Here is a 121896-nt window from a genome sequence, read left to right as displayed (position 1 = left end):
ACAGTATCACACAAAAAAAGATTCAATAAATCTGTTATCCAACGTTGGCATTACAGTCTAAAATTTTATTATGTTAATTAGGGACATTTATTTTATCATTAGGTTTGGATCCTCAATTACCGACTGCAACCGTTTCTCTCTCTGAAAGTGGTTGCGGGCAGCAGAGAGAACTGGCAGAGTCAGTGTAAGGCTGGGTCAGATTTAGGTCAGGGAAGATGCATATCGACATTCCTCCACACACCACCTCTCACACGGTTACATGCAGTAAGTCAACAAAAGTGTAGGCCGAGGCCTGAGGGAAACTGTCAGCCACCTGCAGAGCTGCGGGGTTAAACTGGAGGGGTTTTCGGTAAACTCACACTCTTTAATCCCTTCCACAAATTCACTTTGAACACTTCCGGCTAGTTTGCACAGCAAGCCCCGTGAAGCGAGCAGTAAAACCCACCTGTTACCTGCTGCTCGTTGTCTCCTCATTCTCCTGTTTGAGCTTCAGCCTGTCAGCCATTGTTACCGAGCAAACCTCACCTAGGTTTGTAGGCGGTGTGCTGTTGGGTTTTCGCCCTCAAAATGTCAAATATTACATTTCTATCTTGCCTGTATTTCTGCCTGTCGTCGCCACGCCGTTGACACGAGAAACTAATTCGTTATTGCGCACGCGCCGCTGACTCTCCTCATTAAATCCTAAATTGATTCCACCTGAGACATTTTCAGGAAATGATTAAGTGTCAAATAAAAGAACACTATACTGGACTAACGAAAATAGTCCCGAGAGAAAAGTGAAGAAGAAGGAGCACCCTGGAGGAGCTGCCTCTATCTTTACTAAGTGGAATTTATCATTTTGAGAACAAAACCTTTCATCAGGAAATAACTAAAGTTATTAGATGTGGGTTTAGAGCAAACCCACAAACTCACCATATCAATGCTATTTGAAAGAGGAATATGCATATCACCAAAAAACTGTTTATTTCCTTTTATATGTACTGCTGTCATTTTGAGGGTCTTAGTTGGCTCTGAACACATGTCCTGTTCATTTCTTTTTCTCTTGATCCCCAGGTAAGGCTGTGTCTCTGCCCACCATGTCTCTTTTTGGACGTAGAGTGGGGATGCTGATGTTGAAGCCTGTTGGATCTCTCGGGCCTCCTCTCCTCTGCTCCTAGTCTGCGATTCCAACAAGCATACTTTGCAGAACCTCTTGCATTTTTTCTCTGACCCCTTTGTGCTCTGACCCCCTTTGTCTCGGAGTGCTTCATATCATCACCCGATTTCTGAGTGCTGCGGTTGTGCTCCAGTCTTTTCACCTTTTTTCCGTGGAAAGAAGGAGCTCTGGAGGACAGCTCCTGATCTGACTCCCGGACATCCCGTTGTTCAGAGTGTTCATATGTGGACAGACTGTGGGCTTCAAATGAAGATGTGCGAGGCACAGTGATCTTAGAGGCCACAGTCTTTCCAGGAAACAACACATTCTTTCCCTCCTTACATGCAACTGGTCCATAAACTTCAGATTAAATACACAAATGACATGCACAGTGAGGGTCAGCAAAGTGTACCAGTTATACCAGGATATATTTATAAAAAATCTTTCACATCTCAGCAGTGAAGGCCTTTAGTTACCTTTCTCTCTCTGTTTTGGTTCCCTCTGTTTTTTGGGGGGAGACATTGTATCATCCAGTTTGGGCTGTGAATCCTCAGCTTGATCCCAGATACAGTAGATCTGTGTCTTAGAACATTCAGATGGACAGTATGATTTAAATGATAACACATACAATATATGTTATCTTTTAAATGTACACACACACACACACACTGTGTATTTTTCAGATTGTCCCTTAAAATATAATATTTGGAAATGCAATTGTATATTAATATTAATATTAATAATAAAAATAATGACTATCCCATTTCTATCTGTCTTGTTCTGTCTTTTGGTCATGCACCTGACATTAGAGAAACTCTCACTTTGTTGTCCACCTGACATTTTGAAAATATACAAAAAACATAATTATAAATTCTCTGAAAGCTTCTGCCAGAGTGAAACACTTCCAGATTTGTAAAACTCTTCATTTTCCAAACTGAATCATTCCAGTTTGTAGCTGTTTTCAACCTGACTGTACATTTTCTAGTTTTCAAAAACACATTATATAAAACATTTTAAGCTGCTTTGTCTTAAAAACTGAAGTTTCCTGGCTGCTTTAATATATGTGAAGTAACTGCACACAACGTGTTTAATTAGTTGTCTCACGAGTTGTGAACTGGAGTCAGTTCTTTATCTGCTGCTGTTTGGAGCCACTCTTGAATCAGTCTTTATTAAGACAACATGCAGAGCTGCTCCCAGTGTCTTAGAGAAATGAAAATATGTGTGTGAGAGAGGAAAATCAATACTAACAAGTCATCATGGTTAGAACTTTATGTGAGGAAACAACCATGACTTATGTTGACATGCATTAAAGACACATCGCGAGTTTGAACCATGTTTTTTTCTTTACAAACTACAAAAACAAAGAACCTCTGGGGGAGTTAACTCTCAAACAATGCATGCTGGGAAGTCTGCTAATAAGCTGAGTTGAATGAACTCAGCAGTACTTTTATACAGCTCCTCATTTTCAGATGATCTGTTTATTTTTACGCAGCATTAACTTTCTCTGCTTCTGGCCTCTCCTGTTTGGGGTCGCTACAGCAGATCATGATCCATGGCAGGATTTTATGCCAGATTTGAGACACAACCCTCCCATTTATCTGGACTTGGGAGCAGCACTAAGACTGCACTGGCCTGTGCATCTCAAGTGGCTGGGTTCAAAGAGACTGGGGATCAAACCATGAACCCAGAGATCAGCAGACCTGCTCCTCCACCTGAGCCATGCCCCCCAATCCGTAATTAACTTAAAATACATAAATAACAAATATATTTACAGTATGTTAACAACAACAGATTAGTTGATTCCTCTAAGCTCCTGTGGGACCTTCCACAGTTAGTCTACACATTGACAGAAACAATAAGATGGAAAAACAGTGGAGTAAATACAACATGATGCTACATGAAAATGATGATCTTCAAACTTAATCATTAACTATTGCTACATTTTTCAAATGTGGACAGTGAGACACATTGGAGACAAAAACTATTAAGCAAAACTTCTTTACAGAATTTTACAGCACAATTCATAGAAATTCAGAGGGATGTTTTGTCATGATGTTTCATAAAAGCTTATAGTTAAGTCAAAAGACTAAATGTTTATGGATGCGTGGCAGCACCATGAAGAAGAAGAAAAGGACAGCTCTGCAGCTGAGTTTCATTCTAAAATCTTGCAGAACAATAGACGTGACTGATGTTTCCTGACCTGTCTGTTAAAAGTTATCTAAAAATTCAAATACCAAGATATGGATACATTCTGATGAAACACTGGAAACAGTTCTGACAGATGCAGAATATTAAAATAAAATCCCTCATAGTGGGAAATGATCTACAACATATTGTACAGATACAGTACATATAAGTCATCACAGTTTGTTTTTATCAGTGTTTGTGTTTGCAGCAAACAGCTCACGTCTGTGTTTGTTTCAAACAAAAGCCTCAAAATGGGAGGCAACTAATTATACAGAGTCTTTAAATGTATTTTCCTTTCTATATCACATTATGAAAGTCCTTTATTTACACAGTTACTCAGGTATCATAGATACATACTCATGTTTACAAAAATATCTCTTGTAAAGTTTGTCTATCATATAAATGCATTAGATTTTGTTTTTAGATTTTCTACATATGCTAAGATTCTTTTCTAATCTCTCTTTCACCACAGATCAGGCTCCACCCAGACAATCTTCTTCTGCTCCTCCCAAATGATGGTGTGCAAGCTGGTCAGCAGAGAAGTCTGGTCACACCAGGAGTCTGGAGCCACGCTGTGATACAGACATGGCAGCTTGTCCAGCAGCGGCTCCTCGCTCCTCGAACATGCCAGCAGCTGCTCCTCTGTTCGGCCGTGGCGCTGCAGCTTTGACCTGGAAGTGATGTAGGAATGAAGGAAATAAATTAAATTAAATTAAAGATCAATTTTGAATCTGATTTGCTGTTTTCTGTTCAATTGAATTTGACATAACAAAATTATTCAGTTCTCTAAAGCATCAACGCTGAGCTTCAAGTGTGGACGTCAGTCCCTCCCAGTGTAAGAGAACAGGTTTCACTCTAGACATAGTTTGAATTGTCAACAGTCGCACAGGGAGAAATCGTCATAGAAGAGGCAGCAATACCAGTTTTTCTGGTGACAGTGGCATCAAGAGACCAGAACACACTGCAGGTACAGGAGGATATCACTTTTGTTTGTTTTTTTTTTCTTCAGTGGAAAACTGTGTCTTTCTTTTTTTATGATATTGCTTAATCCAAGGTGGTCACAAGAAATCAAGTCTGTTTTTTTATATTGTCATCCAACTGATTTTTTGATAATATAACTATTTAATCACAAACTGACCACATGTAAACAGTGCATACAATGGTGGATTACTCCATTGAAGAGGGACCTTTAGTGTAAATCATTTTAAAGAATGAATGAGGAACATGTCTGCTCTAAATGTTTAGTTAATGTTTGTGTGTATGATCTGTACTTTCCCTTTTTACAGAGGTTGACGCCTACCTGTGTGTTAGTATCTGTTTTGGGACTTCTAACTGGAAAGCTAATGTCAATGACAACACTTATCAGTTGAAACTACGACAGATATCAGTCAGCTAATCGTTTCCACAGTGCACATTCCTACGTGTGAGTGCTTTTTGGTGTTTATCTGAATGTGACATCAGATTCTAGCAGTGACGAAGAAGAAAGAAGGGTTTACTTCAGTTTCCTTGCGCTCCGTGCAGACTGGCCGATGAAGATGATGATAGGGAAGATCTCGGCCCGGTGCAGCCGACGCACACAGTCCAGGCCCAGTGGCAGCACGCAGTGGATCCCCTGTAGGATGAGGAGGAAGATGGAATATGGGTTAAATGAGCATAATGTAAGAGCAGTGCTATGAAGTGAAATATATTTTAATGCATCATGTTAGAAGACATTTAAAATGACCAATCTGTGTTTCACCTTTTAATTTACACAATTTTATAGATAGTTCTGAAATGGCAGCACAAGAAAACTTTCAATCAAAGGAAACAGAAATAATGAACAAAAATTAGGCTGTTACAGTTATAGTTACAGTATAATCACTGCTTTAAGTAAGGATGGAGTAAGGAAGAAGCTCTGGTACTAGAATTGCAGCTTTAAACAGAGACCTACTGTAGACGCAGCTACTCTGTTATGATTATTTTATGACTCACAGACAGTAAAAAATGATCTGCAATCTGCTGCCATGGTAACGGCTCTGCAAAGCTGTACTTAGGCTCGGCTTTGAGCTAAACGCTAAACATCATAATGAATATGTATCAAGTGAAACTTGTAACATGCAAGTAATGTTTCTCATGTTTGCCAATTGTAGTTTAGCTTGTTAACATGCTGAGGCTGATGGGAAATACATTAGTTTTTCAGGTATTTGGTCAAAATAAAGTATTACGTCTTTAACCTGATGATGGCGCTAGAGATAAAATCACTGGAACACCAAAGTTACATACAGTGTTTGTACAAAATGAACCTCTCTCCATCTCCACGAACATCTCTAACAAGTTCTATTGTAATCCAAAACACATTTTACTCAAAACTATGGCACAAAAGTTGGGTGGGTTCACTGTAGTCTCTACAATTCATCCTCTGGGGTCCATGAATGTCTGTACAAAATTTGTACTTCCAGTAGTTGCCAAGATATTACAATCTGCTGAAAAGTGTCCAAATGTAAACTCTGTTTTTGTGTTAATGTTCTGACCTTCTTCATGACTTTCTCAACACTCTGCAGGGTGTAGCAGGAGTTTCTTCCCTGCTCACACTCCTCCAGGATCTCAGACCTCTGTAGCCGGGCTGCGTGCTCACAGGGGCTCAGCACCTCTGCAGAGCAGGAGGATGAAAACAGCAGTGGAGATAGAGACAGACAGAAATGACAGGAAGAGATTACATATGTATTAGGTGATAAACAAACTCATGAAAGAGGAACCGCATATGTGTTTCTTGTTTCCTTTAAAGCTCAATGCGAAGATAATGTATATTTACTTTAAGTTGTTGCATTCTTTTTCATATGTAATTGTGGTTTTATCTGACACATGCATAATTTGAATTTCTTCTGCATATCTTGTGTTTTGTTTCTTGTAAATATCCTTGTTATTGTCCTTTGTTGTAATGATCAAATTTTCCCACAACAGATGATTAAACTTTCATTTTACCTTATCATTGCAGGGAACACCGGCAAAGCATTTACTGTCTTTATAGCTTTTTATTACTATTTATTCACAGTGTATTTCCTTCCTTCCTTACAGCCACAGACAAACCCATAAAATATTTAACACCGTACAGTATGAGACTGGCTGTTTACTAAGCCAGCAAAACATACTTCCGTTACAGCATGAAATCTGAGGAGGAAATCCAAGTTTATGAATAGCACATGATCTGTCAAAGACTTAAATGTTCCCCTTCTGTATCTAATAATTTGTTTACAATGGCACTGGCTCCAGCTGAAACAGAAATGAAACATCATTTCACAGGGTTTCATTTCAGTTTACAACAACACAGTATTTATTACCAGGTTCACAGAGCTGAAAGCCCTGCCACCCTGCCAGCTTCTTGTCCAGAATGCGTCCCAGGACAGTGGGCATCAACAGGACAGGTCTGCAGACAGGTGGGTAGTGGGGGGTGACCAGGGTGTAGGGCATGAGGGTGACACAAGTTTTGGGTGCAGATGCATCACCTACAGAGGAAAGGATATACACTGTAAGCAAAGTGTAAATTGCTCAAGTGTGTGTCAAAGAAATGTACGGATATTGTACTATTGTGATGCTTTTGCGCTGCGACAGGATTTCATACCTGACTCTGTGCTCTTGGTTTTTTCATCCTCCACGCTGATCCACAGTGGGTTCCTGCCCTGTCGCCCGGTGCTCACAATCCTCACCGCCTTCTGTTTATTCTGGGCCACCACACGCCCAGCAAGAGGAGGGAAGAGGATAATCCGAGGATAGAGTTAGAGCAATGAAATTTTGGACAGGATCGCTTGTTTTTTTCGATTTTTCTTACCTTGTGAGACTTCTTTGTTTCGAAGCTCATGTCCTCAATTGCTCGAATCAGAAGTCGCTGTGCCCTGTAGCATCAGAAAATCAGTTTCAGACACTTTCCTAAGACGATTAACATGAACCTGAACTGTTCGTCATCCTCACAGGCCTACAGTATATTCATCATCAGAGTACCAACCTGTAGTAGTTAGGTAAGATTCCACTCTGGAGGTCCAGTAGCTTAGACTGGTGCACTTGGCTGGCGTGCCACGAGTCCTCAGTGCCAGTGGGTCGCGTGTTGGTCACATGCAGGATGTCGTTGCAGGACACAGCCAGCGTCCCGTTGGGGCCAGCAGGCAGAGACATATTGACGCGTACGTAGAAGGAATCTCCTGATGATACATCACTGTCCTGTAGCTGCTGCAGCAGCACGTCATAATCTGAACAACAGGCAGAGGACACTTAAATAACCATGGTAACGTTACGGAGCAGACTTGTAGCTTGTGCTGTGCTGGGTACATATAATGTAATCTGTTCAGAACAGACAAACATTACCATCCTCTTTTGAGAGTCAGGAAAAATAAGGCACGAGAAAAACCCAAAAAGAAATGTAATGTGCACCACCAATTTATGTTTTATGAGCTCCCAAGTGCTTACGTTATTTCCATTGTTTGAAGTTTTAAAATACTGTATCTTGGGGGGATTACTCCTTTAACGCCCAGCTGTGAGTCATCAAATCACCAAATCAATGCATCACATTTGTCTATGTAAAGAACCTGCATGACATCATCCTCCATCGATATTTGTTTATGTTTGCTTATCTTGATTTGTTTTGCCTTCTTCATGTGCTTTGCATTGATCTATTCAATTTACATAGTCACTTCTTAGGTCAATATGTTATTGGATCTGAGGCAATCTGAACATTGATCACATGTTAAGTCTGCACATAGTGGTGATCAATCACCTGGAGACCCTTTGGTGGTTAATCTCAAAGGGCAGCAAACTAACAACACAGTTTGTTACTGGTAGTATATGATAACTGTGATTTATTTTAAGCCAGTTAAACAAATTACAAAACCTGGATGGACTCCTGCCTCCTCACAGGGCCTGTGTCTATCAACAAACCAATTACAATAGTAATGTTTTGAAAAAAAATATACCACTGCTGCTGCAAAAACACGTGTACCTAAATCAGTTAGTAAGTACTAAGTTAGTAACTGAAACCTGCCAAGTAATTTCTTAGGCCATTTTGTTTTTTTTAGCACATTCCTCCTGGCACACTGGGTCCTTGGCGTGCACCCAGGAAACTCTGATGTCTGGTAGATCAGGCCATGAATGCAAGTGACCATCGCAGAAACTGGAATGTATAACTGGACTAGCCGGTCCCCTAGTTTTTGACAGTGTTAGCAAGCTTGTATGAAAGTTAGCAGTTTTGAAATCACAGATGTATTGCTTGAAACACAAACCTCGTTGGAGGTTGGTGCAGTGAATGCTCCCTCAAACAGAGGTTTTCAACAGTGCTCATTTGTTAGTACTGAGATCATTTACTGTGATGCAGTGCTAACTCCTCACCCTGATCCTGATGTTCTGGCATGATTTATGGATATGGTCAGTCGCATATTCTAGGCAATCATTGTGAACTGTATGTTCATGTTTAGCTTATCTCTTATTCCTCCCTCTCTGTTTTTGACTGCAACGTCTTTCTGATAATTGTTTTTCTATCTAAAGTGCCTTTGAGCATTGGATTACTATCATTATCATTGTTATCTTTATTATAGTTATTATTTTTTATTATTATTGTTACCGACATACACAGTGTGATACAAGCATTTATTGGACTGTAGAGGGGTTAAAGCACTAGATTGTTTTTCTGTTTTCTGGTGGAGCAGTGCAATAGCTCAGTTCTCTGCAGTCCATATGAAAAGGATGAAAGAATCATTTCACAGTTTGCAACAGGGTAAAAAGAAGATGGGATTAAAGTTAATATTAAATCTAATTAATTACTTCAGATGTGCAGTGACTGAAGTTGTGTGCTTTTTACACCTGGTTGTGTCTTTATGTGCCACTCCTGGATACATAAAAACTGTTTTATGAAGCTATTAAACTACAGTTTGCCTCAGTCTAACTCAGTCTTGTGTACTTTAAAGAATGTTGTAGCTCACTTGAGCCCTTTTCATGATGCAAAACAAAGACACACTGATAAATACAGAGGATTGATCAACACCATACCCTGCTGTAATTGCAACATGCCATGTGTGCATGGGGCATGACCTCGTGTGGCAGCTGGCGTAATCTCTTTAATCTCAAGAGAAAAAATCTGCTTCCTGGTGGCTGCGTGTCAGCTGAAGCCATAATTGTTATTTTCAGCTAATGCAAAGATACAGTCAACGTGATTGTTATAAAACATAATCCAGCACTGTGACATGCTACGTGCATGTTTAAATATATGTGTGTAAAAGCTCCTTTTCTTTAGAATGGCAAAGTATTGACCATGAAAATTCAGTGTTTTTGTTGCTGGTTTCCATTATTATCTAATTTCATTATGCTGCAATTACAGCATGAGCTCAAACTGTCACTGAAGTGGAGCTAGGTATTTGGGCAACAGGAATTTGCTTACTGAGAATAAAGTGGAATTTGTTTTAAAGGTGAAGAAAGTCATTATCATGCTAAATGTGGTCTAATAATAATAATATAATATTTTCACTAAAACAGTATAAAAATGATTTATGATAAGACAAATTATCTTGGTTACAAAGAACAAAAACTGTTTTATGTACATGCTGTGGGACATACCATCTTGCCTGGGGCGAAGGGAGAGGTGGCAGAAGCCTGTAACCTGGCCGAGAGCCCACATAGCTTCCTCTAAAGTGGAATCCTCCAGCACCATCCTCAGAGCCTTCTGGTTCTGCTCATACTTCACCTGCAGAGAAACAGCATGATGAGAAACACCATCATAACAGGCAGATGAATTTGAATTTTTTTTTTTTTTTCTACACACATTTGCTCCTACCTCCACTATCTGTGCCCCTGGGCTAATGCCAACAGTATGGGCAGGGCTCCCTTCTGTCACCTGGTACACAAACACTCCTGTCTTATTTCCCCCCACCACTGCCAGCTGGCTGAGCAGTGCCTCCCCCTGGAAGGAGATGCTGAGAACACGGCCACTGATGCGAAAAGCTTTTGGACGGGAACGCATCAGGAAAGGAGGGGCTGAGGTTCTTGACAGACTGGTGAGAGATGGGAGAAGATGAGGAAAGGATATACAACCTTTCACAAAAAACTGAATTATTGTAGGGACCATTTCAAGCTACTACACAGAAAATAATACAGCTATACCCAGCCCAGCACCGCCTGTAACTGGTAGGACGATGATACATTTGTTATTAGTTATTGCTCAGTACTTAAGCTCATTGGTTATGAACAATGCCTATGGGTTTATGGTGCAGAAGCTCAAATTTAATTTGAGGAAGCTTATTTCATGTTAGATGAACAGTGAATGAATTGTAGCCACCCTAGCGGTGGTGGGACTTAAGGGATGGCAATCGTTTGGTTTGTTGGTCAATTTATCACTTTTGTGTAGAGTGAAATATCTCAACAAATATTGGATAGATAACCATATCATTTGGTTCAGATATTTATGTACTAGTACATTAAAGTTAGCACATAGGTTAAAGGTGGGTATGTTGGGAATTAATAGATGCATATGTTGTATCACAACATACCCACCTTTAGATCATTAATCTCAAATACCTTTATTACCCTCTTCTTAAATATATATCACCTTAAGGATATGCACAGTTATCTGTTCTATTCGAAAATGCTGAGTAATATGAAACTCTGTATTTGTCCAGTGGACCGCCTCACCAGTCAGAGGTGGAGCCATCAGAAGAGCATAGCCTGGGCGTCTGCGTGTCTTCACTCCCAACTAAACAAAAGAGAGGCTGTTTAATGATTTGGCAAGGTTGTTTCCCCGGAAATAATGTGCCAGGGTTAATGTGTCACTTTACAGCCCTGGCAAAGGTCCAATATTGAACAATGGGTGATGAAAGTCCTGCCAAACAACAGCAAACCACTGCTCCCTCCACGTAGAAACACAAACGCTGACTTAAATAAAGAGAAGTTCATATGTTTTCTATACATACCATTGGGGAGGAACACAAAGTCATCCAATAAAGAGTCAGTCTCTGCTGTTTCCAAACTACAAGAGAAAAAAGAAAACAGCTACATGAAAACTAGTATCAGATTTCTCTCTACCTGAGGTACAGTAAGTCCTTTACACTGACTTTAACAAAGAATTATATGCTATAAGTGTGAGATAAATTATGCCATGCTACCACCTAGGGACTGGTTTGGGGGGCTAGGAATAATCATGTCACAAACTGTGACACAAAAGTTCCTTGAGCAGTAAAACAAGGACTGAGGAATGTGAGGCTGTGCAAAAACCTTTCAAGTCTATTCATAGTGTGCCAACTGTGTGCCCCCATACGACGGGGGTTAGTTTAGCTCCTCAACACGCTGTGCTCGCATCGCAGACTTCTTGTTCAAGCTCACTTGTGTCTATCATGGAATCACGTGACATATAGTTAAGACCCTCTTATTCCTGTAAATCAATAATCCACTTGAAACTGGATGTCACCTCATGTTACAACAACAGAAAGGAATGCAGAGCTAAATAACAACTTGAAACCATCCTTCCTGGTGGATGTCAGGAAATTGCTGCCAATAGCCTTGACAAATGGAACAAATAATGCTGTCATTTAGAACCATGAATACACGCACTGTATATGAACATGGAAATACACACACACACACACCTGCTGTCTGCATGTAGAGCTTCCACCCGTCTGCGGAGGGAATCAGGGCTGGGTGGCTCTGCGTTACGTGATCGGACACTACTTGCCGCAGCATCTTCACTCTACACGTATACATGCATACACCAACAAAAAATCATTTCCATAAAGAAAAACAATCTTTTAATATATAACAAGTTAAATAAAAATACTAACTGATAAAAACAGATATAGAATCTAAGGATGGGTATCATTTGAATTGTTTTGATGCTGGTGCCAATATACCTGTGCTTCACCACCAGTGCCAAAATAACATTGTCAGTTTATGGAAAATAAAAATTGTTTTTCAGTCTATGCCAAACTTCAAAATGTGCTGGTGTGACGTGCTTCATATTCACCATACACATAAAAATTTCTGATCAAAGAAAAAATACACAAAACTCTGAACAGTATTTGATGCCAACTTGTGGTACTCGACAATGTTCCATTGTTGTTCCATGAGCACATTTTCATGGGTATTCTAAAACTAGTGAAGGTCTCAATAAAGTCACTGTAGATGATCTTGCACATACACACACCTCTGAATAACAGGAACCTGGTGACATGGGATTAACTGCATCCATGCGGCAAAGTCTGCGTCTGTTCGAGAACGGGGATTCTTCGCAGTTGGACCTCGGGCTCTCCCAGCCGGCCTCTGTCTCCTTTGACACAAACACAGGGCACATTAATATTTCTGTATACTGTATGTAGTGTTGTGTGCATGTATGTGTGTGAGCTGATATGTGTTTGTGTGAGAAATTACATCAGAGCTCTGCTGTTGCACTCTGGTGTTGTGTTTGGCTTGCAGGCTGAAGACCCTCTCCTGAAGCTCCACCAGCTGGCACCTCAGGGTGTCCTTCTCAGCCAGGATGCGGGCGATCATGGCCTGGGCCTCGTCGCGGGACAGGTACGCCTAGAAGAATGAGAACATTCACATTCACTTAAAACAATATGTATTTTACACAGAATCGATTACACACTGACAGCCCTTGTTTATTAATCATGCAGATAGACACTGTTAGGACAGATTTATGCCTCATGCGGATACCACAACGTCATGACAACCACAAGGGCTACACTTATCATGTGACACCTGAAATCTGACACTTGGATGTGACAGTGTGTCAGTGAGGGATTGTTTGAATGAAGAAGTATTTAATGTAGGAGTTAGCCTCTCTGCCACCAAGGTGTGTGCTATGCAGGATGTTATCAAAGTAGAATCTCTGTCTGGCAACTTTCCGTCTTGTGAAACATTCTTGTTGACACAACAACTCAGGAACAATACCTGATAGAGACTTAGAATGGAAATGATGTTTGAGTAATACGTCTCTCATTGTTTATAATGCATGATAGAAAACCTCACGCGTGATTATTTTGATGAATGTGGTAGAACTGGGTGACTCCAGTGTTGGTTAAGGGATTCTCTAGTCTTGAATCTTCTGCCAGGCTTTTTTTTTTATGAAAGAGAGAGGGAGACAAAAGGTATGCAAACACCACAGCCCACTAATGCAGATCCAGTGCGTCACCCATCATACAGTGAGCTTGAACCACTAATTATACCCAGGAGTTGCCAAGTAGTATGACAATCTTGTGTTGCTGATTACTAGAGCGCTCCAATGGAGCAGCTGGCAGCTAAGTGACTTGCTTGTGGCGACCTGACAGTTGTTAGGGATTGCTCATTTTCTTTGTCTTGAAGGAAAAGCCTCAGTGATGTTTAGAAGAGAAACTGCAAGACAAGCATACTTCTCCACACACAACAGGGAGTTACAGACAGTAAGAGCCAGGAGAGCGGTTATATATTTGATACTCTGCTCAGCAGCACTGCTAACACCTGACTGCTTGACATTTCACCAGGAAAAACAAACATGATGTGATGGAAGACCAGCTCCGAGCTAGCCATAAAAATAGAATCCAACAAAAAAAAATACTGCTTGGAAAACTGTATTAATGTTTACCAAAGAGAGGAAAGTTTGAATGGTGGGACTGTTATTGGTTACAGTACCTGGTCTCTCTCTGCCTGCAGCTCCCTCATCTGATTGTGGATCATGGTACTCTTCTGCTGGTGCATGTTACAGTCCAGGGTTAGCTGCTGCACCTGAAGGCTCAGGCACTCCTTCTGCTCCATGAGCTGAACACAAACATACACATTACACCAGTGTGGTCAATGCTTTGTTAAGCCACACACAGAAAAACTGTGTTCTCTGAAACAAATTTAGATGTTTGCATGTCATGGTGTTGTGTAGCAGTGGAACAGTATGTCAGTATGGAACTTTCCATCGTGACACTTCCTGATTCATGATGAAAGACAGAGAAACACACACACCCCTTGTTTTTCTCTGAGCAGCTGTTCATTCTCCTCTCTGTAACACCTGAGCTGCTCCGCAAGCTCCACCTGGCTGTCTATGGCCTCAGCCAGGTCCTGGGCCAGGATGTCGTGACGAGCCTGACAAAGACACGCCAGAAAACAAAATGAGACACAGACAAATACACAAGGAGCTACTGATTCTTCCACTGTCTAAAGATTATGAGTGAAAACTGTCACTTTTCTATATAAATCAGCTAATAACAGAGTGATTAAGTGATTGCTCTCACTGGGTCCAATTTTTCTGCTTTCACCAGCTGGCAGCGCAGTCTCTTGACTTCCTCTTGCAGTTGTGGTGTCTCAGCAAGAGAAGCACACTTGAGTGATCGCTGCTTCTGGAACTCATTCTCCATTTGGGCTTTTTGCAGCTCAGTTTGCACCTGGTACACCTGCCACCATAGAAGACAATTATTTATTCATTAATAAATTAATCTTTTTTTCTGTAAAATGTCAAAAAAAAATTGTTTCAAATTCCCATCACTGTTCACCAGAGCCCAAGGTGATTGCCTCAAATACTTTGTATTGTCTGCACAACAGTCCCACAATCCCTAAAGGTTATACATTTTCAATTATATAACAGAGAAAAACAGCAAATAACTCACAGCTGAAAGTATTGAAAGCTAGGCATTTTTGCACATTAAATGTTCTCTAAGCACAGACCCAGTCTTCTTTTTAATACTTTTGATCGTCATATAACCCCTGTCAGTTTTAATCAGTGTGGATCCTCTCCTGACGAATGTTTTACTGTTTTATTAATAAGATAAATGGTATAAGATCAAAGATAGAGGTTTCCACTTCTATTACTGATGCCATTTGTCCCAGTTGTACCTCTGTCTCATTTTACACAAATCTCCCAGGACAAACTTATAGACATTATGTCTCATCTCAAACGTTTGTCCAGTCCTGTGGATATTGTGTCCCTTAAATTCATTCACAGTGTATTAGATGCTTACTGGTTGCTCACCATAATTAATCTGTCACTATCATCTAGTTGTGTACCTGACTATTTGAAGCTGCTTTCATACAACCACTCTTAAAAAAACCTGGTATAGATCCATTCAATTCCATTGGAGACCATGTTTCAGTAAAGACTGAAAACCACACTAGCTTGTCCTCCATAAAAGACTGTTTATCTAACATTAAAAAGTGGATGTCTACAAACTTTCTTCAGTTAAATTCAGATAAAAGATCCTTATCCTTATCATTGGCGCTGACAATATGCATTCACATTTAAAAACCCCACTTGGTCCCTTTTCTAACAACACTAAGTCTTCCAGCTGAAACCTAGGTGTCTTCTTTGCTTCCAATCTTGATTTTGAGATTCATGTTGGCCAGACAGTCCAATCCTGCCTCTAACGTTTAAGGAACATTCCTAAAATCTGTTAATGTCTGAGCTTCAAGGACACAGAAACCATCCCCAACATTAGCTTTCCCTAGTTTTTGCAGAATCAAAGCTGTTATGGTATTGAAGCTCTGCTGTTAGGGCACCACACCACCACCACCACCACCACTTTGGAACAACCAGCCTGATGAACCCAGACTTGCAAAATCAGTATCTTCTTGTAAATCACTTCAGAAGACACAATTTTTTGAACAAAGTCTTTTAAATAAATATTAAATATTTTAACATTTCTTATTTGTGTTTTCAGTTTTGCTTATGCATTTTCTTTACTTTAATCCCTCAGTTTTGAAGAATTTGCATGTGTTTGTTGTTTGTTTTATCCTTGTGAAGCACTTTCTAATCTCTAGTTTTTATAAGTGTTATATAAATAAAGTCATTATTATGACTATGAATCACTTGGTTTGTTAATTAAAGGCCCTGAACCTAGTTTCCTAATCAGCTTTTTACTTGCAGTGGTCATACATGAACACAGCTTTTTCTGCCAAAGTTGGGGCAGTTTTGATTATTTCACATAACAGATTTTTGTATTTCTGTTTTTCGTTGTGTGCTTCTCACAGGTTTGAAGTGGGTTTGCCTTCTTTGCAATAACATGATGTCAGTTGTGAAATGCAGGTTACAGAAAGCGGAAGCTCCATCAATTTTAAACATCAAAGTGTGTTTCCATGCCTCGGGGAGTGGTTCTGCATGTGTGACATTGTATGAAGTCTTTTGTGGCTTGAGCCGTGAGAATCAGATAAATATCCTCGAGTGATTTCACTTGAATATCAGCTGGGGCTGCAGACTACAAGTTTAAAGATGAAATCCGTAGGCCGCTTTCATGCCTGCCAAAGGTTAAAGGCTCCATGCTACATTAGCTTACTTCATTAGCATCTCTGCTCAAACTGTTGGCAGTTGAGCTGCATTGTGGGTAATGTACATGGCAGGTTCTGACAAGGAAGAAGAACGGATGAAAGAAGACATGTCTGATATCTTGACCAACCATGTTACTGGAGTGCAATGCTAAATCACAGGAGAACTCCAGAATGGCCAAAATTGTTGCAGCGGAGGCTTTTATTACCTACAGTATAATGCTTAAGCTTCAGAATGCTTGATACTGCATTTTCAACATAATTCCCTTGAGCGTCTAAGGTTAGACCTAACCTACCTGGTCTTTTAAACTCTACACCCCCAGTTTGTAACACAGGATTTCTGCAAAAACTCTGTCTCAAAGATTACTCAAGTGATATAACTTGAGCTGTTTTCTCAACCCAGCCACAAAAGGCATTATACAACTGTTTTCACAGCCTGTGTTCACAGTGCCTCCCTAGGTGTAGCATAATCTTCTAAATTTACATCGAGGTACAACGATCAGATTTCAGTTCTTTAACACTGACCTTTTGAGGACTCCGCTGAGATCACAGCTTTATGTTTCAGGGAACAGAAACTCAGTCTATGTGTTTCGGACTTTCCTAAGGTAAGAAACAGACTTTACTGAGAAGCACTGACCTGCAGGTTGAGGTCATGGAGGCGCTTGCTCACAGCTGATTTCTCCTCGATGGCTGCTGTGTAGCGCATATACAAGTCACATTTCTCATCCTTCAGCTTGGTGACTTCACGTTGCAAAGAACACAAATGTCTCCGCAGGCGTTCATTATCAGCCTGAATGCATCTTGACTTCTCCTCCTGCTCCATTATCTGCCCTATCTCTGACTCTAGGGAGGCACAGCGTGCAGTCATTCTACCAGCCTCACGACGTGCCTCCTGGAGCTCCTTCTGCATCCCCGTTACTGCTCTCACCAGATACTCTGTCAGCTCCGAGTACTTTATCAGACCTGTAAGGAGAGTATCGCAAATCATTCATACAACAAATCAAACAAAGAGGGAAATATTCCTTTAAATTGGAAGAAGATTTCAATCAGCTGACCGCTGAATCTTGAAGGCTCAGTGCTGGGTTTGCGTCCAGTGACTTGGGTGTACAGGGTGGGGTAGTGGATCATCAAACTGTCCAGCAAAGCCACAGCACCATTTCTCCCCTGAGTCCTCAGCAGATCCAGCATGTAGCCTGTGGACAGTAGCGGAAAGAATAATTCCATTTCTAATTCCAACCCCAACCTTTGAATCAACAGACTTAAAGCTAAGTTGTAAAGGTCATGAAATTATTGATCAGCTTTACTTCAGAAATAAAAGCACTGTGTTATAATTTTTCTCCTGAGAGAAATCAAGCCAACACTACTCCTCTGAAATAACCACATCAAAAAAAGAAAAGATTTGTTAGTAAAGCTGACACTCTACAACTCTGCTAGGTGGCCTAACACGCTTATAAATATTTGTACTTAGTACCGCAGGTGTTGCTGGGATTTCCTCTGTCTTCTTGACAATGCTCTTAACAGTCAGTGTAAACAAATAAGACAGTAAAAGTGGGAAAAACAGAATAGACTTGTCTTCTACAAGCTCAGGTAGACTGCAGTGTTTAACTTTCTGTAAAATCCAAGAGGAAACAAATCAAATCATAAATCTCACTGGTTCTCATGCAGCGGTTGGTGAGTTTGTGGCAGGAGAGGATCTCGTCCTCGTCCATCTCCGTCAGCACCCTGGCCTGCCTCAGGTACGGGATCAAGATGCATGGCCGCACTCCTAAGGAGATCCGGTGGCGGTTGTCGTTAATCAGTTCCCACAGCTCCTCCTCGCCCATCTCCTTCAAGTCTGGACCCTCACAGGGAGCACACTCCTCTGCCATCCTGAGTGTGTGGGGTATGTCTGAAAGGGTGATAGCTGTTTGCTGTTGTCAGCTGGATAGCTGATAGAACGAAACAAACACCCTAAGCTGCAAAGCCGCTTGTCACAGACTCATTCCTGGAAACAGACAGAACAGCAAACATTACCGGATGAAGCAGAAAAACCTTATAAAAGGAGCCAGCCAACGTCCACGCCCTGTGGGTGTTTTTGTCAAAGCAATGTGTGTGTGTGTTTATCTGTGGGCGTGTATGAAAACCTGTAAGACAGGACCTCTGTGATGCAGCAGAGGACTGACTCTCTGAGTGCTGGCATAAACACACGCTGGTGTAAACAGACCTGATCAGACACATACACACACATTCAAAACCATTAGTCAAGTGAGCCACACATCTCTTCCATTCACACTCTTGGTGGTTTTGCCACGTTTGTTTGCTTTAAACAGCTAATTCAATATCTAATCACATCATAAATCTCCGCCTTGCTTTAATAATGAATGAAGCCAGATTTGTTTGTTGAAAAGAGTCAAGCTGCGGCCTATGGTGTAAATGAACAAAGCCTGTCTCAACACAGAAACATTAGACAGCACGCGAGTTCGCCTTGATAATTTCTAATCACAGGAAAGCAAACACACATACCACACCAGTGACAGGAGCAAACACTGAATGATGAAGTTCAAAGTCCTCTGTTTAAGAAGGAAATAAGGTGGAGTGGGGGGGGGGGGGGGGTTAGCTGGCAAGGGCTGTCAGTGCAAGGTCAAAGGGTTTCTTATACTGTTACCTAACTTATCACCATCATGTGTGAACTTACTATTTATTGTACTGTAAAGGGTTTATGCAAACAAATGGAAGCTATCAAGACTAACTACTGTAAATGATATACTGGCATAAAGACTTTGGAGGCTGCAGGAAATCCAGTGAAGTCACTAGTTACAGGAAATATGGAAATTGAAACAGTTTGAAATAATACATTTTAACTGTACAAATGTGTATTTGTATACAGCTTGTATAATAAAGGACACATAACCTTTCTCAGTTTCTCTCTTCCAGTGGGCAACATTAACGTCTGAGCTCACGGCCGCGTGACAAATAACAAATCGCAAACTTCTTTAAACGCACATCAGCATGACTCAGCACTGCAGTTCTGGTTCTAACTAATTTACATCAACCACAAAGAGGATTAACAAAACATCCACAAAACTCTGAAGAGCTGCTGTCTGAAGCATATGATGCAGTGTTCTGTAACTTGACCAGCTTTTGTCAACAGCCGAGAGCTTTCTTATCTCCTGCATATCATTTCACACAGTGAGCACAACTAAACACTACAAGGGATTTCCCCACGGGACATGTATGGGAATATAGAAGGAAAACAGAATGGTAATTAAAATGAACTAGTGGAGCAACAGAACTTCTGTCCTGACAAAAATACATGTTACATTCCCACGTATTCAGCTGCAGAACAAGTAGGATCACAAACGGTCACACTCAAAGGTCATCTACAACAAAGGGGGAATAGGCTACAGATACTAAACTGTTTACTGAAAATCAAAGTTGATTATGACCTCAGAGTGTGACTGACAGGACTTTTTTGTGATGAGCAGAGACATCCCTTGTATAAAAGACAATTTAACACTTAACAATGAAAGGTCTGAAAGTAGCAACAGGCTACTTAAGTTATAGCAACAGGCATACACAGTGTTGGAGAGAAGAGTGTTGTCCAAAGTTAGGACAATATTGGACTCTCCTTCACACCCTCTCCACCATGTGCTGATCCATCACAGAAGCTCGTTCAGCAACAGACTCATTGTTCCACGCTGCACAACAGAGCGACACAGGAAATCATTCCTGCCTGTTGCAATCAAACTATATAACTCTGGACTGTAAGAATCACGGACTCATGTATACTGTGTATACGTTATCTTTTAAACTATCAACCACAAACCTCATGCACATATTGAGATGCCCTATCTTTCTATTTGTATATTAGTTGTATATATTGTTCTGTTTGACATTTGACATTGGAGTTACTGCAGTATTTTTACTTGATTTTCATTGTACTATACTGTTATTTTGTTTTTCATTTATTTTATTTTTGTTTTCATTTACTTATTTATTCTAGAAATTTTGTCTATCACCACACACTGTGCAATTTTCCTCTTCTTTTAAACTGGGAGTTAAAGTAACAGAAAGAATTTCCCTACGGGGATTAATAAAGTTATTCTGATTCTGATTCTGATTCTGATAAGGTGGAGTATGTAAGCAGAAATTAAAAAATACTGTAAAAAAAAAGTAGTGTAATAGTAACACAAGTGGAGAAGAAATATATATTTAGTGAACTGGCTCAGTAAAGTCTGATATATACGCCAGTATCTAGTTGAAATTTGCTAACCCTTGCTAACATTAGCTACATAAGCTTCTGGACAGGTCACACTAAGAGCAGACATGCACTGCTCAAGTGTCACTGTTCTGCAGGTGCTTGAGAAATTACCCTCTATTGATGGTATTAATCTAATCATAACAACTGAACTCTGCTTGTGGTTAGACCTGGTCTGAAGCCAAGAAGCAGTTTATAAGAATGGGAGATGGTCTGACATAATTATTTCACTAAGTAGGTCACAAATGTCCTGAAAAGATGACACAGGGGAGTCTAAAGATGGGACAGCACAGGCAAACAAAAAATAAACAGCAGGCTATATACATTCACAAATGTATACCCTATAGTTAGGACTTTCCACTCTAGACTGTCACTAGCTCTGGTGACAGTCTACGGAGTGCCTCTGGGTGCTGTGGAAAGTCCTAACGTACACAGTTCAAGGCGGTGCTCATGGGGAGCACACAATCTGATGATCTGGTTCCACAGCATTGTATTTGCAAGTGTCCACCCTCACAGAAGAGTCATCTTTGCAAGTGTTGAAATCGCGTGACGTCAGATGTATTGCTGTCAAGAAAGGAGTGCAGCTGCTTTGGATAGCTCTGTACAGACTGGAACTGAATTTCAATGCCTGAAGTTACAGAGTGAAACACACTGCTGTAGCACTGATCTATGGAGAACAAGCTTAACTGCCATTATCAGCGAGGACAAGTGTGATCAGTTTATTTCAATAACAGATTATGAAGATACATCTCTGCCCATGGTAAATGGACAGGTGCTACTACATTACCACACAGATGAATAACACTATAGTAATTAAAACATATTACAGATTTCAGCTTTAATGGCTTCCCAATCATTAAACACAATTATGCTGCCCTGTCCAGCCAGCTGAATCTGTAGAGTGTGTGATGCAGAGGGTCTAAAGGGACAGCAAACAGCAAAACTTTGCCAAAGCTCCATGAATGCAGGGGGCAGAGCGCATACCAAAGCTGAGTCCTTACCACAGCGGCTGGGGTTTGAATTCTGCCCAGGCTCTTTTTCTCCCCTGTGTTACCTGTCATTTGTTACTGTCTCTATTGAATAAAGCACTGAAATGCTGGAAAAAAACAAAACAAAAACATTATAACTAACATTAAAACATACTGAAACTTTGTGGAGCCTACCACTTCATTACACAATCATGTCATCAGAGGGGATGGGGAGGAAGTAACACACAATACTATGGCTAAACAGGTTTAGAAATTAACAGCAAGTGTATAAGGCAAATGCACAAGTTTCACGGCCGTGGCATGCATACCAAAATGACGCAGAAACCACTAATGAGACAGTTCCTTTATCTAGTGTTTTAACAGTAAAGCATACATGTTGTTGATTCTAGGCAAATCACATTTTTTCGATAGGTGTCACTTCAGTGAAGTGTCAGGTAAGATGACTCCCAGGTGGTGTGGATAGTTCATAGCTAAATGCTAAATAGTGGCGATTTATACTATCACACAGGTTATAGACAGCAGTGAATATGTTCAGGTGAAGTGGAACTGAGCTTTTACAATACAAGTGAGCAACTGTAGTAGTTTTGTGACATGTTTATGGAACATACATTTGAGAATGACCTAAATAAAAGGAAAAAAGCACTTTATATGACTTATGCTATATAACAGTGTATCAGAAAAAGGTGCTTTTTTCACTTTGCAGTCACGCTGATTGGGGAATGGGGTTTAAAATCACAAAATGAGACAGGGAATAAGGAAATTAAACTTCTAGGACGTGTGCTTTTTTCAGTAACTGAACAAATGAAAGGTGCATTAGCTCTACATATACCGAATGGTTTAGATAATCCACTAGGGCGTGTTTGTGTTTTTGTCCCTGATGCAGTTGTCACTATCAACCCCTAAAGGATGTTATTATCCATTCATCGTGTAAATGGTACAGTACAACTGAACCACAAATCAGTTCGTTTCCAAACAGGCAGGTGGGCTGAAAAATCCACTATGAAGGGTTCAGTTGTTTCTGTTCCGATTTCATGAGTGTTTATTTTATGACATCATTTCACAATCAGTTTTTCATTCAAAGTATAACAGAGTGGAACACCAAAATAAATTACCTCTCATTCTTCATCGTCGTCATTTATTTGATTTGATTTCTAACTTATCTTAACCACATTTTTACTCACTTGCTATTCTCTGCATTTCTTCTCCTGGACTCACTGTTATGTCTATATTCTCCCCTCACCCTCAGGACGCCTCCTGATCTAGGGCGTGAGTGCGTGCTGCCAGTGCCAGCGAGAGCCTGCGGAATGCCTCCTGGTGCTGGGGGAACTCCTCACACACACGGTGCAAGATGGTGCTGGTAGCGTGCACACGCTCCATCTGGCTTTGCAGAGCTGTTCCTATTGACTCGCTGGTGGACAAGGCTTGGTAGCTGCCCTCACACACCCCCTGCAGCTTCTTGGTCCGGCTCTGCAGAGCCACCAAGTGGGCTAGGTTCTAGAGGGAGGGAACAATAAAGAATGAGTGTGGATATGTTTTATGCTGTCACTTTCAGAAAATTGACAACTCATCGCAGAAGGTGGAAAACAATGAGTAGCTATATCTGCTATTATTAGTTAGCGGGAGCGGTTTCCGTGAGTGGAAACCGTGTTGCTCAAGACAGTAAATGTGCAGTAGTGTCTACATAACACAAAAAAAATGCTTTAATGAATATTCTCACCACACCCTCAACAGATCATCAGCGTCATTCAGCATTTACCGGCAGAAGACTGAAGGTGCATATTTCAGTTCTGGGTGGAAATTTGATTGACACCTACCAGTGATTATTTATTACAAAGGTAGCTTAAACAATGACAGTGTTCTGTATTAGATTTCAAGACACTGGAGAGTCAGTCACACACACTACACAGGCACAAACCAGTAATACACACAAATGCAAATTGATCAAACAACATTTTAAAGCAGAGTTAAAGTATATTCACACGGTAGCATGTTTAAGTGTTGCAACACAGCACAGTATGTGTTCCTTACCCTGTCTTTGGTATCCTGGAGATTGACAAAGTCAGGGTCAAGGATGCAGCTGGTGCCGCACAGTTCTATCAGCTGCTGCTTCTGCTGTGCAAGCTTGTCATTGAGGCTCACTTGGCTCTCCTGCAGCTCCCTGATCACCTGCTCACACTCTGTCACATGCTGAACACATGCATACTGCATATAAGATACCTGTGCTTTAGGTACATACGTGGATATGGAAAATGTCTCCTACCTTATGTGTGTCCTGGATCCTCCGCTGCAGGCCCTGTATGAAGCGGGTCAGCTCGCCCTTTGTAGTTTGCTTGTGGGAGCTGTGGACCATGGCCTCCCTACGGAGAACGATGGTCTCCCTCCTTGCCACCGTTGCTTCACTCTCCCTCAGCAGCCGCTCCTGCTGCTTCATCAGTTGGCTGAGTCGCACCTGCACAGGTACACGTATATACTGATCAGTAATGATGCCTTATTGATCTCAACTTCTGAAAGTAAGTTTTGCCTTAAAGACCTGCTTGTACCATGTGGTGAGGAAGCTTATAAACTCCAGAATATGAATGGTCCCTGGTGTTTGGCACCTAATGGGGAGGGCCAGTTATCTGCACTGCTGGTGGAATATCAGGATTTATTGTACTTCTTAATCCTGTTTAATTTGATTACAGCAGAATACTTTAATTAAAAAATATTTAAACTACGTTTTTATTCACAAACTGTGCTTAAATTATTGAGGGTCGTAAAAATTTGTGCTAGATCTCACAAAGATCACATAGTTTATAAATTACAGGAAAGGTGACAGATTACCAGCAACTAGTGGTCAGAGTGGTGTAAAGTTACATTTCTGTATCCACAGAGTGCTGCCTCAGTGTACATACATGTATGCACATATAAAGGCAAACAGCTGGATGACAACTCTTACCTCCATGCGGTGTATCTCAGCCTTTATCATCTGGATCTCTCCCTGGCCCACCTCAGAGTCCACGGCTGAACGAGTCTCTTTTATAAGCTGGGTCTTCTTCTCCCACAGCATGATCTGCCGCCTGCAGGACACACACAAACACATGCACTCAGCAAAGGATGTGTGCAAAAATAAGGCCTACAATGATTTATAAGAGCAGGTTTTTTTTGTTGCTACATATCTTAAAATTGAATTATATCCTTCTAGTTTATTGGCATAGAGACACAGAAAATTCAACTCATACAGAACAAGCAAAACAAAAATTATGTGACTGACTCAGCTTCCACCAGACTGTTGAGGAGTCTCTCTTTCTCCTCCTGGGTCTTCTCGTGTTTCATCTGCATCCCAACTGACTCCCGCTCTGCCTCCTAAACACATTGTATCACGTTTAATAATAATTCACTATTAAAACTGCAAATATATCAAAATTAAAGATGAATTTAACAACCATGCCCTGCCTTAAATCTGTGAAGGAAATCTGTCTCTAACAGTGCATTCTCCTGTTCCAGTGCCTGGCTGATCTGCCCATTCTTGCTCAGCAGAGAGTTTAGTTTCAGCAGGTCTCCTCTCAGCATCTTCACATCCTTCTCCAGCTCTGTCTGATCTCGGTGCTCTGCTTCAATCTGTCCTGGTGAGGTTGGAGATGGTGTCAAAGATGGAAGTGTACAGGTTGTGTATAGTACATGTGGATCGTTTTACTGTAAACTGCTATAAACTGTTTTTTATTAGACATTCATAAATAGTTCTATTCTCAGAGATGCCGTTTACTAGCTCAAGATCATTGGTAACCTATTTATAACTGCACCTGTTTGTGCATGTGTGTGCTTCTTTATAACAACTTTACTTACTCTCCAAACGTATTTTCTTCTGCTGCATGCCTGTGTACTCTGCCTGCAGTTTGAACATGTTCTTGCTGTTGGCTTCTATCTCCTGGGTCAGTCCCACTAGAGTCCCCTGCTGTTTTATCCAGAGCTGCTGGTCACTCTTGATATTTGCGGACAGCTCCTCAATCTGAGCGATCAATGCCTCTACCTTGATTTGCAGAGGACTTAGGTCTTCGCGCTGGGAATGGAGGCACACAAATCACAGATGCAAGATGTAATTTTTAACACGATGATGATAAAGATTGTTTCTAATGCACTTATGCAGCTATTATATCACAGTTTCAAAGAGCCTTTCATTCATTTATCCACATAAACAACAGACAAACAGGGATCATTTCTTTCCCCAGAATTTCTCACCCCAGTACTGGCTGCAATTTGGCAGATCTGTTTATTGTAGTTGGCGATGGTGGACTGCCTCTGCCCGATGAGGATAACCAAGGAGGAAATCTTAGCTTGGTTGGATGTGAGTAACTTGTTGCACTTTGCGATCTCGTCATCTAGAGCCTCCTGAGTGAGGGCGAGGCTGTCCAGATGTTGGCTGACCTCGCTGCATTCCAGTCCCACCGCCATCACCGCGTTCTCCAGCTGCCACAACTGAGAGATCTGAAGGGGAGAAAGAGGCAATGAGTGAGGCAAAACTTTAATATTTTTATCTGTTTTTATCCTTAGCATCTCAACATTTACAGAAAACCACAGGAGGCACATCTAACACAAAATACTAAAAAATAAAAACACTAAAATACTAATTACACAATTAAAGCTATAGAAGTTAATTTGTTTGCATTAAATAATTAAGGAACATTCAACTGATTTTTACACATGAAGTTGAGTTTACCAGTCACAAGGACAACTACTCCTCAGCCTGTCAGACAGTTTTATAATGTCTGTCTTCTATAACTCTGAATGGAGCTTTCCAGAGTTTGAAAAACTAACCCTGGTAATGTTGTCGTTGTTATCTTGGCTTGGGATTGAGACTACAAATTTTAAACAGAAACCTGGAGTAACAAACTCACAAATGTGTGGGGTTTGAAAAAAGTGTGTATGCAGGAGGCAGAGGAGGTCTAATAAAATATGCTATTGAGTTGTGTCATCTAAAATGTAGGATCCAGCTTTTTTTTGAGTTGGACCCATTTTAGGAAACAAAAGTCAAGACATCTCAGCCTCTACTGCTTCAATTTGAATGTTCTTTTTTTGTCTGTCTCTTCTCTACTTCATGGAAGTTTATATGCCATTTAAATAAAATATCCCAGTTTGAAACTGATGAAAAAATGTACCACATATTAAATAATATAATAATGGTAATGACAACACAAGTACATGAGTATTAGTATATGGAAGGCCTCTTTGCTGTCAGAGTGTTGTGGATGTTTTTTCTACTTTTCTAAATCTCATTTTCACCTTGTCTTTTTTGAGTGTGGCTATCTTGCTGGTGAGGCGTTGGGAGTACTTGGCAGCCTTGTTGTGGGTGAGCCTCTGCTGCATTTGTGTCATGATCTTGTCCTCCAACTCCAGACGCACAGCACTCTCTTTCTCCAGCTGCCTCCTCTGATCATTCACTTCAGCCTGGTGGGTGCTGGCTTCCTAAGAAAGATAAAGGAATGGAGTAAAGAAAGAAAGCATGAATCAATGTGTGAAGTAGTAAATGAGGGAAAGAGAAGGTAGGGACATACATGCGGCAAACACTCTCTGGACAAACATAGACGCCTTTGCCCTCTATCTACCTTTGTGAGCCTGGCGAGGGTGCGCTCTGTCTCCCTCAGAGTGCGGAGGCAGGTGCTGTAATGGGCCTGCAGAGCCTCTTGCTGGGCCTGCTTCTGACTGATCAGCTTTTTGGAGGTAGCTCCATCCAGCTGGGACCAGTTCAGCTGTAAAGTCAGTGTCTCATTTTGCTCCTGCTCTTCAGTGGTGGATTTCTTGTAGCCTTCAATCTCTCTGTCCAGTAAGATCACCTGGTGCTCAACCTCACTGGGGGGAACACGTACAGTAAGAGTGCGTGAATGCATGCTTTCATTGTGATATTGCCTTTCCATTTAAATCTCAGGTTATTAATATTATTGTGTGCCCTACAAATATAGTGCTATATGTCGAAAGAAGCGGAAACCTGCATTTCATTATAGTAACTGTAATTTTTGTTTTCAATTCCCTTTTTCATTTCCCTTTTTGCTTTGGCCTGAAGGCATCAAGGTAACAATCGATCACTGTAGAGGAACATTGATGCTGCTTATGAAACATGTCTTTAGCGGAGACATTGTTAATGTCACGTAGGTTTGAAATGCATTAGCTCATTTAAAATGGACTAGCAGCTGATTAATATTCATCCCTCCCTTGCCCTAATTCTCACCGCAAGGCCTCCTGCATGGCGTTGAAGGCCTCATCTCGGCTCTTCATGCCCACCAGGCTGCTGTTCCACTGCTGTAGCAGCTGTTTACGCGCCACCACCAGAGACTCCATTTCCATCTCAGCCTGCACACGGACACAAACATGACTGGTGCTGGATACTTCAGCAGCACAACACTCATATCCACATAGAATATGAGAATATGCATTGTATATTAGAAGACTTTGTTCAACAAATAAAAAGTATGTAGTTCTGAAGGGAAGCAGTGAATGGGTATGACATGCCCTGCCAACACAGTAATGCTCTAATAATCACACACTGTGTGTTACCAGTCACAGCAAGATATACCCTCTATGCCAACAACCAATTTTCAATAATTGACTGTATTGATAAGCAATTTGATTAATAATTTATTAATAATTATCTTCTGAATGCTTAAATAGTGTAATAGTGTTTTCACTGTTAACACTGTTTCAACTTCATTAGGTGATAATTTGTCAATGTTTACAGCTAGTAAAGCTGCTCCCAAATTAATACAGCTTTATTCTTTACAAATTCCTATCCAGCCATTGCAAAGGACCGTACTTTTAAGAATTGCTCTAATCTATAGTATTTACTTGATAATTAAAGGCACTTTAAGCTTATATACGGTATATACTATACTCTTTAGTTACCTCAGAGAGGGCCTCTTTGGCTGTCTGTGTCTCCTCGGTTTGAGCACTGGCCTGGGCCTCATACATGGCTATCTGCTGCATCAGCCTCTCCATGTCCTTTGTTAGACGCTCCACATACAAATCCTGATGACAGGAGTATTCAGTCAATAAAAATAAGTAAATTAATAATAATGCAATATACAGTCAAAATTTTGTTTCTTCATCCAGTCCACCTGCTTCAATTTCTGCTCTTCGGCCTGGTCCTTCTCAGCTCCTGCTTTGCGTCGAGCATTCTTCATGACTTTGACATTAGAATGCAGTTCTTCACTGATTCCTTGTGTGAAGACAAGGTGCTGCATCAGATTGTCAGTCTCTGCCTGCAGCTGGGACACTATGGAGAAGATACACAGTAGTCAACATTAACACAATGCCTCAAATTCATAGTTTGGAAACATGAACTAAGATGAATTCTGTCTTACTATTTCTGAAACAGCACTGTCCAATTCACAAACTACAGGCTGCTTCTGATCTTCTGTACAAACATTTAAACTTAAAATGTAAACCTAATTTAATGTAACACCTAGATCAGCATCAAGGAAAGTCCACCAAGTCAGTCTCACCATTGGTTTTGGCTTTGCTGTACTGGCTAGTAGTACTGGAATAGTGGCTCTTCATTGCCTCCAGCTGATCCTGTGCCTGCCGCTGTTTGGCTTCAGCCTGTGCCTTGGTCTGATGACGGTCGTCCAACCTGCTATGGAGTCTGGCTACCTGCTCCTGAATATTGAACATCTCAACACTTATCTCCTGAATGTAGCTGGCATCTGCCTTTTCCATTACCAGCTGTCGCAGCGGGAGAGAGAGCAGAGACATGAATCAGAGAACAAATTGTCACTGTTTTATTCTGGTTTTCATTTGTCTTGCACACATTCTTTGTCAAAGATATTTTGAGCCAGTTATTGATGTTTGGTAATTTAATAAACTTTTCACTGTTATCATTTTACGCAGCCTTCAAATGTGCATACTGCAAAAAGTAAACATTCAAAATAGAAAGAAAGTGCAAAAGGAATTTCTATATAGGTCAACAGCACCATCTTCTGGACATATTTAGACCCTATAGATGTCAAGTCAGGTAAATAATTCCTATGTGTAGGTGTACATCCGTGTATGTGCATACTAATAGAGCAAAGATAGGAAAAAATAGAAAAAAAAGAAAGCAGAGAAAATATTTGTTGTTGGCAGAAAGTTAGACAACCTTTTCCTTCAGCTCCAGGTTGATCCTCTCCAGCTGCTTGCTCAGCTGGCTGTTCAGAGCAGCTTGTTGCCTTCTGACCAGGGGCTGCCAACAGATCAAACATACCATCAATAACATGATAGTGGGAATGCAAGATATCTTGTATACTGTTTATACTTTTTCTCAGTGCAGCAACAACATAGCTTTTGGAGGGCTCTGCTGACACTTGTGCACATTTATTGGAAAGTACAAGCTAATGTTTAAGTGTTACCAATGCACCTAATACACTGATATACTAGATACACTGATGAGAAATTGATAACCATTATTCTCTTTGAGGAGCAATAACAGAAAATCTGCTCCTTTAACAAATACTGTTGACATAAATATTGAAGAAGAGGCTACAGACATGTTCAGGATCAAGAACAATGAATTCCTCCTCCTCTTCCTCATCCTGATCCTCCATGTCTTCTGAAGTGTTAAGGTTTGAGAAATGAAGTGTCACTGGCTCGTAAGACACATCATCTTGTACTGAAACACAGAAAATTAAAGTCATTCTTTAACCAATCAATGAATTACGATGTGAAAAATTATACATACTGCTGTGAGACACTGAACTTGTGAATATTTTTGTCTGTTTTTGACTGTGTCTTCTAAATGGATATTTTTGTGCTTTTTTCTCTATACTCTGATCTACAATTTTGTTTCCACATCATTCTCTTTTGTAAATCCACAACAAGTTTAGTGTGACTCACCTGAATTTGAAGCCACAGGGAACTCTTCATCCACACCACTAAGGTCAGCCTGAGGCTGAGGGGCCGAGTCATCAGGCTCTGGTCCCGTGTGATCCTGTGAGCCACATTGGGATACAGAGAGAAAGCATATATAAAGCCCTTTGATACTGATTATTGATTTACATTTCTACATTTTAGGCTTTTATAGTAGCTGGCAGTTGTTGTCCCATAGGAGTAACTGTATACAACAGCATAATAGGCTTGAGTGACTTGAGTGAAGATAACAAGCACCTGGACAAAAGAAGAAACAATTATCCTTATATCTTCATAAGGAGCTGGAAAAGGTGTGAAGACAGGAGAAATTAAACACTAGCGAAAAAAAAGATAAAAAAAAAAAAAGATTCCTCACATAGCACACCTCAGGTAGGACAGTCTCTCCCCAGTCCTCCTCTGCTTTATCAAGTCCTTCCTTCTTCTTGGTGCCTTTCTCATCTTGGCTGGACCTTCCCTCCTCCCAGCCTGCCTCAACTCCTTCTCCTTCAGCGCTCTGCATTGGACCTGTGATGACAAACAAGTGGTCTAAAGATAGTTACGTTAGCGTATTTGCATATAAATTCACAATTTTTGTGTTAGTGTAACTAGGTTTCCGCATTTTGCTGCTACATAAAACACATCACACCCATCAACGCCAGCATTAACAGCAACATTTACCAACGCTAGCTTAACGGTAACTGGTTAGCAATGGACCAAGGTTTGTAGCCTAAGCGTAGAAAGCAGTCAACGGAGCTAAGGCAGAAAGTTTAAGGAAAACATTTACCCACAGTAACAATAACAGACAGCTAACCTTTGCTATTTGACAAATAAACACAGCGACTTTCTAAAAAACTTAATGGTAACAACTTCCTTTAATTCTGACAATAGTTTAAGCTATATGTTACTTACCACCGTACAACTGTCACTGATAAACCACTGCATGCATGTTGCTAGGCAACCGTAAACTTCCGTTGAGGAGGTGGCGCAGTACTCATTATGCCCGCGTGGTGATGATAAAATCATTACCACCAGTCACTGACATGTAAATAGGTCTAAATATATTAGTGTGATAAGATTGTGGACAAATGGCTTCCGCTTACAGGCCCCGCTGGAAAAAAAGAAGTTTTATTTCAATCTACAGCAAATAAATACATAGCAAGGTTTGTGTCAGTTCAGTATACAAAATCTGAAGCAACAGAAAACAGAAAGGCTTTCATTGACAGATTTATTTCGCTCTATAAATAAGGCAGATACATATAATAACTGAATTTGGCCTTAAAATTACATTTAAATTTTAAAAAGTCATTAATAATTCACAGATACAAATCAGAACACAATCTTCATATATCCTCAAAAATCTCATTTCATTCTGTTTATTCCAAAGTAAACAAAAAACAAAACCATAGCCCACCTCATGTAGTCATTCAAAACAAATACCAAAGAAAAAGGTGACCAAAGCATAAAGAAAAAGACAATCATACAGAAAAAAAAGTCCATTCCATGTTACAGTGCTGAAAGCAAAAAAGTGAAAACTAGGTAAGAATTCCTGTAAACAATGTTAATGCAGGAATTGAAGCACATCTGTAAATATTACCTCACAATGCTATATCAATACAGGATGTGTACCTTTGAGCAGAGAGAGATCTGGCACTACAGGCCTGATTGAAGGACTTTGGTTAAGATTAGAAATATGGTTAAAAAGATATTCTCAGAAAGGGAACCTGTAAATAAGACTATACATTCTTGGCAATAGATCGTCTACTTCATAGTGCGTACCTTAGCTTCACCCAAGTGTTGTTTACTATGTTGTGTGTCTTTCTACATACCGTATGGCGGGTAGAGTCTTTTTAAAGCACTGTCACATTCTGAAAATTGGTCATTTAAAGTCACTTCAAACGTCATTATCAACATTAACACCGTCAACATATAACTGATGAATAGATGAATGCATCACCTCGTACTCCATAAACATAACGACTGAATGACACATCTGGAAAAAGATATGAAAGATGAGATAGTGTTTATCATGAGAATACAAAAAAGAAAATTTTCACTTGTATTTGTGCAATAAATTGCATACCCCGGTCAAAATGTGACTGGGTAAAAATTATTTTCATACAATAACAAAAGAAACCAAAACCATACAACCATACATTCAATAGATGGGTTAGGTACTTCATACTTCTCATCAGACATACACTTTAATATAATATACGGAATCATACTAAAGCCTGTGTAGCGTTTCTATCATTGCACTTATTGTGGTCGTGTGTTTGTCATCAGTACAGAATTTACATAGCGAATGACATTTTTTCTACAGAATGTATGTTTGCTCAGGAGCATTATTTCCATGTAGACATGGATAACGGCATCATTGGCATAGAAAGATGGGTTTGGCAAATGAATGGGGTGTTCTGGGTGTGTTCACAACAAAAATGAATACTGTTAGTTAACACCTGATCGAAACCGCTCACATAAAGCCACTTAAAGGTTTAATGTTTTATGGTAAGTATGGTAGAATATGAAATCAAGTATCTGAGCTTTCCCAATACACTTTTACCTGCTTTCACTTTATTCTTGACAATGGACATGACAACTCTCCTTCACATACGAATCGTTCACAAAGAAACACCTCTAATTTCAATCATGCCATCATACTGTAAATCTCCACTTACTGTATTTCTGTAATAAAAGGGGCTACCGTGCTTTATATCACTCTCGAGCCTTAGCAGACGCTTGTCATCTGCAGGCTGTAAGGTATCTGGTGAATGCTTCCACATCAATGTTCCTCTGACATTACAAAGTTACAATCCCCATATATGCAGCTTATTAATGTAACCCACCCCCAATTCTGAGCCAAACATGACTCTCTTCACATATCAGTCCCTATTCAATAGGTCCTTATTATTATTTAGATCCTTCAAAGACAAATCACATTTTCCCCTGGCACCTTAAATACTACTCAACAGAGCAACAAGCAACAGTTTGTCTTTAGTGTTTCCTTGGTCGACTCTACTTTGCTCCTTTAAAATTCTCTATGGCAAGTAAGAAACCTCTTCACAATGGGAATGTGTTTGTATTAGAGTAGTGTCTGACCCACGGACTTTGGCTCCAGTTCCCATTTTGAGACTTCAGAAGCTCTAGGAAATACTGTAAACAATCCTCATGGCTGGCTGGAGCTGTCCCTCTCAGGATGGGAAGGCTCTGGTTCCACAGCAGGGCCAACTAATGGTCCACCGGCGGTGCGCGGGTCCATGGCAGAATGCATGATGGTAAGCCACACATCGTCCATGTTTGGCATCACAAAGATTTTCTAATGGAGGAGAAAAAGAGTGAAGGAGGGAGAGTGTATGCTCCACCAGTTTGTATTATTTTTGAAAACTGCAAAGTCTTGCCATGTAAAACAGAAGTAGTAAGCACTAATAATATATCTTGCAACTGTCAATCTGAGGTCAGACAAGTTTCATTAACATGGTTCAGATGTATGCAGTTCTAAGTAACTCTGTAACAGTGAGTTTGGAGGTGAATGTGATTAACCTATTGATATCCCTCAATGTGTCTAAATTTCATAAATATAAAAAGTGAAATGTAGTGTCATCGTCCATACCTGGAATTCCTGGTCCAGTTTTTTCTCTATCCAATCTGTAACATGTGCCAGAGTGACCTCTCTTTCTCCCAGTTTGGGTCGTGCCTTCAGTTCCAGGTGAGGCGGTGTCCTGAAGCCATACCTGCAGCGGGAAATAATCAACACAATCAACACAATTAACAGCTGACAAATGAACAAAATGGGGGCAGCGCAGTGTACAGTTATGCTCCAGCAGAGGGCAGTGATGCACTGAACAAAGATTCATCAAGTGCTTAATTCACATTTCTCAATAAAACATGTAGTTTCAAGATAGAATGAGTTGTAATAGTTCTGAGTAGAGATCTCCTTGGTGTGTATGTTTCACATGAATTATCCATCAGACAGAATTAAACATACGTCTTTTAACTAAGTAACTGCAGACATGAGAGAGGAAATTGCCTAATTAAGAGTCATCTGAAGACCTTTGTTATCAACAGACTGACCTGTGTTTTCCAGTCTGTGGGAAAGTTTTATCTCTCAGAGAGATGTGAGTGTCTGTCACTCTGACAACCACAGACACTCATTATGCTCAGCATGCCACACATTACGCAGAGGAAAAAAACACCACTTTCTTCTCATACCATATCCTGTCAGTGGGTGGAGGGGGTACGTTCACAGCCAGCGTTCCTTGGAGTTCCTGCACCTCCACTGTGAGCAGGAGGGGTGTGTTGGACACTTCCTCCATCTTCTTTTTGATGAACTCTGTCTCTGTGGCCTTCTGGAAGTATTTGGACTTGGTAATCTTATCCACAAAGCGCATGATCTTGCTCGGCTTGTGGCCTCCAACCAAACTGTATTCAGCAAAAAGAGAGTTAAGGTTAAAGTCATATTATAAGTATTAATACAAGAAATAATAATGAATATGATAATATCACCTAATAAACAGAAATAATTTTTTTTCTTTGCATTCTCTTAAATGATTATTACAATTTATTTCACATGAAAATTTAAACCTAGAAACATTTTTTTAAATATTCCATCACCTTGTGATTATGGATTAAATGAGCAGCGACACGAAGAATGTATGTAAACTCGTTCTCACCCCTCTGCTCCAGCAGAGTCATTGGAGAGCTCTGAGGAGTCTTCCTCATCTGATGAGCCTGCGCTGGACGACTCTTCATCACTATCAGCCAGGCAGTAAGTCCGTGGCCTGTAACTGGAAACACATGGACAAATAGTGATGGATTAGGGCAAGGACACACACACGCACACACATCTACACCCATGCACAAAAGCATGCACATGGTCCTGCTGTGTTTCATTGAGCTTAGCAGCTGAATTCTATGACAGTGTACCAACAGAGCAGTACACAAGTGAGGTGTGGACACAGTCAGTAGCAGATGTAAGTGTTTATAACCATGAGTGATCACATGCACAGATGATAAGCCTTTGTTTTCAATAAGAATTCAGTTAGACTGAAAAAAGACGTGCGCAGTATGTTTGTTATGAAACTGAATCTGAACTTGTTTCCTTATAAAGACTGGCAAAAATGGGCTCACTTCTCATTTTCTGGCAACAGGTCTAGCCCCAAGAGGTTTTCACTGTACATGCACACTATATTTAAGGGATGCACCGATTCCATAACCCAGACAAGAGACCAAAATCACTGAAAAAAGCACTAAACACACAAAGAAATTAATAGTTAATTAAACTAAGCATTGGGTGGTATTATGAAATGAGACAATGCCAAAACTGTACAAATACAAAACTAGAAAATGAGAGTTGAACAGAAGAGACGATTGTTAAAAACCAAGCAGCAACTCACCAGGAGCAGAAATACACCCGATTAACAGCCACATAAAGGTAGAATCCAGAGGGCAGAGAGGGGATAACAGTGAAAAGAAAGCAGAAGATATAAAAGACAGAAAAGATATCAAACACTGAGTGAGACAGGTGCCAGACAGATTGTGGCAGATAGCTGAGAGAGACAACTGTTTTTTTTAATATCAAGTAGAGGGGAAAAGACGACTCAATCAAGCAAGAAGTATCTTGGGGCTTTTCTAAAATCTGCACGTGGTATGATGGGGCTTGACTGTCTTACCCATCTTTGCCAAATTCCCCTAAGCGGAGGCTTTCTCCCTCCTTGCCCAGGCGAATGAGGTTCATCTTCGTCTCCAGAGTCATCAGGAAGGAGCCGCTGTAGGAAATCTCCAGGTCAAACCACAGACCTGAGGGATACAAAGCGGTTGGTACAAATGTTGATCTGAGATGAAAATTAAAGAAGTGAAACTGTTCCGTGAGTGATTTGGGGATATGAGATAAAAATACAGCTCTATAGATCCCCCACCAGGGACTGTACATTCATACTGTAGTGGTGTTTAAGTCCAAAAATACAGGCTGACAAACCTCTATTATCTCATCTTAAATATCATTAGCACTTTAGAGAGCTCGTCAGGCCACAGTCATCCTACTGCCTCCTCTCTTTGTCTGTCTCTCACTTCTTTGCCTCCGCACTTCTCACACACTTTCCCTCACTCTCTTGCCCTTTCTGTGGCACCCTGCTTTCCCCCAAGCATCACAGAAACGGGGACCCCGACAGATTTTATTTTCTTGATCCTTTCGGTTAGACGAGAAAGACACAGTGCAACACCCGATGAAGGGAGGGAAAAGAAAGAAGGAGAGATCACAAGGCCTTTTGAACAGAGGCGAAACAGTTGGAGAGCACGCAATCTTCCCCCTCTAGCCCCCGTCTGATATCAGCAGGGGGAACTGGATGCATAAACAGAGCTCTGCCTCTGTTCTTTTTTACCTCTGCTCTGCTAAACCTGCTGTAATCTGGATTATACAAACTCCTCAAAGCCTCCATCGAAAGCCTGGCTTGCATGGGGCAAAATATCTGTGGTCTGTTTGTTCTTTTTTTTCCCTCTCTTTACAACACAGATCATATGTTCCTGTGTACAGAGAGCAAAAACTAACCATAATCCTGGGTGTGGTTTCTCTGTACACCACTGGGAGGCAGCAAAGAGCAACAGAAGATGCAGGAAAGATGAATGGAGTGAGGAGTGAGTGAGTCATGTAATGACAGCCATTAAGAGATTCTAAACCATAACACATCGTACTTGGGTGCAACTAAGACAAATGTGCACATATGAAATGCTAAAATAAAGTATAAATAAAGTACATAGAGTACATGGTGCAGCATTTGGTGCATCCTTATATTTAGATTTAGATGGCTGTCCTGACTATAACCCAGGGATCAGTGGAAAAAAGTAAAAATAAATAAAGTTTTTGAGATTGAGAAACGTAGTGTGGGAAGGCAAACACCACAGAGGCAAACGGTTCTGAGACTGGGTGCCCTCTCCTCACTGCTCTGTTGCCTGAACACCAGATGGTTGTGCTAAATGACGCGATAATGCAATGAGTCTGGTGTAGCAGAGAAGAAAGCGTTGAGAAAGTGAGAGTGAGAAAAAGCTGGGCAGAAACAAAAGCAGAAACAAGTACTTACAGCAAAAGAAAGAACACAGGGTCAGAAAGTCAGAGAGGGTTTGAGGAAGCACCAAGTAAAAATAGACAGGCAATCAGAAAGAGAGGGGCAGAGTGAACATGCTGGGTCTGCTGAGCCCAGTGGGCCTTGCTACACCCGCCTGTCCTGAGAGGTGTATGGTGGATAATAGAACTGTGTCTGGCTGGGTCAGGGATTTATGCAGGGCTCTGTGCTTTGTTAGTTTGGGGAGAGGAGAGAAGGGCCTCAGCAAGCTGCTGGATCAGAACAGTGCTTCTTTAATTGGGGTGAAGCCTCATGGCAAAGAGTCAGGAGTGTGAGTCGCACATACTGTAAAGAACTGTCTTCACATATGCACGGTGAGGGCTTGCAAAACAAAAACAGATGATGTACGAACATAAATACACGCGGAGACAGTTGTTTGTGGACATATGCACACATACTCAGTTGGATGTTCATTGATCCATTGCACTCAGCACGCTTGTTCCAGGAAGCAGCAGGGTGAGAAATGGTAAAGGCAGAACTTGAGATGCCTGGAGGATGCAGCCACTGTAACACCAGTGGAAATTTCAAAAGGGAAGATTAAACTGACCGTTTCTACCACTTTAAAGTAAAAGTCTACTGATCATGGAAACACACAGCAGAAAAGAGAAATGAAACATTCCCTTTCTGTGCAGAAGCATTAGCTGTAGAAAACAGAAACATCAATCAGTATGATCAGTAAATGCCTACAGTTATCTTCAGCCAAGTGTAAGTCTTTTTTTTTTGCAGCATGCACCTCCTTCCTGTTTCCTACTGCCTCTCATTTCCTAGAAACGTGTCTAAAAATGAGGCACTTTGCTGTTTTAGATTGACAGTGGATCGACTCACTTGCAATCTGTTATTAAGAACTCATAACATTTGGCAGCATCTCACAGTTTCAAAATTATAGAGCAATTAAAGCTGACCTTTCAACAAAACGTTGTCCCACACTGATTGTATTTGGAGTGGCTGCTGAGGTGTGTTTTGCCATGAACTGATTCGAGAAATGCCGTTGCCATCTCAGTTGGAGATGCAATCAATTCCTGCTCTCATTATAGGGTTACATGAGTGCTGCAGTGATAAAAATGAGGCAGTGACTCATAGAACAGGAGGAAGAAAGAAAGATACTGCGACAAAAGAGTGAGCAAAGACACAACGAGGAAGACGATATGAAAGAGAATGCAAGGGGAAGAGAAAACTAGGAAGAGAGCAGGAGACTGTACTTGTGAAACAGATGAAGAGACAGATCTGTCACAGAATCTAACGGAGAATGAGAAAAGCAACAGGGTACAAAGGGATAGAAACTCAATGCTGATGCATGTCTGAGAGATCATAGAAGGATTCCTCTAAAAATGATGTACAAAGCCCCCTCTGAACAAAACTGGAGCAGAGTTAGCTGAAAACTTGGGTGTCAGGGTAAATCTACAGAGCCACATAAAGCTAAGACCTCACATAGCTAAGCCTTGATTTGTCTGATCCGCAGATAACAATAAGACCCGCTAAAGTGCTTAGGGCCTGACTGCACTGTGCTCAGCTAAGAGTTCACTAACCAATCAAATTTCAGCACATTTTTGTAAACAAGTCTTTTGATCATGAAGTGTTTTCCAGGATCTACAGTACATAACATCTTTGGAATGGGTGATTTCTTCATATTAATCAAGCACACATGCCTTTTTGCAATACTTGCAGACGTCCAGTCAACAACAATACCGTGCTGAACTCTGAGCACTGTTATTATTGGTCACTCAGGCAGCAGCTGTAGATGGAGGGGAAAGGTTTGTACTTTATTTAACCAGCTGAGAACCTACAAGAAACAAACACGTCGCTTTAACCTCGAGGGCACCACTGCCTGACAAGCTATGTGGGTGTAAGTGCATGTTACGCCACAGTATGATGCACAATAAACCTCATTTTGCCTGTGTTTACTGAATGGAACTGTTATTGTTGTTACTGGCTATATCCAACTATTACCCAGTTACATTTTCAGTCATTCCAAAACGTCAGAGCCCCCCCCCCCCCCCCCCCAGACTCAGCCTCAGTATTATGATCTTCTTAGTCACAGCGAGAAGACTAGAGAAAGGATGGGAGCAGTGGGCAGTCATGAGTCCACGCGTGTGTACATTTTGCAGTTGATTGCAAAAGTGTTCAATGCAAATGACATTTTATATTATTTGTTTACACTATGAATTACATTATTTGAATTTCTGACAGTTTGACTGACAGTTTGGTTTGTACACCTTCACCACAGGAACGTCATTGATGCTCAGTTTGCTAATAACCATTTCCGCTATTACACAAGTTCAAATGAATTCTACATTTTTTTTCACTCACATTCACACCTCTAAGAATGGAATTAAATTTGTGCAGAGCAATACTGATTGTGTAAGGTGATATTATTCTGAGAGGCTTAGTCTTGTTTACACTGTACGCAAGGTTACACTATATAAAACTCCTGTATGCTGTGATTAGCCACTTTTTCCTGTTTGTGTAGACATAACCACACTTTATGTACATGCAAAGACACAACATATGCAACTCTTCATCTTCACGAGAAAATCCAAGTAACAGAGTGATGGAGATTGATTTAACAATACAGAACCAGTAAAAGCTGGTAACAGTAATGTCACTGGCACAGTAAACTTATTTAATACATTTTAAACTTTAGGACATTTTTAAAAAATGTATCTTAAGTGATTGGTTCATATTTTTATAGTTGGAATAGTCAACTTTTGTGTGTCGGTGTTTATTTGTAGTTCTGTTTCTTTCAATGAACCAGCTTATTCGAGAGCTGCAAAGTTTCATCAATAACCAGCTGGTGAATCATCACAAAAGCTCAGAAATAGCCTGTGTAATTTTATTTTATTTTGCATGTATGTTTTTCTAGCTAGTTCTTTTTTTAGTATGTGTGTATTTGATGGCAATGAATGCATAAATGCACTTTAGCTAAAGCCAAGGTGCAAGTTTATGACCTCCCCTAACCAATGCTATACTTAATATGAGGAAGCTCCATGGCAAAATCCTGATAGATAATTGGCTAGCTTTGTTTATTTTTGTTATCTCTAATGAGGACATGGCTAACTGACTGGTGTAGGGGTGCTGTACTGTCAAGAGACAATGGAACTCTGTGGCTAAGCAAACACCGCAAAATAAATAGAGACTTCCCAGAAAACAGCATCTGGAGCTCAGTAGATCAAACAGTTGGTATCATTGGCCAGACGTATCAGTACGTTTTTGTGCCACTATGTGTGTGTTTGTATGCTCTATGTATAAATGTGTCACTGTCTGAAATGGATTTTTCTCTTACCTCTGTAGTCAATGGAAGGTTTAGATGCCCCAAGGATTCTGGGAGTGGCTGAGCCCATGTCCAGTTCTTTCAGGGTCAACTCATTCATGAAATAAGGCAACTGGGAAAAGAAGACAAGCACAGAACTGAGTGAGCCTGGACACATGTTGTTTTCAACAGGAAGGTGAGCATGACTCAATTTTTAACCAATTCTAAAGGCAAAGGTTACTAAGGGTCTTGCTCCACTCACCCGTATCTTGCTGAGCTTCATCTGAATCTTCTTGGAGACCAGTTCAGCCCAGTACGGCTCGCTCAGAAAGTCCCAGAAGACCCGACCAAGAGCCGCATTCACCCAGGCAACAGCCTCCTCCTCCTCCTTCCCCCTGGGCTGTACCAGAGGTGAAGTGGTGCTCTGAAGCTAAAGACACAGCAGGTAAGGTAACAGCACATTAGAAGGCAAGAATCTATCTGAATCTATCTGCACAGGATTCTGAGACATTTAACCCCACAACATTACAACCTATTCTATACCCCCCTCCCCCCAACTGAATCTTTATAAGAATGAGCTACAATCACAATTGTTTTGTTACACTCCTTGTAACACAGTGAGGTTATATCTGCCAGTTTGTCATCAGAAAGAGGAAAAAAAAAGAAAAGGTGCTAATAGTGTAAATGAAAGGTGAGTGATGATGTGCTACCTTCTTGTCAGCTCCAGGGCTGCTAAGAGGACTCTGGAGAACAGGGCTGGCAGCTGTAGAGCTGACTGTCGCCTGCTCTGGCAGTAAAGAAGCCATATAGACACTGTACTCCAATAGTGGCTTGGTTTTGGCACTGCTTGCTGCTGTTGATGAGACTGAGGAGTCCTTCGACCTGAGCTGAGATACCAGCGCATCGTCCAGGCTGCTGCGGCTGCTGCTGCGACTGTGAGAGCTCTGAGCTGTGGGCCACAGCAAACATCAGAAAGAGGCGAGGAATTAGATGCTGCACTCACAGTTTTAACTGTTTCTAAAATACCCAAACTTTGATTTGGATGTACCACTTTTCTAGCTGGGCATTTTTCTATCCTTAGAAAAAAACGTATTTTGACAGTTTCAGCCTTGGGGAAAAAAAGAGGCCTGCCCTCTACAACTGCAGAAGAGGAATAGACCTCCTTCTTGTGGATACAAACATCAGTTTTGCTCACCGCTCTTACTCCCTGCAACACTGGAAGTTTTCTTCAAGTCTGCCTTGAGCTTGGAAGCTGAAAGAAACCGCTGAAACCACTCCTCCTTCTCCCTCCCAGTCCTTCCAAACAGATAAAGGGTCAGGTCTCTGCTGGATGAAGACAAAAACCCTCGCTCCTGTGCTCCTCCACTCCCCTCTCCTCTGTCCCTTATGCTGGTGCCCTCACTGGCTTCACACCTGTCGCCCTCAGCCTTTGACATAAAGTCATCCTGTTTGGCAAGCTCGATGCAGATGGGGTATTTTTTGTTCCATACACGCTTCCTGGCCAGGCTCTGAGGCATTAGATATACCTAAGGGAAGAATTAGGAAAAAAGTCTGGTAAAGTCTGGTTTCTATACATTTTTACCATTTCATTACTTTTTCATGACAATTCCAAGAAGAGGCCAACAATTTTCTATGGTGTCCTTCTTGCCATTAAATATGCTAAAATGTCACACTGTGGTAAAAAGAATATGCTAATGAAATACTGAAGTGTATATAATGTCAGGGGCCAAAAAAGTAATCTAACAACATACTTTGCTGTTGGTAAGGTCATAGATCTTCTGACTGATGTAGGTGACATCAGGTTTTGGTTCGTTGTGCGTGGCACGGCGGGCGATGTTGTGGTTGGGCTTAGACAGACGGATGATGGAACCCTCCAACCGGACATACACAGAGTGAGTCAGTGTGGCATGGTATGTCTCTGGGTCGTAGTTCGATATCTCATTCATCCAGCCCTGGAAGGAAGACATAGCCATTTTACTTATATAATGTAGGTTACATTCAGGGAGTGATGTCTAAAACAATCATAGTAAGTTTCCCATAAGAGAGAAATACTTCTGGACAACTACAAACAAAGAGATGACAACAATCTAACACTGTGAAAATGAGGGCACTGTGAATATCCACTCACATGTAACATGTTTCTACAGTGACGGAAAAGGTTACGTGTCTCTTTCTACGAACTTCACACTGATAAGAGAGTGTCTTGTATCCACTGTCTTTTCAAGTTGAGTCATAAACAGTTTGTTGTCATTTGCTTTCTGTGGTGAGCTTTCAAGTGCATGTGGCTATTTTGAGGATCCACATCTACCTTATCTGCTGCTCTGACACTTCAATGTGAAAACTATGAAGGAAATGCGCCTAATAGATATAGATATTTTTGTATAGGGCCCTTATAGTCTGTTTTGGACATGAACTAATATCCATGATAGGTTGAGCTCTAACACAGACTTAGCAAACACAATAACAACATATATCACAAAGTATAATTTCTGCATACCAACATGCAGGGATGGTTTTTTCTTCAAATTTCCTTCATCTTTTGCTTTTATTTTTATCTAAACAAAGCCCCTTCGACAAGTTTACAAATCATACTACATTTAAATGTGTATCGTGGACTAATTGATCTGTTTTAAAATTGTGCTGAATTACACCTGCTGGTCTTTGCTATTAGCCCAAAGTGGCATCAGGTGGAAGGTGGCTATTGGCTGTTGAAGAAATGAGCCAAGAAAAGAGGAAAGATTCACTAACCTTATAGATTTCTGGTTCCTTAATGTCCAACTTGGTCAGATTCCACAGCTTCCCATGGTGTCTGGAACGTCTAAAATCACCAGAAGGTTTTGGTCCTGTCAGCCACACAACACCAATGGCTAAAAGGAATCCAAGCCCAATCCCAAGCAGCATTCCTCCAATGTAGTTGGGCAGAGGTAACACAAAATACCCATAGACCAGTACAGTGAGGATGATGAGAGTATAGTGTGGAACACTTGGTACCAGCTCAGTACTTTCAGATTCCTCTTCACTGCATGATTCAGTACTACCACTTAGTGGCACTTTAGTTTGACTGCCAGTTGCTGTGTTGTCACTTCTATCACCACCATCACCTTCCATATCCGTACAAATTTCAAAGTCCTCGCTGTACAGGATGCAAAAGTCCTCATCCTCCTGTTTGGCAAGAGCAGACATAGAGCACTTGTCCAATGACATTGAAAGTAAAGATGATTTGTTGGGGCTCTTAGTATCAACAGAGGAGGGAACAGTTGATTCAGAGGGACCAGAGGCCCCATAGTTTGGGCTGTCAGCCTCCCAGTCACCTCCTTCTTCCTCCTTGATGCAGTAATTGTTGTTGCTCTCCAGGTGACCATTGATAGAAGTAATGTTAGAGAGCTCTGAGGCACTGACAGAGAGGGCCTTTGGCCGGTAAATGTTACTGCTAACTGAGACACTCTTTTCGTCTATGATCTTACTCAGCAGCTGGAGCGGCTCGGAGATGACTTCAGAGAGACGACGCTTAGTGTCTTCAATTCGTGCCTCGACATCCGACACTTTGAAGAAGCTGCGGTTATCTGGTGAGGTTAATGGAGAGGAGGGGGCAGTTTTAGAATCACCAGCTGACGACAGGTTAGCGGACTGCATCCGGGACTGTGTGAATTGCTTGAAGAGTTGCAGGTTAAGGCGGGATTCTGGAAGACGGTAGGGTGTGGAGGAAGAGGATGAGTCCTGGGATGTATCTGAAGATAGGGATTTGACAAGAGTCTTCATGAGATGCCTATGCCTGACTGATGAAGCAGGAATAGACGAGACCCCGTCACGAGATTCAACATCAGAGGAAAGAGACTTCACCAAACTTAGAAAAGGTTTGTCACTGGAGGGAAAGCTCAAAGATTTAGTAGGAGAGGAGGTGGAGGTTGAGCCTTTCTGCTCGGCAATCTGCAATGGAGTCTGTGTGGGAGAACTGCTAGTGTGATGTCTAGAAACGGGAGAACGTCTGGATGATTCAGGAATGACAGCAACCTCGGCAGCAGAGTCCAGTGGTACCCCTTCAAACATCTCCTCGCTTGCTTCTAAGGCTGTCACAATATTTGAGTCATCCTGAACGTCTGAGGTAGTGGAGACAGTTGTAGTGTACAGCTCTTCTTCCTCCTCCTCTTCCTCCTTCCCAAAAGCTGAGAAGTGGATGGTGATGTTCTCCTTTGACAGCGATCGCTGCACATGGAGCTTGGGGGCCACGGCAGGTGGCTGTTTGTTTGTGGAGTGAGCGCTGTCTGCATGGCTAGGATGCCGGCTGGTCATTGCAGTACTCCCACTGAGTCGCAGTCTGCAAAGAAAGTGGAGCGATGACACTAAATTAGTGCGGAAACAGTATGGCAGTTAATAGATTAGTCAGTCAACAGAAAAATATCAAAAACGATTTTGATAACTGAAAAATAATTCCATTCATTTTTCAAACAAATATACCAAACATTCTCAGTTCCAGAATCTCAAACGTAAGGATCTGCTGCTGTTCTTTGTCACATGTAATAATAAATTGAATTAGGTTCTGGACTATTGGTTGGACAAAACAAGACATCTGAAGATGTCACCATGGGCTATAGGAAATATAGCGGGGATTTTTGAGTACTGACATTTTATAGACAAAGCTATTAATCCAGTATGTCTGGGACCAGCTTTGACTGTACTCTCCTATAACTCTGAAGATATGTTCTTAGTTAAGGAAGTCATTGGTTAAATCACTTTGTTAGGTGATAAGCCATCCATTGAATTATTTCTTATATCTTGAAAAAAAATCTTTTACTCTGCAGTTTAAATTAGTGAGAGCAGTTGTTTAATTTGGGGTAGCTGTGGATCTGTCCTCTGCAATCTATAACAGAGGAAATTTACAAAGAACAACTGCTGCACATAGTATTTTGTGGCTGACTATTCACCTACCTATATATAGGTAGACTCACAGTCTCTCAAAATCACCATCTCCACCACCACCACCATGAAGTGCAAGAACAAGTCAAAAGGGCACACACAAACACAGGTGGTAGCGTTCCCTGGTGGGAGATTATCCTCATCACTGCACTAGCAAATCTCACTGGTTGGTCTGAGCACCTGCACCGAGGGGGACTGTGATCAGGGAGACAGTGTGAACCTTCCCAGTGAAGCTCGTTGCTAGGCGTTTTTAAAGAAGTGACTGGCAACACTGTGTATCTTAGAAGAAGCTAATTGCTGTCTGCACCATCTCCAGAGGGAGCAGAGTACACAGAACTTGGTATTCCCAGCTGGGGGAAAGAAAGGATGAAAAATCCAAAATTACAAATAAGAGGAGATGATACATCAAATTCTCAAAAGACAGCCTCTGATGTCAATACATTACAGAGCCACTAACCATCTATCCTGTGTATTTGCATGTGTGACTGCGTGGGTGCTCGCAAATGCAGCGTTCGGCAGTAATCAGGCATCTAAAATCATTACAGACACTGACAAACACACCTAGTGATTAGAACCCCCAATCCCACACACCACCTGCTGACACTCCAAATACCTAGCACACACTACGCCCAAATATTCGGCAAAACCAAAGAGCCTAATGTGGAGCATTCAAAAACAAAGATAGATAGGCTAAAAAAAAAAAAAAAACAGGACTAACAAGGCATATGAAATATGCAGCTGCCTTGTGAAAACAAACCACATTCCTGACATCACTGACAACTAGACAGGACCTCACACTGGTAATGAGAATACTGCACATGCAGTTCCAAGCTCTGGGTCTTGTATATTATATAATGAATATTTAAATCGCATAAAACAGACTTGTCTTGTGACTGTGACTTTTTCAACAAGGACTGAACAACTGGCTCCATGTTCCCACATTCCTGACAGACGTTTATCACTTAATTATACTGTGTGACATATATCAGACACTGTGTTACAACACAGGCTTTGAGGGTGTGTGTCCAGAGACAACAGACATCAGCCAAAGTCCAGATAACTGAGGTTGGAATGAGGTAACATTACATAATGATGCAGATTGTTTGGTGCCACAATAAGTCACCTGAAGTACTTTGGCTGATCAGCTGACCACAATATCAGGTGTCTGTTTAATGGGACACAGAAAAGGATAAACATTTTTTAATGGGGACATTAATAAAGTAGCCTGGCACGTGGTACAGGTGATGGACAAATATAGAGAATCAGTGTAGAACATTCACAGTGCTGGCTTTAAAATTTTAGCTCAGAGAAAACTTGAGAGATAGCTAGCACAGGCAAAAGCTCAACCAATTAATTAAGCAATTACATTGACTTTATTCTACATGCTTATGGCTATAAAGTGCAACGGCTTTATAGCTTCATAAACTAGATTAGAACCAAACCATCATGATCTTAGAGACACAAACAGCTTTCTGTGGAAAGTGTAGATACGTCTGGGGTTAACCGAAAAAGATCAATTCAGCCCAAGTAACACAACTTTACTAAAGTTGATGCTGTAAATAAAAATGAAAGTAAATACACAAGGAAGTAAGTGCACCATTTGTAGTCTCCTACTGACTGGGCATAAGTAAGAATTTGCGTGATCATGGATCAGCCCTCAGACTCCCACATCTCAGAATTTAGGTGCATAACATCTATGGCTATGAAAGCTATGTGCTAAGCTGCCTGGTGTAATGCACAACAATGTGCTTATGATGGAAAGGAATTCATTCCTCAGCTGCACTTTTCCTTAGCTACATATTTCATCCTTCCCAACACACACAATTAACGTTGTATGGTATGTTTAATGTCAAAAACATTTATGCTTGAACACAAGCTGATCAAACTATTGCCTCTTTTTGTATCTATGTAAAATCCTCTAGTAGCAAAAACAGAATTACGGTGAAGTCTTGTTGACATTTAGCACTGGCATCCTTGTGCCTTGTCTGGACAACAGAGATGGCATGAGGTCATACTGGCTCACTCATATACAGACTCAACTTTGCCACTCATTGTCACATGGGTCACAAGTGAGCAAAACCCAGCCAGGCAGTCTGCCAGCCACCTCTGTCCCTAGCTAGCCAGCCTTTGGTCAGCAGCAACACAATGAGGCCATTCTATTGGATTGCCAGTTGGATTTCATTTTAACGTACAAAACTCAAAGGGCCGAGCAGTATTTGCCAAAAGCACATTAGGATTAGTGATAAGGTGGGGAAATATGTATGGGTTTGTGTGTGAGGCCTAAAAGCTGATTCTATCTCCAAATTAAACACTTTGGAAATGGAAGAAACCAAAACCACCAAAGACTGGGCATGTCTATCTACATGTTTATGTATTTGGCTGTCTATAAGTGTGCATATGTACACACTGACAGTGTAGCTCCCTGTGTGTCTTCGTTTTCTCTGAGCCTTTCCCTGAGCCAATGAACAGACTTAGAGGACGGCGCAGAATCACATCCTGCCATTGATGCTGATGAAGCTAATTACAGAAGCAAGCCAGCCTCATTAACCCTCATGTTTTGCACTCATTAGGGATGTGTTCACGGCTCCCTTCTGCTGTATCAAGCAGCACACACTGGTAATGAGAAGAGACTCACAAAGCTATTACACATACTCAAGATGTCAGTGAAAATGAACCGAGCAGCTACACATGGCGCCACGTGTTTAGCCTGTTCAATGTATTGTTCCAATGAACTGGAGAATGACTTGCTGGTCGTGTGAGAAGACAGCAGTCACTATCAAAAGCTGTTTTGACACAATGATGTCTTATAAACAAAATTGTGGAGCAGCCTTAAATAGATTCATCCAGTGTTTGAAGAGCTAAGTTACATTTCTGAACTGAATCTTTCATCCAAGCATGAACTAGATGTGTGTGGTATTTTAAATGTCTCAGCAGTAAAACATGATAAGAAGCAAAATCAAGGTGCAAATTTACAGAAAAGGAAGAAGAGCAGAAAAGTGTGAAACCATTGCCACAACAACTGAAACCCGAGTGCGTGTGCACATATGCACCCCTTTTTGTGCATGACATGAACAAAACCCAGGAAAACAGATACAAAAACTCCACAGGGAGCCTTTGTGTGATCAGTTTCATTTGTCAGTTGTGATATAAAATAGTTTAGCCACACTATTTTAATCCATGCATTGTCTCTCTTGCATTACAGAGCCAAAAATCACATTAGTAATAAGAAAGAGAGAGTATTAGAGGAGAACATGATTATAAGACGAATGCAGCACTGTTGTTGGTGACTGTTTTAACACCACAATGTCAATAAACAAAAACTACACACTGCAGGCTACAGCTTGTGGGTCATAAATTATTGAGGCAGAACTATTTACAAATGTGAGTGGAGTGTAATCAGATTTGTAAATGTGTTAAAAAAAACTTTAAATGCGTACTGAGTTTTGTGATCGTGTACACATTTACAAATCTGATTAAGCACAAACGGATATTTACAACCCTTTATTATCAAGGCCAGGATCTAAACCGGTAGTCCCACCGCTTTGAGAGCAGACTGACCTACTCTGATGACCCTTGATCTCTCAGTATCGTTCGGTATCAAGGTTTTTTTTTACATGGACCTGAACAGTTGTCAAAGTTAAGAGATGATTTCTCAGACACTAAGCACAGCAGTTAGAAATGTAATATCGTTGTTCCTCACTGTATCCTGTCAAAAATAAATATTCAAACCACAGAGGACTTTAAAAACGGACACAGTCTAGTTCTCCAGAACGAGGGCAAAGACACGTGGCCTGAGCATCATTCAACATAGTGCAGGGCAATGAAACTGAAAACCTAGATAAGCTGAATAACAAGCTTTCATTACAAGAATAGAATGAGGAAATGTGTTCTGCTATTTCTGATGTAGTGCTGATTAATTATTTAACATAAATTATTGTTGGTTCAATAATAGTACCAGGAGAAATTCTTTGTAGAGAAGCTTTTCTGACATGTTGGCATAGTAGTGGGTAGTGCAAATGTAATCCACGCTTCTCATCCATTCTCTGGGGATTTCACAATGTGACAATAAGAAAAGCAGGAAGTCCCTAACTGAAGAAGAAGTGGCTAAATGTTGTCCAATGAATAAAAGTGGGACCAGTAAAAGAAGAAACAGGAATTTACAACATTTACCAAGTTTAACAGAATACTTAAACCATCAGAGACTAATGGCATGACTTGCATACAAGAGAGGACTCTTCTTTTATTATCTTATGTTTTCTTGGTATAAATATTACTATGCTGGTTGAGAAACTGGGTTCCTGAAATAACCACAGTTCTTTAAATATCGTGATTCCGTGTCCCACAGTGGGACTACCTCCTCCATGACCTCATGCTCCACATCGCACTCTGTCAGCCGGTCTGGAACCACAAATGTGAGTGCCAGGAAAGGAAGAAATCCTCCCTCATGTGCCATTCAGATGCTTCACCTCTTCCTTGTAAGACATTAGTGAAGAGAGCAGGAAGACATTAACTCTACTAAGACATTAGTTTGCAGCATTTGTTTTGTGACAATGGGAAGTAGTGATTCCTGGATCCACTATTATACAGGAAAGTCCTAATCAACAGAAGTAACCACAACGTGGAAAGGTTGTAACTCTGAACCTACAGAACCTGGTAAAGGCTGGGTGGACTGTTGAACAGTGTCTTAAGCCTCCTCCTCCCACACCTTTCTGCTATTTGACTTTTGGAAGACTGTGTCCAAAAGCAGACCTTCTTCTCACTTATGAGGACATGAGAAAGTAGCCAGGAAGCAGTCTCTATCAAGCTGTCTTTTTAAGTCCCCACATAACAACTTCTATCACTTTTTGTGTGTACCATTCCATTTACATTTGCCCCTTTTATATGACAGAGGGCTTTTTGCCTCACCTCTGAAGACTTGCAACACTGGAGAATATACCCTTTAACATTTCATACTTTATTTATAAAATACCTACTTCAGAAAAAGTACATTTTGAGCTGAAAGGAGTAAGAAGCTGCTTCATATGATGTTTTGCCCAAGACACAAACAATTGGTCACTATTCCTAAAGATATCTGTCAACAACTCTTTGCAATTCACTTTCAGTAGGAGTCAGTCAAAATCAAAATACACAGAGCTGTCGCAGCTATGTGACTATAGCTGAACACCGCTAGTCTTTGCAGTCTACCAGAACAGATAATGATCATGTACACTGTGTGTCTGCAGAGATTGGAGTGTTCATTTTCTATCTTGTCCTTGTTTCACTGGGTAAATGTTTACATAAGCAAATACAAGCATGAATTAACAAGGCAATCTCACATTAGTGTCTGTATCATCTAAATGCACGTAGGCCTAAAATATCAGGAGAACTGCCTGTTTCCGTTGTCTGCAGCTCAGCACGCTAAGGGTATTTTTGCAAGTCATCCTGCCCGTTGCTTTCTGCCAATACACCATCACATGCCAGCCCCCTCAGAGCATCTCAAATGTCATACACCACTGTTTCAGATGACATCAGGGGCATTAAGAGGATGCTTGCTAATGGACAGAGATTAAACTACAGCAGAAAAAAGACTGTAAAAAAGACTTGCAAACATGTCTCACACATTCCCCCATGGAGGACATGGAGGACATAATGAAATCCCAGACCACTATACCTTACCCAGGTTGCCTAGGAGGGGATTAGAAGAAGTCCCACTTTAAATCCTGCTGTTTATTTGCAGAAGTAATGGTTTTCCCTGTGCTTGCACTGACAGTTTACCTAATGACATGCAAAGTGCCTCACAGCACAGTGCTCACATTAATGCCTCAGTCAACATCACAGTTACAGTAGCTAACAGTTAACAGCCCCACAGGCAACGACAATTTACAGATACCCAATAGCTACATGAGGATTACATGCCCCATTGTTTAGGGTTGTTATTAAAAAGTAAATGCTGAGGTGGGAGAACTGAAAGCTTAACATGATTAAACACATTTCTGGAGAACAGCCAGTGTGAGCTTTCTCTCGTTAACACTCTGATGCCCCTCGTGTGCTTCAAGTTGATAAATATAGATACTGATCAATTATTGATAAATATAAAACAGACAGAAACAATCTTTTCAGTTATGTGAATGCATGTCTGGTGTGCAAAACACTGTTTCTTACACACTCTGTTACTATAGAAATACACAGTAGATGAGTAAGCAGAGCAATAGCAGAGTGCTCTATGTGGCAAACTGAGTTAGCTGAGACCCAGGTGTGTGAGAGCCTGTGTGAGAGCCTGCGTGTGTGTGTGTGTGTGTGTGTGTGTGTGTGTGTGTGTGTGTGTGTGTGTGTGTGTGTGTGTGTGTGTGTGTGTGTGTGTGTGTGTGTGTGTGTGTGTGTGTGAGAGAGAGAGAGGCAGTGGTAAATTGCATTTCAATCCATTTAGATTTCAGGTTCTGGAGACAAATTAACAATAGCTGCTCAACAGAAGTGAAACTGTTCTCAGGAATGCTGACAAACTGGTGAGACAGTGAGGGACTGACGTGTTAGGCAGTGAGATCATCATGGCTATCAACTGTCTCCCAGTCTTCCTCTGCTGACTAGAGAACACTTTGCCACAGAAACAAGACAAACAACGCAGTGAACTGGCAAAATATGATTATGTCACCACGTACCACTTTCATTCTGCACAGCCAGAGTTAAAATACGAATAAAATTTTGCTCAGGCCCCTCTCATCTTCACTGCTGGTACATCCTCAGTACTCTTTTTGTGCTGTCTCTTCTTCCTTTAATTGAAATTTTACAGTTTCAAATGTGTGAATGAGTCTCATGACATAATAAACATAATAAACCAATGTGAAGTGTATAGTTGCAAAAATATGACGTCATAAAAATGTCCAGCCTCTCCTTAATTCCTTACAAATAAAAGGTTCAGCCCCATGACAGTGCTATGTCAGAGAACATCAGCTGATTCATGCTGAGACACAAGAAGAGGAAAAAAAATGGAAATGACAGACAATAAACTCAATCCTCATAATGGATGAATAAATCATGTTTGAATAGAAAATATAAATAGATATTGTTCAAAAGATCGGACAATTGTGTGAAGTTATTATAAACACACCTTTGAACGAGGCACTGTCACTGAGTTTTTGTGGTCATGATTTCAGAACAGGTTGGTTCTGTTCAAATAAAACTGAATTTAATATAATTTTTATCTATCCACTATACTTGTAATTGTAATCATAAGAAGTGCTACCTTACGAGTGCGCTCTGTAAAGTCAAATGTATAGTGAATAGCAGCCACCCTGCAGTGTATGATAGAGAAGGCTGACCCACTAAACGCTACCATTTGGCTAGACTGAATAAATCATTACGTCCCAGGTTTCTAAGTATTTAAAAATCAATTCACTGGGGCAGAGGTAAATGACATTTGAGACAAAGTATGGTGCTTTGAGTCTGCTATTAATAAATAATTGTTGATAAAATGAGATAGAAATGAGAACGCTTTTCTGATAACTGAAAGACATTGTGCTGTGTTGTGTAAGTAAGTGCAAACAGCTGATTATGAAGCACCTGTACCTGATTAGGACTGTCTTTACGCTGCTCAGAGCCCATTAAAAATGGCTGATGGTTCAACCGAGAGATTTGACTCTAAAATTCAGTGTCAACATGTTTAAATGTTAAAGCTCACTTAAAATAAGAAGATAAAATAAGAAGAAGAGACACGTGTGATTTATTAATCTGTCAATTAATTTCTTGATTAATCCTTTAGTTTATAAAAAGTCATAAAAAAAAGAAAAATAATTTTCCAAGTCCAAGAATCCAAAGATTCTAAATGTTAAATTTCTTGTGACAGAGCTGTTATGACAGCAGGATTGCTCAATTATTGACCACAATGGCTCAGCTGCTGTGGCGCACAACAGTGGGAATGAGTTGGCTCGCGGACAGCATGTGACAGAGCATCCACCGAGACTAGGAAGTAAAAAAGAATCCTGTATTAAGAAACAGATAAAGAGGGAGAAAGACAGACAAAGAGACTGTAACGTTAGGCGTTCATTGCACTGTGACTCTGGCTGGCTTTACACAACCACAGCTACCCAGACGATACACTAGTACTTTCTTTTACTCATAAAAAAACACATAAAGAGGCCTTGTGTCTCTGAATGGAGTTAATACTCTGTAAAGTTCTGCCTATCTTAAACCATGTCAGTTCACTGACCCAGAAGTTGTTCGTGTTAAATAATGCACCTCTAACTTAACTGCTTAACCTCATCAACAAGCCCTCATTATTTTTGAATGAACTCTTGGCTGCCGCGGTGACAAAACTGTGACATAAATCAAGCAGAGAGATCTGCCTCTCTGCTCCCGTTACAGAGGACGACTCAGTCAGACTCATCACTGGCTCCCGCAGGAGACGCCAGAGTTTTATCGATTCTAAACTGAGGAATTTGTATGGTTCTTTTTAACATCACTTTTACTAGTTTTCAAAGATATTTTAGCTTTCAGCTGTTAGCTTATATCCTTCTAATTACAAAGTACAAAGTTAACTATTAGCCTCCCCTCAGTTACTATTTAGTAAGCTTGTAGCAGCTAATCACATGTGCAGTCCTTCCTATTACAAACAAGGCACTAGTTACAGAAACAAAGAAGAGTTAAGATGAGCGGTTTTTATTGAGTGCAAGAGGTCATCCATGTAATCATGTTTTACAGACAGGCTATCGAGACAAAGCACAGCTCTTATCGTAAGGACTTGACCTAGTACTTGGTTTAGTTATGGTTTATATTTATGAGAAAACTGATGGAGTAATAGCAGCTACACTTTATCTTTTCAGAGCTTAGCACATGTTTACATTGTTTAAAGCCTAACAAAACTAAGCCTCAGGCACCAAACTATGTATCCAGTCAAATTAAGCCTTCTAACCAACATGAGAGCATGCGAACGGTGCAGTAAGCCAAGCCACTGTAGTGAGATAAATGGTACAGGCCTTTGGGGCAGCCATCTGCCCAGCTAGCCACATCTGGGCGAACCCAGGAAAGCAACTTCCTGCTTTGCTTCCACAAACACTCTTCTGTTTCCTCCAAATAGTTCCCGGTCCTTGCCAAATGCCAAGAAACTACATTCTTTAATTTCCACAAATACAGAATGAAAAACAGACAATGACATAAATCACCACAGTTTATGTGATTGTCTCAGAGCAGGATTAACCTTGAAGAGATTTTTTTTCCCTCTGTATGACAGGAGCCGTGGATTTTCTCTTTCCTGATGACATTCACCACACCTGTAACCGGCTGCCTTATCTGTCAGGAGTAATTAAATTTTTTATGCCACTCAACACAGTTTCACAACAGCAGGCCTCTGAGACACACATGAGGCAGGCACAGATGAGAAGCTACTTCACAAGCTCATAAAAAATTAAACAAAACCTAAGCATTACAGATTACAGACAGGGATACAAATAATTCTATAGTACTGAGTTGTGATTAAAATAAAATGTAATTAAAATGAAATGTAAAATGTTGTAGAAAAGAATTTGCTCCTCTTACCAACAGGAATATCTCCCAAAACAATCAGCATTCTCATTTCACATTAATCCTGTCCAACAATGAGACAAATAGTAACTTAACTAAAAGTGTGGAATGCAATAATCACACATGTATTGTTATCAGCATTGGACAAACTGAAAGGGATTGAGCAAAGCATTTCTCAGCCAAACTGCAATGACAAAAGACCAAATTGTTATCAAGTGAGAGAGCAGCTCATGGGAGCCTGAACTGGTCTGTGTTACATCACTGTATCCCAGACTAATCTGTAGATCATGGTGACTGCTTGAAATTCGGAGGGAGTGGCTTTAATCTCACAAAAGACAGCTGCATTATTCCTCAGGGCTCAATTTAAAACAGAAAATGAATGAACTGATACTCAGATATCTCCATTTTTTTCTCCAGGATTTTTGCTCTCAAACAAAACGCTGCTTGTGAACGTACTGTAGCTTTGTGAATGTCTCTGTTTCAAGTGAGAAACTCTGATATTTATAGAGAGGCTATATTTATGCATCCTTCCACCTCTCACCTTGTCTCGGTCCCTCTCCTCTGGTAACAAGTGATTATTATGCTGGTAGCGAGATGAATGGGACTGTCAGTGCTCAATGGAGACAGCACCTGAGACAGACCTGTAATTGCTGTTGGCTGGCAAGCGGACACATTCTCCTGATGTCTCAGTAATGGTCATTATTTCAGTGGATGGACAGGTGAGGGAGCAGCACCTGTCTGTAACACCAGTGATGTTTGCTGGCAGCTGCATGAACGAGGAGGGAGCTCGGGAAAGGCAGTGCTCAGATACATAAAAACATGCTTACAGGTGTCTCTGGCTTCGAGTGACAGATCTTAGTCCTGATGAGGAAAACCGATAAGATCAACACAGATTCAGTTCTAGAGTTGTTAACCTTTAAAACAAATGTAGATATCTTAATTCTGTATATGTGACATATACAGTGTCCTTCTGATCACAATCATCTGTACAGATCTACAAAGAAGTCTATAGAAAATCAACAAAGACACACCCCTATGTGGAATTCGGGAAAGATCACATGACCAACAAAGCCCTGGACGTTGCTCTGATAAAACCTAAGTTGCTTCCACAAGCACACACTCATGTGACAATAGGCTTGGCTTACAACTTGTGCGTTGTTGTAAAGATTGCTAACCCTGTCAAGCTGGTCCAGTGATAATGGACAAAGACGTCCTTTCCATCACAAAAAAAAAGAGAAAAAAATGAAGGATGAATTATTTTATTCAAACAGCTCTGTAAATGATGTGTAGTCTAGGAAACTTGTCTGAGGGAGTGTGACAAGACGGTTGAATGAGCAGTTAGCACAGAACCCTGAAGCAAGGCACTAGCCACCCCTTAATAATTCAATCAAGAAGCCAATGTTAGCCAAAGCCAAAGCTCTTGTTAGAAGATGAGGCTCAGTTTGTATTACCTTTAAGCTAAAGAAACCTTGAGTTCGGAGCCTGAGAACTGGGACATGTTTGAGAGCCGAAAAACAAATAAGAGTAACATATGACAGAAAGCTAACTGAAATGGAAATGCTTAAAAGTTCCTTATCCCATAGGACTGGGTGCGGGGTAACAAACAGGGACGACAGTGGAAAAATATTGTACACTTCTTGATTCTTAATTTTTCTTTACATTTTTACTTCATAAATATAAATCTAATAAAAAATTGTATCACACTGTCTCCATCTCAGCTTCCCTGAGCTTTCCTTCAGCCTTAACCAAAAGAAGAAAATTTTGGTTGTGTAAAAATAGGTTAGACCCGGCAGGAACTTGGAAGGCCACAAAATGAGTCAAAGCTATGAACAGGTGTACAGTCAACAGGGGTGTCGGCCAATTCCGACTCAGAGAATGATAAGCAGCACAAGGTCCTCGTCTCACAGGGAAAGATGAAATATGACAGACTCCATTTGAGTAAAATAACACGGGTGAAACGATAAAAAAAAGCACTGCCACTACCTGTTTCACTGCACTGCAAAAAGCACAGGCAGAAATGTCTGACTTTCAAAGCAATGACAAAACACAACATCCTCAACTCCTGAAAGATTAGGCATTTGAAGCAACGCAAAAGGTGAAACCCACTCAGGTTCTGAATGGTTAACATTCAGAACAGAGCCAAGAACACGTTTATTTTTAAACATACATTTCACAGACAGGAAATGAAGGCCTGATCCTCTCCAAATCATTTCGACATGTTGCCGGCTGTGCTGCCTGAGTGTGACATTTCCCTTCACCACACCTGCTGCTCAAACCCTAAACCTCCTTCTGTCTCTCACAGGTGTTAGAATCCTGTTTTTTGCTTTTCCTTTCTCTAACAAAATGACACCTCCCTCTCTCACTCACCCCTTCTAACATGGCAGCTAAGCACTCACAGTGTTCTGGTGCTGTGTCTTATCTGTGACAGATGTCAGGTAAACCTGACATTTATCCTTTATTATAAACAAATAATAAAATGATGCTACTACGGCAACCGTGACCTCCATTTTTATGCATTAGACAAAAATCATTACAAAAAACACATAGCAGAGTTGTAGCATTACATGTGAGTGGCATATTTTGGAAACTTTGTCATTTAATGAATAGGCACATGTTATATCAGGCTTTGGATACACAGACGATTCTTATTAGAAGACCGGTAGTTCTTGGGGTCAGGCTTTTCATGGGACTTGTTGATGGTATAGAAACATAGTGTCTTGGTGGATTTAACATCACCTCTTCAAAAGCCACCACTAGCACCAGAGACCATGGTTTGGTGTGTATGACTGGGCCATGGCCTGGAGGTTTTGGGGCACATATCCCTTCAGCAGATTTTGTGCTCAATATATCATCATTACATGACTTAGGCCCCAAGATATCAAAGCCTGTTCATGGGCCCAAAACAATCAGCTCAATATAACCAGCAGCAGCTGTAGCCTTGTCCCTTGTAACACTAGTGTGACAAGCTGAAGATTCCTGACAGTTTAAGATGTTGAACACCGTATTTGGTGTTTCTCTATGTAAGAGCAACAGCTACATGTCAAAAGTGAAAACTGAAAGAAGTCAAAAACTAGAGTCTGTCACTGTCAGCAGTAAACAGGTTAAATGAGAGGAGAGCATTCTGCATTGTAATCTTATGCAGCAAGTTACTTTGCATTTAAAATACACCTTGGGGTCATTGTGTGCAAAGAAACCTGTAAAACATCTTGCTGCTATTGACTTTTAACTGTCCACACTTCAGGGCCTCCACTTGTAGGCCCGGAACTTATGGGCCCGCGCTTCAGGGGGGAGTCTTTGACTACATTTGTAAAATGTTTGACTGCAAAACAAGTGCCTCCACAAGCTCAAGGCCTTGAGGTCTGTGGTGTTTCTAACAGCTGTTAGACGGTCAGTTATCTAGAAGGCAGGTTTCTTGAGAACGAATCAGCCAAAAACATTTTCAGTTTCATTATACACCTGCATCACTGCAGGTGATTGACAAATTGGCAAAGCTGTTCATAGCAGTTGTGATTCCCATGTGATAAGACAAACACAGGATATTGTAATCTCCCACTTGTGTGTTTGTGTTTCTTCAGATTATGAATACCACTTGATATATGATATAAAAGTAAACAAAGGTTTCCTTCGATCACTGAAAGCATTTATGTTCAACACCTTGTTCACACTATGTTCTGACCATCACTCTCCTGAGCTGTGCTCGTCCTTCCCCTCTCCCTCCTCTCTCCGTCGAGCTGGACTTTGCCTTCACTAAGGTCATTTGTAGCTCAGGAAACGGATCAATAATGAGTTCAAATTTACTGGCAAAGTGCTTACCTTGTATCCTCAGTGCCATTCAATCCAGCCTGGGACTTGCATCTGCCAAGTGAAGAGTCAAGTTTCACATGTCCATGATGCTCAGGAGGTTTCTGAGAAACGCATCATTAGAAGGAGAAATGAAAAATCATTACAGATGTACGGACACAAACATACAGACTAACAATATAAAGGGAGTGTTTCTGCTTCTCGGTGATAAAGCAGTTACATTGGTCGTCTTTGTGTACATTGGTTGTGGACTGTGACCCACTCATATAGCAAACAATACGAAGCTTTTCCAGTAGCAGCTAACATATGGACGTTGTTTCTATCTGATAAGCATCCTAACCATGATCCCAACATACTCCAAACAGAGACCTGTCAAGCTTTAATAGCAACAACGACCAGGGAAACCAGCCTGTCTTGTGATGCAGGTAAGACAACAAGCTAACAACAACGACTGAGAACTTTTTAGTCCGTATTAGCTTAAATTTGACCCATGCTAATCTTAACTAAATGACTTACAGAAATCAAAAAAGAAAAACTCGCTTGGTGCAAACTGAATCACACATTTGTTTTAAGGTCTGTGCTGGACGAGGTCATCTCACCAAGTCTCAACTCGAAGGCTGCTTCAGAAGGAGTCAACGATAGCTTACCGTGTGAGGAGGACTTCATTTTATTTTGTCTGGATACACCGAAAAAAACTGAACTTCCAAAGCGAGTCGAAAGGCTTTTTCCTGGACACGGAGACGTTTGCGTTATCAGCTCCACGTACCAAGTTGTTTCAGCGGCTCCTTTTCTCACTCAGCCTGTTGACAACTGACTAACTGGACTCAGTTCCTTAAAGAAAAAACGCTGGAGTCTATGAAGGCCAGAGTAATCGAGACCGAGCAGCAGGATGACCGGCTCGCTGTGAGGGCGAGTGTCGACGATTGATTTTTCGATAGAGCATCTTAGCAGGGCTGGAGCAGATGAGGCAGATGTGAGAAGGTAAACAGAGTAAAATGTAAATAACTTCTTACAGTGTTGCACGATGTTTTCTGGCTCATCAATGCAGGGAACAACAACAATAAAAAAAAAAGCTAATATTTCCAATTTACAGGTGCTCAAATTTAAAAGTAATAATAGTTTGCCCTGCAAAACAAATAAAATAGACGTTTATTTTTCTGGTTGTATATGTATGTACATGTATATAATCATATAATAATATACATGTCCGTGGAATAGTCCGTGGAATATTTAATCATACGAACTATTTACATTAAAGCTTGATGTAATTTATCTGGTTATAAACCTTCGCAATAAACTGATATAGGGAAACAGTCGGTTCTACACTGTGTCCAATCCTGTGGTTTAAATTGGAGTGTTAATGAGGAATGTTGCCATCTAGTGTTGGCAAATCAAATTGAGGCTAATGTAAGCTCCATAAGTAGGCATTACAGTGTATGACCAGAGAGAAAGCATTACACTTGAAATATTAATGATGTTTCAGTGAAAACAGCAAATACTTTTATTGGTCTGCACCTTTTGATGTCAATTTTCTTATCTCAGACCTTGTATTGGAAATTGTATAATAATACAATTTGTAATTTAATCTTTAGCAATGACTGCTGCTCATTAACCACTACAGATCCATATACCATGTTATTATGTCCATAAAGCATGCTGTGTGCTAGTGTGTCACAGTGCACCTGTCACATGACCCAGATTTAGACATTGCACAGTGTCATAGTGAACTGATCTATAGAAAATCATAAATCTCTTTCACACATCAGTAAAATGGCAATACAGCTACATGCATTTATCTGCCTTTAAATTTAATATGTACACAACTTGTATAGCTCTTACAAGTTGGCAGCCTGCAGGTCTATAGAGAGTATTTGATTACACATTAACGATTAACAGCAAAGACATCCATTCAGTTTGATTTTACATATTTGCTAAGACTCGATTTTCTCCTAAAAATTTTAGGACCGTACACAATAAACCTCATATGCAGAACATTTAATGTGATGTGTTATCTCATGAATGACTCCTGTCACACAACAGTTTGATGGAGAAGGCAAGGTCCACTGTGTAAGCTAACAGTGTAATACTGGCAACAACTGTTTCCATGATAACCAGCGGCGCACTTCTATTTGGGACGCTCTGTCCAGGGTCTCTCAGTTTCAGAACCTTGGTAAAACAAATCACTGTGGCCACCATGTAGAACAACACCCCAATCAGACTGAAGCCAGCCAGAAATCTGTCAAAAGGTAGGAGACATCGCCCCGCAAGGTCACCTAAAATTACCACCAGTGTGACTAGGCTCATGAGGACACAGATACTATATGACATGCAGGAAACCCATGACTGCCAGCTGTGTTCTCCACTAGGCAGTCCACAGACTGCCTCCACAGCCAGGAGTATCAACTGACAACCTCCCCACAGCTGGAGTGTCTTGAGGAGACCAGGCATGCTGCCCATATAGCCTCTTTGTTCATGGGCTTGGGTGCAAAGAATGTAGGACTCTGAGGTATAAGCCAGGAAGGTGAGACAGGAGACCACAGCAGCTGCCACGGAGTGTGGTGACCTCTTTGGGTGATCCATGATGATCCAAGGGAAAACTACAGAGGCGCTGAGACACATCAGTGCGCCTAACACCGCCACTGTGATGGTCAGGTTCTTCCAGGATATTGGGATGAGGCTGTGAAACTGTATGACGCTGAGAATGTGGATGAGGAGAGTAAGGGTGAAGAAGAAGCACCAGGTGAACATGCAGAAGATCCTAAATGAGTTGATGTTTGATTGATGGTTAGTTTGATTTTTATCCGAAGGCTCCAGCGAGGCCACAAGACTGAAGGTGGTACAGGTGGATAACACTTCCCATGTCCGCACCAAAAACAGGGGACTGGTGAAGTCTTTGGCCTCCAGTACAATCACAGGCATTGTCACTGAGATGAAGCTGAGTGATTCAATATCCAAGAGGCAAGATATCCTTAAGCGAGTCAAATGATATCTCGGTATCAGTTCCTCGAGATTTCTTTTTAAACAGTCCAAAAGCTTGTCAGTCGATAGTATCAATCCCAATATATCCACCTAATGTTGAGTTCTGAAGAATAGTCCAGTAGAGTCCATGGAAACTGTCATCTCAGACAAATCTTTGAAAAACACACCTTCTCTTTTTTCTGCTCACCAGAAAAGTAACACTTCAAAATAGTAACTATTCATATATATGTTTGGAGCACTGCTGCTGTCAGAAAAAGACCTCGCCCACTTCCTTTTTGAAACTGCAACAGTGCTTTCAGTCTCGCTGCAGGTAGGTGCAAATGACCACATTAAAAAGCAAATGCAAACAAAGCTATCTTCCCTCACGCTCAATTCTCATGAAATGTTCTTCCTTTTTTCTGAGGTAATAAACTATAGAGGTTCTTCCGACTCTACAGGCATCACTTTCCCACAGCATACCTGCTTCTTCTTGACCGCTTTGACCTCAGTGTTGAAGACATAAATGTGGTCACAGGTAGTCCTCTAAATAGTTGTTTACATGGTGTTTGAAGCTGTATGTGGTATATTTGTGGTGTTAGGATAGGACCTGTTGATTTGTTGAGTGTTGGATATCATGCGAGTGAAGTGTTGCTCAGAGGATCTGTTTAGGGGTGTGGATCTGCTTTATCATTAAGGGGCTTAAATCTGTTACTGTGAAGAACATTTTGATTCCCCTTTCAATTGACAGCACCTAGAAATATGTCTGAATTGCTTGAATGGGAATGAGTGTTTGGGTATGTGCTTGCATGTGAATGCTTTTGTCTTGCAGATGTGTGGAGGTGCATGTATACTCCTACACTGTAAAAAGGTTTCCAATGAATAAAAAATGCATGCGTGTGTCTGTGTGCAAGCATTTTTTCACAGGGCAGATGCAAGTATGTTCCTTGTGTGTGTGTGTGTATGTATTTACACAGGCACAAAGAGTCCTCTGAGGATCCCAGCCAATCACTTTGCCTCTGTGTATCGGCACACCTGCTCTCTGTGTTATAAATAGACAGTGGATACAACAATTCCCTCGTGTCACACAGCTCAAGTTCAAAAACTTCTGTTTTGACAGAAGGGAGAAGACACACTTCACAGACGACAGCAGATAAACAGTGGTAGCCTGCATTTGCAGAGTAATGACTGTGATGTGTATATCAGGGCTTTGTATTCATCTGTATTGTGCTTAATAAAAGTTAAAATCTAATCTGATCAGTTCACCACAGTTTAGTTCAGTTGTGTTAGTTAACAAATTATTTTAATCATCTCACAAATAAAATGAGACTCATTTAATTTATTCCTTTGAACAAAAATATAACTTAATGTACTAAATATTTAAATCCCCCAAACTTGAAACGACATTTGACATTAGTTTGACCTTTGATAATCAACCCTGTCACTCTATTGCCGAATATTTTTTCCATAATGATTTAACAACATTAAATTACATAGTATTTCTTGCACAGGAGGTTCCTGGCTGAGAAACTTAAAGGTTTGCTGGAGTGAAAGTTTTTATTCATGCAGCTGGCATGAATAGCTCAAGTTTGTAGTCATTTCTGAATGAAAGTAGCGCCCCTATGTGGTAAAAAATGTAAACTGCACCTTTTTTGAGGTACCAAAATATTGGAGAAGGCTGCCTGTAGTGCAGCATGTAAAGTTCTAACAGTTATAATTCCTTAATGTTCTGAACAAAAACTGTGTGAAGACAGTGGAAGGAAACCCCATCTGTACTAACTACAGGTGCCTCTACATACATGGACCCATGTAACTACAGTTGCATGGATGTTGTGTTTGTGAAGGCTGCTTAAATGGGGAAATCCAAAAATGTGTTTACTGCAATGAAAATAAACTTTAAAAAAAAAAAATTGAATGTTGTTGTTATGCTAACACTGGGCCTTAAATCTCTGACAGCAGTAAAGTAGGTAAGCTGTTTTAACTGGCAGCAGTCCTGCTTATGCAAGCCCAATTCACTGGAAAAGAATGTATGCTTATGATGACTACTGGATGTCTTGTTGGGTCTTCTATAGACATATGCATTCACAGACAAAGACTTCTAGTTTTGTTTTATTACTGAAAATAGCAGATCCTTTTGTCTGAAGTTACATGCATTCACACTCAGTAAGAACAAGGAAGTGCAACCATAATGATTAAACAGCTAAAACAAACGAAACTATGGCAGAAATAAAAATGAAGCACATGTAGTATGGTTTTTGGGACAAAAGTGATGGGACCAGCTTTGACACATGAAGCTTTGCGGTCATTTGTTTTCTAGGTAGGCACATGTATCATTTAGAAACCCATCACTGCTGTGTGTTGCTTGAGGTGCCCATTCAGAAAAGGACAATTTGTTAGAAGGTTTGCTTGTGAAAATGCCTTCAAATGAATTATTAATATGCCACCAAATAAAGCTTTTTTGTTTTGGTTACAATAATAATTAATGATCGTTTTAATTGTTTCCAAGTGGTGCTCAATTATATAAATGAATAAACATCATAAAATACCACAGAATGATGCTTCCTCATTCCTGTAAAAGTTCAATTTGACCACAAGAGACAAAGTGTGAAACACGTCAGATGAGCAAAACTGAAAGACGACCAGATGTGTGACATTTCACTTCATGTGATGCAGCAAGGCGGACATGATGGAGCACTGCACATTCATTTAGCAAAAAAGGATTAATTTAATTTAATTCTGCTTTAATGTTGTGATTAATCCAACACAAAACAAATTTAAATATGATAACCTTTGCAAAACAAGATTTTTTTTTTTGATCATTTCCCACATCAGTCAACATATACTCTTGGAGACTGTTGTGTTATATTTTAAGGTGGGATGCATCTGCAAACTTGCAGCACTGATAGAGAGCACAGCACCATCATGTGACACAGGAAGTCTTGTGTACATCTCTTGAGACGACTGTCACCATCATTATCTGTGATTTGTATTAAATACTATAAGCACTGTAATTCAGTGTGACACTTGCGCAACGGCCTAATATTTACAAGCTAAAACATTCACCCCTCTTATAATTATTCATGTTTAATTGTTGTACAAATTTAAGAGACCACTGCAAATTATTCTGAAATAAGCATCTCTACAAGTATGACAGCCATTCCATTCCTGAGTCTGAATTCCAACACAAGCACACCTCATTCTACTTAATGAGGTACTGATGAGGTGATCACCTGAATCAAATCCTATTGAATGAGGAACAGTATAAAAACCACTTCTGTGGGCAACATTATTCTCTTGCAATAGGACCAGCTGGATAGCAAAGACAGAGCTAGTAGTACCTCAAAAGTATTTGGAATCCAAAAATAACTATTGACCATGCCTAAAGAGTTCTGAAGAAACGTTTTGAGTGAGGAAAAGAAGTGTTCAATTGATGAAAAAAGATGGCAGTTCATAAGAACAAGGTCAAGGAGCAGACGAAAATTACTCTCCACTGAGCGGGATGACCATCAACTTATTTGAATGTCACTCAGCAACCGTAGGATGACATCAAGTGACCTACAAAAAGAATGGCAAATGGCAGCTGGGCTGAAGAACGGCAAGAATAGTTCAAAACAGGCTCCTAGGGGCAGGGCTCAAGCCGTGTAAAGTTAGAAAAAAGCCCTTCATCAATGAGAAGCAAAGAAGAAACAGGCTGATGTTTGCAAAAGACCATAAGGATTGGACCATACAGGGCTGGAGTAACATTTTAGCCTTTCCATCACTTTGGTAAAGGTTAATCTTTGTCTTATCAGTCCATAAAGCTTGTCCTAGATCTTTTGAGGTTTGCCTCTGTACTTTCCAAATTCCAATTCCAATCTGGCTTTCCTATTCTTATTGCTAATGGGTGGTTTGCTCTTCTGGTGAAGCCTCTGTACTTGAGTTCCTGAAGTCTTCAGTGGATTGTGATACCTTCACTCCTGCCCTCTGGAGGTTGTTGGCGATGTTACTGACAGTTGTTTTAGGGTTTTCCTTTACAGCTCTCACAATGTCTCTGTCATCAACTGCGGATGTTTTCCTTGGTCTACTGGTTCAACGTCTGGTGTTTCTGTATACCAGTGGTTTCTTTCTTCTTCAGGATATTCCACATGGTTGTTCTGGCTATAATCAATGTTTGTGCAATGGCTCTGATTGATTTTCCATTTTCTCTCAGCTTCAAAACTGCTTGCTCTTCTCCCATAGAGAGCTCTCCAGTCTTCATGTTGCTAACACCTCTTAAACTGTAAATAAAGTCTGCACAGGCAAAACCCAAAGCTGAAACTGAGAGCAGACACTCAGCTGCATTTATTGTCTGAATAATCCATGTAATAGGACTTACCCGCACAACGAAACAGATCTGTCAGTTACATGTCCCAATACTTTTGCTTACTCACAGATTTGGTGTTTGTATTACAAATAATGCTATCTATCAAATTTGTTTCGCTGATCCAAATGTAATTACCTGGAAACAAAAGCCAAAATGCTGCTCTGTTGTCTCATATTCATCTTTTGATGTCAAACCCAAATGTTTCCAGTGCGCAGCAATTATAAAGAAACTGGCCTTACTGTCCCAATACTTTTGAAGGGGACTGCAACTTATTTTGTGTGTGTCTCATTATTGTGTGTTTCTCAAAGGAACCTGTTTTGAAATGTGAGTGAGATTGGTTGAAAAAGTTTGATTATAGAATGTCTTAAGTTGAGTTCTAACTGTGCCACTGAAGGCATGATCATTACTAACAATAATGGTTTTAATGTTGTTGAAAGATGTATGATTAATTTAATATTGTGCAAAATGAAGCTTCCTCATTCAAGTAAAGAAGCTTGACTGCATGAAATACCATGAAATGTATCGGGGGAAAAAAACGGAACAAAGGCCAAACGTGTGACATTGTGGTGAAGCGTGCTTTGGCAGGGTAGCTATGATACAGCACGGTTCAAACTGTAAAATTGTGCACTCTGCCTTCTTATTCTACTGAAATGAGCAGATATGATTAATCCAAGATCCAAGAAGTTTACGGAAAAATAAAAACCTGTTGTAACGATATCTTGAAAGTTTTTGCAATCATAGTTTATTTTTGCACACATCATTCAATATATACATTTAGAGAGCGTGTTTTCAGGTGGGGTGCATCTGCAACTTTGCTTTACAGCTCTACTGTGTGACACAGGAAGTTTGTTCATCTCTGGAGACAAGTGTCACTGTTCATTACTCATGATCACTATTTCTACTGCATGTTTAGGTGCTTTTAGTGCTACGTGACATTTATTCAGTCAACAGGGATTTTAGAGTACCTACAAAAGTTTTAAAGCCTCCCTACAGTTCACGTTCTGTTGTTTTGTAATGAATCACTGCGGATGAAACACAGTGATCAGAAGAAAAAGATAGCAAAAGCGAAAACAAATGTCTGAAAATGCACCTAATCTAGTAACAAAACAACACTACTATACTGGCACACATAAACAGACCGACATTTTGGCATGTCATACTATAACTATAGTGGGACACTTAATGGAACTCAGTTGTTAAGAAAGTTTGTTTTACATGTGCTTTTCATGCTATGACAAGTTAAAATGCCTGTTGTGAACAAGGTCTATCCTATTCCTCTAAAGGAGGAGATGCTTGGTCTTCTCCAGGTTGAGCTTTGGGTGGTGCCTTGACTTATGAAAGACAAAAAAATAACAGAAGCTTAAATAAATAAATACAGAAATCAGTGACATACATTATGGTGATAAAACAAGACTTTTTCCGTATTTTTTTTACATTTATTTCTTTATGCCTTTCTGCATTTATTTATTAATTTGTGTATTTTTACATACATTTTACATTTATCCATTTATTTGTGCATAGTTTATTTTGTATTTCTGCTTTCACTTCTGTATTTCTACATTTTTACATTTATTAATTTCTCTGACATCACATAAACACTGAGATATCTGCCTAATAAGCAGTGATGCATGCCTTGCTAGAAGGTGGGGGTGGAGACAGGAAAAGCTGGGTGTCACCTGCATAGCAGAAGTGGAAGAAACCATGTGAGTGTAGGACTTGTGTAAAGAAATAAACGTTTAAAAATCAAGTTAAATTGCTTTATTTATTTATTTAATCACTGCATTCTTAAGCAGAAGTTAGTCATTTCGTATTTTATTCCGTCATCACTTTTAATACAATAGGTATTAACTATGTGGACAGTATAAACAAGTCAGCAGTCTATGTATGAAGAGGTCAGCTCCCCAGTGGCTAGGAAGTAGGAGTGAATCATATTTGTCTTGAGATATTGAAGGCGCTGGATAAAATTTTGGTTGACCTCATTGTTGTTGGGTAGTAATGACCAGAGCCTATGGCCTGGCAAATTGGGATGGTCTGTGAAGCTTTAAGGCTGAGAACTTTGACATTAACACTGTTGATTATACTCTAGTCATGAAATAGTGAATAGCTCTTTACTCTTGAAAGGACCCTGGAGGGGTCATAACAGTTTGCGTTTGCTTATTGTCAAGTTGATAAAAAGTCAAGTCTGTTTTCAATGATAGTTTGGCTCCATCAGAGTTGGTTTGTGATGTTTACAGACATATTGTGTTGGCACACATGAGGAGATCTTTAATGCTGTGTTTTTGCAGATGATGTAATCATTTTGATGTCATTGGACCAGAAGCTCCAGCATATACTGGGGCTCGTGCCAGATCAGTGGGCAGAGTTAAGGGAGCCACTGTGCCATGAGCTGGAGTTCAAGTACATTAGTGTCTGGTTCATCAGTCAGATTGATGAATCACTGGTTGTAAAGTGGGTACACCCAGAGCAAGAAGCAGAGATTGCATCTTCAGTGGTATTGTAATTTCTTGGTTGATTAATCTGATTTATAAACACGGTGTGCTTCACATTGAAGAAGCAATAAATGACATGAAATATCCACATCCAACCACCCTCCAGAAATGGTTCATAAATACCCCTCACTCTGAAACAAGGTCTGGGCAGTAAAGACTCCACCTCCACATCAGAATTATAACAGAGTTCAGATATTTTACGCCTCTGAACAGAGCTTGCTTTCAACAGTCACAGCAAGGTAAGACCTGTGAGCTCGCCCCTGATCTGAAACTAACAGTTTGAGCTGAACAATCTTTCATACCATATTCTTCCTATTTCTCAGTCATTACTTTAGAGTCATCCAGTTTATATTGAAAATATACATTCAAAGTTTGCATTGTTTAAATGTTATTTCATTTGCTCTTACCATTTTATCATCTCTGTGTTTTTACCTTTGTCATGCAGATGGTGAGGCTGTGGCAACTCATGCTCCTGTGCTGGGCATGGAGTCCTCTGTGTCTGCCGTCCAGTGTAAGCTTCCCTGGAACACCACAGGAGTGTGAACGTGCTCCCTTTGTCCCTGGTTACAATCTGGGTGGAGAAGGCTTCGACATTGTCACAACGCAGAGGAAAGGAGCCTACGTCATCGACACTGAAACATGGAAGCTTGGAAATGGCACTTGCAGGTTATACACAAACAGCTACCTGAGTCAGGAAAAGCAGAAGGTCCCAGTTGCTGTGGTGGACTGGAGAAGCCTCCCCAAGTGCAGTTTAAAGGTCACCAGTACAATCTATGATTCTGTTGAAGCTCTTGTCAATGACTCCACATCATCTGTGACAAATGATTGGAAAGTCGGCCTCGATATTCCTGTAGACCCCAGTGTTACTCTTGGTGTTGGCTTTGGAGGGTCCCACTCCAGAGATTCTACCTATGCCATGCAAAAGTCAAAACAAGACCATTACAACTTCTTTCGCCATTCTGTCTACTGTAACTTCTACCGGTGAGTATGTGGACAAATATTTGTCTTCTTGACATCGACTGTGAACTAATTTGTTAATGGCGTTACTTGTTAACTTTTTTGTTGACTTCTTAACTAGTCCTCAAGTGAGAAATTCTTTGTTTTACAGTGCTTAACGTAGTTGAAAATAATGACAGGTATTTTGCTGAAAACAAACAACTTAAATGGTAACAAGTGAATCAAATGTGTTTTACAGATACAGACTGGCTACAAACCCTCCACTGAGTCATGAATTTCAATCAGCTGTCAACGCTCTTCCTTCCTATTCACAAAAAACTTTGACGCTATATCGCGATCTAATTGACACCTATGGTACACATTACATCATACAAGTGTCTCTGGGAGGGGAAATGAAGGCCATCACTTCCATCAAGACCTGTGAGGCAACCATGAAAGGAGTGTCTGCAACAGAGGTCAAGGACTGTTTGTCCGTCGAGGCCTCGGCTACGTTTGCAAACTCAGCCAGTATAAATGCCATGTACAAACACTGTCAGGAAAAGAAGAAGAAGTTAGGCTGGAGCCAAAGTTTCAGCAGCACATTTAACGAGCGTAACACAGAGATCATTGGTGGAAACATTAATGAAGCTGATATCCTCTTTCAGGGGCAATCTGATCCTTCTGTCTATAAAAACTGGCTTAATTCACTGAAAACCACACCTGATGTTGTCCAATACAACATAAAGCCCCTGCACACCATACTGCCAAGTGGTCATCCTGCCAGAGCTGGACTGAAACAAGAGGTGGAGAAGTACATCCAGAAAAATGCAGTGTTGAAGAAATGCTCAGAATCTTGTCAAGTTGGGCACAGATCCAGCAAAAGGGATCCTTGTGCTTGTGTCTGCAACAGTAACAAGAACCTCAATTCAAACTGCTGCCCTGCTGAGAAAGGTCTCGCAACATTGAAGGTGTTCAAGCTTTATGCACAGGGTCTGTATGGTGATAGGTGGAGTCAGACAGACGGTTCAGTAAAGGTCACATATGGTGATCAGACAAAGCGCACTGCCATTATATCAAACAATAATAATCCTAAATGGTCAGAGAAGTTTGAATTTGGACCCATCACCATCAACATGAGAAACAAACTCACGTTCACTATTTATGATGAGGATACTTACTGGAACAGTGATCTGCTTGGCAAGTGCTCATTTGATCTGCGTCAAGGGAAAGTGACAGACAGCTGCATGTTAAACCATGGTACCTTCTTTTTCTCCTACATAGTAGAGTGTGCACCAAGTCTTGGTGGTGACCAGTGTCAAGAGTACATTCCCTCCCCCATGAGTCCCTCTCTGGCCAAGGTCTTCTACACCAGAAATGGGATCCTGGTTGGAGAGTCAGGGGAGAATCAGGCTCAGTCAGTCAGTCAGTCAGGTGGAGGTCAGCCACTGATGTGAGATCAGGTGATGACAGCATAAACATTTGATTTTATGATGAATATCTTGCTTGTAGTTAATAGCATATTTTACACTGTTACTCTTACTTATCTTTCTTTCTCTGACTTTTGTGGGCAAACTGAGTTACTCATGTTCTCAAAGTCTCAAACTTAATCCAAATATGTGTTTGTCAGAAACCAGTTGGATAATCCACTTTATATGCCTCTGTCTTGTTAGTTACAAAATCTGCCAATAAAGCATCAACAAAGACAACATAAGTGTCTGTCTGGTTTTATGTATTAATAAATGTGTGATTTTGTGGTTAAGGTGCATCATTGAAATATATATACATAACATCATGAGCACATATAGACTGTTTGGTGGGGCGCACAAGTTTGTCAAGTATATGAACCAATAAAAATAATTTCTGCTAAATAGAAACGTTACAGTGTCATAAATGAGATGATATGAAAGGGTCATGCGGTATTACTTTTTCTTGTCCTCCCTCCAAATTTTAATTATTGAGTTCAATGTTACAGTTTCACCATTGTAATGTGTAAAAGTATCATGTTGACATTGCTGTGTCTTCTGCAAAATTACATGATAATGAGGGGAGTCATAAAATGTGCTAGAGTGGGAGGAACTTATACTCAGAACGAAGGAAGCCAAACATATTTGAGTGAAAGAGGGAGGGCAATGAGTCAGGGTGATAAATGAGAAAAAATAGTCTAAACAAGACAGTAGAAATTATGAGGCAATTGCTTATTGCGTGTCTTGCTCCTCATGTTGGTATCAGTGGCTGCCACGATTGACACTGATAAAATTATGCGTGCAAAGCAAATATATGTGTGTGTGTAAGTTTGTGTGTGTGTGTGTATACTTTCACATTAGTTATTACAGTGTTGTTAGAGTACACAGAGGAACATGTTTTTGTGTGCTCACGCTGTGTTGTCCATTTGTTGACAGGCACACTCCTCAAGAATGCTGCACTGGCTGGGGAACCGTCAGCTGTACCAAAAAGATGACTTGCCTGATGCTGATTTGTAGAGGGTGACCTCACTGCTTGCTGTGTTGGAAGAGGAGCTTGAGCTGGTGGGCTGGATTGGGTGTTCACAGGTGTAGGAGTAAGATCAGAGACTGCCACAAACCACTCACCATCCTGTGGGGACTCACCCACTGGAGAGGGCTCTCTCCCCGGTGGTGACTCACTAGACGGGCAGTCAATCACATGATCCAGTTTACTTTTCAGCAATGCACGATGGACATGTTTTACCTGGTCAAGGTCATTCACCGGGGCAATGGTGTACACTGATCCTCCTACTGTTGGGGCCCTCAGTACTTTGTATACTACAGCACTCCAGATGTCTTTGATCTTGTGACGACCTCTAACTCCAACATCCCGGAGGTAGACCAATTGGCCTTCCTGCAGGTATCGTTCACATGTTGATCATGACGCTTCTTACGTTTTTCAGCTGCAGTCTCCAGATGATTTGTAGCACCCTCGAAAGCATGGCGTAGCCGGGTCTGATGCTCCACAATCCAGTCATGGGTGCTGCCAGGTGCAGGTTCTGATACTCTGCCCAAAAGGAAATCAACAGGTAACTGAGGGTCTTGTCCGAACATCAAGAAAAATGGGGACTCACCAGTGGACTGATGTGCTGTGGTATTGTAAGGGAATATTACTTGTGGCAGGTAACTTGACCAATCCCTCTTCTTGGTAACAGGAAGGGTGCGTAGAAGGTTGTGTAGAGTGCGGTTGAATCGTTCACACTGGCCGTTACCTGCTGAATGGTAGGGGGTGGTGTGACTTTTCTCAATGCCATACATACTGCAGAGCTGTTGGATGAGGGTACTCCTGCCTTGGTCTGAGTGGATGCGACTGGGCACTCCAAACCTGCAGAACCACTTATTGACCAACACCTTGGCAACTGTAGAAGCCTGTTGGTCATGGGTAGGGATTACTTGAGTGTACTTTGAGAAAACATCTGTCATAACAAGGACATTCTCCATCCCATTCTTTGATGGCTCAAGCATAGTAAAGTCAACTGCAAGTATATGGTTTGGGCGAAAGGCAAGCAAATGTCCCATGTGGGCTCTGGCAGCCGGTCGGGTGTCTTTGGCCACTTGACAACATTCACACTCTTGGCACCACTGTTTGATGTCATGGTGCATCCCAGGCCAATAGCACTGCTGTTGGACCAAGTCAGTTGTCCGTTCAATGCCTTGATGTCCATGTTCATGATGCAGCCGCTGCAGGACTTGACTCTTCAGGGACACAGGCAGTACCAGCTGAAGAACCTCTTCTCCCTTGGGCCGGCAGACCCTGCGGAAGAGCACTCCATCTCTATCAACCATCCGGTCCCATTGTCTGACAATGGGACCAGAACACTCTTAGAGACCTGCTGTCGTTCAGCTGCATCAGGGCCCTTCTTTCGGGTCCAAAACTGCAGGAATTCCTTAATGGTTGGATCAGTCTCCTGTAAAACACGCAAGTCGACTGAGTGTGGCAGGGGAAAGCTGAGATAGTTGCCTGGATAGCCTGAGTTGCTGGGTTAGCATCAATAGCCTGCTGCATTGACTGTGGGACTGAGATCCCAGAAGCTATGGATTCAGTCATGCTTGCACTAGCTGGATGCTGCCTTGACAGGGCATCTGTATTCTGATTATTTTGACCTGGCTTATACTTGATTGTGAAATCAAATGCAGCAAGTTGTGCAGCCCAGCGCTGCTCTGTAGCTCCTAGCTTGGCTGTGGACAAATGACTGAGGGGGTTATTGTCGGTGTACACCACACATTTCTGCCCCAACAGGTAGTCTCTGAATTTCTCAGTCATAGCCCATTTTAAGGCCAAGAACTCCAGTTTCATGGAACTGTAATTGTTCATGTTGCGCTCCGTGGGCTTAAGGCCACAACTAGCATAGGCTATGGGTCTGACCTTACCATCTTGTTCCTGAGACAGTACCGCACCCAGTCCACTGTAGCTGGCATCAACCTCTAAAATGAAGGGCAAGGAGAAGTTGGCATAAGCCAGCACTGGAGCAGACACCAACATAGTTTTTAGGCCCTTTAAGCTCTGCTCACACTCATCTGTCCATGCAGCAGGCAGGCTCCTTCCAGAAGGTTTTCGGGACTTTGTGCCAGTCAGCTCAGCAACCAGGTGGTGCAAAGGGGCAGCCAGCTTAGCGAACCCCTCAATGAAGCATCTATAATAGCTTGCAAATCCTAAAAAAGAGCGCAGCTCAGAAACATGGTTAGGTTGCTGCCATTTTGAGACTACTTCTATCTTGCCAGGGTCTGTTGACACACCGTCTTTGGATATAACATGACACAAGTAGCTCACCTCTGGCCTGAAGAACGAGCACTTTTCCAGCTTGGCTTTAAGACCTTCTTGCTGCAGGCAGCCCAGAACAGCATCCAAACGTTGAACATGCTCTTCTACAGTGGAGGAGAAAACAACAACATCATCAAGGTACAGCAACAATGATTGACAATGCTGGTCTCCAAAGATTCTCTCCATTAATCTCTGGAACATGCTTGGGGCATTGCACAGCCCAAATGGCATTCTGTTCCACTCAAACAGACCAAAGGGAGTGCAGAATGCAGTCTTCATCTTGTCTTTCTCAGTGACTGGCACTTGGTTGTACCCTGCAGCCAAGTCGAGGGTTGAGAACCAGCGAGCCCCAGACAGGGCGTCCAGGGACTCTTCTATGCGAGGCAGGGGAAATGCATCTCTGCGGGTCTTGCTGTTCAGGAGTCTGTAGTCCACACACAAACAAAGGCTGCCAGCTTTTTTCTTTTCCAGCACAATGGGGGAAGCAAAGGGGCTACGACTTTCCCTGATCACCTGTGCTTCTAAGAGCCGGTGAATGTGGGCCTTCGCTGCTTCATACTCTGATGGAGGGATGCGTCTGTATCTCTGACGTACAGGCACCTCATCTACTAAAGGGATATCATGAGAAATGAGGTCAGTACAGCCTATATCTCCCTCATGTGCAGAGAAGACACCACTATACCTTTGCAGCAGGGACCTGACCTGACACCAGCAATCTTATCCTGCACTGAGCTAGTCACAATCTGAAAAGCTGTAGTAGGCATGAGGCTGTAGCAAATACCTTTTCTCTTCAAGACCTGAGAGCAGGCCAACGAGGTGGGCATGGCTCACTGTACCTAAAATAGTGCAAGGGTACAGCACAGCATCCTCAATCCCTACATTAACAATGGGGATGTAAACAGTACCATTAACAAACATTATTTGAAAATGTTCTGCTCAGGCAGGCACCAAGGGAAAAAGACAATATCCTGGCTAAGTAGCTCTGTCTGCCCTTTGACCCCATGGAGAAGCCCATGGAGGCCAGTGCCCTGAATAAACCAGCTCAGGCAGCTGGAGGACCCACAGAATGTTCTTAGTTCCATCTTCTTTTGTTTATCTAATTATACATCCATGCCATTTTACCATCTCTCCATTGTTTTACTCTTTCATAAAGATGGAAAAGCTGTAGCAACTCATGCTCTTGTGCTGAACAATGAAGTCCTCTGTGTCTGCCATCTAGTGTAAGCTTCACTGGTGAGTGTGAAAATTCTTACTTGGTCCCTGGTTTCAATCTGGGCAGAGACTTTGACATGATCACAGTGTAGCTGAAAGATCAATATTTTATTGAGACTAAGACAAGCTGAGCAATGGCTCTGGCAGTATAAACAAAAACAACTCTTGTCAATGACTCAACATTGGCTGTGTCTGGTAAGTGAAACATAGTCTTTTATATGCCTGTGGACCCTTCTGACACTGTTGGGGTTGGCTCAGGAGGGTCACACATAATACTGTGATGGACCATAACTTAATTATACCCTCATACTTACATGTTTGCAGATATAGACAGGAAAAAAAACCTCCATGATTCTAAATGCCAGTGTTTTTTGGAGGGGAAATGAATGTCATTGCTTCCACAATTACATGAAGTAATGATATGTGGACTGTTGGTGGTAGAGGCCAAGGAGTGTGTGACAACTGAGGCCTCAGCTGGTTCTGAAAGTACTGACTCTGGCCAAAGTTTCAGCAGCACATGTAATGAATGTAACACAGACACCACTGACCGAAAGGAGACTTGGACATGTACATTAAGAGAAATGCAGTGTTGATGAAATGTTCTGTAACCTGTAAGATTTCACACAGTTCTGGAGAAAGGGATCCTTGTGCTTGTGTAACATTAACCAGAATATCAAGTGAAACTGCTGCCCTGCTGGAAAAGGTCTCGCAACATTAAAGGTGTTCAAGCTTTCTACCCAGGGTCTGTATGATGATAGGTGGAGTCACAGAGATGTTTTGGTGGAAGTCAGACATGGTAAATTGGTTTATACAAATAATTTGAAGTCTTTTTAATTAACAAAGCTTCCAAGTTTCCAGATTGATTTACCTGAAACTTTTTTGGAATCCCTCACCTGCACAGAGCTTGGAGGAGTTTACTCCCTGGGGGAGCTTTGACACTCAGAAAGAGCTTGTAAAAATGGTGTTCATTTGAGTGTTTATGTGGTTCAGTCAGCTGATGAATTAATTTTTTTCCTATATTATATTTATTTGTAAGGGAATGTGTAAAAAACAAACAAAAACAAAACCCATCAATGTGCTAGCGTGGGAGGAAGTGACACTCAGAACGAAGGAAGCCAAACATATTCTAGTAAAAGAGGGAGGGCAACAAGTCAGGGTGATAAATGAGATAAATAGTCTAAACAAGACAGTAGGAATTATGGGGCAATTGCTTATTGCGTGTCTTGCTTCTCATGTTGGTATCAGTGGCTGCCGCGATCGACACAGATAAAATTATGTGTGCAAAGCAAATATATGTGTGTGTGTGTGTGTATATATACTGTCACATTGGTTATTGTTGTTAGAATACACAGAAACACGTTTTATGTGTGCTCACGCCTTGTTGTCCATTGGTTGACAGGCACAATTCAATTCATCATGTCAGGCAGCAATAGTGACATGACTTGCTTTGAAGGAAGGGGAAGGACGTACAACTGCTCGACATACCTTGTGTTAACAAACATTATTTGAAAATTTTCTGCTCAGGCAGGCACCAAGGAAAAAGAGAGAGAGATGCTCTGCAAGTGTGGTCTTTTTATTCTAGTTGCTTGGATGCAGGCAGCAAGTCACAGGGGAAAACTAATCATGTAGATGGCACCTCGAGAGCAAAGAGGGGAGGAGAGAAAAACCAGGAGGAGAGAGGAGGAAAACCAGGAGAGAAAGAACACACACACAAACACTCCAGTCTGGCATGTAACAAGGACTTACTAATAAATGAGAGCTGCACCAAACTACAACCCCAAAATTTGTAAACCCCATCCTACAAGCTCAGCTGTTCAAGCTTTCTACCCAGGGTCTGTATGATGATAGGTGGAGTCACAGAGATGTTTTGGTGGAAGTCAGACATGGTAAATTGGTTTATGCAAATAATTTGAAGTCTTTTTAATTAACAAAGCTTCCAAGTTTCCAGATTGATTTACCTGAATTTTTTTTGGAATCCCTCACCTGCACAGAGCTTGGGGGAGTTTACTCCCTGGTTGAGCTTTGACATTCAGAAAGAGCTTGTAAAAATGGTGTTCATTTGAGTGTTTATGTTGTTCAGTCAGCTGATGAATTAATTTTTTTCCTATATTATATTTATTTGTAAGGTAATATGTAAAAAACAAACAAACAAAAACAAAACCCATCAATCTTATAAAAAGAGAAAGGAAAATGACATTTAGTTACGAGCTAATTTCCATCTGGAATCCCTGGGCAGATACACTAACACTAATAATAATAACTACTGCACTTAATACAAATACAAGGTGATGACACCTTGTAGAAATCTTTGTATGCAGCCTGGAAACATATACAACCAGGACACCCAGAGGCAAAACCACAACAAGCTGCAGTGATTGTATACCTCATCTGGCCACACCTCATAATCCACCTGGAGAAGTTTGAGAATATGGCAGGGGAGAACATCTGGACTACATTATGAAGCCTGGTGCCACTGTGGCCATATTCAACAACAGAAATGGGATCAGAATCAGAATCAGAATAACTTTATTAATACCCGTAGGGAAATTCTTACTGTTGCTTAACTCCCAGTTGAAAATGAAAAAAAGAGGAAAATTGCACATAGTGTGAGGTAAGAGAAAAAAATTCTAGAATAAATAAGTGAAGTGAAAACAAAATAAAAGTATAGTATAATGAAAATCAAGTAAAAATATTGCAATATGGATGGATGGGTAGATGGTTACTCTGAGTTAGAAATTACTAACTCTTTACTGTATGGACTGCATTTTGAAGTTCACTTTGGGCTAATGTTCCACATATTTCTCTCTGGTACTGTATGCAGTTATGGGAAACTGGGCACTTGTGCTCAATAAAGTCCCCATTATCAGTTCATTATATATTGAGTTAAATTTGCAGTTTTAAAATACAATATCAAGGCAGCATAAACTATGCTATAGAGGTGTGTGGAGAGGGTCATCACTTTACAGAGGGTTTTATTGCACTGCACAGCTGTAAAAGCACAGTGTACTACACTACAGTAGGACACTAATGTACCTTCGGTGCTATTGTCATTTCTTGTTTAATTTTATTTATATTGCAAATTTTATTACAGGTAAACATAGTGTGCTTCACATTAAAGAAGCATCAAGTGATGTGAGCATATGTTACATCCAACCACCAAAGAGAGGTTGACAACTACCCCTCACTCTGAAACAAGGTCTAAAAAAATGGTTAATTATAAGAGGTGTGAGAAATACATGTCCATTCAAGACTCCACCTCCACATCAAAACTATAAGAATCTGAGCACTGTTATAGCTCTGAACAGAGCTTGCTTTCAACAGTCACAGCAAGGTAAGACCTGTGAGCTCTTCCCTGATCTGAAACTTTGAGCTGAACAATCTTTCATACCATATTCTCAGTCATTACTTTGGTGTCATCCAATTTATATTGAAAATATACATTCAAAGTTTTCATTGTTTAAAAGTTATTTTATTTGCTCTTACCATTTTATCATCTCTGCGTTTTTACCTTTGTCATGCAGATGGTGAGGCTGTGGCAACTCATGCTCCTGTGCTGGGCAAGGAGTCCTCTGTGTCTGCCATCCAATGTAAGCTTCACTGGGACACCACAGGAGTGTGAACATGCTCACTTTGTCCCTGGTTACAATCTGGGTGGAGAAGGCTTCGACATTGTCACAATGCAGAGGAAAGGAGCCTACGTCATCGACACTGAAACATGGAAGCTTGGAAATGGCACTTGCAGGTTATACACAAACAGCTACCTGAGTCAGGAAAAGCAGAAGGTCCCAGTTGCTGTGGTGGACTGGAGAAGCCTCCCCAAGTGCAGTTTAAAGGTCTCCAGTATACTCTATGATTCTGTTGAAACTCTTGTCAATGACTCCACATCATCTGTGACAAATGATTGGAAAGTCGGCCTCGACATCTCTGTAGGCTCCAGGGTTACTCTTGGTGTTGGCTTGGGAGGGTCCCACTCCAGAGATTCTACCTATGCCATGCAAAAGTCAAAACAAGACCGCTACACCTTCTGTCGCCATTCTGTCTTCTGTAACTTCTACCGGTGAGTATGTGGACAAATATTTGTCTTCTTGACATCAACTGTGAACTTACTTGTTGACTAAGTTATTTGTCAACTTTTTTGTTGACTTTTTTGATTTTGATAACTAGTCCTCAAGTGAGAGATTCTTTGCTCTACAGTGCTTTAGATAATTGAAAATAATGACATTGATGAAAACAACTTAAATTGTAACAAGTGAATCAAATGTGTTTTACAGATACAGACTGGCTACAAACCCTCCACTGAGTCATGACTTTGAATCAGCTGTCAACTCTCTCCCCCGCTACTCACTAAAAACGTTGACGTTATATCGCAATCTAATCGACACCTATGGTACTCATTACATCATGCAAGTGTCTCTGGGAGGGGAAATGAAGGCCATCACTTCCATCAAGACCTGTGAGGCAACCATGAGTGAAGTGTCAGCAACAGAGGTCATGGACTGTTTGTCCGTCGAGGCCTCGGCTTCGTTTGCAAACTCAGCCAGTATAAATGCCATGTACAAACACTGTCAGGAAAAGAAGAAGAAGTTAGGCTGGAGCCAAAGTTTCAGCAGTGCATTTAGTGAGCGTAACACAGAGATCATTGGTGGAAACATGAATGAAGCTGATATCCTCTTTCAGGGGCAATCTGATCCTTCTGTCTATAAAAACTGGCTTGATTCACTGAAAACCACACCTGATGTTGTCCAATACAACATAAAGCCCCTGCACACCATACTGCCAAGTGGTCATCCTGCCAGAGCTGGACTGAAACAAGAGGTGGAGAAGTACATCAAGGAAAATGCAGTGTTGAAGAAATGCTCAGAATCTTGTCAAGTTGGGCACAGATCCAGCAAAAGGGATCCTTGTGCTTGTGTCTGCAACAGTAACCAGAACCTCAATTCAAACTGCTGCCCTGCTGAGAAAGGTCTCGCAACATTGAAGGTGTTCAAGCTTTATGCACAGGGTCTGTATGGTGATGTCTTTGGTAAAACAGACGGTTCAGTAGAGGTCAGATATGGTGATCAGACAAAGCGCACTGCCATTATAGCAGACAATGACAATCCTAAATGGTGTGAGACGTTTGAATTTGGACAAATCACCATTAACATGAAAAACAAACTCACGTTCAGTATTTATGATGAGGATACTTACTGGAACAGTGATCTGCTTGGCACATGCTCATTTGATCTGCGTCAAGGGAAAGTGACAGACAGCTGCATGTTAGATCATGGTACCTTCTTTTTCTCCTACATAGTAGAGTGTGCACCAAGTCTTGGTGGTGCCCAGTGTCAAGAGTACATTCCCTCCCCCATGAGTCCCTCTCTGGCCAAGGTCTTCTACACCAGAAATGGGATCCTGGTTGGAGAGTCAGGGGAGAATCAGGCTCAGTCAGTCAGTCAGTCAGGTGGAGGTCAGCCACTGATGTGAGATCAGGTGATGACAGCATAAACATCTGATTTTATGATGAATATCTTGCTTGTAGTTAATAGCATATTTTACACTGTTACTCTTACTTATCTTTCTTTCTCTGACTTTTGTGGGCAAACTGAGTTACTCATGTTCTCAAAGTCTCAAACTTAATCCAAATATGTGTTTGTCAGAAACCAGTTGGATAATCCACTTTATATGCCTCTGTCTAGTTAGTTACAAAATCTGCCAATAAAGCATCAACAAAGACAACATAAGTGTCTGTCTGATTTTATGTATTAATAAATGTGTGATTTTGTGGTTAAGGTGCATCATTGAAATATATATACATAACATCATGAGCACATATAGACTGTCTGGTGCGGTGCACAAGTTTGTCAAGTATATGAACCAATAAAAATAATTTCTGCTAAATAGTAACGTTACAGTGTCTTAAATGAGATGCTATGAAAGGGTCATGCAGTATTAGTTTTTTTTTTTGTCCTCCCACCAAATTTTAATTATTCAGTTCAATGTTGCAGTTTCACCATTGTAATGTGTAAAAGTATCATGTTGACATTGCTGTGTCTTCTGCAAAATTACATGATAATGAGGGGAGTCATAAAATGTGCTAGAGTGGGAGGAACTTATACTCAGAACGAAGGAAGCCAAACATATTTGAGTGAAAGAGGGAGGGCAATGAGTCAGGGTGATAAATGAGAAAAAATAGTCTAAACAAGACAGTAGGAATTATGGGGCAATTGCTTATTGCGTGTCTTGCTCCTCATGTTGGTATCAGTGGCTGCCACGATTGACACCGATAAAATTATGCGTGCAAAGCAAATATGTGTGTGTCTGTAAGTTTGTGGGTGTGTGTGTATACTGTCACATTAGTTATTACAGTGTTATTAGAGTACACAGAGGAACACGTTTTATGTGTGCTCACGCTGTGTTGTCCATTTGTCTGGGCCCTTCGGTGTGGAGTTTGCACGTTCTCCCTGTGCCTGTGTGGGTTCTCTCCGGTTACTCCGGCTTCCTCCCACAATACCAAAAACATGCATAGGTTAATTGGCTACTCTAAATTGCCCATAGGTGTGAGTGGTTGTCTGTGTGGTTGTCTGTCTTTGTGTGTCAGCCCTGCGATTGACTGACGACCAGTCCAGGGTGTACCACGCCTCTCGCCCATAGTCAGCTGGGATAGGCTCCAGCTCCCCCGAGACCCTAACAGAGGATTAAGTGGTAAAAAATGAATGAATGGTAGCAATATTTAAATGACTTGCTTTGAAGACAGGAGAAGGATGTACTGCTTGACAAGGAAAATAGCTACATTTATTTTTAGTTGCTCTCAATTCACAGAGGGTTCACAACAATGTGGGGGAGGATGAGCCAATCAGTTTGTGCCAAATGAATGAAACCAATAAAACAAAACCGGCCTGACTGCCCCCTACCTCTGAAAATCATATCCAAACAAAAAGGGCTAACTAGCTTCTCTTAAAAAGGTGGTTTAACTAAAACCAATACAGGGGGTGGCACCAACTGGTAACCTAGTGTGTCTAACAAAAGAAACTACATGAGTGAAATAGTGTATAGGGTACCCCAGCTTACCTATGGTTCTCAACCTCCCTCCACATACCTCCTGTTAACAAACATTATTTGAAAATGTTCTGCTCAGGCAGGCACCAAGAGAAAAAGACAATATCCTGGCTAAGTAGCTCTGTCTGCCCTTTGACCCCATGGAGAAGCCCATGGAGGCCAGTGCCCTGAATAAACCAGCTCAGGCAGCTGGAGGACCCACAGAATGTTCTTAGTTCCATCTTCTTTTGTTTATCTAATTATACATCCATGCCATTTTACCATCTCTCCATTGTTTTACTCTTTCATAAAGATGGAAAAGCTGTAGCAACTCATGCTCTTGTGCTGAACAATGAAGTCCTCTGTGTCTGCCATCTAGTGTAAGCTTCACTGGTGAGTGTGAAAATTCTTACTTGGTCCCTGGTTTCAATCTGGGCAGAGACTTTGACATGATCACAGTGTAGCTGAAAGATCAATATTTTATTGAGACTAAGACAAGCTGAGCAATGGCTCTGGCAGTATAAACAAAAACAACTCTTGTCAATGACTCAACATTGGCTGTGTCTGGTAAGTGAAACATAGTCTTTTATATGCCTGTGGACCCTTCTGACACTGTTGGGATTGGCTCAGGAGGGTCACACATAATACTGTGATGGACCATAACTTAATTATACCCTCATACTTACATGTTTGCAGATATAGACAGGAAAAAAAACCTCCATGATTCTAAATGCCAGTGTTTTTTGGAGGGGAAATGAATGTCATTGCTTCCACAATTACATGAAGTAATGATATGCGGACTGTTGGTGGTAGAGGCCAAGGAGTGTGTGACAACTGAGGCCTCAGCTGGTTCTGAAAGTACTGACTCTGGCCAAAGTTTCAGCAGCACATGTAATGAACATAACACAGACGTCACTGGAGGAAACACTGACTGAAAGGAGACTTGGACATGTACATTAAGAGAAATGCAGTGTTGATGAAATGTTATGTAACCTGTAAGATTTCACACAGTTCTGGAGAAAGGGATCCTTGTGCTTGTGTAACATTAACCAGAATATCAAGTGAAACTGCTGCCCTGCTGGAAAAGGTCTCGCAACATTAAAGGTGTTCAAGCTTTCTACCCAGGGTCTGTATGATGATAGGTGGAGTCACAGAGATGTTTTGGTGGAAGTCAGACATGGTAAATTGGTTTACGCAAATAATTTGAAGTCTTTTTAATTAACAAAGCTTCCAAGTTTCCAGATTGATTTACCTGAATTTTTTTTGGAATCCCTCACCTGCACAGAGCTTGGGGGAGTTTACTCCCTGGTTGAGCTTTGACATTCAGAAAGAGCTTGTAAAAATGGTGTTCATTTGAGTGTTTATGTTGTTCAGTCAGCTGATGAATTAATTTTTTTCCTATATTATATTTATTTGTAAGGTAATATGGAAAAAACAAACAAAAACAAAATCCATCAATCTATAAAAAGAGAAAGGAAAATGACATTTAGTTACGAGCTAATTTCCATCTGGAATCCCTGGGCAGATACACTAACACTTATATAACTACTGCACTTAATACAAATACAAGGTGATGACACCTTGTAGAAATCTTTGTATGCAGCCTGGAAACATATACAACCAGGACACCCAGAGGCAAAACCACAACAAGCTGCAGTGATTGTATACCTCATCTGACCACACCTCATAATCCACCTGGAGAAGTTTGAGAATATGGCAGGGGAGAACATCTGGACTACTCTATGAAGCCTGGTGCCACTGTGGCCATATTCAACAACAGAAATGGGATGGGTAGATGCTTACTCTGAGTTAGAAATAGTTGTCTTTTAAAATTACTAACTCTTTACTGTATGGACTGCATTTTGAAGTTCACTTTGGGCTAATGTTCCACATATTTCTCTCTGGTACTGTATGCAGTTATGGGAAACTGGGCAATTGTGCTCAATAAAGTCCCCATTATCAGTTCATTATATATTGAGTTAAATTTGCAGTTTTAAAATACAATATCAAGGCAGCATAAACTATGCTATAGAGGTGTGTGGAGAGGGTCATCACTTTACAGAGGGTTTTATTGCACTGCACAGCTGTAAAAGCACAGTGTACTACACTACAGTAGGACACTAATGTACCTTCGGTGCTGTTGTAATTTCTTGTTTGATTAATTTTATATTACAAATTTTATTACAGGTAAACATAGTGTGCTTCACATTAAAGAAGCATCAAGTGATGTGAGCATATGTTACATCCAACCACCAAAGAGAGGTTGACAACTACCCCTCACTCTGAAACAAGGTCTAAAATAAAATGGTTAATTATAAGAGGTGTGAGAAATACATGTCCATTCAAGGCTCCACCTCCACATCAAAACTATAACAGAGCTCAGATATTTTAAGCCTCTGAACAGAGCTGGCTTTCAACAGTCACAGCAAGGTAAGACCTGTGAGCTCTTCCCTGATCTGAAACTTTAAGCTGAATAATCTTTCATACCATATTCTTCCTATTTCTCAGTCATTACTTTGGTGTCATCCAATTTATATTGAAAATATACATTCAAAGTTTGTTTAAATGTTATTTTATTTGCTCATACCATTTTATTATCTCAGAGTTTTTTACCTTTGTCATGCAGATGGTGAGGCTGTGGCAACTTATGCTCCTGTGCTGGGCATGGAGTCCTCTGTGTCTGCCATCCAGTGTAAGCTTCCCTGGAACACCACAGGAGTGTGAACATGCTCACTTTGTCCCTGGTTATAATCTGGGTGGAGAAGGCTTCGACATCGTCACATTGCAGAGGAAAGGAGCCTACGTCATTGACACTGAAACATGGAAGTTTGGAAATGGCACTTGCAGGTTATACAGAAACAGCTACCTGAGTCAGGAAAAGCAGAAGGTCCCAGTTGCTGTGGTGGACTGGAGAAGCCTCCCCAAGTGCAGTTTAAGGGTCACCAGTACAATCTATGATTCTGTTGAAGCTCTTGTCAATGACTCAACATCATCTGTGACAAATGATTGGAAAGTCGGCCTTAACATCCCTGTACACTCCAGTGTTACTGTTGGCATTGGCTTTGGAGGGTCCCACTCCAGAGATTCTACCTATGCCATGCGAAAGTCAAAACAAGACCACTACACCTTCTTTCGCCATTCTGTCCACTGTAACTTCTACCGGTGAGTATGTGGACAAATATTTGTCTTCTTGACATCAACTGTGAACTTACTTGTTGACTAAGTTATTTGTTAACTTTTTTGTTGACTTTTTTGATTTTGTTAACAGTGTTTTGCATAGTTGAAAATAATGACAGTTATTTTGCTGAAAACAAACAACTTGGTAACAAGTGAATCAAATGTGTTTTACAGATACAGACTGGCTACAAACCCTCCACTGAGTCATGAATTTCAATCAGCTGTCAAAGCTCTTCCTTCCTATTCACAAAAAACTTTGACGTCATATCGCCATCTAATCGACACCTATGGTACACATTACATCATACAAGTGTCTCTGGGAGGGGAAATGAAGGCCATCACTTCCATCAAGACCTGTGCGGCAACCATGAGTGGAGTGTCTGCAACAGAGGTCAAGGACTGTTTGTCCGTCGAGGCCTCGGCTACGTTTGCAAACTCAGCCAGTATAAATGCCATGTACAAACACTGTCAGGAAAAGAAGAAGAAGTTAGGCTGGAGCCAAAGTTTCAGCAGTGCATTTAACGAGCGTAACACAGAGATCATTGGTGGAAACATTAATGAAGCTGATATCCTCTTTCAGGGTAAATCAGATCCTTCTGTCTATAAAAACTGGCTTAATTCACTGAAAACCACACCTGATGTTGTCCAATACAACATAAAGCCCCTGCACACCATACTGCCAAGTGGTCATCCTGCCAGAGCTGGACTGAAACAAGAGGTGGAGAAGTACATCCAGAAAAATGCAGTGTTGAAGAAATGCTCAGAATCTTGTCAAGTTGGGCACAGATCCAGCAAAAGGGATCCTTGTGCTTGTGTCTGCAACAGTAACCAGAACATCAAGTCAAACTGCTGCCCTGCTGGGAAAGGTCTCGCAACATTAAAGGTGTTCAAGCTTTATGCAGAGGGTCTGTATGGTGATGTCTGTGGTCAAACAGACGGTTCAGTAGAGGTAAGATATGGTGATCAGACAAAGCGCACTGCCATTATATCAAACGATGACAATCCTAAATGGTCAGAGTTTTTTGAATTTGGACCCATCACCATCAACATGAGAAACAAACTTGCGTTCAGTATTTATGATTCGGATAGAGGATACTGGAACAGTGATCTGCTTGGCGAGTGCTCATTTGATCTGCGTCAAGGGAAAGTGACAGACAGCTGCATGTTAGACCATGGTACCTTCTTTTTCTCCTACATAGTAGAGTGTGCACCAAGTCTTGGTGGTGACCAATGTCAAGAGTACATTCCCTCCCCCATGAGTCCCTCTCTGGCCAAGGTCTTCTACACCAGAAATGGGATCCTGGTTGGAGAGTCAGGGGAGAATCAGGCTCAGTCAGTCAGTCAGGTGGAGGTCAGCCACTGATGTGAGATCAGGTGATGACAGCATAAACATCTGATTTTATGATGAATATCTTGCTTGTAGTTAAAAGCATATTTTACACTGTTACTCTTACTTATCTTTCTCTCTCTGACTTTTGTGGGCAAACTGAGTTACTCATGTTCTCAAAGTCTCAAACTTAATCCAAATATGTGTTTGTCAGAAACCAGTTGGATAATCCACTTTATATGCCTCTGTCTTGTTAGTTACAAAATCTGCCAATAAAGCATCAACAAAGACAACATAACTGTCTGTCTGATTTTGTGTATTAAAAATGTTGTGTGATTTTGTGGTTAAGGTGCATCATTGAAATACACATATACATAACATCATGAGCATATATAGACTCATAAGTTTGTCAAGTATATGAACCAATAAAAATAATTTTTTCTAAATAGTAACATTACAGTGTCTTAAATGAGATACTATGAAAGGGTCATGCAGTATTAGTTTTTTTGTCCTCCCACCAAATTTTAATCATTGAAATCAATGTTGTAGTTTCTCTATTGAACCAGCAATGAGGAAAAACAGTCTAAACAACACAGAAGGAATTATGAGGCAATTGCTTATTGCGTGTCTTGCTCCTCATGTTGGGATCAGTGGCTGCCACCATTGACACCAATAACAGTATGTGTGTGTTTGTGTGTGGTCATCACAACTCTGGTTAGGGCACGGTGCTAGGGAATGCATCATGTCAGTGAGTGTCCTCAGAAAGATATACGTATGTATGTATGTGTGTGGGTGTGTGTGTGTATGTGTGTGTGTGGGGGAGGTGTATGTATACTGTCACATCAGTCATTATGGTGTTGTTACAGTATAGATATAGATGTTGCTTCATGTACTGGTGAGACATACACATTGGCAAGTCTAGTTCATGATTCTTTAGGTGCTCGGGCCATGGCCTCAACCAGTAACTGTCCACCACTCCATGAGTACACTGGAGACCTCAGCCTGCTTCTTGTCCTGTTGCAGTGGTGGAACTCCACTTGATGCTCCCAGAACAAAATGATGGAGATCCAGAAGAGCCTGTCTGCTTTCAATCACAAAGGAATTCCTGTTCCCTGCGACGCCACCATCCATACAACCTTCACAGGTGATTCCCTCACTTGCTATCAACTCCCCTAGGAACTGGACAGAACCAATGCACTTAAGTCAAACCAAAATTTCCCCCAAAGAAACCCAGCTCCACTTACGAGAAAACCTCTGCCTCTATTGTAGCCAGTCTGGATACTTAGTCTGTGGCTGTACAGCAAAAGAAAGAATTCACCAATGCAGGCACGGGTGAGCTGAGCCTGTAACATGTAAAACTTCACTCAAGGTTGACAACTACCCCTTTTTTAGATCTCTGAAATGAGGTCTAGAAAAACTGGTTAATTATAAAAGGTGTGAGAGTAACATGGGCAGTAAAGACTCCACCTCCACATCAAAAATTATGATAGAGCTCTGATATTTTAAGCCTCTGAACAGAGCTTGCTTTTAACAGTCACAGCAAGGTAAGACCTGTGAGCTCTTCCCTGATCTGAAACTTTGAGCTGAACAATCTTTCATACCATATTCTTCCTATTTCTCAGTCATTACTTTGGTGTCATCCAATTTATATTGAAAATATACATTCAAAGTTTGCATTGTTTAAATGTTATTTTATTTGCTCATACCATTTTATTATCTCAGAGTTTTTTACCTTTGTCATGCAGATGGTGACGCTGTGGCAACTCATGCTCCTGTGCTGGGCATGGAGTCCTCTGTGTCTGCCATCCAGTGTAAGCTTCACTGGAACACCACAGGAGTGTGAACATGCTCACTTTGTCCCTGGTTACAATCTGGGTGGAGAAGGCTTCGACATCGTCACAATGCAGAGGAAAGGAGCCTACGTCATCGACACTGAAACATGGAAGCTTGGAAATGGCACTTGCAGGTTATACACAAACAGCTACCTGAGTCAGGAAAAGCAGAAGGTCCCAGCTGCTGTGGTGGACTGGAGAAGCCTCCCCAAGTGCAGTTTAAAGGTCTCCAGTATACTCTATGATTCTGTTGAAGCTCTTGTCAATGACTCCACATCATCTGTGACAAATGATTGGAAAGTCGGCCTCAACATCCCTGTAGACCCCAGTGTTACTCTTGGTGTTGGCTTTGGAGGGTCCCACTCCAAAGATTCTACCTATGCCATGCAAAAGTCAAAACAAGACCGCTACACCTTCTTTCGCCATTCTGTCTACTGTAACTTCTACCGGTGAGTATGTGGACAAATATTTGTCTTATATTTGATGTTTTTGATTTTGTTAACAGTGCTTTAGATAGTTGAAAATAATGACATTGCTGAAAACAACTTAAATTGTCACAAGTGAATCAAATGTGTTTTACAGATACAGACTGGCTACAAACCCTCCACTGAGTCATGAATTTCAATCAGCTGTCAACGCTCTCCCTTCCTATTCACAAAAAACGTTGGCATTATATCACGATCTAATTGACACCTATGGTACACATTACATCATACAAGTGTATCTGGGAGGGGAAATGAAGGCCATCACTTCCATCAAGACCTGTGAGGCAACCATGAATGGAGTGTCTGCAACAGAGGTCATGGACTGTTTGTCCGTCGAGGCCTCGGCTACGTTTGCAAACTCAGCCAGCATAAATGCCATGTACAAACACTGTCAGGAAAAGAAGAAGAAGTTAGGCTGGAGCCAAAGTTTCAGCAGCACATTTAACGAGCGTAACACAGAGATCATTGGTGGAAACATTAATGAAGCTGATATCCTCTTTCAGGGGCAATCTGATCCTTCTGTCTATAAAAACTGGCTTAATTCACTGAAAACCACACCTGATGTTGTCCAATACAACATAAAGCCCCTGCACACCATACTGCCAAGTGGTCATCCTGCCAGAGCTGGACTGAAACAAGAGGTGGAGAAGTACATCAAGCAAAATGCAGTATTGAAGAAATGCTCAGAATCTTGTCAAGTTGGGCACAGATCCAGCAAAAGGGATCCTTGTGCTTGTGTCTGCAACAGTAACAAGAACCTCAATTCAAACTGCTGCCCTGCTGGGAAAGGTCTCGCAACATTAAAGGTGTTCAGCCTTTCTGCACAGGGTCTGTATGGTGATAGGTGGACTCAGACAGACGGTTCAGTAGAGGTCAGATATGGTGATCAGACAAAGCGCACTGCCATTATATCAAACGATGACAATCCTAAATGGTCAGAGTTTTTTGAATTTGGACCCATCACCATCAACATGAGAAACAAACTTATGTTCACTATTTATGATGAGGATACTTACTGGAACAGTGATCTGCTTGGCGAGTGCTCATTTGATCTGCGTCAAGGGATAGTGACAGACAGCTGCATGTTAGACCATGGTACCTTCTTTTTCTCCTACATAGTAGAGTGTGCACCAAGTCTTGGTGGTGACCAGTGTCAAGAGTACATTCCCTCCCCCATGAGTCCCTCTCTGGCCAAGGTCTTCTACACCAGAAATGGGATCCTGGTTGGAGAGTCAGGGGAGAATCAGGCTCAGTCAGTCAGTCAGTCAGGTGGAGGTCAGCCACTGATGTGAGATCAGGTGATGACAGCATAAACATTTGATTTTATGATGAATATCTTGCTTGTAGTTAAAAGCATATTTTACACTGTTACTCTTACTTATCTTTCTTTCTCTGACTTTTGTGGGCAAACTGAGTTGCTCATGTTCTCGAAAGTCTCAAACTTAATCCAAATATGTGTTTGTCAGAAACCAGTTGGATAATCCACTTTATATGCCTCTGTCTTGTTAGTTACAAAATCTGCCAATAAAGCATCAACAAAGACAACATAAGTGTCTGCCTGATTTTATGTACAAAAAATGTTATGTGATTTTGTGGTTAGGGTGCATCATTGAAATATATATACATCATGAGCACATATAGACTGTCTGGTGGGGCGCACAAGTTTGTCAAATATATGAACCAATAAAAATCATACGGAGAGGAACATGTTTTATTTGTGCTCACACTATGTTGTCCTTTGGTGGACAGGCATAATAAACTCTTTTGAAAGTATAAAGCACAAGGGAGTGTTAACTATAAACATGAAGACAAATGCATAAAAGCATGTATGCACAGAAAGCATCTTTAAATACCTGGAAAAGTGCTATACAAATTTGATGTATTATTATTATTATTATTATCATTAATTGTCATTAATGAGCGTGTGACTGAGATTAATGCTAATACATACTTATAGAAAATAAACTCAGTGTTTATAATATTTCTGTTAATCATGGTAAACCATAGACTGCTGGGTTAGTAAACAAGAAGTGTGAAGTGTTTGTGTGAACTGTCTCTGTGCTTCTTCTGTTTAAATACAGAGTTAATACATGGGTTTTTCTGTAGGGCTGACACTGAATTGTTGTTTCATTTGTGTTCTAATAAAGTAAATCAAATGATTCTCATCCGGTGTGCACTGGATGAGAAGGGTTGCACATGCTCTGAACAGGCCACCAGTCTATCAAAGGGCTAACACTCAAATTCCAGCCCCATTATCAAATATCAAGTCCAGCTAACCTGTATATCTTTGGATTATGGTAAGAAAAGCAATTACGAGGGCATCTAGTTTGAAAATGAAGAACCATGACTAATCTCATTTATAACATTAGGAGACTCGCAACACAATCCTGCATGTCAATGTCTTCAACTCATAAAAAGCTTATCACAAATCATGCCACTGACACTACACTTGCACCACAAAGAGGAAGTCGTGCAACTTAAACACGATCAAACCTGATAGAGAGCAGCTTCTGCCTGAGCTTCCCAGTTTTAACAAGACTGATGGCCTGGTTTTCTTAGGCCTTAAACACTGTCACAGGTCACAGGTCACAGGTTCAGCCTGAGCCTAGTCTGCATTTTGTCCCAGTACTTACTGGGCAGGTGGGATTTACTAGTGAGGACATGTTGCTTCATGTACTGGTGAGACATAGACACTGACCAGTCTGGTTCTTGATCCTTTGGGTGCTTGGGCCATGGCCTCGACCAGTAACTGTCCACCACTGCATGAGTGCACTGGAGACCTTGAGTTTGCCACCTCAGCCTGCTTCTTGTCCTTGCAGTGCACAATATGATGGAGATCCAGAAGCACCAGTCAACCTAGAAGACAATCACTTTCACAATTATGTGAAGTAATGATGAGTGGACTGTTGGTGGCAGAGGCCAAGGGGTGTTTGACAACTGAGTGTGTGACTGGAATGTAATGAACGTAGCACAGACGTCACTGGAGGAAACATTAGTGGAGGTGACTGTACCTGATGTGTGTCGATGCAACATGAAGACCCAGCAGACCATACTGCTGAGAGGTCATCCTGCCAGAGCCGGACTGAAACAAAGCTTGGAGATGTACATTAAGAAGTCAATCATGACCCAATACAAAACATATAGTTAGATATTGGGTTTTATTGTGACCACAAGCTAAATGCTGTGCTCCTGAGTGGGAGTGTCAGTCATTTCTCACTCATGTAAAAGAAAAAAATTCTCTCTACTACTTTGCAGCTACATCTTCAGTTGTTGAGAGAGGAATAGGAAGGGACTCAAGCTGAGAGAACAGCACACATATTAGTGTAAATTACTTACTCAAACTGTACCCACGGTCACTTAGGGCTCAAGTACTAAATTACGTGTACTGGGGGTGCATGCAGGCCTTTCCTGACCATCAAAAGCTAGCTTACTATACCTAGCCTGGCTAGCTATACGGCTAAAAGGACACATTAGGGCAAACATGGAGTTGCTGTTTTCCTCTTGTTATGGCATGTTATGGTTCAATCATGTGGTCCTTTACAGTTTCTCTTAAGGCTCTCTGACAGAGTCTTATGTTTGACTCTATTTGTGCTATAATGCTTTGTCATGGATATTTTGTTTCATTTTTGGTAGTTTGGGGTCTGAGAAATAAAGATCAATAATAATAATAAATCCAATTTCTACAGTCATGTCAATGGCACCATCTTCTGGACAAAGTGGACCCCCATAGACAAAGACACTGATATTCTGCCTGCCATGTTTAAGAGTATGTGAGCTGCTCGTTGTATATGTTTATGGCATGAACTCACTGTAATGCAGATATCTGTGACTGGAAGTTTTGTGCCAGTGTGTGACATATCAGCATAGCTTTTTGGGAGACAGAAGCATTTGACAACACATTCAGATATTAGTGGAGCACAGCTGACAGCATGTAGAAAAGCTCATCACTGGTTGATGTCAGCTGTAAACTGTAAATGGGTAATCTAATTTTGTTTTATCTGCCTGGTCTACCATTAAAAAAATTTCACATTTCAGTGAAACAATAACAGTGCAGTCTGGATCCATGATTCATCACATGATCGGGAACTTAATGTAACCCCAGTAGAAATGTGAAGTCATGGAGCAGAGGCCCATCCCTTGTTTTTTTTTTTTTTTACATCTCACATATAGTTGAGTGGACAACTAAAACTGGGAGTACCTTTTTGCACTTTGGCCTCATAGAATAAAGTCGAATAAGTTAAACTGGTAAAACTTTTTTTTTTCTTTTTTTTTTTACAACATCTTTGTAACATTATGTGCTAATTTACTTTATTACATTGCATTACAGAAATTCAGCTTTTTGTCCAAGGCCAGCTGACATAAGTGCACTGAATAAAGATAGGAACAAGGACTAGATGCCACCAAAAATCTTGGAGAGAGACTGACAGGACCACTGCTTACCTCTGCTCAGCTTTTTCTTTATTCATTTTGATTTTGGAAATGACATGAGTAAGTTTTAAGCTTGTGCTGCAAGACAGTGACTCTGCTGTCTGAATTGTGGAAAGTGGAAAGTTCATGAACCACCACAGGGTGCTCGGATTGAAAGTATAGACAGCTTCCCAGAGGTAGAGGAGTGCATAGGTTGTGCCAGAGTGTGGAGTCTGACCAGGGCTTGAAGGTAAAAGGTAAAAATAATTCCCTTCACTTCCTGATGCACTTGGATGAGCACCTGGGTCGACTATAGAGTGAGAAAGGGGTTAATCCTCCTGATGCTGTAAAAGACAACTGGTGTGATGCTGGCAAAGAATGACAGCTCACACGGTCGCACCCAGGTTCTTCACTGTGTGAGCTGGTATCACCACAGTATTGTCAGTTGTGATAGATGGATAATTTCCTCTAAATGAGTAGATACTCAGTCTTTTGCAGATTGTGATTTAGGTGGTGCCTTGACATCCACTCTGAGATATCTGCCTGGCAATCTGCCATGATGCATGCCTTGCTGGAAGAGGACAAATGATAAGCTGGGTGTCATCTGTATAGCAGAGGTAGAAGAAGCCATATGAACGTAGAAATTGTATAAAGAAATTAAAAACCAGATTTCCACAGATATTTTCGGGTTGGAAACTTACGTTCCCTTTCTCTCGGGTAGAGCTCAGCTCCCCAGTGGCGAGGCACTGGCAGTGGATTAGATTTGCCCTGAAATACTGAAGTGTCTGCATAAGTTTTTGGTTGACACACCTCTTCATTGTTGGGTGGAGGTCATGGCCAGGAGTCGGGGGAGCCACTGTTCCAAGTGCTGCACTTCAGGTACTTTAGTATCTTGTTCATCAAACAGAATGAGGAGACACTGGTAGTGAAGTGGGCTTTGCACCAAATGCTAAGGAGTAGATGGGAAAAGCTTCCATGTTTCCAGATTGATTTATGTGAAACTTTATTGGAATCCCTCACCTGCACTGAGCTTGGAGGAGTTTATTCCCTGGAGGAGCTTTGACATTCAGAAAGAATTTGTAACAGAAATGATGTTCCTTTGAGTGTTTATGTGGTTCAGTAAGATGATGAGTTTTTTGTTTTTTTTTTCGTTATTGTATTTATTTTTGAAGGGAGTATGTGCTTTAAATTAAAGTAGCATTAAGTGACGTGAGAATATGTTACATCCAACCACCCTCCAAGAGAGGTTGACAACTGCCCCTCACTCTGCAACGAGGTCTACAAAAGTGGTTAATTATAAGAGGTGTGAGAAATACAAGTCCAGTTAAGGCTCCACCTCCACATCAAAACTATAACAGAGCTCAGATTATTTTAAAGCTCTGAACAGAGCTGCCTTTCAACAGTCACAGCAAGGTAAGACCTGTGAGCTCTTCCCTCATCTGAAACTTTGAGCTGAATAATCTTTCATACCATATTCTTCCTATTTCTCAGTCATTACTTTGGTGTCATCCAATTTATATTGAAAATATACATTCAAAGTTTGCATTGTTTAAATGTTATTTTATTTGCTCTTACCATTTTATCATCTCTGTATTTTTACCTTTGTCATGCAGATGGTGAGGCTGTGGCAACTCATGCTCCTGTGCTGGGCAAGGAGTCCTCTGTGTCTGCCGTCCAGTGTAAGCTTCACTGGAACACCACAGGAGTGTGAACATGCTCCCTTTGTCCCTGGTTACAATCTGGGTGGAGAAGGCTTCGACATTGTCACAATGCAGAGGAAAGGAGCCTACGTCATCGACACTGAAACATGGAAGCTTGGAAATGGCACTTGCAGGTTATACACAAACAGCTACCTGAGTCAGGAAAAGCAGAAGGTCCCAGCTGCTGTGGTGGACTGGAGAAGCCTCCCCAAGTGCAGTTTAAAGGTCTCCAGTATACTCTATGATTCTGTTGAAGCTCTTGTCAATGACTCCACATCATCTGTGACAAATGATTGGAAAGTCGGCCTCAACATCCCTGTAGACCCCAGTGTTACTCTTGGTGTTGGCTTTGGAGGGTCCCACTCCAAAGATTCTACCTATGCCATGCAAAAGTCAAAACAAGACCATTACACCTTCTTTCGCCATTCTGTCTACTGTAACTTCTACCGGTGAGTATGTGGACAAATATTTGTCTTCTCGACATGAACTGTGAACTTATTTGTTAACACAGTTATTAACTTTTTTGTTGACTTGTTAACTAGTCCTCAAGTGAGAAATGCTTTGTGTTTCAGTTTTTTGGATAGTGGAAAATAATGACAGTTATTTTGCTGAAAACAACTTAAATGGTAACAAGTGAATCAAATGTGTTTTACAGATACAGACTGGCTACAAACCCTCCACTCAGTCATGACTTTCAATCAGCTGTCAACGCTCTTCCTTCCTATTCACAAAAAACTTTGACGTTATATCACGATCTAATCGACACCTATGGTACACATTACATCACACAAGTGTATCTGGGAGGGGAAATGAAGGCCATCACTTCCATCAAGACCTGTGAGGCAACCATGAGTGGAGTGTCTGCAACAGAGGTCATGGACTGTTTGTCCGTCGAGGCTACGTTTGCAAACACTGACAGTATTCAATTCAAGACAATGTTGGAACATTGTGAGACAAGGAGGAAACAGCTTTCTATCACACGGTTCAGCAGCACTTTTAATGAGCGTAACACAGAGGTCATTGGTGGAAACATTAATGAAGCTGATATCCTCTTTCAGGGTCAATCTGATCCTTCTATCTATAATAACTGGCTTGATTCACTGAAAACCACACCTGATATTGTCCAATACAACATAAAGCCCCTGCACACCATACTGCCAAGTGGTCATCCTGCCAGAGCCGGACTGAAACAAGAGGTGGAGAATTACATCCAGAAAAATGCAGTGTTGAAGAAATGCTCAGAATCTTGTCAAGTTGGGCACAGATCCAGCAAAAGGGATCCTTGTGCTTGTGTCTGCAACAGTAACAAGAACCTCAAGTCAAACTGCTGCCCTGCTGGGAAAGGTCTGGCAACATTAAAGGTGTTCAACCTTTATGAACAGGGTCTGTATGGTGATTGGTGGTTTCGGACAGAAGGTTCAGTAGAGGTCAGATATGGTGATCAGACAAAGCGCACTGCCATTATATCAAACAATGACAATCCTAAATGGTCAGAGTTTTTTGAATTTGGACCCATCACCATCAACAAGAAAAACAAACTCATGTTCAGTATTTATGATGAGGATACTTACTGGAACAGTGATCTGCTTGGCGAGTGCTCATTTGATCTGCGTCAAGGGACAGTGACAGACAGCTGCATGTTAGATCATGGTACCTTCTTTTTCTCCTACATAGTAGAGTGTGCACCAAGTCTTGGTGGTGACCAGTGTCAAGAGTACATTCCCTCCCCCATGAGTCCCTCTCTGGCCAAGGTCTTCTACACCAGAAATGGGATCCTGGTTGGAGAGTCAGGGGAGAATCAGGCTCAGTCAGTCAGTCAGTCAGGTGGAGGTCAGCCACTGATGTGAGATCAGGTGATGACAGCATAAACATTTGATTTTATGATGAATATCTTGCTTGTAGTTAAAAGCATATTTTACACTGTTACTCTTACTTATCTTTCTTTCTCTGACTTTTGTGGGCAAACTGAGTTACTCATGTTCTCAAAGTCTCAAACTTAATCCAAATATGTGTTTGTCAGAAACCAGTTGGATAATCCACTTTATATGCCTCTGTCTTGTTAGTTACAAAATCTGCCAATAAAGCATCAACAAAGACAACATAAGTGTCTGTCTGGTTTTATGTATTAATAAATGTGTCATTTTGTGGTTAAGGTGCATCATTGAAATATACATATACATAACATCATGAGCATATATAGACTGTCTGGTGGGGTTTGTCAAATATATGAACCAATAACACTAATTTTTGCTAAAGAGTAAGTTTGCAGTGTCTTTAATAAGATGCTATGAAAGGGTCATGCATTATTAGTTTTTCTTTGTCCTCTCACCAAATTTTAATCATTCAATTCAATTTTATAGTTTCACCAAGATAATGTGTAAAAGTATCATGTTGACATTGCTGTGTCTTCGGGAAAATTACATGATAATGAGGGGAGTCTTAAAATGTGCTAGAGTGGGAGGAACTTATACTCAGAACGAAGGAAGCCAAACATATTTGAGTGAAAGAGGGAGGACAATGAGTCAGGGTGATATATGAGAAAAAATAGTCTAAAGAGGACAGAGGGAATTATGAGACAGTATTGACTGAAACAATTACGTGTGTAGAGCAAAAATTTGTGTCTTTCTGTGTGAATATTTTCACGTTGGTCATAACGGTGTTGTTACAGTACGGAGAGGAACATGTTTTATTTGTGCTCACACTGTGTTGTCCTTTGGTGGACAGGCATAATAAACTCTGTTGAAAGTATGAAGCACAAGGGAGTGTTAACTATAAACATGATGACAAATACATAAAAACAAGTATGCACAGAAAGCATCTTTAAAAACCCGGAAAAGTGCTATACAAATTTGATGTATTATTATTATTACTATCATTATTGTCATAAATGCAATGTTTTTTTGTTCATGTTAATGAGCGTGTGACTGAGACTAATGCCAATACATACTTATAGAAAGTAAACTCAGCGTTTACAATATTTCTATGAATCATAGTAAACCATAGACTGCTGGGTTAGTAAGCGAGAAGTGTGAAGTGTTTGTGTGAACTGTGTCTCTGTGCTTCTTCTGTTTAAATACAGAGTTAATACATGGGTTTTTCTGTAGGGCAGACACTGAATTGTTGTTTCATTTGTGTTCTAATAAAGTAAATCAAATGATTCTCATCCGGTGTGCACTGGATGAGAAGGGTTGCACATGCTCTGAACAGGCCACCAGTCTATCAAAGGGCTAACACTCAAATTCCAGCCCCATTATCAAATATCAAGTCCAGCTAACCTGTATATCTTTGGATTATGGTAAGCAAAGCAATTAAGGGGGCATCTAATTTGAAAATGAAGAACCATGACTAATCTCATTTATAACATTAGGAGACTCGCAACACAATCCTGCATGTCAATGTCTTCAACTCATAAGAAGCTTATCACAAATCATGCCACTGACACTAAACTTGCACCACAAAGAGAAAGTCGTGCAACTTAAACACGATCAAACCTGATAGAGAGCAGCTTCTGCCTGAGCTTCCCAGTTTTAACAAGACTGATGGCCTGGTTTTCTTAGGCCTTAAACACTGTCACAGGTCACAGGTCACAGGTTCAGCCTGAGCCTAGTCTGCATTTTGTCCCAGTACTTACTGGGCAGGTGGGATTTACTAGTGGGGACATGTTGCTTCATGTACTGGTGAGACATAGACACTGACCAGTCTGGTTCTTGATCCTTTGGGTGCTTGGGCCATGGCCTCCACCAGTAACTGTCCACCACTGCATGAGTGCACTGGAGACCTTGAGTTTGCCACCTCAGCCTGTTTCTTGTCCTTGCAGTGCACAATATGATGGAGATCCAGAAGCACCAGTCAACCTAGAAGACAATCACTCACAATTATGTGAAGTAATGATGAGTGGACTGTTGGTGGTAGAGGCCAAGGGGTGTTTGATAACTGAGGCCCCAGCTGGTTCTGAAAGTACTGGCTCTGGCCAAAGTTTCAGCTGCACATGTAATGAACGTAGCACAGACGTCACTGGAGGAAACATTAGTGGAGGTGACTGTACCTGATGTGTGTCGATGCAACATGAAGACCCAGCAGACCATACTGCTGAGAGGTCATCCTGCCAGAGCCGGACTGAAACAAAGCTTGGAGATGTACATTAAGAAGTCAGTCATGACCCAATACAAAACATATGGTTAGATACTGGGTTTTGTTGTGACCACAAGCTAAATGCTGTGCTCCTGAGTGGGAGTGTCAGTCATTTCTCACTTATGTAAAAGAAAAAAAATCTCTCTACTACTTTGCAGCTACATCTTCAGTTGTTGAGAGAGGAATAGGAAGGGACTCAAGCTGAGAGAACAGCACACTTAGTGTAAATTACTTACTCAAACTGTACCCACAGTCACTTAGGGCTCAAGTACTAAATTACGTGTACTGGGGGTGCATGCAGGCCTTTCCTGACCATCAAAAGCTAGCTTACTATACCTAGCCTGGCTAGCTATACGGCTAAAAGGACACATTAGGGCAAACATGGAGTTGCTGTTTTCCTCTTGTTATGGCATGTTATGGTTCAATCATGTGGTCCTTTACAGTTTCTCTTAAGGCTCTCTGACAGAGTCTTATGTTTGACTCTATTTGGACTATAATGCTTTGTCATGGATATTCTGTTTCATTTTTGGTAGTTTGGGGTCTGTTTATTTCTATCTGAGAAATAAAGATCAATAATAATAATAAATCCAATTTCTACAGTCATGTCAATGGCACCATCTTCTGGACAAAGTGGACCCCCATAGACAAAGACACTGATATTCTGCCTATCATGTTTAAGTGTATGTGAGCTGCTCGTTGTATATGTTTATGGCATGAACTCACTGTAATGCAGATATCTGTGACTGGAAGTTTTGTGCCAGTGTGTGACATATCAGCATAGCTTTTTGGGAGACAGAACCACTTGACAACTCATGCAGATATTTAGTGGAGCACAGCTGACAGCATGTAGAAAAGCTCATCACTGGTTGATGTCAGCTGTAAACTGGAAATGGGTAATCTAATTTTGTTTTACCTGCCTGGTCTACCCTTAAAAAAACATTTCAGTAAAACAACAACAGTGCAGTCTGGATCCATGATTCATCACATGATCGGGAACTTAATGTAACCCCAGTAGAAATGTGAAGTCATGGAGCAGAGGCCCGTCCCTTGTTTTTTTTTTACATCTCATATATATTTGAGTGGACAACTATAACTGGGAGTACCTTTTTGCACTTTGGCCTCATAGAATAAAGTCGAATAAGTTAAACTGGTACAACTATTTTTTTTTTTTTACATCTTTGTAACATTATGTGCTAATTTACTTTATTACATTGCAAGGCCAGCTGACATAAGTGCACTGAATAAAGATAGGAACAAGGACTAGATGCCACCAAAAATTTTGGAGAGAGACTGACAGGACCACTGCTTATCTCTGCTCAGCTTTTTCTTTATTCATTTTGATTTTGGAAATGACATGAGTAAGTTTTAAGCTTGTGCTGCAAGACAGTGACTCTGCTGTCTGAATTGTGGAAAGTGGAAAGTTCATGAACCACCACAGGGTGCTCGGATTGAAAGTATAGACAGCTTCCCAGAGGTAGAGGAGTGCATAGGTTGTGCCAGAGTGTGGAGTCTGACCAGGGCTTGAAGGTAAAAGGTAAAAATAATTCCCTTCACTTCCTGATGCACTTGGATGAGCACCTGGGTCGACTATAGAGTGAGAAAGGGGTTAATCCTCCTGATGCTGTAAAAGACAACTGGTGTGATGCTGGCAAAGAATGACAGCTCACACGGTCGCTCACACGGTCGCACCCAGGTTCTTCACTGTGTGAGCTGGTATCACCACAGTATTGTCAGTTGTGATAGACGGATAATTTCCTCTAAATGAGTAGATACTCAGTCTTTTGCAGATTGTGATTTAGGTGGTGCCTTGACATCCACTCTGAGATATCTGCCTGGCAATCTGCCATGATGCATGCCTTGCTGGAAGGGGCAAATGATAGGAAAAGCTGGGTGTCATCTGTATAGCAGAGGTAGAAGAAGCCATATGAACGTAGAAATTGTATAAAGAAATTAAAAACCAAGTCTTGCTTTATTGATTGGTTGACACACCTCTTCATTGTTGGGTGGAGGTCATGGCCAGGAGTGGGGAGAGCCACTGTTCCAAGTGCTGCACTTCAAGCACTTTAGTATCTTGTTCATCAAACAGAATGAGGAGTGAAGTGGGCTTTGCACCAAATGCTAAGGAGTAGATGGGAAAAGCTTCCATGTTTCCAAATTGATTTATGTGAAACTTTATTGGAATCCCTGGAGGAGTTTACTCCCTGGAGGAGCTTTGACATTCAGAAAGAGTTTGTAACAGAAATGATGTTCCTTTGAGTGTTTATGTGGTTCAGTAAGATGATGAGTTTTATTTTTTTTCGTTATTGTATTTATTTTTGAAGGGAGTATGTGCTTTAAATTAAGGTAGCATTAAGTGTCGTGAGAATATGTTACATCCAACCACCCTCCAAGAGAGGTTGACAGCTGGCCCTCACTCTCAAACGAGGTCTACAAAAGTGGTTAATTATAAAAGGTGTGAGAAATACATGTCCAGTAAAGACTCCACCTCCACATCAAAACTATAACAGAGCTCAGATTATTTTAAGCCTCTGAACAGAGCTGGCTTTCAACAGTCACAGCAAGGTAAGACCTGTGAGCTCTTCCCTGATCTGAAACTTTGAGCTGAACAATCTTTCATACCATATTCTTCCTATTTCTCAGTCATTACTTTGGTGTCATCCAATATATATTGAAAATATACATTCAAAGTTTGCATTGTTTAAATGTTATTTTATTTGCTCTTACCATTTTATCATCTCTGTGTTTTTACCTTTGTCATGCAGATGGTGAGGCTGTGGCAACTCATGCTCCTGTGCTGGGCATGGAGTCCTCTGTGTCTGCCGTCCAGTGTAAGCTTCACTGGAACACCACAGGAGTGTGAACGTGCTCACTTTGTCCCTGGTTACAATCTGGGTGGAGAAGGCTTCAACATTGTCACAATGCAGAGGAAAGGAGCCTACGTCATCGACACTGAAACATGGAAGCTTGGAAATGGCACTTGCAGGTTATACACAAACAGCTACCTGAGTCAGGAAAAGCAGAAGGTCCCAGCTGCTGTGGTGGACTGGAGAAGCCTTCCCAAGTGCAGTTTAAAGGTCACCAGTATACTCTATGATTCTGTTGAAGCTCTTGTCAATGACTCCACATCATCTGTGACAAATGATTGGAAAGTCGGCCTCAACATCTCTGTAGACCCCGGTGTTACTCTTGGTGTTGGCTTTGGAGGGTCCCACTCCAGAGATTCTACCTATGCCATGCAAAAGTCAAAACAAGACCATTACAACTTCTTTCGCCATTCTGTCTACTGTCACTTCTACCAGTGAGTATGTGGACAAATATTTGTCTTCTTGACATCGACTGTGAACTTATTTGTTGATTAAGTTATTTGTGAACTTTTTAGTTGTCTTTTTTTTTTATTTTGTTAACTAGTCCTCAACTGAGAATTGCTTTGTTTTACATTTCTTTAGATAGTTGAAAATAATGACAGTTATTTTGCTGAAAACAACTTAAATGGTAACAAGTGAATCAAATGTGTTTTACAGATACAGACTGGCTACAAACCCTCCACTCAGTCATGAATTTCAATCAGCTGTCAACGCTCTTCCTTCCTATTCACAAAAAACGATGTTATATCGCAATCTAATTGACACCTATGGTACACATTACATCATGCAAGTGTCTCTGGGAGGGGAAATGAAGGCCATCACTTCCATCAAGACCTGTGAGGCAACCATGAGTGGAGTGTCTGCAACAGAAGTCATGGACTGTTTGTCCGCCGAGGCCTCGGCTTCGTTTCCAAATTCAGCCAGTATAAATGCCATGTACAAACACTGTCAGGAAAAGAAGAAGAAGTTAGGCTGGAGCCAAAGTTTCAGCAGCACATTTAACGAGCGTAACACAGAGATCATTGGTGGAAACATTAATGAAGCTGATATCCTCTTTCAGGGGCAATCTGATCCTTCTGTCTATAAAAACTGGCTTAATTCACTGAAAACCACACCTGATATTGTCCAATACAACATAAAGCCCCTGCACACCATACTGCCAAGTGGTCATCCTGCCAGAGCTGGATTGAAACAAGAGGTGGAGAAGTACATCAAGGAAAATGCAGTGTTGAAGAAATGCTCAGAATCTTGTCAAGTTGGGCACAGATCCAACAAAAGGGATCCTTGTGCTTGTGTCTGCAACAGTAACCAGAACCTCAAGTCAAACTGCTGCCCTGCTGGGAGAGGTCTCGCAACATTAAAGGTGTTCAACCTTTATGCACAGGGTCTGTATGGTGATGATTGGTGGTCTCAGACAGAAGGTTCAGTAGAGGTCAGATATGGTGATCAGACAAAGCGCACTGCCATTATAGCAGACAATGACAATCCTAAATGGTCAGAGACGTTTGAATTTGGACCCATCACCATCACCATGAAAAACAAACTCATGTTCAGTATTTATGATGAGGATACTTACTGGAACAGTGATCTGCTTGGCGAGTGCTCATTTGATCTGCGTCAAGGGACAGTGACAGACAGCTGCATGTTAGATCATGGTACCTTCTTTTTCTCCTACATAGTAGAATGTGCACCAAGTCTTGGTGGTGACCAATGTCAAGAGTACATTCCCTCCCCCATGAGTCCCTCTCTGGCCAAGGTCTTCTACACCAGAAATGGGATCCTGGTTGGAGAATCAGGGGAGAATCAGGCTCAGTCAGTCAGTCAGTCAGGTGGAGGTCAGCCACTGATGTGAGATCAGGTGATGACAGCATAAACATTTGATTTTATGATGAATATCTTGCTTGTAGTTAATAGCATATTTTACACTGTTACTCTTACTTATCTTTCTTTCTCTGACTTTTGTGGGCAAACTGAGTTACTCATGTTCTCAAAGTCTCAAACTTAATCCAAATATGTGTTTGTCAGAAACCAGTTGGATAATCCACTTTATATGCCTCTGTCTAGTTAGTTACAAAATCTGCCAATAAAGCATCAACAAAGACAACATAAGTGTCTGTCTGATTTTATGTACCAAAAATGTTATGTGATTTTGTGGTTAAGGTGCATCATTGAAATATATATACATCATGAGCACATATAGACTGTCTGGTGGGGCGCACAAGTTTGTCAAGTATATGAACCAATAAAAATCATACGGAGAGGAACATGTTTTATTTGTGCTCACACTATGTTGTCCTTTGGTGGACAGGCATAATAAACTCTTTTGAAAGTATAAAGCACAAGGGAGTGTTAACTATAAACATGAAGACAAATGCATAAAAGCAAGTATGCACAGAAAGCATCTTTAAATACCTGGAAAAGTGCTATACAAATTTGATCTATTATTATTATCATTATTGTCATAAATGCAATGTTTTTTTATTCATGTTAATGAGCGTGTGACTGAGATTAATGCTAATACATACTTATAGAAAATAAACTCAGTGTTTATAATATTTCTGTGAATCATGTTAAACCATAGACTGCTGGGTTAGTAAACAAGAAGTGTGAAGTGTTTGTGTGAACTGTCTCTGTGCTTCTTCTGTTTAAATACAGAGTTAATACATGGGTTTTTCTGTAGGGCTGACACTGAATTGTTGTTTTATTTGTGTTCTAATAAAGTAAATCAAATGATTCTCATCCAGTGTGCACTGGATTATGGTAAGAAAAGAAATTAAGAGGGCATCTAGTTTGAAAATGAAGAACCATGACTAATCTCATTTATAACATTAGGAGACTCGCAACACAATCCTGCATGTCAATGTCTTAAACTCATAAAAAGCTTATCACAAGTCATGCCACTGACACTAAACTTGCACCACAAAGAGGAAGTCGTGCAACTTAAACACGATCAAACCTGATAGAGAGCAGCTTCTGCCTGAGCTTCCCAGTTTTAACAAGACTGATGGCCTGGTTTTCTTAGGCCTTAAACACTGTCACAGGTCACAGGTTCAGCATGAGCCTAGTCTGCATTTTGTCCCAGTACTTACTGGGCAGGTGGGATGTACTAGTGGGGACATGTTGCTTCATGTACTGGTGAGACATAGACACTGACCAGTCTGGTTCTTGATCCTTTGGGTGCTTGGGCCATGGCCTCGACCAGTAACTGTCCACCACTGCATGAGTACACTGGAGACCTTGAGTTTGCCACCTCAGCCTGCAAGCATATGAACCAATAAAAATTATTTTTTAGAAATAGTCACTTTACAGTGTCTTAAATAAGATACTATGAAAGGGTCATGCAGTATTTTTTTTTTTCCTCCCACCAAATTTTAATTATTCAGTTCAATGTTGTAGTTTCTTCATTGAACCAGCAATGAGAAAATTAGTTTAAATTACAGAGGAGGAAAACAATCTGGGTGGAGAAGGCTTCGACATTGTCACATTGCAGAGAAAAGGAGCCTACGTCATCGACACTGAAACATGGAAGCTTGGAAATGGCACTTGCAGGTTATACAGAAACAGCTACCTGAGTCAGAAAAAGCAGAAGGTCCCAGTTGCTGTGGTGGACTGGAGAATCCTCCCCAAGTGCAGTTTAAAGGTCTCCAGTATACTCTATGATTCTCTTGAAACTCTTGTCAATGACTCCACATCATCTGTGACAAATGATTGGAAAGTCGGCCTCAACATCCCTGTAGACCCCAGTGTTACTGTTGGTGTTGGCTTTGGAGGGTCCCACTCCAAAGATTCTACCTATGCCATTCAAAAGTCAAAACAAGACCACTACACTTTCTTTCGCCATCTTGTCTACTGTAACTTAAGCAGTATGTGGACAAATATTTGTTTTCTTGACATCAACTTATTTGTTCATGGAATCAGAATCAGAATCAGAATCAGAAAACTTTATTGCCAGGTATGTTACACATACAAGGAATTTGACGTGGTGTTGTTGGTGCAAGTTTGAACAAGAAAAGAAAAGAAAAGAAAAGAAAAGAAAAGAAACGAATGGAGTTACTTGTTAACTTTTTTGTTAACTTGTTAACTAGTCCTCAAGTGAGAAATGCTTTGTTTTACAGTGCTTTAGATAGTGGAAAATAATGACCATCATTTTGCTGAAAACAACTTAAATGGTAACAAGTGAATCAAATGTGTTTTACAGATACAGACTGGCTACAAACCCTCCACTGAGTCATGACTTTGAATCAGCTGTCAACGCTCTTCCTTCCTATTCACAAAAAACGTTGATGTTATATCGCAATCTAATCGACACCTATGGTACACATTACATCATACAAGTGTATCTGGGAGGGGAAATGAAGGCCATCACTTCCATCAAGACCTGTGAGGCAACCATGAGTGGAGTGTCTGCAACAGAGGTCATGGACTGTTTGTCCGGCAAGACCTTTATAAAAACTATATATAAAAACTGGCTTAATTCACTGAAAAGTGGTCATCCTGCCAGAGCTGGACTGAAACAAGAGGTGGAGAAGTACATCAAGAAAAATGCAGTGTTGAAGAAATGCTCAGAATCTTGTCAAGTTGGGCACAGATCCAGCAAAAGGGATCCTTGTGCTTGTGTCTGCAACAGTAACCCAAACCTCAAGTCAAACTGCTGCCCTGCTGGGAAAGGTCTCGCAACATTAAAGGTGTTCAGTCTTTATGCACAGGATCTGTGTGGTGATCTGTTTACTCAGACAGACGGTTCAGTAGAGTTCACATATGGTGATCAGACAAAGCGCACTGTCATTATATCAAATGATGACAATCCTCAATGGTGTGAGAAGTTTGAATTTGGACCCATCACCATTAACAAGAAAAACAAACTCACGTTCACTGTTTATGACTCGGATCATTACTGGAACAGTGATCTGCTTGGCGAGTGCTCATTTAATCTGCGTCAAGGGAAAGAGACAAGTTGAGAAAACCAGGCACTGCTCATCACCTGTCCAATACAGTCCCAACAGTGAAGCATGGTGGTGGCAGCATCATGCTGTGGGGGTGTTTTTCAGCTGCAGGGACAGGACGACTGGTTGCAATCGAAGGAAAGATGAATGCGGCTAAGTACAGGGATATCCTGGACGAAAACCTTCTCCAGAGTGCTCAGGACCTCAGACTGGGCCGAAGGTTCACCTTCCAACAAGACAATGACCCTAAGCACACAGCTAAAATAACTAAGGAGTGGCTTCAGGACAACAACTCTGTTCTTGAATGGCCCACCCAGAGCCCTGACTTAAACCCAATTGAGCATCTCTGGAGAGACCTGAAAATGGCTGTCCACTATCGTTCACCATCCAACCTGACAGAACTGGAGAGGATCTGCAAGGAGGAATGGCAGAGGATCTTCAAATCCAGGTGTGAAAAACTTGTTGCATCATTCCCAAAAAAGACTCACGGCTGTATTAGCTCAAAAGGGGGGCTTCTACTAAATACTGAGCAAAGGGTCTGAATACTTATGGCTGTGTGATATTTCAGTTTTTATTTTTTAATAAATCTGCAAAAATTTCAACAATTTTGTGTTTCTCTGTCAATATGGGGTACTGTGTGTACATTAATGAGGAAAAAACATTAACTTATGATTTTAGCAAATGGTTGCAATTTAACAAAGAGTGAAAAATTTAAGGGGGTCTGATTACTTTCTGAACCCACTGTACATAAGGCTGGCACTGCAAGTGCAATGGGTGCAATTAAAATAGGAAACAACCTTGTCATTAAATTCAGTCTTGACATTAAATTTGACATTGCAAGTATTTTATGTGACATGCCACAACTCAAAATGTGGTTGCGTTAGATATGGTTGGACATGTTTTATCCAAAGCCTTGGAGGGGGTAGTATTTGTGTAGTCACTTGTGTTGCAAATGACCATCTGTAAAAATGTGCCTTTTTCCACTGCATGCACTTATCAGTCCAGACGTTGAAACCAACACCCCTTTGTACAGAAGTCTGTTAATTACAGTCGATATACTGTTTTGATAACATTTTGTGGTGCAACAGGTTTTGATAGCCACAGACAACCACAACATGATGATCTCTGTTCAGTCTTCATGAGAACAGGGCTTGGTGATCAAAAATAAACTGCTGGGGAATTCAAAAGGGTGTGTTAAGTGTGTAAACTGTGGCTCTGTGCTTCTTCTAAATGTTTAATGCAGACATTGAATTGTTTCCTATCAGTTCTAATAATGAAAATCAAATCATGATTCAATGACTGATATAGAGAAAGCCACCATTAATACAGCATACTTTAGGAATGAAAAACCGTGAGTAACACAACAACAGGACATTCACAAACAATCCTGCATGTCTATATGTTCAGCTCATCAAAAGCCTATCACAAACCATGTTTCCCTCTGACTCTTCTCACTTCCACAAAGAGGAAGTCGTGCAACTTTAACACAATCAAACCTGATAGAGAGCAGCTTCTGCCTGAGCTTCCCAGTTTTAACAAGACTGATGGCCTGGTTTTCTTAGGCCTTAAACACTGTCACAGGTCACAGGTTCAGCCTGAGCCTAGTCTGCATTTTGTCCCAGTACTTACTGGGCAGGTGGGATGTACTATTGGGCACATGTTGCTTCATGTACTGGCGAGACATAGACACTGACCAGTCTTGATTCTTTGGGTGCTTGGGCCATGGCCTCGACCAGTAACTGTCCACCACTGCATGAGTGCACTGGAGACCTCAGCCTGCTTCTTGTCCTGTTGCAGTGGTGGAACTCCACTTGATGCACCCAGCATGTAATGATGGAGATCCAGAAGAGCCTGTTGGTCCTCCATCACCAAACAATGCATGTTCTGTGTCACTCCACCATCCATACAAACTCCACAGGTGATTTCCTCACCTGCTACCAACTCCCCTAGGTACCTAGACAGAACCAATGCTCTTAAGTCAAACCGAAATTTCCCCCCAAAGTAAACCAGCTCCACTTAAAACAAAATCACTGCCTCTATTGTGGTCTGTCTGGATACTTAGTCTGTGGCTGTACAGCAAAAGAAGGCATTCACCAATGCAGGTATGGGTGAGCTTAGCCTGTAACATGTAAAACTTCTCTCAACTCCTGCTCCAAGTTCAGTATTTCCTGAACAATCTCTCACCATGGCTGTGTTCATCGATTCAGAGGCTGATGAAAGCTCCATTAACACCATGCTGGCAAAGCAATGTACTGGACAGCTGGTTACTCAGCTGGGTCGGGTCACCCATTGGACAGGGTCCATTCAATTCATCATGTCAGGCAGCAATACTGAAATGAAATGACTTGCTTTGAAGACAGGGGAATGACGTACAACTGCTCCCAGTCATGCTCTTGAGCTGATTTAATGCCATTCCATGTTAAAGGCTTGCTAATAAATGAGAGGTGAACCAAACCACAACCCTGTAACTTCATTTCCCCCATCCTACAAGTCAAACTGCTGCCCAGCTGGGAAAGGTCTCGCAGCATTGAAGGTGTTCAAGCTTTGTGCAGAGAGTCTGTATGGTGATATATGGAGTCAGAGAGACATTTTGTGGAGGTCCTTGGTTTAAGCAAATAATTTCCAGTCTATTTAATTCCTTGAGTTGCTACCTGTGCTTGTGAGAAACACATTTTGAAAATGCTTTTTCATTGTTACATGTGTGTGACAAAGCATCAACAGACATCACATGTGTATGTCCTACTTCACTTTTAAAATGGTAGATTTTTTTGTTGATGTGCACACTAACAGTGTAACAGTGTATCCTTGTTATTGCTCACGTTGTCCAAACTATTAATAATTACATGGTCCAGTAAAAAACATCTAGTTAGATATTGGATTTTATTCTGACCACAAGCTAAATGCTGTGCTCTTGAGAGTCAATAATTTTTCATTTAAGTAAAAAATAAATAAATAAAAATTCTCTCTACTACTTTGCAGCCACACATTCAGTTGTTGAAAGAGGAAGGGACTCAAGCTGAGAGAAGTAACACACATATTGGGGTAAATTACTTACTCACACTGTACCCACACTTAGGGTTCAAATGTTAAATTACATGCACTGCAGGTGTATGTAGGTATTTCCTGACCATCAAAACTAGCTCACTTTGTCATGGATATTTTGTTTTAGATTTGGAAGTTTGGGGTATGTTTTCTTCTGTCTGAGAAATAAAGAGCATAAATTCAGTTTCTACAGTCATGTCAATGGCACCATCTTCTGGACAAACTGAAGCTTCATGGATGAAGACTTGATATTCTGCCTGCCATGTTGGCATTTATCCTCTCCAGCTTTTTGCTGAGATGGCTGCAAAGAGCAACTTATTGTTACCTGAAAAAAAGGAGCTTTACAGCTCTGACTGGTGTCTGCAGGTCTTCCTTTCGAGGTGTTGATACAGTTCCACCAATCACAGCATAGGACTGTAGACTCTATGCAGCAGGAGTGGCAAAACTCTCACAGAAAAAAGCCTGCCAGTCATTCATAGCTGCTTTTAGAGGATAATTACTCTGAACTCAAGGGCAACCTGTGTTCCCAGGTGGATATTTTGCCCTTGGCTTTGGCTGCCCCCAAGTGGTCCAAAACCAAATATTACACTTATTACGCTCACACAGTCTCACAAAAACAAAAACAAAAAATGTTTCAAACAAATCTGTTTCTTGACATTTACTCGTCAGGAGTCATACAAAGAAAAAAACTAGTAAGCAGCACAGTAAGGTATATCAATAAAAAAAGTCAGCTGTAAATGTGCCTAGGGCTGTTCTCAAAAACTGGATGTCTATGTAAAAGTGGTATTCATGATTGATGCCACCAAAAGGCCTATGGACAGAGCAAAAATGTTCCCGGATGTGAAATGAGAGATATTACTCATATAAGAACACTCACCTTGGTGTTTCACTTGTCACCTTTATAGGTGTTATTCTTATGATTCATATCTGGGAAAATGTTTCCCAGAATGCATGTGAAATGCAAACACTTTATGTCAGCTGAAACACACACATCCTCAGTATGAAGCCTGGTGTTGGCAGAAACACTACAACAGGCCCTGTGTGTGTATATGAAGGTAGAGGGACAAATGAATTCAGCAAAAACAGAAATTCTGGGGAAAAAACTTGCAGTTGTCTGCACAAAAGCTGTGACTGGAGATAAAAATAGTTTTGCAGCATGGTGTGGCCAAGGCAAATTTCAACACCACAAACCATCAGTGTCAGGACTTGCTGTTCACTCATGCTACCAATGTGTCACACAGCCTGAGAAGTTTTAACAAAGCAGAATGGGGAAAATGTTAAAAGCAAGTACAGCCTCAAGGTGGTCAGCAAATGGTGCTCTACTCAATTCTGACTTGTGATCCAAGAACACCCCGAAAGTAATAAATTATTTGACATTCAATTATATATATTTTGATCAAATGTTTTCAATTTGAGTTTCTTCCTACTGATCAGTGTCAAACACCACAGCTACATCCAGGCCATTGCGAATTTCTGTCAACATACTATAGATTAACACATTACATTGATATTTATAATCTTGCAACAGATGTTCAGCTGTGCAACATATTTGTAGAGCATCACATTTCTGTCTAATCATCAACATAACTGCGCTTCTGTGATCATAATAGGATGTTTGTGAACATGTAAGGGAAAGGTGTGAACTCTCGGTCTTACACTCACTGCATCTCTTCCTTTCTTGCAGAAGGTTTCTTCCTCCTGGTTAAGGGATAGGGTTTGTTGTTATTTTTTTTATATCCCAGAACATTAAAAAAACAGATGTTTCCAATCAGTTGTTTCCACAGTGCATCCTCACCAATAGCTTAAAATTGAAAGAAATTTTAAGCTATTGGTAGATGTTAGGCCTAGACATAGTTCATCCATCCATCCTCTTTTTGTGTTTCCTATTCAGGTTTGTAGGAGGCTGGAGCCTATCCCAGCATGCACTGGATGAGAGAGAGGGTCGTGGGGCTTACGTAAACACAAACACATTCCTACAAGGAATACAAATAGTGCCAACTTGCAGACATTTGGCAGGAAAACCAGAATACTTAGAAAAAACCCATTAGGAATGAAATTTTTCAGAAACAAGAAGCTCAGAACACAGTGAGACATGTCTGTCTACTGATAAAAGGAAGGTCAAAAACTATTTCTGTTAACTTTACCTGTCTTAGTTAAATTTGTGCTCGGTATATGAGGATGTTTTTCACTGCATACAGTTTGCCACTAACAAATGTAGGTCTTTTTTGCAGAATTATGTCCTTTTCTGTGACACTTGTTCTTTCACTACTGGAACAGTGTATTGACAAACAAACTACTATTTACACATCAAAGTCTGTTTACAGGCCTTGGGTAACAAGATTTTTCTTTTTTTTTTGAGAAGTCTTTCACATCAGATTCTTGAAGTCAACTATTTGTTGCCTTTCAGTTCATGCATTGTTGCACTGCATTGTAACAATGCATTGATTTTATTTGCTTTTACCATTTTATCATCTCTGTATTTTTACCTTTGTCATGCAGATGGTGAGGCTGTGGCAACTCATGCTCCTGTGCTGGACATGGAGTCCTCTGTGTCTTCCATCCAGAGTAAGCTTCACTGGAACACCACAGGAGTGTGAACATGCTCATTTTGTCCCTGGTTACAATCTGGGTGGAGAAGGCTTCGACATCGTCACATTGCAGAGGAAAGGAGCCTACGTCATCGACACTGAAACATGGAAAGGGATCCTTGTGCTTGTGTCTGCAACAGTAACCAGAACCTCAAGTCAAACTGCTGCCCTGCTGGGAAAGGTCTCGCAACATTAAAGGTGTTCAAGCTTTATGCACAGGGTCTGTATGGTGATAGGTGGAGTCAGACAGACGGTTCAGTAGAGGTCACATATGGTGATCAGACAAAGCGCACTGCCATTATATCAAACGATGACAATCCTCAAAGGTGTGAGAAGTTTGAATTTGGACCCATCACCATCAACATGGAAAACAAACTCATGTTCAGTATTTATGATGAGGATACTTACTGGAACAGTGATCTGCTTGGCGAGTGCTCATTTGATCTGCGTCAAGGGAAAGTGACAGACAGCTGCATGTTAAACCATGGTACCTTCTTTTTCTCCTACATAGTAGAATGTGCACCAAGTCTTGGTGGTGACCAGTGTCAAGAGTACATTCCCACCCCCATGAGTCCCTCTCTGGCCAAGGTCTTCTACACCAGAACAGGGTTCTTATGAGAGAAAGAGCCATTGTTGGAGAGACTGGTGTGCTAAACTGGCCAGCCTCAACCAGCTGGCCTCAACCAGTTGATTGGTTAAGGCTACCTGTTGATGTGAGATACAATTAGACATGGAGATTTAACTTTATACCTGGATACCTCTTTTGCTTTTACAGTGTTGTTTTTCATTTTTGTTTACCTTTTATGGGCAACCATAATTTTCTCTTCTTCATTTCTCAAATTTAATCACAAAAATTTTTATTAATACTTATGAAGTAATACTTATAATTCTAATAACACACAATCACGCATAGACTGTCCAGACATTTGAGGAAAATGTGCTTAAGTTTGTTTGTTGTATAACAACCAATTAAAATAAAAAAATAATTTTTACCCTTATACAGCTGAATTATTTACTACAGAGTAGGATATTTTAGCACTTAGAAGTTCAGTAGACTGAACTTCTGCTGTGCAATGAGGTGGAGAAGGGAGAATTTCATGATGAGATAATGTCACAGTGTTGCATTTTTGCAGTGTATTTCAACTGTACTAACCAGTAATAGCTCATTGATACAGTGAAATATTACTGCTCAGATAAAATCATGATCACCATTAAACATGCGTTGTACCTAAAATGACTTTCCCTTTAACAGAAAAATGTCCAGATATTGTTTCCAGGGATGAACTACCCATATGAATAGGACTGAAACTGATTGTGGTTTTTCTTGCTAAATACAACACGGTAACATTGGTGTAACTGAAAAAAAGCAAGTCAACCAAAGGAGCTGTGTGAGAGCAGGGAACTGAAACCCACCTCATTCTACAAAGAAAATAAGCAGTGACTCAGATCAAAACACAATGGACAGGACAAGGTCACATAGCACAGAATGGAACAGAGTAGGACAGGGACAAGCAGGGATATGTGGGATAATGGTGTAGTTTAGCGACAAGCAAAAATGGACAGAATGTGATCTTATAGTGCCTCAAACCTGAAAGAAAATGTTGGACTGGATGGTTAGGTCAACACTGTGTGAGTGCTCTCAGCTTCTGCAGGAAGAGATGCCATCAATAGCTGTGAGAGCAAAAGCTGAGAGAAAAAACACAAGGGCATGCATTGATGGGGATGTGTTAGCATCTCTAGATACTAGTGAGAAGATGAAGTGTGATCCAGGAAGCCCATTTTAAGGAGGAGAAATGTGAGAAGACGTATTTCGGGCATCCAGAGTTCCACACTGTCATACTGGTTTTTTTTTTGGCAGAGGGCTAATACAGTCTAAACCAAACAGAGAAACTGGATCTTCCACCACATGCACACTACAGTCAAAGCAGCTAATGCGACTTTCGATTTGGCTTTCCAACAAACTGACTCAGTGTCAGGATGGGCTGCTGGTCTCTGCTTACTCATAAACACATCATTTCTTAGATAAAATCCCTCAGCTTTATCAAGACTTTTCTGAAAACTAAGTGGCATTTGAAGTCAAGGGCCTACAGTAAAATTACAAGCGTCACAGGTAAATACTGGCAACTTACCAGTCAAACCTGGCCTAGCAAAGTCTGAACTGCTACATCTATCATTGGAGCATCACCTCAGGGAGTTAAAGAGTGTTAAAGAGTAACAACAACCTTTTTTAGGGTCCTAACAGAGACTATCTGTCATGAACAGCGCTGTGTTAAAACCACACAAGAGACTTGGTGGGGATATGTTGTTTCAGGCAAGACATGAATACGTTCAAGGACAGTTTGAATATTAGATCTGTGAATTTGAAGGCTTATGAGATCCCAAAACACTGCACAGTGGTTTACAATCCTCAGACACAAGATTTTACAGTTCAAAGTTGTACAACTATTTTATCTTTAGCCACATAAACTGTAAAATATGATGCTCACACTACAAAGTGAACTGTGAAGTGTGCGCTTAACACTTGTTTCACTGGCCACCACAGCACCTCTCTGGTCTTGTGTCAAAATCTGTTTCTCTAGACAGCAGTTAGTGTTCATTAAAAAAAGTCATGTTATTTGAGAGTTAATGTCCTTTCAAAACATCCTGCTACATTTTCTTCAAAAACAACAGCTGTGGTGATGGTGGGAAGCTTCAGAATCTATCATCTCTAGCATTTGGATTTCTAGAACTCATTTTACTGCAAACAACCTGATTTTCATTTAGTCACGTCTAACACTTGACGTCTGTACTTCTCATCAGCGTTTCATTCTTTTGATATTAAATGTCATGAGTTTTGTGGTGCTGTTAAAGCAGGTTTGCTTCCTTTTTGAAATTGCAGCAGCTGTGCAAAGCAATTGTGCTTTCCGTCTGCGGGTAGGTGCAAACGACGACAATAAAAAGCAAATGTAAACAAAGTTATCTTCCTCCCACTTCTGATTCTCATGAAAGGCTGTTCCTCTTTTCTGAGGAACCAGTAATAAACCAGTGTAGGCACATCTTCTTCTGCCTTGACAGTCATTACTATGCCACCACCTGCCTATGTCTGCTCAACCGCTTTGACCTCAAAGTTGAAGGCATAAATGTGGTCACAGGTAGTTCTCTGAATAGTTGTTTACATGGTGTTTGAAGCTGTATGTGGTGTATTTGTGGTATGACAAGATCTGCTGATTTGCTGAGTGCTGTAGATCGTGTGAGTGAAGTGTTCAGTCGATCTGTTTGTGGGTGTGGATCTGCTCTACCCTCGCGGGAGATGAAGAAGAAACATGTTTGAGTTGCTTGAATGGAAATTTGACTGTTTGGTTATCTGTGTGGGTACCAGCAGCAAGCTGTAAAATCTTTTATTGTCTGAATGTACATGTGTTCATGCACACACATGTCGATACATTTATCACACATGCATGAGCCTACACTCTCATAAGGTTTGATGTATATAGATCAATGCATGTGTGTGTTTGTGTGCATGTATGTTTTCACAGGGCAGATACAAGTATGTTCCCCGTGTGTGTGTGTGTATGTATTTACACAGGCACAAAGAGTCCTCTGAGGATCCCAGCCAATCACTTTGCCTCTGTGTATCGGCACACCTGCTCTCTGTGTTATAAATAGACAGTGGATACATCAATTCCCTCTTGTCACACAGCTCAAGTTCAAAAACTTCTGTTTTGACAGAAGGGAGAAGACACACTCCACAAAGACAGACGATAGCTGGTAAACAGTGGTGGCCTGCCATTGCAGAATAATGACTGTCATGTGTTTGTTTGTATTCATTTGCTAGCTCCTTCATATAAGTTAAGAAGTAAGCTCATCAGTTTATGGCTTTTAGAGCTTTTTCACTGGAAACAGCTGCCCACTGCCACCAAACACCACAATATGAGTGTGGTGAGACTGAACCAAAACAGCTGAACAATAAGCTAAACTCACCTATAAAAAATCCTAACAAGCTTCTCAACGTCACTGAACAAGCCTCCTATCTCACTTGGCATTCCTCTGAGGATATCTGCAGCTTCACTGCTTGGCATGAAGATATTCTTTGAGGCAGCCCAATCTTTAAACTATCTCTGCTTATCAATTGATTCTGTCCAATGGCGTCATCCATTTGCCTAGAAAGGAGAAAACATTCTCAACTTTTTTCCAAGATCTGCAAGACTGGTTGGTTAAACCCTTCTTTGAATTGAATGTTCAAACTGTCCCGGACCTTGAAAACTGTGTCCTGTATTATACCTCAGGGGTTCTGGCTTAATGCTGACTAGCATTACCAGTGAAACTTTTGGGGGGATTTCTTTGGTGAGGAATTTGAATCGGCTCACTTTCCAGGGAATCAGCCAATGATTCTGCCTTCTCAAACTTGAAAACCACTTTGTTCTGATGTAAGTTTTTTTTTTTTTTTTTTTTTTCCAAAATGAGCTCATAACCAAATATGCTCACATTCACAGGTTATATTTGCTGAACATCCCCAGACTAACTTTAATGCTGATGCCTCCCTATGATTCTGCACTATAATTCATAATGAGGACCTTACCTGAAACCCTGAAGATGCACCTGTTTCCTCTTCAGCCTGCTCTGCTTCTCCAACCTGCTGCTGCCTGCGTACAAAATATTCATTGATGGTCACCTTTTCATGGGATGTCTAGAATGACATTCAATTCATAATCTAATATAGCAACCCATTTTTTGTTTACTCCTGCTAGCAACCTGACTGATACCCTACAGATGGAAGAAGCCAGGGTTAGCTTGTTAGTTAATGCTATGGGTGGTGAAAAAGCTCCTTACGTCCCTTTATTTTGTTTTTTTGTTTGTTTTTTGCATGATGTCTACAGAATATGAAAGATGTTGGTGTGGACAAAATCAGCTCTGTTGTGTATTCTGATATTATGACTATTATCAATTCTGCAAATTCCCAGTTAAGAAATTTATCTTGTGACAAACAAGTTTATAATGCTTAAAATCATAGTTTAACATTTACAGTATCACTCAATTTACTTGCAGCACTGACAGAGAGCTTAGATCCACTATATGACACAGGATGTCTTGTGGGCATCTCTGAAGATGATTATTATTCATTTTATGTAGATGTAGATGCATTTCTCAGCACAATAAACACTATCATCTGGTGTGAAAGCTGTTAAACCACTGGGTATTTACTGTAAAGTATCTGTTATGAGTTCTAACTGCCCCCATTCTTGAAGGAAAAAAAAAAAAAAATCTGATTGCATGTGGCCAACTCTAAAACGAAGTGGACCAAGCTTTAATGGTCTGACTTCTGACACCCTGTGAGAAACTTACTATACAAAGTCTAGACATATTTAATAGGCCCCTCTGAATATACTGTAAACACTCCAACAAATCATATTGCGCTTCCATAAAATTGGGACACCCACGAGAAAACAGATTAGAGAGAACAATTAAATGATGATGGCTAAGAATAGGTAAAGCAGCAGCTTTGTCCTGATCTTTAGCTCCTAGTACAGGTCAAACAACCCTACCTGCCTGGTAAATGCTCTTGCCTTACAAGTTTTCTGACAGACTAGTCTATAGCAATGCTAGTGGCTCTATGAGGCTGTACACAGTGGTGCTTTGGTGCATCAACATTGCTGCAGAGAGATGAAAAGGAAGATGGTTTTAGGTTTTATATATTGGACTATACTCTTCAGTAAAATGTCTTACATCATTGCAGATTCCTCCTTGTTGCATGTTTGTCGAAGGTGAGTGTGTTTTGGGAGCAGACCAGTTATTGCGGATTTGTAGGGTTTGGGAGAAGGTACAATGCATTTTGTTCTGTGCAATGACCTCTCTTCCTCTTAGTGCTGCTAGTTTGGCTCTTCCTATCAGTGCTGTAATCTCCCTTCACCAGTCTTCTTTAGATACATTTTCAGTTATATTGCTTTATTTCTTAGGTGTACAATATTAATGTGTCACTGCCCAAAAAAAAAAAAAAAAGTTTTCACCTGACCTCTCATCTTAATCGACAGGGAGTAAGTGAAACTGTGTGAATGTAGATGGTTAAATATAAAATTTGTTAGAATCTATAAAGTAGATAATAAATTAGGTTGGTTAGGTTGAAAGACTCCACCTCTGGGACATTAATACCAGAACATTAGTGAGAAATTGAAAACCACACACAAGAGTTTACTGTCAACAGTCAAGTTATCTTTTCTTCTCATTCCCAACAGCCTTTTTTTTTCTCTCTGTTGCTTTTCATTCTTTCATCCTCCACACAGATGGTGAGGCTAACACAATGTTAATATGTATTCAAGACACTTTTTTTTGTCTCTTATCTGAAATTTGTATGACATATATAAATATTTGTGCATGTAGTTGGGTACATGTAAAGCTCTAACTGATTATAACTGCAGCCAACACTTCTCCTATGCAAGTACCACAAATATACGTGTTTTTTTTTGTTGTTTTTTTATGTATGTGATGTCAAATCAATCAATCAATCAGTCAATCCAATTTCAGGCACTACAGGAGACATACGGACAACACTTATTTGTAATACACACACACACATATACACACCCACGTGAAATGGACTTAATTATGTGTTAAAAGCAATAAATGATGTGAAGTTTACAGACAGTACCGTAAATACAGTTATACACTGTTATACACCGCAAGATGTCCTGATGTAAAAATAATGGATACAGATATATAACAAGATAGATCACAAGATACACATACATGCATACATGCATACATACATACATACAGTGGGTACATTCATGTGAATGGGAGAGTGATCTCAGACTGGTGGTCTCAGACTTTATTATGCTGTTATGCAAAATGAAGGAAAGCAGAAGGAGCGACATCAAAGTATTGAGATTCACCCCTTTATCCTCACTTTCCTCTCGCTTGCTATCAAACAATGACCCCTTTACCAGCACCCATTATTCAGACTTACCCCCTCCTCCGAAACAGGTCATCTTAGTTCTTCAACTTGACAATCTCCTGCTGGCCTGGCTTATCCACACCCCATTCCTTTCTCCTTGCCTTACTCCTTGAAGAAAAGAGACAGAGACAAGGGGATTTGCCTCACGGTAGGTAGCTGTTTTATGTGAAGCATATGAGAAAAGAGAGAAGAAAGGACCAAGGTTTTTTGGTGAGGCTTGGCAAAGAGAGCTAGGAGCCCACTTGAGGAGCAGTGGGTCTTAGAGCTGGATGATTTGTTTGGAGAAGCCCTCTTCAGCCAAAAGGAGGATTAGCTGCACACAGGTTCCCATGGAACCCAGGCGAGGTGGAGAGGGCTTTTAGAGGTTACCATACCCCCGCATGACTATACACACACATGCATGGATGTAAACACGCATGCACACAAATATGTATACAGGATTCACAGTCCAAGCACACACAAGAATATGCACCTGTCCTTGAAGTACATTCTCATGGGTGCAGACACACTGAGACTGGGTGGGTCTACCTGTGGCTGGTTTGCACAGATCCATTTATTGAACTATATGAATAAAAAAAACCTTAGAGAACCAGTGTAAATTATTATGATGGAGAATAAAAAAAACTTCCAACAAACAAGCAAACTCTTTAGTAGCACGATTATTTGTAGTATATTACTGCACCTGAAATTCAGTATTAATTGATAACATAAGAATCATGTTGGATACATATATATTATTTTCTTGTAGCCATACTAATTTAGACAATCTGCATAGCATTATGGGGAATGTCACATCAACAATCATGCCTAAAAGCATCTCAGAGCTTGCACACAGTAAGAGCATGAGGACACTGATGGTTTACGAGCTGCGGCTGCTGCCATCTGCTGGATTAACCAAAGAACTGTATTTTGTTGAGTGAGAACGATGCCAAACGTTCACCCTGAGTTTGAGATGTCTCATTTTATAAACCACAAACTTCAGATTTTTTTTTTTCATTACTTCCCAAAAATAAAGACAAAATCTTGAAAATGAATGGAAATTTGCAATAAAAGTACAATAAAAACACTGCTCAATTTGTCAGTATTTGTCACAACTTTGATTGATTGTATGTGTTTTCAGAATTTGACAGCTGCTCCAACATTTTTGATCTTTAGTTCGTGTGAGGACCAGCGACTGTGAAGACTCCTCCACACAACTTTGAGCTAGAATGGATAACATGCCTTCGGTCGTTGATAAGCTGATCTGTGGAAGTCAGTAAATAAGAAACTGATGAAGCATTCCCTCACTGTTTTCTGCTTCAGTAAATTAATTTTGGTAAATTTAAAGGTAAAACTTTGATGCAAACTTTCTTAAAGGCTTTTTTGTATTGTTGGGTACATTTTAGATTAATTTAAATGAGCGTAGTCAGTATCTGATGCACTAGTTAACAGACTGAAATAATTCACAGTATATCAGGAACATGCATTCTGTCAACTATTCTGTCAAAACTGTAATCATTTATTATTATTTTGATGGATTTAGGTAAATTCTGTCACTTTTATCATAAGCCTATTCATCTTAGTGACAGCTAATGT

The 121896-nt window shown here is 40.8% G+C and overlaps 10 protein-coding genes across 10 annotated transcripts; 6 read left to right on the top strand and 4 right to left on the bottom strand.

The window, feature by feature from the left end:
• Positions 1-2883: 2883 nt before the first annotated feature.
• On the bottom strand, positions 2884-18533 carry card14 (caspase recruitment domain family, member 14). The gene is made up of 20 exons (XM_041037083.1): positions 18195-18533; positions 17599-17736; positions 17181-17506; positions 14524-14682; positions 14255-14374; positions 13934-14059; positions 12695-12844; positions 12471-12593; positions 11917-12017; positions 11245-11300; positions 10967-11027; positions 10113-10329; positions 9896-10022; positions 7302-7542; positions 7128-7191; positions 6921-7020; positions 6640-6804; positions 5833-5951; positions 4819-4934; positions 2884-3993 (listed from the first exon to the last, which is right to left on the bottom strand). The coding sequence occupies exons 1-20, from the start codon at positions 18409-18411 to the stop codon at positions 3786-3788; spliced, it is 2934 nt and encodes a 977-aa protein (XP_040893017.1). The 5' UTR covers positions 18412-18533; the 3' UTR covers positions 2884-3785.
• A 3472-nt stretch (positions 18534-22005) lies between these two features.
• Positions 22006-31136, bottom strand: ccdc40 (coiled-coil domain containing 40). The gene is made up of 18 exons (XM_041036483.1): positions 31002-31136; positions 30605-30698; positions 30259-30380; positions 29871-29954; positions 29239-29458; positions 28852-29009; positions 28640-28762; positions 27969-28090; positions 27349-27592; positions 27026-27208; positions 25985-26230; positions 25592-25805; positions 25202-25371; positions 25020-25111; positions 24705-24825; positions 24030-24218; positions 23798-23956; positions 22006-23263 (listed from the first exon to the last, which is right to left on the bottom strand). The coding sequence occupies exons 1-18, from the start codon at positions 31134-31136 to the stop codon at positions 23012-23014; spliced, it is 2928 nt and encodes a 975-aa protein (XP_040892417.1). The 3' UTR covers positions 22006-23011.
• Positions 31137-31725: 589 nt separating this feature from the next.
• On the bottom strand, positions 31726-61194 carry LOC121180318 (testis-expressed protein 2-like). Its single transcript, XM_041035632.1, has 13 exons — positions 59830-61194; positions 59195-59286; positions 43724-45290; positions 42727-42927; positions 42171-42501; positions 41686-41924; positions 41238-41405; positions 41009-41108; positions 36283-36409; positions 35284-35397; positions 34823-35032; positions 34224-34344; positions 31726-33929 (listed from the first exon to the last, which is right to left on the bottom strand). Exons 3-13 carry the CDS (start codon positions 45263-45265, stop codon positions 33780-33782), a joined length of 3303 nt encoding a protein of 1100 aa, XP_040891566.1. The 5' UTR covers positions 45266-45290; positions 59195-59286; positions 59830-61194; the 3' UTR covers positions 31726-33779.
• A 1-nt stretch (position 61195) lies between these two features.
• On the bottom strand, positions 61196-62101 carry LOC121180324 (myeloid-associated differentiation marker-like). Its single transcript, XM_041035642.1, has one exon. The coding sequence runs from the start codon at positions 62099-62101 to the stop codon at positions 61196-61198; it is 906 nt and encodes a 301-aa protein (XP_040891576.1).
• A 7080-nt stretch (positions 62102-69181) lies between these two features.
• On the top strand, positions 69182-71607 carry LOC121180719 (perforin-1-like). Its single transcript, XM_041036339.1, has 3 exons — positions 69182-69207; positions 69414-69949; positions 70164-71607. The coding sequence occupies exons 2-3, from the start codon at positions 69414-69416 to the stop codon at positions 71356-71358; spliced, it is 1731 nt and encodes a 576-aa protein (XP_040892273.1). The 5' UTR covers positions 69182-69207; the 3' UTR covers positions 71359-71607.
• A 7580-nt stretch (positions 71608-79187) lies between these two features.
• LOC121180435 (perforin-1-like) lies at positions 79188-81592 on the top strand. The gene is made up of 3 exons (XM_041035845.1): positions 79188-79211; positions 79402-79937; positions 80152-81592. The coding sequence occupies exons 2-3, from the start codon at positions 79402-79404 to the stop codon at positions 81344-81346; spliced, it is 1731 nt and encodes a 576-aa protein (XP_040891779.1). The 5' UTR covers positions 79188-79211; the 3' UTR covers positions 81347-81592.
• A 3712-nt stretch (positions 81593-85304) lies between these two features.
• LOC121180437 (perforin-1-like) lies at positions 85305-87691 on the top strand. Its single transcript, XM_041035847.1, has 3 exons — positions 85305-85327; positions 85524-86059; positions 86249-87691. Exons 2-3 carry the CDS (start codon positions 85524-85526, stop codon positions 87435-87437), a joined length of 1725 nt encoding a protein of 574 aa, XP_040891781.1. The 5' UTR covers positions 85305-85327; the 3' UTR covers positions 87438-87691.
• A 1245-nt stretch (positions 87692-88936) lies between these two features.
• Positions 88937-91254, top strand: LOC121180434 (perforin-1-like). The gene is made up of 3 exons (XM_041035844.1): positions 88937-88945; positions 89147-89682; positions 89816-91254. The coding sequence occupies exons 2-3, from the start codon at positions 89147-89149 to the stop codon at positions 91008-91010; spliced, it is 1731 nt and encodes a 576-aa protein (XP_040891778.1). The 5' UTR covers positions 88937-88945; the 3' UTR covers positions 91011-91254.
• A 4247-nt stretch (positions 91255-95501) lies between these two features.
• LOC121180436 (perforin-1-like) lies at positions 95502-97921 on the top strand. The gene is made up of 3 exons (XM_041035846.1): positions 95502-95538; positions 95739-96274; positions 96481-97921. The coding sequence occupies exons 2-3, from the start codon at positions 95739-95741 to the stop codon at positions 97670-97672; spliced, it is 1728 nt and encodes a 575-aa protein (XP_040891780.1). The 5' UTR covers positions 95502-95538; the 3' UTR covers positions 97673-97921.
• A 4569-nt stretch (positions 97922-102490) lies between these two features.
• Positions 102491-104938, top strand: LOC121180433 (perforin-1-like). Its single transcript, XM_041035843.1, has 3 exons — positions 102491-102518; positions 102719-103254; positions 103478-104938. Exons 2-3 carry the CDS (start codon positions 102719-102721, stop codon positions 104670-104672), a joined length of 1731 nt encoding a protein of 576 aa, XP_040891777.1. The 5' UTR covers positions 102491-102518; the 3' UTR covers positions 104673-104938.
• Positions 104939-121896: the final 16958 nt, after the last annotated feature.

Source organism: Toxotes jaculatrix, chromosome 4 (genome assembly GCF_017976425.1).
Source record: "Toxotes jaculatrix isolate fToxJac2 chromosome 4, fToxJac2.pri, whole genome shotgun sequence".
Classification (NCBI taxonomy): domain Eukaryota; kingdom Metazoa; phylum Chordata; class Actinopteri; family Toxotidae; genus Toxotes; species Toxotes jaculatrix.
This window is presented reverse-complemented; position numbering and strand designations above follow the sequence as displayed.

Coding starts and splice junctions, on each gene's coding strand:
- card14 (XM_041037083.1), bottom strand. CDS start 18,411: ATGGCAGAGGAGTGTGCTCCCTGTGAGGGTCCAGACTTGAAGGAGATG. Junction 12,594..12,694: donor TGCAACAGCAGAGCTCTGAT/GTAATTTCTCAC, acceptor TTTGTGTCAAAG/GAGACAGAGGCCGGCTGGGA. Junction 12,018..12,470: donor CAGGTTCCTGTTATTCAGAG/GTGTGTGTATGT, acceptor GTATACGTGTAG/AGTGAAGATGCTGCGGCAAG.
- LOC121180719 (XM_041036339.1), top strand. CDS start 69,414: ATGGTGAGGCTGTGGCAACTCATGCTCCTGTGCTGGGCATGGAGTCCT. Junction 69,950..70,163: donor GTCTACTGTAACTTCTACCG/GTGAGTATGTGG, acceptor TGTGTTTTACAG/ATACAGACTGGCTACAAACC.
- LOC121180437 (XM_041035847.1), top strand. CDS start 85,524: ATGGTGAGGCTGTGGCAACTTATGCTCCTGTGCTGGGCATGGAGTCCT. Junction 86,060..86,248: donor GTCCACTGTAACTTCTACCG/GTGAGTATGTGG, acceptor TGTGTTTTACAG/ATACAGACTGGCTACAAACC.
- LOC121180435 (XM_041035845.1), top strand. CDS start 79,402: ATGGTGAGGCTGTGGCAACTCATGCTCCTGTGCTGGGCAAGGAGTCCT. Junction 79,938..80,151: donor GTCTTCTGTAACTTCTACCG/GTGAGTATGTGG, acceptor TGTGTTTTACAG/ATACAGACTGGCTACAAACC.
- LOC121180434 (XM_041035844.1), top strand. CDS start 89,147: ATGGTGACGCTGTGGCAACTCATGCTCCTGTGCTGGGCATGGAGTCCT. Junction 89,683..89,815: donor GTCTACTGTAACTTCTACCG/GTGAGTATGTGG, acceptor TGTGTTTTACAG/ATACAGACTGGCTACAAACC.
- LOC121180433 (XM_041035843.1), top strand. CDS start 102,719: ATGGTGAGGCTGTGGCAACTCATGCTCCTGTGCTGGGCATGGAGTCCT. Junction 103,255..103,477: donor GTCTACTGTCACTTCTACCA/GTGAGTATGTGG, acceptor TGTGTTTTACAG/ATACAGACTGGCTACAAACC.
- ccdc40 (XM_041036483.1), bottom strand. CDS start 31,136: ATGCAGAGCGCTGAAGGAGAAGGAGTTGAGGCAGGCTGGGAGGAGGGA. Junction 29,955..30,258: donor TTGTTCTTGATCCTGAACAT/GTCTGTAGCCTC, acceptor ATCTGTTGGCAG/CCCCTGGTCAGAAGGCAACA. Junction 23,957..24,029: donor GGATCCAGGACACACATAAG/GTAGGAGACATT, acceptor GCATGTGTTCAG/CATGTGACAGAGTGTGAGCA.
- LOC121180436 (XM_041035846.1), top strand. CDS start 95,739: ATGGTGAGGCTGTGGCAACTCATGCTCCTGTGCTGGGCAAGGAGTCCT. Junction 96,275..96,480: donor GTCTACTGTAACTTCTACCG/GTGAGTATGTGG, acceptor TGTGTTTTACAG/ATACAGACTGGCTACAAACC.
- LOC121180318 (XM_041035632.1), bottom strand. CDS start 45,265: ATGACCAGCCGGCATCCTAGCCATGCAGACAGCGCTCACTCCACAAAC. Junction 42,928..43,723: donor AGGAACCAGAAATCTATAAG/GTTAGTGAATCT, acceptor TCTTCCTTCCAG/GGCTGGATGAATGAGATATC. Junction 41,406..41,685: donor GCCCTGGAGCTGACAAGAAG/GTAGCACATCAT, acceptor CTGTGTCTTTAG/CTTCAGAGCACCACTTCACC.
- LOC121180324 (XM_041035642.1), bottom strand. CDS start 62,101: ATGCCTGTGATTGTACTGGAGGCCAAAGACTTCACCAGTCCCCTGTTT.